This window comes from Tinamus guttatus, unplaced genomic scaffold, assembly GCF_059628265.1.
Source record: "Tinamus guttatus ecotype Peru unplaced genomic scaffold, ASM5962826v1 Tinamus_guttatus_pri_ptg000474l, whole genome shotgun sequence".
NCBI classification, from domain to species: Eukaryota; Metazoa; Chordata; class Aves; order Tinamiformes; family Tinamidae; genus Tinamus; species Tinamus guttatus.
This window is the reverse complement of record NW_028289008.1, coordinates 253446-397051: the sequence shown is the minus strand read 5'-3', so window position 1 is coordinate 397051 and position 143606 is coordinate 253446. Positions and strand designations below refer to the sequence as shown.

At 45.3% G+C, this 143606-nt stretch overlaps 1 protein-coding gene across 1 annotated transcript; it reads left to right on the top strand.

Annotated features, from left to right (window-relative positions):
* Positions 1-28000: 28000 nt before the first annotated feature.
* LOC148592956 (structure-specific endonuclease subunit SLX4-like) lies at positions 28001-116530 on the top strand. The gene is made up of 16 exons (XM_088533006.1): positions 28001-28391; positions 29169-29426; positions 30256-30430; positions 31036-31245; positions 32091-32305; positions 33414-33727; positions 34590-34869; positions 35816-35860; positions 53556-53599; positions 58859-59005; positions 59726-59901; positions 60762-62603; positions 64943-65126; positions 68942-69105; positions 90138-90500; positions 116164-116530. Exons 1-16 carry the CDS (start codon positions 28001-28003, stop codon positions 116528-116530), a joined length of 5175 nt encoding a protein of 1724 aa, XP_088389132.1.
* The last annotated feature ends 27076 nt before the right edge of the window (positions 116531-143606 follow it).

Sequence of the window (143606 nt, the reverse complement as noted above, 5' to 3'; positions counted from 1 at the left end):
TTATATTGGCACTTCCACAAAGCCAGAGAACCTGCACTGTGCAGCTCTTGCATTATGTCTCAGTAGGAGAGAGTGTGCCATAGAGTTGTGGTTCTGGGTTCAAGCAAGTTATTAGGAAACAAGATGGAAAAAGAAAGGGCAGACTATTCATGGTATCATGAGTCCCAACTTTCTGCTCAAAATAGGGTCAGCTCTCGAATTGCGTTGTGTTGTTCAGGACTTTATCTAGCCTGATCTATTCTGACTTCCAAAGAGCTGCGTTGGGGGGGTTTGTTGTTTGTTTGTTTGTTTGTTTTCTGCAGGAGCAGTGCTGTTCACTGCTGGGAGCAGTGCTGGGCTGAGCAGATCCTGAGTAATATTTGAATTCACACACATATTTAAGTACACAGGTACTTGTGGAAGTGGCTAAACTTAGCACCATTAGAGCATGTGCTGTCACCTTCTCCCACCCTCTGAAGCTTGGAACTTGAGCAAAAAGAGGAATTAGTAAAAATACACTAAAATCTAACCCTTTCCTCCCAATTTCTAGGTTCCATCTTCAAGAACCATCTAGGTTCTTGCTGCTCTGTGCTATTTTGACTATATACATCAAAAGGTTCAGTTGGGCTGTAGACCGAACATCTAAGTGGATAGGTAAGTGCTGCTGTTTATTTTATTTGACCAGCTTGTGTGATTTGTAGAGTCCTAAAATCTTACAAAATTAATCGAATTCTGTATTGAAATAAATAATTTTGCAAAACTGTTACTTGACAAGCTCTACAAGATGGTGCCAAAGGGGCTTTAAGGTACATCAATAACAGCATGATCAGATGTATTTAGAGGATCCTGGTCTGTGCCTACGCCTCACTACACGTCTGTAGATGGAGGAGTAAGATAGATTAATCATTAGGTTTGCATTGCTTATACATCTCACGTGATCTGCCTGGGGCATTCAGTATTAATTGCAAACAAAAGTTTAACATCAGGAAGTCACCGTAAATAATATGACATGTGTATGCATATGTCTGTGAGAGTTATTTAAAGCCATGGAGGATGTGAGATTCTCTGTGTGCCTCCTCCTACTTAGGAAAAAAAAAAAAAAAAAAAGGTCAATTTGTAGTGATAACTACTCCAAGATTCTGTCTGAAAAAAATAAATTTATGAACTGGTTACAGAAAATGTCAATTTCTCTCTCAGGAAATGATCCAAGACTCACAGCAAAGTCCTCTGCAGGTTTGGGAGGTTGAATTTAAAATAGATAAATCCATTAACATCTGTAATTGCTTATAGGAAAGGCTGACCTGTGAAAATGTGTAACCAGCATTCCTTAGCCTTGCATGGCTGCAGCCAAGCCATTTGAGAAAACAATCCTGCTTGTGTTCTTCCTGCATTTTGAGTCTTTTGGTGCCCAGAGCTTTATTGGAGAAACTGAACCACAGCTGCTGCCATTCCATTAAACACTCTGTTTAAGTTTTGAAAGAAATGGATTTGGGAGTCAATATAAAAGCTCCATTAAAATAGCCAGAACCGTAGTGAACATAGGGCTAGGAAGAAGAGGACAATCAAAATGTCTAAGAATAGAAATCTAGTTCTAGTGTTGCTCAGGGATTGATGGCATTTCCATATGGATGTTATTGTACCTATTGCTGTTCCAAGAAATCACTAGCTAGCACTGTTATTCTTACTGTAGAGAAAGATTAAGAAACTTAGTTAAATCAGGTTTTTTTAAATTAGTTTAAGAAGCTAATTTAAACCAGCTAAGAAAGAGACAATAGTTTTATCTGGTGTATTTGACAACAGTTTATGAAACATGGTCAGTGTCTACTGAGTAGCCAAAGGAGGAGGTAAGAACACAGAGGTGAAAGAAGGGTGGGCACATTTGTTAGATGTGCTCTCTCATCTGTCCGAGAAACTCTTCTGCAAGGCCAAGCACTGCTAAGCCTTACTCTGTGAGCTGCTTTTCAGCATGGGGACAGGCTCTCTTCTTTAAATATGCTGTGTCACAAAATGAAATTTTGCACTCCGAGTGACAGTCTTTCCTCCCCACCTTATGGGAGTGAATACATTCATTTTTGCTGTGTTATGTAAATGTAGATATGGATGCATATACAAGTGGGACATCTCAAATTCTGAGCTCCAGGCAGGATTCTGACCTCAAAGGAGAGGTCAGCATGCTTTTGAATGTGGCCTGTGTCTGTCTGTGCTGAAAGTACAGTATTAGTGTTTTGGGTCTATATGTGCTATTATACTTATGTGCTGCAATATTTTATATGAGAATCTCTTCTCCTTCAAAGAAGAGTCTTCAAAGAATGTCCTCTTTCAAATTGGTACCAGAGGCCTGTTTCACACTGCATCTGCGTATACCATCTTACATATCCACCTTTTAGAGGTTTTTCCATTAAAGGGCTTCAGTAAATCTTTCTGAAGCCCTCTAGCGTACCATGAAGATCCTACACGTGCTTTGGGCAGATTGAAATGCTTCACTTCCATTCCAAAATCCTCTGAACAAGAAAGTCATCACTGTGCTGAGTGAAAATAAGCAGGGTCCTTGGAGAATGTGCTGCACTAAATGCTATAATATATTCTATGCAGATGAATTAATCACAGAGGAAAGTCCACCGTTGGAACAGTGGAGAAGTGCTGGCGTCTGAAGAATGAAGGCGGCGAGCCAGAGAAGACGCAGCCCTGACTGTTCCTGAGATCTTTCCCTGTAGCGCTGCTAGGCAGCATTACTGCAGCCTGCAGCACCATGGATGAAGAGGACAATGAATTTAAAGTAGTGTGGGCAAAAATTGTCGGTAGGGCAAAGAAGAAAGCTGAGGATACTGAGGAGAAAGCTGAGGATACTGAGGCAACAAAGAAGGTTCAGAAATGGACAAAGACCACTACAACAGGCAGATCTGTTCCTGGGAGCCAAATTGATCATTGCTCTCCAGTAGTGAAGGGGAAAGATTTGCCACAAAATTTGGGTTCTAAGGTGCCGACAGGGATGCGTGAAGAAGACGATGATGCTGTGCCCTGCAGTAGTGGTGGGACGTCACAAGAAGACAGGAGAAGCGCTTTCCCTGACAGCCAGCTGCGCACAGTGACCAGTTACTCTACCAAGAGGAATCTGACAGGTGCGTGCACTGAAATCTTTCAGACAGAAAATAGGCTAGTACTGAAAAGACTCAGTTCAGTAGAGCTCTTTAGAAGTCTGGAGGAGGTATGCAGTTCTTCAGTAAGGTGAAACCTAAGTGCTGAGTGATATATGAGGGAGTCATTACCTTTTTTTTTGCGACTTCAGAATGTAAATCATCCCTCAAATCATCAAGAAGCAAGTTTAGATTATATCAAAGTGTTTTTTCACAGTGTGTTGTTGTATTGAATGTTGAATTATGTTGCCATTGACTGTCACCAAGGCCAAAAAAATAAATTAAGAAAGGTTCTGGGTTAATTCATGAAGGATTGGTCTTTCAGTGATGACTAAATATGATGACCAGAAGGCAGTCACCAGTGCATGAAATCCTTAAACTGACAGCTAAGGTCAACCAGGAGAAGGATTATTTTGTACTTGTTCTGCCTGATACCCTTTCGTAATTATCTACTAGTGACTGCACTCAGAAACTGGGCTGGTGAGATCTTTGGTCTGATCTCACAGGTTGCCTCAAAGCAGAGCGGAGATACACTGAGCTGTTAGCCTGCTGCTCGTTACCACCCCTCCTTAGGAACACCTGTTGCTTGGTTCTGAGCCTGAAAGTCCGAAGCATGGATAGGGCTTGAAGATCAGAGTAGAAACATGTTCATTTTTTTTGACTATCTCAGGTTGCTGTTTTGGGAAGCTTCCCAAGAGCTCCCTGGGCAGCTCAGTTACCTGTTTAATTCTGACTGGGAAACTGTGCTTTGTCCCCTTCAGTGAATGCTCCGAGTGACTGTTCCCAGACTACACTATCCTTCCGTCCTTCACAACCAGAGACCTGCTCTTCAGACACCTTGAAGACACCACTGCTGCCTGGGTCGAAGGTGCGGGCAGCAAAGCTGGCGGTGGAGGGAATGCAGCACTTCAAGAGAGTGGCACCTGAGCAGCTAAAACATAGCCTGGGCGATAGCTTGCCAAAGGCTGCAGCTAGCAGGAATTCCTCTGATGAAAGCGAGGAAGAGAACCCGGAAAAAGGTACGTTTCTGCTGTTATTTAGCTCCTGTGTGTGCATGGAGAGTGCTGAGGGCTGCTTAGGGTGATTGCATGAGCAGCAGTCTGGATTCCTGGGCTTTGTTCACAGCTGGACAGGTGGCTTGTGTGATGCTGAATAAGTCGCTCCACATGTCTGAGAACTTGCTTTCTCTATTGATCAATGTGTATTGATCTCTATACTTCTCTCCTAGATCTTTTGTGAGGCTGAAATTTGATTTTATGTTAAGTTCTGGAGAGAGAATTTACTTTCTGGAAACAGGTTGAGATTCTAAGAGCATCAGTAAATCCAGTCGTTCTTCTCGGGGGCAATATTGTGTAGCTCATATAAATATGACCTTAGTTACTCCGTGTCTTCTGTAAATCTCTGAGCACTTACAAAATAGGATGTTCTATGCAGATGAATTGAATCCGTAGCAATTTGAATTCATAGCACTTTTTTGGTGTTTTGGTGCTTTAAAAGTCAAGGCCCCTTTAAAAGTCAAGGCCCTGCTGGTTCTCTATGGACATGAGAATTTCCTGTGTTTAATATGTAATGTTTAAGACCCCATGTTCTCCCAGAAACTTCATCTAAAACATAACTCTCCTTTTGGTTCTGATACATAATGTGCGATGAACCAATTGCCACCTTCCACTCCTGGGGTAGTGCTCTCCTGTACTGTTTGTGCATTCCCTTGTGAGAAATGAGATGTGAAGATGCAACAGGAAGATTGCAGGGGTTTTTTAAGTTAATAAAATAATCATGACAAATGTAACAGTTTCATGCCTTTCACTACAAGATGTTTAACTCTATCATCTCTCCCTTCTGTGCCAGTTACCCACGATCTTCCATCCACAAAGGACGATGGTGCTTTGGCTTTTGCCCTTCAGCAGAAGATCAAGGAGGAAGTCCCGGAAAGCCTAGAGGAGAAGGGCTTGTTTTTTTGTCAGATCTGCCAGAAGGATCTTTCAGCCATGAACACAACACGACGGGGGCAGCACGTTAATAGGTGAAGCACTAGCATGAAAGGCCAGTGTGGCTTTCAGCAGCAGTGCCTTAGAGAAGATGTAATTGCAGACTAGGTAGCAAAGCTACCCGTTAGTGTCCATTTCAAAATCAGCCCATTTCAACACCATTTATTCATTTATATAATGATTTCCTAAGAACATTTGGTATGTCAGCTGTTTGCAAATCTGAGCTATTCGCTGAAGGAAAGATGTGATACTGTTTTGCAAGATGAATAAATACATAGACTATGCACTATATACCTTTGTAAATACTATATATAGGCACTATAGACCTTTGCTTTCCACAGGTAATGAGAGTGGAAGGCTAAGGGAAGGATCCTTGTGTTTTCTTTTGTCAGAATGGTGTGGGCTTAAATTGATGCCAGCACTCTGTAACAGTTTCCTTAGTGGTAAATATCAAATACTGTTAAAATATTACATACAGCTAGCTCTTTATAAATGAAAAGTCTGTGCTTCTCTGTAAAGAAAGTATTGTAAACACCTTGCTTAAGTAGTTGGAGTTGCTCAATTACAGCATTTCAGGAGGCAAGGTTCAAAAAGAGCATTTTATTTTATTTTGTTTTGTTTTGTTTTGTTTCCATCATCCTCCAGGTGTCTGGATGAGATGGAGGCAGCAGAGATCTCCTCCTCCAGCAAACCAGCAATCCCTGATTGTCTCGTCTGTGGCAAACATTTCCAAACTTCCGAGAGCCAAACTACTCACTTGAAACGCTGTGCTGTGAAGATGGCTGTTCCTCCTAAAATGCTGCTTCAGGCACTGCAGGTGTCTCAGTTTGGAGTTGCCTCTCCTAAGTATCCCAGGTAAGATTTTGGTGAAAATCTTGCTTTCCTTCAAAAGTGGTGGATGACTATGAGTCAGCAGACAGGAGCAAAATGGGAAGTAAATAATCTTACACTAATTTGTCAGAAATATTTATACTCTGAGAGGTAATTATGTAATAAAGCTGAATAGCGTGGTTGAGCTTATTAAGCAGAACATGCTATATGAGCATACAGTCTCTTCGGAGTATCTGTGTTTCCAAGGCCTCAGCTTTTCGGCTCGTTGCTGTCCTGGATACATGGGCCTTATCCACAGAGTCAAGGAGGAAACATACAGGCTGTTTTGAATTGTGCTGGGTGCAGAGATGTATCTGCTCTTTGGGATTTGAGCAACATGTTCAGAGTATAGCGAGTGGTGCCTGCCTGAAATGTATCCAAAGGACTTTTAAGTCTTATTGTGCTGAGGAAGGGCCATTGCTTGTTTACTGTGGAAGTGTAAGATTGGCAGAACGGTTTTGGTGACGATGTTCTTGACTTCAACCTGATTTTTGCCCTTTGATACAAAGTTTAGGTTTGAGGTAGCAGATGGTTAAGGCCATTCCTGCCCTTGCAAAAAAAAAAAAAAAAGGCAGTTTGTCAGTGCTGCAGTCTTATGTTTATCTTTCCAAAATAAGATTTTCTCCAAATTGCTGTGAATTCCACGCATGATAAGAAATCCTTTTCTTTCCTCCACAGAAAAAAGTACTGTTGATGCTTTCTTATTATTCTGGATATGGGAATCTCTCTGAGGAAGGGGGGCAGCTGGTCTGAAGTGCTCAGGGTTTCTTGTCTCTGATCCAGTTATGTTAGGTTAACTTGGGCTTTCTGCTGCATTCTTACGTTTCAGCAATCAACCAAACATATCAAAACGCAAAGAGTTCTCCGGAGATGACTCCAAGGAAATGAAAAAGAGGATCAAAATGGAACCTCAGGATGAAGATCTGCAGGTTGCTATGGCAATGTCACGCTCTCTCTTGGAGCAAGAAAAGCGTGAACAAGCAGCAGTAGCTGCAAATATGAAACCCGTGGCTGCCTTGCCAATCAAATGGAAGCCTGGATCAGGTATGTGTCACCGTGAGTGTCTCAGGCTATACTATTGGAGGAGTGATGTAACAGCCTGCTCTTCACTACCAACTTTTCTGTTGGGCATAGGGGATGACAAGCACACTTCTGTTTCATTTAAGTTGTCCGAGATGGAGTAATGCAAAGTATCCACATACAGATAGCCAAGGGAGGCTGCAGGATGTTTCACTGAAATCCATTCTGAGTCTTATATTTATTTCACTGGTTGATTGTTTCAAAACTATAGAATGTTTTTAAGATGAGTTGTTTTTTAATAAATCCCAAAGGGAAAACATGAAAAGACCATTGTTATTTTTTTTGCAGTGCATTTTTCTTATTCACTGTCCCATACCCTTGATTATGCAACTTTTTCATCCTTCTCTCCTTGCTCTGCTTTCTTTCTGAAGTATATGTGCATACAACTACACACGTTGAACCTGTGGTTTGCTATTTAAATGCACAAAAATGGTCAGAAAAGAAGCCAGTTGCCCTGGGGGAAGGTTGAGTTCTGCACATAGGAGACACTTTGCTCTTCGTGGCTCTCCTCAATCTCTTCCTGCTGATAACCACTGCCAATTATATTGGGAATTAGTAAGTCAAAGGCAGTAAAGAAACAGACCTGAGAAACAGACCTGACAAATGAGAGCTGTGCAGGATTCATATGTGCTGTGGTTTGACATGAGTGACCATCACCAGTGATCAAGACGCACCAAAAGCAGTCCTTCATGGCTTTGGAGTCTTTTTTCTTCTCTCTCTCTCTCTCTTTTTTGAGTGAAGCGCTGCTAACTAGCCAAAAGCACTGTACGCTCACTGTTCAAAGGGTCTGGAAGGTAGCCTGCACATAGGTATCAGTTGCTTTCATAGTGATCTGATTTGACAGCTCAGCCCAGCAGGACCATGTGTGCACGAATAAGTCTTCCCTGAAGGTTTGCTTCTCTGGCAGAAGTAACGGGAGACTTGGGACTTATTGCAGAAATCTTGTGTTCTGCTGTAGTTGCATTTTGATCATTGCCAACGGCAACACTTGAAAAAGCTGGCAGGTTCAGTTCCTCTGCTTATGTGTTCAGCTGTTCATTTATTTGGGTTTCTTTTGCTTTTCTTTTTAAAGAGAAAAGAACACGTAAAAGAGGCCCAACTACTCCTCCACCGTTACTGCTGCGGGATCCAGAGACAGCCCGCAAAAGGACTGAAGAGCGAGCCGCCATGGTGCTTGCACAAGAGATGGAATTCCCTCCCACTCCTCGGCTTCCCACCAGCAGGATTTTGGAGGATGGATCTGAGAAAACAGACTGGCTCATGCCATCGCCCAGAAACAAGGACTGCCCTTTATGGAACAGCAATGCTCTAACAGGGCCCTGCGACCCTGAATCATTCTACACTGCTGAACCGACCCCTCCAATCGTACCTTGCATAACTGTGCAGGTGGGATGCTCTTTTCTCCTTCCTCTGGTATTTGTGTGCCACAGTTTACTTGCTCTGTAGCCCTTCTCTTTTCTGCCATTTAAGTGAGTCACCCCATGCTCTGCGTGCTCTCTGCTCCTGCACACCTGTCCCCTGGTCTCACACAAGTAGGTTTGGTGATCTTGAACTTTCACTTCTCCCTTTTGGACAGGAGCCTGAGGCTTGTGTTGCCGTGCTGTTCTTTGGGCTTTTGGAAGACAAAACAAATGGGAGCAGAGCACTGAGTGAGAGGGCTTGAGCCTCTTCATTTTGCCACTAGCTTAGCTATTTTTACAGTAGCCTGACTCTTGTGTTCCTTCTTGATACTTTTCTCTGACTGATTACAATCAGAGCCTTTCTCTTTCTTTACTCATGTTTTGTATCAAGGCAGCAAGGAACAGTGTGGAAAGTTCACACTGAAGATGGATGCTTGTGTGTTACACTGAGGAGGGGGTGGGCACTCCTAGGGTTGTAAAGTGAAGCGTCTGCATTTCAGGCTTTCCCCATGTATCCCACTGCCTGAAGCTGCATGCAGGACTGTGATCCAGTTTTAAACCGGGCGGTCTCACTCTGTTATTATCCAGATGTCTTGCCTCTCGTTTTTCTGTAGTTTTATAAATGCTGCCTACAGAAACAGACAGGACCTTTTAGTCTGTCGCCTTATAGCACTATCTTCTTGGAGAGCAAGTATGTATCTGGGGATCGCTCAAAGTATTTTATTAATATTTATTAAGATATTTTGAAAGTATGAACTAGAGATCAATTCAGAGACTGTACTCTGAGCTCTGCAAATACATACAAAATTAATTTATTGATGTCTTTTTTTTTCTCTCCTTTGATCAGATTTGTAAGTCAGAGACTTCTCTGCCATCAGTGGGATCTGATCAACCAGAAGTATCTCAGCAACTTCAGCCTGATCTCAGTCCTCATTATCCTGCTTCTCCAGAGACTGGAGAAAAAGCTGCTGATGAAGCCGACTCCGGCTCTGAATGGGCTGGACAGATTTCGTCTCAGGGCGAGAAGGTTCATGTTGAGACTCTGCAGCAACTGATTGAGTTGGCCATGGAAGCACAAACTCAGTGGAGGCTTGAGCTTAACGACGCTCAGGAAGTAGAGCAGCCAAGTAAGTTCTGGCAGCCTCATGAGCCTCCTCTCTGGTGTCATCAGCTATGAGGAGCCACGTTTAGCCATACTGAACTTGGAGAGCAGTGGCAGCAGCCGCAAGATGATATTGTTGATCCAGGGGGTGATATCTGGGGGCATTGTTCTGTAGTAGGCTTTAGGTACAATCAAGTTGACATTTCTGAAATGATTCATAGATCCCAATATTTAAGAAGAGCTCCTCTTAGACAGTAGCTTCTAAATTTTATTTTAAAAATCCTTTAAAGGTGTCAGATGCATTTCTGCCAGCTGGGGGCCCAGACACGGCCAATAGTGAGGCAAAAATATATCCCAAAAATATATGCTCTTTTCTGCCTAGTGGCTTTTGCCGACAGCACTGTCTTACGAGGTTTCACCAGGAGAAGACCTGGTGAAAGAAGAGCGTAAGAGATGATGTTGTGTTGGTACATGGATACACAGTCCCTGAAGTTGATCTGTACAGGCTGAAAAAAGTCCACCACCTAGAATTCCTTCAAGAGCAGCTCTAACTTCCCTGGTTACAGTGGTGTGCATTGCACAACGGCACATTCCAAGACCAATGGTAGCCTTAAAATTGTCCAACCATTTAGCATAATATATGCACTGTGTGTCTCCTGTTCACTCATCAGTGAAGACTATGGTTGCTAAATCTAATGTCTCTCCGCTTTGTACTTGACTTGGGTAAAATTCCCTCAGTTCTCCTATTAAGCTGCAGCAAATGGCTGCTGGTCATATGCCAAGAAAACCAAATGCATCTGATAAAGCCAAGAGGGGGAGGCTGAACCATTCAGCTCAGAAATGTCAGCCTGGGACAGGAGTCTCTTGGGGAGTTGTCATGGCAAGGAAGAAATGGCAGTTAAGAGTTGCCACTTCATTCTGTCTTACAAGAAGGTTGTACATGACTTGAGATGTGCCTTTTCTTCTTTGAGGAAAAGAATTGACTTCCAGTGATTCTTCACTAAGTGGCTTTGCCCTTCTACCCATAGAGAAGAGATTTCCGAGAAGCAACGATATAAATGTAAGGACAAATGTTATTTTTCCCCTTTTTTGTATTGTTTATTTGCACTGTATTTTTGTATTGTTTATCTGTTAAAAAAAAAAAAAGCCTCTCCCATTTGATTAATTTCCAGAAGTATGGAGTATTTCCCATTCATTTTCACAGAAACAGAGATGTTTAAGCATTACAGTCACTCACAGGAATCATCCTAGGCAAAGCTGAAGTGCAAATACGTGATGTCGCATTGATGCCCACAGGCAGGCTTGTGGGTGTTTCAGAGTGTTTGTCCTACTTAATTTAAAATAACAGGTAACATAAAGCAGATTTGTGCATAATTTACACAAAGAGAACCAGGTTAAATATTGAGGCTGTAGTGCATAGAGTATTTGGGGGTAGTTACTAGGGATGTATCTGCTCAGCACTTAGGTAGTACTCTGCTTTGATGCCCAGCCTAGATGACACAGGCCACACTTCCTGGAGACCAGGAGAGACAGAACTGTCTGGGGTTTCATCCAGGCTCATGTACGCACCCATTTTGCATGGTTCTGACCAGAACTTTGTCAATGCCTCTCCTCTTATCTTCCTTTCCAGTCTTTCTTTTGCACAGAGAATGGTGCAGCCAGAATATTTCTGTTCTTACTTAATTTCCCCATTTTCGAGTCATAATTTTAGTGTCAGCAGGAAGGCTGTTCTGGGCTTCCTGCCTGGAAAGCAGTGCCTGCCTTCTCGGGGTACCGTCTTGCAGGTGTCCTACCTGCCAAGAAAAAGAGAGCAAGAAACACCTAACAGGTTTCCAGACTGAGCTTCCTGTCTTGCCCTTGGAGAGCAGTCCATGACGTGCAGAGTCTCCTCTAGCCCACCTGTGAAGCCTGGAAGAAATGGCCCAGCGTGTGCTGCCGTTTCCATTCTAACTGGTACTGGCTCCTTGCAAACACACTGAAGCAAGTAGAGAGGTTGAGTTCCCACTGAACTAACCTAGAAACCTGCTAATAAAATAAAGAGCTCTGCTGTTTCTGGTGGAACTACATCTCATGGAGTTGGATAAAACTTGCCTTTCTTCCAGTCTGCGCTAGGTTCAGAAATTACAAGGTCAACAATTAGTGTCTCAGGTAAAGCTGCTTTCTACTTACAGTCAGGCAGCCTCCCTCAAGAAGACCTTGCACTGATAAGGATTCTGTTAGTCCTGAGAAGGCAAAGGCAGCCATACCCACGCTGGGACCCAGAGTACAGCAGTGCTGACAAACTGGGCTGTTGCCTCCTTATCTGCCAGGAACTTGCCTTACAGCTGTAACAACTCCTGTCTTTGTGTCCCTTCTATGTTCTAGTCCTCTTTCAGGATGCTGGCAGAAGATTACAATATCATGGTCAACAACGCCTACTTGAGTGATATCCAGTTTCAAGTGGACTCTGGAGAAATCCTTTATGCCCATATGTTTGTGCTGTATGCACGCTGTCCACGGGCTGTTCAGCTGGTAAGTACTGCTGTTAGACTTTTCTCTTCCCCTCGAGTAAAGCCCCTTTGCAGTAACAGGAGTTTGACCATCTATTCCAGACTGATCACAACAAATGAGTTAGTGATGCCGTACAGTAAGCACAGAGTATTTGGAGATCCAGTGGCAAGTCACTCTGGACCTGCTGATTATGGAGTAGACAGTATTTACAAGCTGTGCTTGTAACTAACCCAGACAGAGGTCTGTCACTCCCACAGGTGCTATGGAGGTAGCTGCATTGACCTGTGCCTTTGGCAAGGCCAGTGAAGTAATTTCTGTGTTTCCAGAAGCATTTTGGTTCATACAGTTTCCAGCCTGCTCCTGTGCAATTTCCTGCAAAGGCAATGAAAGGTAGTGGGCTGAAGACAGGAACTTGCCCTCTGACAGAGCTGCCACCAGACCATACCAACTTCTTGACAAAGTTTTGTCATTCTTTCTGTAATCAGTAGAATTCGTTTTGTCCTCATGCATGATTACAGCAGTTTCAACTCAAGGTGCTTAGGACCATTTATGAGGGGTCCTTGAAAGCTTCAGGGTACAAGTTAACAGCTGTATGGAGCTCCCTATTCCCCAGGGAGCTCTGTATCTCTGGTCCTTTTAGCTTCCCTCTGAGGCATCAAATCCTGGCCATAGGAACAGACTTTGACACAAAAAAAAAAAAAAAAATTAGTGGCCTGATAGAGAGCAGATACTGCTGGTGTTGTTCCTTTATGAGGAAGCGGACCTTGTTTGCTTTCCTTTTACCGCACAGGTTTACGACGAAGGGATATATGTGAAGGTGAAGGACGATGACGACGAGCAGACGCGCCGGGTGCTGCTGAGCGATGTGACAAAAGAGGCAGTCCTCGCATTCCTGCGATATCTTTACACTGCTTATACTGACATCCCTGCTAGAATCGTGCCCCAGCTGAGGGCTTTGGCTACCAGGTTTGTATCATATGAGTGTGCTTTGGGTCACCTCATGCTTTCAGCCACATGGACTTTAACCTGATACCTTCTGTTGTGGTTTCAGTGGCTTTCACAAAACTCATTTCACTTGAGATGCAAGTACCTCTGCTTCCATCTTAAGTGAAATATGAACACAAGAGCATCTTATCCTCATTTTTTCATGAATCTTTCTTCAGGTTACATCTGCTTGAGATTTTCTATTTTTGGTTTATGACTAGAACACTTGCCAAGTTTTGTCTCATGATCTTTAATGACAGCTGATGGTGGCAATGGTGATGAGTGTAATTCTCAAAGCATTGCCCTAGTGACACACTTAATCTGAATGAGACTTGCAGAATGTGGATGCAGGGAATGCTAATTTGTTATGTCAGTCATGATCCTAGACATGTGTTAGATAATGAACTTGAAACAGCAGCAGATGAAACACATTCTATCGGATCAAAATCACTTAGTTCTGGAAATGTAGGTGTCCTCCTTTTAAAGTAATTCTGAAAAAGACCAGGAAAAAAAATCTGCTCTTTTATGTTGATAGTCAGTTAAACTCATACCTAATCAAGGAGAACTGATTATCCTCTGTAGTGGCAGCGATGCATTGTTTGGAATGGGGGAAATAAGTGTGAAACCTGAGAAGATTATGGTGACACGGAGTGAAAACCTGAAATTGTTATTGACTTTATTAATGTTGAAACTGCATGTCTAATTTGGCACAACAGTTTCACAAATTAAATTTAACTTTCTTTACAAGACTCACTAGATTGATGAGGCAACTATAACATTTTGGAATTTTGAATGAATTTTGAGGGAGATTAACATTAACATTTCTGTTACATTCTTGCAGGTTTGATTTAAGGGAACTTGTGCTCAAGTGTAAGGACTGCGCTGAAGAGAGCCAGGCATCTTCTGGAGTGGATCCAGAAGATGATCTCCTCTCTGCGAGAGATGATGAAGATAATGATAACAGAGCTGAGAACTTCAAAGAGCTCCTGAACTCAGTGTGGGTGGGTGAAGATGAGGAAGAAGAAGCTGTGCTAAACCCTGCATGCCAGAAGGAAGACGACAACGGGGTGGGTGAACAGGAGCTGGAGGAAATATATGAGTTTGCTGCAACTCAAAGAAAAATGGTTCAAGACAAACTGGAGATGAGTGAAGGCACAGATGACAACATCTGTAGGGATACTGAGGTAGCCCAAGGTGTGAACCAGCAGACTGAGAAAAAAGAGGCAAAAAGGTCCGTATCTGCCTTGATAAGCAATGACTTCAAACATCTGAGGGAAGACAGTGATGTGGAAACATCCAAATGTGAGTTGTCTGAAGAAGAGAAAATGCAGAATACAAGTGGATGCAAAAATGTGAATGCCACAAGCATCAATTTTGAGTCTTGTCAGTTTGAACCTCAGAAGTGGGTTAGGAGATGGGAAAGTGGGAAAGATTTCAAGTTGTCTCAGGCTTCACATAATATGGGAGGAGACGACCGCTTGGAAGAACAACAATTCACCAACTGTTCACTGCACAATGATACTGATAGGCGTGAAAATTATAAATGCTTATTTTTCAAAAATCAGATAGAATACAGTGAGCCTTCTCCAATGAAAGAAGTTATCAAAGAGTCAGGAAAGGCTGTTAGCAAAAAACATGCTGATGTTAATGATTTGCTTCCTTACTCCAAGTCACAAAAAGACCTCTCTCCACAAAGGGATGGTTTTTTTGGCAGTCCTCCTCTCAAATCTTATATGTCTTTTTATCCTGCTGTTGGTTCTTCACCTATGTCTTCAGAATCGGATAGGAAATTTCCCAGAGAAGCAAAAACACCAGAGAGAAATCAAAAACCATTCCTGTCTCCCAAAATAGCTTTCCAGAAAGCCAATGAGCAGGACATTACATCAGGAAATCGGAACATAGAGAGCACAATTTCTCCAAAAGAGCTTTCCTGCACTGATTTAAACAAGCATAAATATGCTTCAGTTTTGTCAACACCACTCATAAAAACTCCGGATGTTGCAGTCCAGAACAGAAAAGAGGCTGATATTATTTTTTCATCTGCTGATGATGAAATGGAGCTAGAACAAGAGAGGAAGTTACCAGAGTCTGGCTCTCCTGAAAGTTTCCTGAAGCCCAGATTCTGGGAAGTTTCGGATAGTGAAGAGGAGGAATTCCCACAGATGCTTTTTTTAACTGAGAAGGTGTCAGCTTCAGCAGATGCCTGTCCGACAGACCTTGCAAAGACTCCCGGTGAGAGCTTGTATCTGTACAGAGTTCACTGAAGTAGGTTAAATTGTTGTCATTTTAGGTGATCATCCTGTTTGTTGTTCACCTGCTATATTGAGAGGGTGTTTTGGCCTTCTAATCCAAAGCAGTCAGGGCCAGGCTCAAGAAGGTACAGTCAGCTTCTGATGTGGGGGAGTGCAACTAAATACGTGGGATAGTTGGAGCGTAGCCATTTGTGATCCATTCATGCTGCTGCTTTGACAGTGATCGTATTGCATTGTAGAAATGATGAGACATTACCTGGGAGGGGAAAAAAAAATCAAACAGCCTTCACTTTGCATGCTAGGGAATGATTATTCCTTGCAGTAATGGGTCTTGTTTTTCATGCATTCATCACTGATGTATGTGCTAACAATTACACGAAGACATCGGGTAAGCTTTGCTTCCAGTGGTAGAAGATAGAGGTTGGCTGGAAGTAGGTGCCTCTCCTGCCCACGGGTAGGCTCTCTGCATATTTTCCTGCAAAGCTCTTCTGATTTGCCTTTGCTTTGACTTGCCCTGCCCTTGTGTTTGCTGATTGTAGGCTCTTCCAACAGATTTTTGTGTGTCCAGCACTGGTCCCAACTGGAGGACACAGTGAGCGGTTTCAGGACGCACACAAGACTAAGGGCCAAGCTGCTCTTTGCCACCAGATTGCACTTAGTGGTGTCAGGAGCTGGGCCTTGTCTGCTTGAATGTCTGATGACACAGAGAACACTAGCCTCTGGGGTCATACCCTTCTGGGGTCAGCTGCTTACTAGGACAGTTCCTTCCATCTAAGCTCTAAGAACAGCAATTTATCCCTTAATATTTATTAGATATATTACTAATTATACTATCGTAAGTAATTAGTTTAACAAGCAGGATTTAGAACATGACCTGAGACTGACTGTGCTTCACAGTATCAGGAGATCAGTATCACTAAATCAGTATCTAATTCAGGCCCCCAGAACCTTGACTTGTTCGGTTTCTTCTGCATCAAGTCTCTCCTATGCAATTTTCTTCCTTGGGAAAGAACCACTTCACAGAATTCAGTAAACATATATTTTTAATTACCTTGCAGCAGTTCTATCAAAGCCTCCAGTGGGCTTTTTTATTCAGACCTAACATATGGCTCAATTTGTTTTCTGATTTAAAGACAATAAAAAACAAATATCCTAGACCCAAGGAAGACGAAAGTGTTGATCTGTTCAGTATAAAGGTATTTAGTAGAGCAGCTTGCAGACAAGTAGTTCTTCTTAAACAGTTACTAGATAACATTAAAATATCTGCCACCAGGAGGGGAAGATATCATCCCTCCTATATCCTTCTGTACTAATTCTGATGACAATTTCATTCTGTTGCAGAACCTGCCTGTCAAGAGAAGGACAAGTCTCCCGAGAAGGACAAGTCTCCTGAGACTCCTATGACACCAATGCCAGCTTACTCCCTTATGAAGACCCCAGAACTGAAGAGGGAGTTGAGCAGGTTAGCACTGCTTCTACAAGTATATCTAGAAAAAAAAAAAAAGTACAAGTACATCTCTTTATGAGCAGAAAAAATGCATGGAAGTTCCATCTCCATATGAGGAAGAACTTCTTTACTGTTTGGGTGTCACAGCCCTGGAACAGGCTGCCCAGAGAGGTTGTGGAGTCTCCTCCCCTGGAGATCTTCCAAACCCGCCTGGATGTCACCCTGTGCCACATGTTCTAGGTGTCCCTGCTGGAGCAGGGGGGTTGGACTAGATGATTTCGAGAGGTCCCTTCCAACCCCAACCATTCTGTGATTCTGTGAGAAACCTGCTGGTAGGTGGTGTGAAAGGCAGCTACTGTGCTAAAGGGGAAAACTTGATGGTTTTCCAATGTCATGCTCTTCCAGCTGGCCACTGAGCTTCCTGGCCTGGTCACATTCCTGAGCTATAGCAGTGGAAGGCGCAGCATTATCTTAGGCTTAAGTCCTACCTTTCTCTTTCAGATTTGGAGTTCGTCCTTTCCCAAAACGCCAGATGGTGTTAAAGTTGAAGGCCATATTCCAGGATACTCACCAGGACGTGGATACGGATGTGGATACTGACACAGAGGATGATATCCCATCCTCCCAGCTTCTCCCACAGAGGCCTCCAGCCAAGCGCCGTAGGCAGCTGAAGACTAACGGGCATGCTGGTGGGAAACGTGCCAAAATCTCCAACTGTAGACAGACACCAACTGTATCTCCAGAGAGGAGCTCTCTGGCAGCTGATAAGGAGGAGCTGATGCTCTCATCATCTCAGGAATCTTCATATTCTCAGGAATCTTCATCCTCGCTGGATGGCAGTGACGTCTCTACTGGTATACAGAGGTAGGGGAACAAAATACTAACGAAGGAGTCTACTGTGCAGCACAGAGATGAGCTGGGAAAATGGGAAATATAAGTGTCAATGCAGAATACAGGGGATCTGTACTGTAGGCAGCTTCCCTGAGCTTTTGTCACTTGAAGTAAGTTCTTCTGTTGTGCGTTTCAGTCTAATTGCTAGTGAGCTATTCTGAGAGCACAGAAATGCTCACGGGTGAAACTGCACATGGGCAGAGCTCAAAGCTGGCACTGCAAGGAGCCTCGCAGGGTGGAGTGAGAGCCTGCAAGAGGAGCAGGGAGCGCTGCTCGGTGAGCACTGCGTGTGGTGCTGCACAGAGCAAGTGTGTCAGCAGTAGTGCAGCAGGAGCAAGGAATGCCGGGCAGCACCGGCACAGCTTGATGTGCAGGTTTGCAGAACACGTGGCGTGTTCTGCCTCCCTCCCTTTGGCAATTGCTGGTGTCGGAGATCCTACACAGGGCATTGCAAGGGTTGGCAGCCAGGGACTTGGGCATCTCTGAGTGTGCCCTTGATGACCAGTTGTTTCCTTGATTGTTTTTTGCACTTTTTCTCACTTTTAGTTCTTGTAGCAATATATCCGAGGATGAGGAAGAGGAGCTCCCAGCTTCTCAGACAGCAGCCCAGGAAGCAGATACACTGGACGCAGTGGGAAACTACATCTTTTCAAATTCAGTCCTGTACCACAAGGTCCTCTTTTACGAGCCAATTGAGCTGGCTGCACTGCACCGAGAGCTGAAAGCAAACGGCATGAAGATTTCCAAGGCAAAGCTGATGGATTTTCTAGATGCTTACTGTATCACCTTCACCACGGCTGCAGAGCGGAAGGAGAAGGAAGCCAAAGGCAAGGGGAACGGAAGACAGAGGAAACGCTACTGAATGGAGCCTCTCTCCCATTTCCAGCGGCAGCTGCAAAGATCCCTCCTGTTGGTGCACTCCCCTGCTGCTTCTCCTCTTTATCTTTGCTTTCCATTTTTTCCTAATGAGTTTTAGTTCCCTAATAAGATCTTTTTTCCTGAATCTTCAGACTCTCCAAGTAGTTATTTATTCAGTATCTGAGCGGCCCTACTGATTGCTACGCAGGGGACATTGTGGAAATAAGAGGCCTTTGCTGTCCTTGGTTAATCTGGTGGTCTCTGGTAACACTCCTCAATCTGTGTGCAGCTGTTCTTCTAAACTATTTCTCATGGCTTTGCAGTGTCCTCTAACACCAGCAATTGTGTGAAAGCCTGGATTCCAACATTCCGCTGTGTATGTCCAACATGTAGCAGGTATTGGCGTGCTGGGATCTCCAAGATATAATCTGCTCCATTTTCTGAGGGCTGTGTTACCTTGTCTTTGTAGTCCGATCAGAGCACATCCTTGACAGAGGTGGGGGTTTTTGTTTTTGTTTTTTTAAGGAGATGGTATTATAGCGATTAAATCTCTTCCTTGAACAGTCTCTTCTTAAACCTATTGTAAAAGAAGTTGTGAACATCATCTGGAACTCTTGGACAAACTCCTGGACCCTAAAAGGTCATCTTTTATATGTATTTTGTGAGCTCTTCTGACTTTCATGTGTTTTGAGAGCTTTGAATCTGAAAAGGTCTTGGCAAAAAGGACACATTGTTATTTTTTTTAAAAAAGGAGCCACTTTTGTAACGTATTTATGTATTCTGGAAATTATTTATATTTTTGATATATTATAGCCTTTTTATTTAATTTATATAAATAAACAGAATAAGATCTTGATGATAAACTGTAACAGGTAATGCCTTAGGAAGGCCCGGGGCAGCCTAAGCAGCAGTCCTGGGTCTAGCTGGGAGCAGTAGTGGCTCCACAGTGAGCGCTCTGGCTGGAAGGGTCCTCAGCAGAGGACGGAAGGACAAGGTGAGTCGTGGCACAGGGGCCCAGCAGCAAGGAGAGCTGGAACAAGGGATTGCTGCGCAGTGGCTGGAGAGAGGAAGATCACCAGGTTTGTTTGAGATGGAGAGCACCAAGGTAGGAGAGACTCCAGGTAAGGCTGGGGAAGGTGTTTTGGTCAGCCAGGAGAGATGGGGAAGACTTTCTTGCAGAAAAAGGCCAAGTTTTGCCTTAAGTGGCATTCTAGGAAATACTGTTTCCCATAATGTATCACGTATTTCTCTCTTGTCAGTCTTAATATGTGAAAATAAGTAAGATCCCTTTCCATCTTCTCTGCTGTATTCCTAGTCAAGACATTTATCATCAAAACTTTTGCAATCCATTCTTTCTTATATCTTGACCTTCAGCAAATACAGTGTTACACTTTGGGCATATAAATTACAATCGTTCAACTAATAGGACTGCACCATAAGAAACTTGGTTGCATGGTAAGAAAAAAATAATTAAAAAAGAACAGTTACTGAAAATGCCTATATCCTCTTATTTCTGTCATCCTTAAGCCTTTCAAGTGGACACTTTGCCTAATGAAACAAAACAAAAATTTAACAACTGTGCCATTCGGATTGGAGATAACATTTTGCAGAGGCTTCTCTCAGTATTCTTGTGGCTACAGTTGACAAAATTAAATGGTTTTCCTAATTCTAACAATTCTCCCAAAAGAAGAAAAATGACTTGCAGCATGTCAGATAGGTTACAATGCAGCCTGCATGCTGCAAATTATCAGAAAGCCATTATTCATTCTCCTGCTCCGTTAATCTGTACACAAGGGTGTCTCTTCCAGCTAATATTGATGTTTCCATCTGCCAGTGATGACGTTATCAATCAGTTTCATCTGTATACTTTTCTCTGTTTTCGTATGTTCCTAACAGGGTCATATCTCTCTTGGAAAATCCATTGTCTCTATAAGAAAAAAACCTTTTCAACAAAGATTTGAATTGTTTACTATGTTAAAAAGTAGCCAATATGTTATTGGCAATGCATAAAGCCCTTGTCCTACCCCAACACACCTGATGAGCTCCAAATGAGCTTTGAAAAAAACCACTTCCAAATGTGTGTGACAACGAAGTGATCTGTGTGAGTGCCTATGGATACTAGTAGAGCAACTTTTGCAGCTACTGCCTGTTGTTTTGTGCATTATCACATTTCCTACCTACAAAATCGGTAGGGTGATGACTGTTGTGCCCTCCCTTTCTACCCGACCAGTAACTCCCAACTATTGTGTTTACGGTGCTAAAGTTTAGGTACCGAAGTGCTAAGTACAAGAACAGCCTTGTGCTCATCCAAGGGCCTCCTGGAGCCTTTGGTAGCTCCATGCTGGTGGATTCCGTGGGCTTTGGTCAGTGACCTGTGCGCTTCAGCTCCATGGTGGCCGTACGAAGGACGGGGGGAGGCCTGGCCACGCAGGTCCCACAGAGGTTCCTGGGGACACAGGTAACGCGTTCACGGTGCGTTCCGACCTCCCTGCGTGCGGTTGCTCTTCCCTTTCATCTCGCCCCAGCCGCGGTGGTGGCTGACGTGTGTCCCTGGCGCCTGGGCCCCGGTGCCGGCAGCCCTCCTGGCGGCCTCCCAGGGCAGGTCTCCGCTCTCCTGCTTTGCCCCTCTGCTTTCGCTGGGGACCTCGAGGGCCAAGAACCTTCCTCCTGCTCCTGCACGAGGCTCAGAAGCGGCTCCCCCGCGTGACAGCGGCGCTTCCCCCACGGGGGAGCCGCGTGCTGCAGGTAACGAGCTTGCCCGCCGTTCATACTCGGCAGCAACGGGCCCTGAACGGCGAGAAGCGCCTCGTAACGCGCCCGGACAGCGCCGAGCACCGGCAGCAGTGCCGCCGCCGCCGCCGTTTCACGTCGTCCTCGGACCGCCGCCTGCCATTGGCCGCCGCCGTCACGTGGCTCCGCCGCCGGGCTGTGGGTGAGCCCGGAGCGGGTAGCGGCCCGGCCGGGCTCGGCCCGGCTCGGCCCGGCCTCGCGGCGGCCGCTACGCGGTCGGACCCGGCCCCGCGGGCCCGGGCAGCGCGGCTGTCGCCTCGAGGCCGCGCGTCGCTGCTCTCTGGACCCCGGCGCAGGCGTCCCGGCGGGGCGGGCGGCCGGGTTCTGCTCTCCCCTTTCCCTTCCCCCGGCAGGACCTCCGGGCAGCGGCGGAACCTGATCTCCCACATGGAGCAGGACGAGGAGCGGTGGCTCCGCCGGCTCCAGGCGCCCCTGAGCAGCGCCCGTGCAGGTAAGGGCCCCCCGCGCCGTCCGAACCGGGTCTTCTGCGGCTTCGGGCACTCCCGAGCCAGCCGCGGTGTGGGGTATTTCATAACCCGCTGTGTGTTTTATTGCTGTCTGCATCTGCGGGTGTTTTAGCATCCAGCCTAACTTACATTGAGGAATTCTGCAGCTGGCAGTGCTTTGTTAGGAACCACATCCTCTGCTTTGAAGCTGCCTTCTACTGGTTCGCTGGATGCCCGTGGTTCTTGTTTTGGAATAAACAGTGCAGGGCAGATGGCTGCCCACCCTCTGCAGGACATGCGTGTTCTTACAGAGCTCTGATATCTCCCATCAGATGAACCTTTCTTGGGCGGAACACCCCGTTAAATCATTTCTCATACAGAGGCTGCTCCAAACCTGGGCATCCATGTTACCTTTCTGTACCTTTTCCAGTACTATTAATTATTCCAGCACATCATTTCAGTCCCATGTCATTGCTCCAAGCCATTTTTAGCTCTACTGTTCGGCTGAAGTTCAGTAGGGAGCTGTTATCTCCCAGCTGCCTGCATTGAGCCAGGGGAATCTGCACTCCCCGGTTAGCAGGAACCACGTGTGCCTTCCACTGCTGCCCCTGCGCTCACGTCACCGCCACTCTTGGGGAACTGGAGCTTCTTGTGCCCAGAAGGTGACATCGCAGGCCCTAAGTGAGTGGCTGCAAACTCCAATAGCTGGGACCGGTCGCAGCTGCTCTTCAAATGCAAAGATGATGGATCAGGGACTGGCTGGCCATCTCAGACACAGACCACTTCCCTAATGGGATAAAAAAGTGAGTTTTAGTAACAAAAGTCTTGTAGATCAGCTCCTACGCAGGGAATCTGATATCCTGCCTCTGATCAGCTGCATAATTTTGGGAAAGCTCCTTCCTCTCTCTAAGCCTGTTACTGTGGCAGCGTCTTCCAAATACTCTTGGGTGCAAATAGCAAATGGAGGCTTTTGTAGCAACGATGACCTTGTTGCATTGCAGCAATGGTCAGAAGCATAGAAATGTGCTGTGAAATAGATACAGCTTTACCAGTATGAACGTCTACAGATACTAGCAGATACTGTTAAATCTCTTTGCTTTGGAGTCTGTTTATATAATAATACTACAATACAGCTGGTTGTTTTTAAGTGCAGATTTTAAAAAGGCTGCAAGGTATTCACATGGATCAGCAAGGTTCAAGGTGGTTGTCGTATAGAAGTTGAACACAAGTTGTAAATGATTCAGATGATGAAAAAACAGATTCCTGTGCGTGTTATGCATTTCACATTTTTGAGGGATCCTCCTCTTTTAAGTGTCAGTGTTTTTCATTGGGCAATTCAGTGCGATTCGCCACCTAACCCAGTAACATCTATCCCAGAGAACTTGGCCTTTGGGGCTCAGTACTAGCAAGTGCTATGCTGGAAGGTGAGGAATGTGATCTGACATTTCTAGAAAGCTAAGGTTTAACCTTATGTGTTAGTTTTTAAGGGCTGTATATAAGGGTTTTGTCTCTTGCTTAGTCCCTGCCTTGCTTTGTCTATTTGGAAACACAGATGAGAATATGAAGGCAAAAGTAAGATTGTTTGGAATAATTTAGCTCTCTCCCTATACTATGTTTCCTGTGTCTCTAACATTTAGTTTGGGTTTTTATTTTAAGTAGTTGGTGCTCAAGAATGGCATTTATAGTACTGTGCAGCAAAATATTACTGTGACTTGGCTTAGTAGTAATTGTGGAACCGATGCAATGTCTCAGTACCTCCTAACTGGAGTATTTTCGGTATATTTGTGCAATATTTGCTTGCAAGTTCTTGCAGGATTTTCTTAAGAGCATTTCTAATTCCCATGAAGTGTAGCAACTTAAGAAAGAAGCTGAATAAACCAGCAGAAGTGTTGAAAGACACAAAAACAAAGGAGTTTTTCGTGTCAGTTTTTGCAAGCTTCAAACCTTTAGACCTTTAGCCACAACTAACCCAATTGCTTTTGAACACAGTCTGAAATTAAAATGCAGTGTGTGATCTGAGCCCAAACTAAATGCTGTGGAAAGGCAACATCCGTCTTCCTTGTCAACTCCAGGTAGCAGAAAGCACAAATGAAAGGTAATGCTCTGTCGCTTGACCGATGGGCTCTGTGAAAGCCTGAGCGAAGGAGCTGTCCACCTTCCAGCTTCATTGCAAGCAGGAAGGGGCTTGTTAAATCCCTGGAGCAGGAGGATTTAATGGACTTTAGCAGCAGCTTTGTGGCCCGCAAATGACCACTGCGGGTTTTAACCCCAGAGCTGAAAAAGCAAATATTTGATGCTCGCAAGCAGAGGCTCTGTCTTTATCTCCTCAACATGTATGTGTTTCTAGCATTGGATGTTTCAAAGACCTTAATTCTTAATAGAAGCGCCCCTCCCTGCTGTAAGTTTTCGTGCTTTGGCGCTGTTTTTGCCCGAGAGCGGGTGAGCGGTGTGCCCAGCGGATCGGTGTTTTAGGGTTTTACTCCATATTTGAGCGTTTTTTTTTTTTTATTTTCCCGCGCTCGGGGCGGGCGGCCCTCAGGGGGCGCCGTTGGCGAGCGGCGGCCGTTGGGCCCGGCTCGCAGGGCGGGGCCCGTCACCACGGCAACCGCTGTGGCGTCAGGAAGTCTGTGTTGCGCCTGCGTCGCTCGGCTCGGACGCGCCTGCGCGCACCGCCCGAGCAGCGGCAAGCGCGGGCCGTTGGCGCGCGGTGCATGCGCTTCGCTGCGGTCCTTCCCGGTGTTGTGGCGGGGTGCGAGGAGCGGAGGGAGCCGCGGCTGCGGCGGAGAGGTCAGCGGCGGGCCGGGGGCGGCGAGGACCGGGCGGGAGCGGCGGCACCGGCGCCCCCCGATCCCCTCCGCGGGCCGCGGCTCTGTGCTTAATTCTCGGTTGTATTTTTCATTTTGAAACACCCGCTGCATAGATTCCTGATTTGTATGTTACTGTGTTTGCATACAAGCCATGAAAATTTGCACTGAGCAACCGTTACTTTTTATTTTTATGATTACTTCCCCTTTATCCTTCCATAGGAGGTATAATGTGAAGTTTTTCTGTTTTCAATAAGATGCTCTGTAAAATAGGAGGTTAGTTTCTATAACACTTAAAAAACAGGGGCAGTTTTTGTCATGTAAGTACCAATTTAAAATTAATTTCTGCAACGTGATAAAAATTTTACTAGATATAAAATGTTTTGCCTTATGTACGAGGTACTAGTGAGGGGGGTTGCTTTAAAGGAAACATGAACATGATGCACTGATGGGTTATGAGGGAACATAAGTGGGTAGTGTCTGGTAGACAATGATGCTGGTCATTGCTAAGGTTGCTTCTTAAAATCTGTTTTTTTTTTTTTTTTTTTTTTTTTAGCCGTTATTTTTTGCTTGTTAATTTGTCATTGCTTGTATTTCCCTATCTGTTTCAGTTACCCTTGTCTGGCATAGGAAGACTGACAGAGACTAGAGCAGAAAGGTTAGTACCTGATTTGGAATTTGTCTTCTACACTTATATTTGTGCTCTGCTCACTGAGTAACTCCTGTTCTCTCTCCTCGGTATTATATATTATATTGGCACTTCCACAAAGCCAGAGAACCTGCACTGTGCAGCTCTTGCATTATGTCTCAGTAGGAGAGAGTGTGCCATAGAGTTGTGGTTCTGGGTTCAAGCAAGTTATTAGGAAACAAGATGGAAAAAGAAAGGGCAGACTATTCATGGTATCATGAGTCCCAACTTTCTGCTCAAAATAGCAGAAAATAGGGTCAGCTCTCGAATTGCGTTGTGTTGTTCAGGACTTTATCTAGCCTGATCTATTCTGACTTCCAAAGAGCTGCGTTGGGGGGGTTTGTTGTTTGTTTGTTTGTTTTCTGCAGGAGCAGTGCTGTTCACTGCTGGGAGCAGTGCTGGGCTGAGCAGATCCTGAGTAATATTTGAATTCACACACATATTTAAGTACACAGGTACTTGTGGAAGTGGCTAAACTTAGCACCATTAGAGCATGTGCTGTCACCTTCTCCCACCCTCTGAAGCTTGGAACTTGAGCAAAAAGAGGAATTAGTAAAAATACACTAAAATCTAACCCTTTCCTCCCAATTTCTAGGTTCCATCTTCAAGAACCATCTAGGTTCTTGCTGCTCTGTGCTATTTTGACTATATACATCAAAAGGTTCAGTTGGGCTGTAGACCGAACATCTAAGTGGATAGGTAAGTGCTGCTGTTTATTTTATTTGACCAGCTTGTGTGATTTGTAGAGTCCTAAAATCTTACAAAATTAATCGAATTCTATATTGAAATAAATAATTTTGCAAAACTGTTACTTGACAAGCTCTACAAGATGGTGCCAAAGGGGCTTTAAGGTACATCAATAACAGCATGATCAGATGTATTTAGAGGATCCTGGTCTGTGCCTACGCCTCACTACACGTCTGTAGATGGAGGAGTAAGATAGATTAATCCTTAGGTTTGCATTGCTTATGCATCTCACGTGATCTGCCTGGGGCATTCAGTATTAATTGCAAACAAAAGTTTAACATCAGGAAGTCACCGTAAATAATATGACATGTGTAGGCATATGTCTGTGAGAGTTATTTAAAGCTATGGAGGATGTGAGATTCTCTGTGTGCCTCCTCCTACTTAGGGGGAAAAAAAAAAAAAAAAAGGTCAATTTGTAGTGATAACTACTCCAAGATTCTGTCGGAAAAAAATAAATTTATGAACTGGTTACAGAAAATGTCAATTTCTCTCTCAGGAAATGATCTAAGACTCACAGCAAAGTCCTCTGCAGGTTTGGGAGGTTGAATTTAAAATAAATTAATCCATTAACATCTGTAATTGCTTATAGGAAAGGCTGACCTGTGAAAATGTGTAACCAGCATTCCTTAGCCTTGCATGGCTGCAGCCAAGCCATTTGAGAAAACAATCCTGCTTGTGTTCTTCCTGCATTTTGAGTCTTTTGGTGCCCAGAGCTTTATTGGAGAAACTGAACCACAGCTGCTGCCATTCCAAATGAAACACTCTGTTTAAGTTTTGAAAGAAATGGATTTGGGAGTCAATATAAAAGCTCCATTAAAATAGCCAGAACCGTAGTGAACATATGGCTAGGAAGAAGAGGACAATCAAAATGTCTAAGAATAGAAATCTAGTTCTAGTGTTGCTCAGGGATTGATGGCATTTCCATATGGATGTTATTGTACCTATTGCTGTTCCAAGAAATCACTAGCTAGCACTGTTATTCTTACTGTAGAGAAAGTTTAAGAAACTTAGTTAAATCAGTTTTTTTTTAATTAGTTTAAGAAGCTAATTTAAACCAGCTAAGAAAGAGACAATACTTTTATCTGGTGTATGTGACAACAGTTTATGAGACATGGTCAGTGTCTACTGAGTAGCCAAAGGAGGAGGTAAGAACACAGAGGTGAAAGAAGGGTGGGCACATTTGTTAGATGTGCTCTCTCATCTGTCCGAGAAACTCTTCTGCAAGGCCAAGCACTGCTAAGCCTTACTCTGTGAGCTGCTTTTCAGCATGGGGACAGGCTCTCTTCTTTAAATATGCTGTGTCACAAAATGAAATTTTGCACTCCGAGTGACAGTCTTTCCTCCCCACCTTATGGGAGTGAATACATTCATTTTTGCTGTGTTATGTAAATGTAGATATGGATGCATATACAAGTGGGACATCTCAAATTCTGAGCTCCAGGCAGGATTCTGACCTCAAAGGAGAGGTCAGCATGCTTTTGAATGTGGCCTGTGTCTGTCTGTGCTGAAAGTACAGTATTAGTGTTTTGGGTCTATATGTGCTATTATACTTATGTGCTGCAATATTTTATATGAGAATCTCTTCTCCTTCAAAGAAGAGTCTTCAAAGAATGTCCTCTTTCAAATTGGTACCAGAGGCCTGTTTCACACTGCATCTGCGTATACCATCTTACATATCCACCTTTTAGAGGTTTTTCCATTAAAGGGCTTCAGTAAATCTCTCTGAAGCCCTCTAGCGTACCATGAAGATCCTACACATGCTTTGGGCAGATTGAAATGCTTCACTTCCATTCCAAAATCCTCTGAACAAGAAAGTCATCACTGTGCTGAGTGAAAATAAGCAGGGTCCTTGGAGAATGTGCTGCACTAAATGCTATAATATATTCTATGCAGATGAATTAATCACAGAGGAAAGTCCACCGTTGGAACAGTGGAGAAGTGCTGGCGTCTGAAGAATGAAGGCGGCGAGCCAGAGAAGACGCAGCCCTGACTGTTCCTGAGATCTTTCCCTGTAGCGCTGCTAGGCAGCATTACTGCAGCCTGCAGCACCATGGATGAAGAGGACAATGAATTTAAAGTAGTGTGGGCAAAAATTGTCGGTAGGGCAAAGAAGAAAGCTGAGGATACTGAGGAGAAAGCTGAGGATACTGAGGAGAAAGCTGAGGATACTGAGGCAACAAAGAAGGTTCAGAAATGGACAAAGACCACTACAACAGGCAGATCTGTTCCTGGGAGCCAAATTGATCATTGCTCTCCAGTAGTGAAGGGGAAAGATTTGCCACAAAATTTGGGTTCTAAGGTGCCGACAGGGATGCGTGAAGAAGACGATGATGCTGTGCCCTGCAGTAGTGGTGGGACGTCACAAGAAGACAGGAGAAGCGCTTTCCCTGACAGCCAGCTGCGCACAGTGACCAGTTACTCTACCAAGAGGAATCTGACAGGTGCGTGCACTGAAATCTTTCAGACAGAAAATAGGCTAGTACTGAAAAGACTCAGTTCAGTAGAGCTCTTTAGAAGTCTGGAGGAGGTATGCAGTTCTTCAGTAAGGTGAAACCTAAGTGCTGAGTGATATATGAGGGAGTCATTACCTTTTTTTTTGCGACTTCAGAATGTAAATCATCCCTCAAATCATCAAGAAGCAAGTTTAGATTATATCAAAGTGTTTTTTTCACAGTGTGTTATTGTATTGAATGTTGAATTATGTTGCCATTGACTGTCACCAAGGCCAAAAAAATAAATTAAGAAAGGTTCTGGGTTAATTCATGAAGGATTGGTCTTTCAGTGATGACTAAATATGATGACCAGAAGGCAGTCACCAGTGCATGAAATCCTTAAACTGACAGCTAAGGTCAACCAGGAGAAGGATTATTTTGTACTTGTTCTGCCTGATACCCTTTCGTAATTATCTACTAGTGACTGCACTCAGAAACTGGGCTGGTGAGATCTTTGGTCTGATCTCACAGGTTGCCTCAAAGCAGAGCGGAGATACACTGAGCTGTTAGCCTGCTGCTCGTTACCACCCCTCCTTAGGAACACCTGTTGCTTGGTTCTGAGCCTGAAAGTCCGAAGCATGGATAGGGCTTGAAGATCAGAGTAGAAACATGTTCATTTTTTTTGACTATCTCAGGTTGCTGTTTTGGGAAGCTTCCCAAGAGCTCCCTGGGCAGCTCAGTTACCTGTTTAATTCTGACTGGGAAACTGTGCTTTGTCCCCTTCAGTGAATGCTCCGAGTGACTGTTCCCAGACTACACTATCCTTCCGTCCTTCACAACCAGAGACCTGCTCTTCAGACACCTTGAAGACACCACTGCTGCCTGGGTCGAAGGTGCGGGCAGCAAAGCTGGCGGTGGAGGGAATGCAGCACTTCAAGAGAGTGGCACCTGAGCAGCTAAAACATAGCCTGGGCGATAGCTTGCCAAAGGCTGCAGCTAGCAGGAATTCCTCTGATGAAAGCGAGGAAGAGAACCCGGAAAAAGGTACGTTTCTGCTGTTATTTAGCTCCTGTGTGTGCATGGAGAGTGCTGAGGGCTGCTTAGGGTGATTGCATGAGCAGCAGTCTGGATTCCTGGGCTTTGTTCACAGCTGGACAGGTGGCTTGTGTGATGCTGAATAAGTCGCTCCACATGTCTGAGAACTTGCTTTCTCTATTGATCAATGTGTATTGATCTCTATACTTCTCTCCTAGATCTTTTGTGAGGCTGAAATTTGATTTTATGTTAAGTTCTGGAGAGAGAATTTACTTTCTGGAAACAGGTTGAGATTCTAAGAGCATCAGTAAATCCAGTCGTTCTTCTCGGGGGCAATATTGTGTAGCTCATATAAATATGACCTTAGTTACTCCGTGTCTTCTGTAAATCTCTGAGCACTTACAAAATAGGATGTTCTATGCAGATGAATTGAATCCGTAGCAATTTGAATTCATAGCACTTTTTTGGTGTTTTGGTGCTTTAAAAGTCAAGGCCCCTTTAAAAGTCAAGGCCCTGCTGGTTCTCTATGGACATGAGAATTTCCTGTGTTTAATATGTAATGTTTAAGACCCCATGTTCTCCCAGAAACTTCATCTAAAACATAACTCTCCTTTTGGTTCTGATACATAATGTGCGATGAACCAATTGCCACCTTCCACTCCTGGGGTAGTGCTCTCCTGTACTGTTTGTGCATTCCCTTGTGAGAAATGAGATGTGAAGATGCAACAGGAAGATTGCAGGGGTTTTTTAAGTTAATAAAATAATCATGACAAATATAACAGTTTCATGCCTTTCACTACAAGATGTTTAACTCTATCATCTCTCCCTTCTGTGCCAGTTACCCACGATCTTCCATCCACAAAGGACGATGGTGCTTTGGCTTTTGCCCTTCAGCAGAAGATCAAGGAGGAAGTCCCGGAAAGCCTAGAGGAGAAGGGCTTGTTTTTTTGTCTGATCTGCCAGAAGGATCTTTCAGCCATGAACACAACACGACGGGGGCAGCACGTTAATAGGTGAAGCACTAGCATGAAAGGCCAGTGTGGCTTTCAGCAGCAGTGCCTTAGAGAAGATGTAATTGCAGACTAGGTAGCAAAGCTACTCGTTAGTGTCCATTTCAAAATCTGCCCATTTCAACACCATTTATTCATTTATATAATGATTTCCTAAGAACATTTGGTATGTCAGCTGTTTGCAAATCTGAGCTATTCGCTGAAGGAAAGATGTGATACTGTTTTGCAAGATGAATAAATACATAGACTATGCACTATATACCTTTGTAAATACTATATATAGGCACTATAGACCTTTGCTTTCCACAGGTAATGAGAGTGGAAGGCTAAGGGAAGGATCCTTGTGTTTTCTTTTGTCAGAATGGTGTGGGCTTAAATTGATGCCAGCACTCTATAACAGTTTCCTTAGTGGTAAATATCAAATACTGTTAAAATATTACATACAGCTAGCTCTTTATAAATGAAAAGTCTGTGCTTCTCTGTAAAGAAAGTATTGTAAACACCTTGCTTAAGTAGTTGGAGTTGCTCAATTACAGCATTTCAGGAGGCAAGGTTCAAAAAGAGCATTTTATTTTATTTTGTTTTGTTTTATTTCCATCATCCTCCAGGTGTCTGGATGAGATGGAGGCAGCAGAGATCTCCTCCTCCAGCAAACCAGCAATCCCTGATTGTCTCGTCTGTGGCAAACATTTCCAAACTTCCGAGAGCCAAACTACTCACTTGAAACGCTGTGCTGTGAAGATGGCTGTTCCTCCTAAAATGCTGCTTCAGGCACTGCAGGTGTCTCAGTTTGGAGTTGCCTCTCCTAAGTATCCCAGGTAAGATTTTGGTGAAAATCTTGCTTTCCTTCAAAAGTGGTGGATGACTATGAGTCAGCAGACAGGAGCAAAATGGGAAGTAAATAATCTTACACTAATTTGTCAGAAATATTTATACTCTGAGAGGTAATTATGTAATAAAGCTGAATAGCGTGGTTGAGCTTATTAAGCAGAACATGCTATATGAGCATACAGTCTCTTCGGAGTATCTGTGTTTCCAAGGCCTCAGCTTTTCGGCTCGTTGCTGTCCTGGATACATGGGCCTTATCCACAGAGTCAAGGAGGAAACATACAGGCTGTTTTGAATTGTGCTGGGTGCAGAGATGTATCTGCTCTTTGGGATTTGAGCAACATGTTCAGAGTATAGCGAGTGGTGCCTGCCTGAAATGTATCCAAAGGACTTTTAAGTCTTATTGTGCTGAGGAAGGGCCATTGCTTGTTTACTGTGGAAGTGTAAGATTGGCAGAACGGTTTTGGTGACGATGTTCTTGACTTCAACCTGATTTTTGCCCTTTGATACAAAGTTTAGGTTTGAGGTAGCAGATGGTTAAGGCCATTCCTGCCCTTGCAAAAAAAAAAAAAAAAAGGCAGTTTGTCAGTGCTGCAGTCTTATGTTTATCTTTCCAAAATAAGATTTTCTCCAAATTGCTGTGAATTCCACGCATGATAAGAAATCCTTTTCTTTCCTCCACAGAAAAAAGTACTGTTGATGCTTTCTTATTATTCTGGATATGGGAATCTCTCTGAGGAAGGGGGGCAGCTGGTCTGAAGTGCTCAGGGTTTCTTGTCTCTGATCCAGTTATGTTAGGTTAACTTGGGCTTTCTGCTGCATTCTTACGTTTCAGCAATCAACCAAACATATCAAAACGCAAAGAGTTCTCCGGAGATGACTCCAAGGAAATGAAAAAGAGGATCAAAATGGAACCTCAGGATGAAGATCTGCAGGTTGCTATGGCAATGTCACGCTCTCTCTTGGAGCAAGAAAAGCGTGAACAAGCAGCAGTAGCTGCAAATATGAAACCCGTGGCTGCCTTGCCAATCAAATGGAAGCCTGGATCAGGTATGTGTCACCGTGAGTGTCTCAGGCTATACTATTGGAGGAGTGATGTAACAGCCTGCTCTTCACTACCAACTTTTCTGTTGGGCATAGGGGATGACAAGCACACTTCTGTTTCATTTAAGTTGTCCGAGATGGAGTAATGCAAAGTATCCACATACAGATAGCCAAGGGAGGCTGCAGGATGTTTCACTGAAATCCATTCTGAGTCTTATATTTATTTCACTGGTTGATTGTTTCAAAACTATAGAATGTTTTTAAGATGAGTTGTTTTTTAATAAATCCCAAAGGGAAAACATGAAAAGACCATTGTTATTTTTTTTGCAGTGCATTTTTCTTATTCACTGTCCCATACCCTTGATTATGCAACTTTTTCATCCTTCTCTCCTTGCTCTGCTTTCTTTCTGAAGTATATGTGCATACAACTACACACGTTGAACCTGTGGTTTGCTATTTAAATGCACAAAAATGGTCAGAAAAGAAGCCAGTTGCCCTGGGGGAAGGTTGAGTTCTGCACATAGGAGACACTTTGCTCTTCGTGGCTCTCCTCAATCTCTTCCTGCTGATAACCACTGCCAATTATATTGGGAATTAGGAAGTCAAAGGCAGTAAAGAAACAGACCTGAGAAACAGACCTGACAAATGAGAGCTGTGCAGGATTCATATGTGCTGTGGTTTGACATGAGTGACCATCACCAGTGATCAAGACACACCAAAAGCAGTCCTTCATGGCTTTGGAGTCTTTTTTCTTCTCTCTCTCTCTCTCTTTTTTGAGTGAAGCGCTGCTAACTCGCCAAAAGCACTGTACGCTCACTGTTCAAAGGGTCTGGAAGGTAGCCTGCACATAGGTATCAGTTGCTTTCATAGTGATCTGATTTGACAGCTCAGCCCAGCAGGACCATGTGTGCACGAATAAGTCTTCCCTGAAGGTTTGTTTCTCTGGCAGAAGTAACGGGAGGCTTGGGACTTATTGCAGAAATCTTGTGTTCTGCTGTAGTTGCATTTTGATCATTGCCAACTGCAACACTTGAAAAAGCTGGCAGGTTCAGTTCCTCTGCTTATGTGTTCAGCTGTTCATTTATTTGGGTTTCTTTTGCTTTTCTTTTTAAAGAGAAAAGAACACGTAAAAGAGGCCCAACTACTCCTCCACCGTTACTGCTGCGGGATCCAGAGACAGCCCGCAAAAGGACTGAAGAGCGAGCCGCCATGGTGCTTGCACAAGAGATGGAATTCCCTCCCACTCCTCGGCTTCCCACCAGCAGGATTTTGGAGGATGGATCTGAGAAAACAGACTGGCTCATGCCATCGCCCAGAAACAAGGACTGCCCTTTATGGAACAGCAGTGCTCTAACAGGGCCCTGCGACCCTGAATCATTCTACACTGCTGAACTGACCCCTCCAATCGTACCTTGCATAACTGTGCAGGTGGGATGCTCTTTTCTCCTTCCTCTGGTATTTGTGTGCCACAGTTTACTTGCTCTGTAGCCCTTCTCTTTTCTGCCATTTAAGTGAGTCACCCCATGCTCTGCGTGCTCTCTGCTCCTGCACAACTGTCCCCTGGTCTCACACAAGTAGGTTTGGTGATCTTGAACTTTCGCTTCTCCCTTTTGGACAGGAGGCTGAGGCTTGTGTTGCCGTGCTGTTCTTTGGGCTTTTGGAAGACAAAACAAATGGGAGCAGAGCACTGAGTGAGAGGGCTTGAGCCTCTTCATTTTGCCACTAGCTTAGCTATTTTTACAGTAGCCTGACTCTTGTGTTCCTTCTTGATACTTTTCTCTGACTGATTACAATCAGAGCCTTTCTCTTTCTTTACTCATGTTTTGTATCAAGGCAGCAAGGAACAGTGTGGAAAGTTCACACTGAAGATGGATGCTTGTGTGTTACACTGAGGAGGGGGTGGGCACTCCTAGGGTTGTAAAGTGAAGCGTCTGCATTTCAGGCTTTCCCCATGTATCCCCCTGCCTGAAGCTGCATGCAGGACTGTGATCCAGTTTTAAACCGGGCGGTCTCACTCTGTTATTATCCAGATGTCTTGCCTCTCGTTTTTCTGTAGTTTTATAAATGCTGCCTACAGAAACAGACAGGACCTTTTAGTCTGTCGCCTTATAGCACTATCTTCTTGGAGAGCAAGTATGTATCTGGGGATCGCTCAAAGTATTTTATTAATATTTATTAAGATATTTTGAAAGTATGAACTAGAGATCAATTCAGAGACTGTACTCTGAACTCTGCAAATACATACAAAATTAATTTATTGATGTCTTTTTTTTTTCTCTCCTTTGATCAGATTTGTAAGTCAGAGACTTCTCTGCCATCAGTGGGATCTGATCAACCAGAAGTATCTCAGCAACTTCAGCCTGATCTCAGTCCTCATTATCCTGCTTCTCCAGAGACTGGAGAAAAAGCTGCTGATGAAGCCGACTCAGGCTCTGAACGGGCTGGACAGATTTCGTCTCAGGGCGAGAAGGTTCATGTTGAGACTCTGCAGCAACTGATTGAGTTGGCCATGGAAGCACAAACTCAGTGGAGGCTTGAGCTTAACGACGCTCAGGAAGTAGAGCAGCCAAGTAAGTTCTGGCAGCCTCATGAGCCTCCTCTCTGGTGTCATCAGCTGTGAGGAGCCACGTTTAGCCATACTGAACTTGGAGAGCAGTGGCAGCAGCCGCAAGATGATATTGTTGATCCAGGGGGTGATATTTGGGGGCATTGTTCTGTAGTAGGCTTTAGGTACAATCAAGTTGACATTTCTGAAATGATTCATAGATCCCAATATTTAAGAAGAGCTCCTCTTAGACAACAGCTTCTAAATTTTATTTTAAAAATCCTTTAAAGGTGTCAGATGCATTTCTGCCAGCCGGGGGCCCAGACACGGCCAATCGTGAGGCAAAAATACATCCCCAAAATATATGCTCTTTTCTGCCTAGTGGCTTTTGCCGACAGCACTGTCTTACGAGGTTTCACCAGAAGAAGACCTGGTGAAAGAAGAGCGTAAGAGATGATGTTGTGTTGGTACATGGATACACAGTCCCTGAAGTTGATCTGTACAGGCTGAAAAAAGTCCACCACCTAGAATTCCTTCAAGAGCAGCTCTAACTTCCCTGGTTACAGTGGTGTGCATTGCACAACGGCACATTCCAAGACCAATGGTAGCCTTAAAATTGTCCAACCATTTAGCATAATATATGCACTGTGTGTCTCCTGTTCACTCATCAGTGAAGACTATGGTTGCTAAATCTAATGTCTCTCTGCTTTGTACTTGACTTGGGTAAAATTCCCTCAGTTCTCCTATTAAGCTGCAGCAAATGGCTGCTGGTCATATGCCAAGAAAACCAAATGCATCTGATAAAGCCAAGAGAGGGAGGCTGAACCGTTCAGCTCAGAAATGTCAGCCTGGGACAGGAGTCTCTTGGGGAGTTGTCATGGCAAGGAAGAAATGGCAGTTAAGAGTTGCCACTTCATTCTGTCTTACAAGAAGGTTGTACATGACTTGAGATGTGCCTTTTCTTCTTTGAGGAAAAGAATTGACTTCCAGTGATTCTTCACTAAGTGGCTTTGCCCTTCTACCCATAGAGAAGAGATTTCCGAGAAGCAACGATATAAATGTAAGGACAAATGTTATTTTTCCCCTTTTTTGTATTGTTTATTTGCACTGTATTTTTGTATTGTTTATTTGCACTGTATTTTTGTATTGTTTATTTGTTAAAAAAAAGCCTCTCCTATTTGATTAATTTCCAGAAGTATGGAGTATTTCCCATTCATTTTCACAGAAACAGAGATGTTTAAGCATTACAGTCACTCACAGGAATCATCCTAGGCAAAGCTGAAGTGCAAATACGTGATGTTGCATTGATGCCCACAGGCAGGCTTGTGGGTGTTTCAGAGTGTTTGTCCTACTTAATTTAAAATAACAGGTAACATAAAGCAAATTTGTGCATAATTTACACAAAGAGAACCAGGTTAAATATTGAGGCTGTAGTGCATAGAGTATTTGGGGGTAGTTACTAGGGATGTATCTGCTCAGCACTTAGGTAGTACTCTGCTTTGATGCCCAGCCTAGATGACACAGGCCACACTTCCTGGAGACCAGGAGAGACAGAACTGTCTGGGGTTTCATCCAGGCTCATGTACGCACCCATTTTGCATGGTTCTGACCAGAACTTTGTCAATGCCTCTCCTCTTATCTTCCTTTCCAGTCTTTCTTTTGCACAGAGAATGGTGCAGCCAGAATATTTCTGTTCTTACTTAATTTCCCCATTTTCGAGTCATAATTTTAGTGTCAGCAGGAAGGCTGTTCTGGGCTTCCTGCCTGGAAAGCAGTGCCTGCCTTCTCGGGGTACCGTCTTGCAGGTGTCCTACCTGCCAAGAAAAAGAGAGCAAGAAACACCTAACAGGTTTCCAGACTGAGCTTCCTGTCTTGCCCTTGGAGAGCAGTCCATGACGTGCAGAGTCTCCTCTAGCCCACCTGTGAAGCCTGGAAGAAATGGCCCAGCGTGTGCTGCTGTTTCCATGCTAACTGGTACTGGCTCCTTGCAAACACACTGAAGCAAGTAGAGAGGTTGAGTTCCCACTGAACCAACCTAGAAACCTGCTAATAAAATAAAGAGCTCTGCTGTTTCTGGTGGAACTACATCTCATGGAGTTGGATAAAACTTGCCTTTCTTCCAGTCTGCGCTAGGTTCAGAAAGTACAAGGTCAACAATTAGTGTCTCAGGTAAAGCTGCTTTCTACTTACAGTCAGGCAGCCTCCCTCAACCATGGGCTGCAGGTATTTCACGCTTCTCTGAAGCACTGGCCACCTCCAGAAGCAACACTGCTACCTAGGGAGTCTGAGTCTTTAGAAGATTGCCTTGTATGGGTTTGTAGTAGGGGTAGTGCCAGACATTAAACTAGTCACAGATCGCTTGGGCAACCAGCCTTCCCCAAACTTTCAGTAAAGGAGTCTAAAATTATAAGAGTAAATACTTAAAAGTAAATAAATAAAGGAATTTTCAAAGGAGATTTCAGTAACAAGTGCACAAGTTCCTTTGGACTAGATACCTGCATTTCTTTTATTCCGTGTTGCCCCCTTGTTGCAGAGGGCTTCTTCCCAGGTGTCATTGCTAGACCAAAACAGTGAACAAGAGAGGAAAGGCTCATTACCTTGCCCCTGGGTCATCCTCATTCCTCTTGCTCTATGCAATTGTTATGAACTGAGTTCAGTTCCATCAAGGTGGGAATTACAGCTTTCAAAAACATGGTGGAAGACAGCAGAGCAAGAGGCCAACTGCAGGCAGTGGCTCTGCCACATCAGGAAATGATGTGGTAAAGATCCGAGGACGATGATGTGCTGTAATGCAAAAGGCTGTTCCACAAGTAGAGTGGAAGACAGCATGTGACTGCCTCTTCACAGCTGCTAAGCTTTGAAGAGAGGAGAAGGAGGGAAACAAAGCCAGAGATGTGTGTTGGACTAGGTTGCTTACGTCTCTTATGGAAGACCTTGCACTGATAAGGATTCTGTTAGTCCTGAGAAGGCAAAGGCAGCCATACCCACGCTGGGACCCAGAGTACAGCAGTGCTGACAAACTGGGCTGTTGCCTCCTTATCTGCCAGGAAAATGCCTTACAGCTGTAACAACTCCTGTCTTTGTGTCCCTTCTATGTTCTAGTCCTCTTTCAGGATGCTGGCAGAAGATTACAATATCATGGTCAACAACGCCTACTTGAGTGATATCCAGTTTCAAGTGGACTCGGGAGAAATCCTTTATGCCCATATGTTTGTGCTGTATGCACGCTGTCCACGGGCTGTTCAGCTGGTAAGTACTGCTGTTAGACTTTTCTCTTCCCCTCGAGTAAAGCCCCTTTGCAGTAACAGGAGTTTGACCGTCTATTCCAGACTGATCACAACAAATGAGTTAGTGATGCCGTACAGTAAGCACAGAGTATTTGGAGATCCAGTGGCAAGTCACTCTGGACCTGCTGATTACGGAGTAGACAGTATTTACAAGCTGTGCTTGTAACTAACCCAAACAGAGGTCTGTCACTCCCACAGGTGCTATGGAGGTAGCTGCATTGACCTGTGCCTTTGGCAAGGCCAGTGAAGTAATTTCTGTGTTTCCAGAAGCATTTTGGTTCATACAGTTTCCAGCCTGCTCCTGTGCAATTTCCTGCAAAGGCAATGAAAGGCAGTGGGCTGAAGACAGGAACTTGCCCTCTGACAGAGCTGCCACCAAACCATACCAACTTCTTGACAAAGTTTTGTCATTCTTTCTGGAATCAGTAGAATTCGTTTTGTCCTCATGCATGATTACAGCAGTTTCAACTCAAGGTGCTTAGGACCATTTATGAGGGGTCCTTGAAAGCTTCAGGGTACAAGTTAACAGCTGTATGGAGCTCCCTATTCCCCAGGGAGCTCTGTATCTCTGGTCATTTTAGCTTCCCTCTGAGGCATCAAATCCTGGCCATAGGAACAGACTTTGACAAAAAAAAAAAAAAAAATTAGTGGCCTGATAGAGAGCAGATACTGCTGGTGGTGTTCCTTTATGAGGAAGCGGACCTTGTTTGCTTTCCTTTTACCGCACAGGTTTACGACGAAGGGATATATGTGAAGGTGAAGGACGATGACGACGAGCAGACGCGCCGGGTGCTGCTGAGCGATGTGACAAAAGAGGCAGTCCTCGCATTCCTGCGATATCTTTACACTGCTTATACTGACATCCCTGCTAGAATTGTGCCCCAGCTGAGGGCTTTGGCTACCAGGTTTGTATCATATGAGTGTGCTTTGGGTCACCTCATGCTTTCAGCCACATGGACTTTAACCTGATACCTTCTGTTGTGGTTTCAGTGGATTTCACAAAACTCATTTCACTTGAGATGCAAGTACCTCTGCTTCCATCTTAAGTGAAATATGAACACACGAGCATCTTATCCTCATTTTTTTCATGAATCTTTCTTCAGGTTACATCTGCTTGAGATTTTCTATTTTTGGTTTATGACTAGAACACTTTTGCCAAGTTTTCTCTCATGATTTTTAATGACAGCTGATGGTGGCAATGGTGATGAGTGTAATTCTCAAAGCATTGCCCTAGTGACACACTTAATCTGAATGAGACTTGCAGAATGTGGATGCAGGGAATGCTAATTTGTTATGTCAGTCATGATCCTAGACATGTGTTAGATAATGAACTTGAAACAGCAGCAGATGAAACACATTCTATCGGATCAAAATCACTTAGTTCTGGAAATGTAGGTGTCCTCCTTTTAAAGTAATTCTGAAAAAGACCAGGAAAAAAAATCTGCTCTTTTATGTTGATAGTCAGTTAAACTCATACCTAATCAAGGAGAACTGATTATCCTCTGTAGTGGCAGCGATGCATTGTTTGGAATGGGGGAAATAAGTGTGAAACCTGAGAAGATTATGGTGACACGGAGTGAAAACCTGAAATTGTTATTGACTTTATTAATGTTGAAACTGCATGTCTAATTTGGCACAACAGTTTCACAAATTAAATTTAACTTTCTTTACAAGACTCACTAGATTGATCAGGCAACTATAACGTTTTGGAATTTTGAATGAATTTTGAGGGAGATTAACATTAACATTTCTGTTACATTCTTGCAGGTTTGATTTAAGGGAACTTGTGCTCAAGTGTAAGGACTGCGCTGAAGAGAGCCAGGCATCTTCTGGAGTGGATCCAGAAGATGATCTCCTCTCTGCGAGAGATGATGAAGATAATGATAACAGAGCTGAGAACTTCAAAGAGCTCCTGAACTCAGTGTGGGTGGCTGAAGATGAGGAAGAAGAAGCTGTGCTAAACCCTGCATGCCAGAAGGAAGACGACAACGGGGTGGGTGAACAGGAGCCGGAGGAAATATATGAGTTTGCTGCAACTCAAAGAAAAATGGTTCAAGACAAACTGGAGATGAGTGAAGGCACAGATTACAACATCTGTAGGGATACTGAGGTAGCCCAAGGTGCGAACCAGCAGACTAAGAAAAAAGAGGCAAAAAGGTCCGTATCTGCCTTGATAAGCAATGACTTCAAACATCTGAGGGAAGACAATGATGTGGAAACATCCAAATGTGACTTGTCTGAAGAAGAGAAAATGCAGAATACAAGTGGATGCAAAAATGTGAATGCCACAAGCATCAATTTTGAGTCTTGTCAGTTTGAACCTCAGATGTGGGTTAGGAGATGGGAAAGTGGGAAAGATTTCAAGTTGTCTCAGGCTTCACATAATATGGGAGGAGACGACCGCTTGGAAGAACAACAATTCACCAACTGTTCACTGCACAATGATACTGATAGGCGTGAAAATTATAAATGCTTATTTTCCAAAAATCAGATAGAATACAGTGAGCCTTCTCCAATGAAAGAAGTTATCAAAGAGTCAGGAAAGGCTGTTAGCGAAAAACATGTTGATGTTAATGATTTGCTTCCTTACTCCAAGTCACAAAAAGACCTCTCTCCACACAGGGATGGTTTTTTTGGCAGTCCTCCTCTCAAATCTTCTATGTCTTTTTATCCTGCTGTTGGTTCTTCACTTATGTCTTCAGAATCGGATAGGAAATTTCCCAGAGAAGCAAAAACACCAGAGAGAAATCAAAAACCATTCCTGTCTCCCAAAATAGCTTTCCAGAAAGCCAATGAGCAGGACATTACATCAGGAAATCGGAACATAGAGAGCACAATTTCTCCAGAAGAGCTTTCCTGCACTGATTTAAACAAGCATAAATATGCTTCAGTTTTGTTCAGTTTTGTCATAAAAACTCCAGATGTTGCAGTCCAGAACAGAAAAGAGGCTGATATTATTGTTTCATCTGCTGATGATGAAATGGAGCTAGAACAAGAGAGGAAGTTACCAGAGTCTGGCTCTCCTGAAAGTTTCCTGAAGCCCAGATTCTGGGAAGTTTCGGATAGTGAAGAGGAGGAATTCCCACAGATGCTTTTTTTAACTGAGAAGGTGTCAGCTTCAGCAGATGCCTGTCCGACAGACCTTGCAAAGACTCCCGGTGAGAGCTTGTATCTGTACAGAGTTCACTGAAGTAGGTTAAATTGTTGTCATTTTAGGTGATCATCCTGTTTGTTGTTCACCTGCTATATTGAGAGGGTGTTTTGGCCTTCTCATCCAAAGCAGTCAGGGCCAGGCACAAGAAGGTACAGTCAGCTTCTGATGTGGGGGAGTGCAACTAAATACGTGGGATAGTTGGAGCGTAGCCATTTGTGATCCATTCATGCTGCTGCTTTGACAGTGATCGTATGCATTGTAGAAATGATGAGACATTACCTGGGAGGGGAAAAAAAATCAAACAGCCTTCACTTTGCATGCTAGGGAATGATTATTCCTTGCAGTAATGGGTCTTGTTTTTCATGCATTCATCACTGATGTATGTGCTAACAATTACACGAAGACATCGGGTAAGCTTTGCTTCCAGTGGTAGAAGATAGAGGTTGGCTGGAAGTAGGTGCCTCTCCTGCCCACGGGTAGGCTCTCTGCATATTTTCCTGCAAAGCTCTTCTGATTTGCCTTTGCTTTGACTTGCCCTGCCCTTGTGTTTGCTGATTGTAGGCTCTTCCAACAGATTTTTGTGTGTCCAGCACTGGTCCCAACTGGAGGACACAGTGAGCGGTTTCAGGACGCACACAAGACTAAGGGCCAAGCTGCTCTTTGCCACCAGATTGCACTTAGTGGTGTCAGGAGCTGGGCCTTGTCTGCTTGAATGTCTGATGACACAGAGAACACTAGCCTCTGGGGTCATACCCTTCTGGGGTCAGCTGCTTACTAGGACAGTTCCTTCCATCTAAGCTCTAAGAACAGCAATTTATCCCTTAATATTTATTAGATATATTACTAATTATACTATCGTAAGTAATTAGTTTAACAAGCAGGATTTAGAACATGACCTGAGACTGACTGTGCTTCACAGTATCAGGAAATCAGTATCACTAAATCAGTATCTAATTCAGGCCCCCAGAACCTTGACTTGTTCGGTTTCTTCTGCATCAAGTCTCTCCTATGCAATTTTCTTCCTTGGGAAAGAACCACTTCACAGAATTCAGTAAACATATATTTTTAATTACCTTGCAGCAGTTCTATCAAAGCCTCCAGTGGGCTTTTTTATTCAGACCTAACATATGGCTCAATTTGTTTTCTGATTTAAAGACACTAAAAAGCAAATATCCTAGACCCAAGGAAGACGAAAGTGTTGATCTGTTCAGTATAAAGGTATTTAGTAGAGCAGCTTGCAGACAAGTAGTTCTTCTTAAACAGTTACTAGATAACATTAAAATATCTGCCACCAGGAGGGGAAGATATCATCCCTCCTATATCCTTCTGTACTAATTCTGATGACAATTTCATTCTGTTGCAGAACCTGCCTGTCAAGAGAAGGACAAGTCTCCTGAGACTCCTATGACACCAATGCCAGCTTACTCCCTTATGAAGACCCCAGAACTGAAGAGGGAGTTGAGCAGGTTAGCACTGCTTCTACAAGTATATCTACAAAAAAAAAAAAAAAAAGTGCAAGTACATCTCTTTATGAGCAGAAAAAATACATGGAAGTTCCATCTCCATATGAGGAAGAACTTCTTTACTGTTTGGGTGTCACAGCCCTGGAACAGGCTGCCCAGAGAGGTTGTGGAGTCTCCTCCCCTGGAGATCTTCCAAACCCGCCTGGATGTCACCCTGTGCCACATGTTCTAGGTGTCCCTGCTGGAGCAGGGGGGTTGGACTAGATGATTTCGAGAGGTCCCTTCCAACCCCAACCATTCTGTGATTCTGTGAGAAACCTGCTGGTAGGTGGTGTGAAAGGCAGCTACTGTGCTAAAGGGGAAAACTTGATGGTTTTCCAATGTCATGCTCTTCCAGCTGGCCACTGAGCTTCCTGGCCTGGTCACATTCCTGAGCTATAGCAGTGGAAGGCGCAGCATTATCTTAGGCTTAAGTCCTACCTTTCTCTTTCAGATTTGGAGTTCGTCCTTTCCCAAAACGCCAGATGGTGTTAAAGTTGAAGGCCATATTCCAGGATCCTCACCAGGACGTGGATACGGATGTGGATACTGACACAGAGGATGATATCCCATCCTCCCAGCTTCCCCCACAGAGGCCTCCAGCCAAGCGCCGTAGGCAGCTGAAGACTAACGGGCATGTTGGTGGGAAACGTGCCAAAATCTCCAACTGTAGACAGACACCAACTGTATCTCCAGAGAGGAGCTCTCTGGCAGCTGATAAGGAGGAGCTGATGCTCTCATCATCTCAGGAATCTTCATATTCTCAGGAATCTTCATCCTCGCTGGATGGCAGTGACGTCTCTACTGGTATACAGAGGTAGGGGAACAAAATACTAACGAAGGAGTCTACTGTGCAGCACAGAGATGAGCTGGGAAAATGGGAAATATAAGTGTCAATGCAGAATACAGGGGATCTGTACTGTAGGCAGCTTCCCTGAGCTTTTGTCACTTGAAGTAAGTTCTTCTGTTGTGCGTTTCAGTCTAATTGCTAGTGAGCTATTCTGAGAGCACAGAAATGCTCACGGGTGAAACTGCACATGGGCAGAGCTCAAAGCTGGCACTGCAAGGAGCCTCGCAGGGTGGAGTGAGAGCCTGCAAGAGGAGCAGGGAGCGCTGCTCGGTGAGCACTGCGTGTGGTGCTGCACAGAGCAAGTGTGTCAGCAGTAGTGCAGCAGGAGCAAGGAATGCCGGGCAGCACCGGCACAGCTCGATGTGCAGGTTTGCAGAACACGTGGCGTGTTCTGCCTCCCTCCCTTTGGCAATTGCTGGTGTCGGAGATCCTACACAGGGCATTGCAAGGGTTGGCAGCCAGGGACTTGGGCATCTCTGAGTGTGCCCTTGATGACCAGTGGTTTCCTTGATTGTTTTTTGCACTTTTTCTCACTTTTAGTTCTTGTAGCAATATATCCGAAGATGAGGAAGAGGAGCTCCCAGCTTCTCAGACAGCAGCCCAGGAAGCAGATACACTGGACGCAGTGGGAAACTGCATCATTTCAAATTCAGTCCTGTACCACAAGGTCCTCTTTTACGAGCCAATTGAGCTGGCTGCACTGCACCGAGAGCTGAAAGCAAACGGCATGAAGATTTCCAAGGCAAAGCTGATGGATTTTCTAGATGCTTACTGTATCACCTTCACCACGGCTGCAGAGCGGAAGGAGAAGGAAGCCAAAGGCAAGGGGAACGGAAGACAGAGGAAACGCTACTGAATGGAGCCTCTCTCCCATTTCCAGCGGCAGCTGCAAAGATCCCTCCTGTTGGTGCACTCCCCTGCTGCTTCTCCTCTTTATCTTTGTTTTCCATTTTTTCCTAATAAGTTTTAGTTCCCTAATAAGATCTTTTTTCCTGAATCCTCAGACTCTCCAAGTAGTTATTTATTCAGTATTTGAGCGGCCCTACTGATTGCTACGCAGGGGACATTGTGGAAATAAGAGGCCTTTGCTGTCCTTGGTTAATCTGGTGGTCTCTGGTAAAACTCCTCAATCTGTGTGCAGCTGTTCTTCTAAACTATTTCTCATGGCTTTGCAGTGTCCTCTAACACCAGCAATTGTGTGAAAGCCTGGATTCCAACATTCCGCTGTGTGTGTCCAACATGTAGCAGGTATTGGCGTGCTGGGATCTCCACGATATAATCTGCTCCATTTTCTGAGGGCTGTGTTACCTTGTCTTTGTAGTCCGATCAGAGCACATCCTTGACAGAGGTGGGGTTTTTTGTTTTTGTTTTTTTAAGGAGATGGTATTATAGTGATTAAATCTCTTCCTTGAACAGTCTCTTCTTAAACCTATTGTAAAAGAAGTTGTGAACATCATCTGGAACTCTTGGACAAACTCCTGGACCCTAAAAGGTCATCTTTTATATGTATTTTGTGAGCTCTTCTGACTTTCATGTGTTTTGAGAGCTTTGAATCTGAAAAGGTCTTGGCAAAAAGGACACATTGTTATTTTTTTAAAAAAAGGAGCCACTTTTGTAACGTATTTATGTATTCTGGAAATTATTTATATTTTTGATATATTATAGCCTTTTTATTTAATTTATATAAATAAACAGAATAAGATCTTGATGATAAACTGTAACAGGTAATGCCTTAGGAAGGCCCGGGGCAGCCTAAGCAGCAGTCCTGGGTCTAGCTGGGAGCAGTAGTGGCTCCACAGTGAGCGCTCTGGCTGGAAGGGTCCTCAGCAGAGGACGGAAGGACAAGGTGAGTCGTGGCACAGGGGCCCAGCAGCAAGGAGAGCTGGAACAAGGGATTGCTGCGCAGTGGCTGGAGAGAGGAAGATCACCAGGTTTGTTTGAGATGGAGAGCACCAAGGTAGGAGAGACTCCAGGTAAGGCTGGGGAAGGTGTTTTGGTTGGCCAGAAGGAGAGATGGGGGAAGACTTTCTTGCAGAAAAAGGCCAAGTTTTGCCTTAAGTGGCATTCTAGGAAATACTGTTTCCCATAATGTATCACATATTTCTCTCTTGTCAGTCTTAATATGTGAAAATAAGTAAGATCCCTTTCCATCTTCTCTGCTGTATTCCTAGTCAAGACATTTATCATCAAAACTTTTGCAATCCATTCTTTCTTATATCTTGACCTTCAGCAAATACAGTGTTACACTTTGGGCATATAAATTACAATCGTTCAACTAATAGGACTGCACCATAAGAAACTTGGTAGCATGCTAAGAAAAAAAAAAATTTAAAAAGAACAGTTACTGAAAATGCCTATATCCTCTTTTATCTGTCATCCTTAAGCCTTTCAACTAAACACTTTGCCTAATGAAACAAAACAAAAATTTAACAACTGTGCCATTCGGATTGGAGATAACATTTTGCAGAGGCTTCTCTCAGTATTCTTGTGGCTACAGTTGACAAAATTAAATGGTTTTCCTAATTCTAACAATTCTCCCAAAAGAGGAAAAATGACTTGCAGCATGTCAGATAGGTCACAATGCAGCCTGCATGCTGCAAATTATCAGAAAGCCATTATTCATTCTCCTGCTCTGTTAATCTGTACGCAAGGGTGTCTCTTCCAGCTAATATTAATGTTTCCATCTGCCAGTGATGACGTTATCAATCAGTTTCATTTGTATACTTTTCTCTGTTTTTGTATGTTCCTAACACAGGGTCATATCTCTCTTGGAAAATCCATTGTCTCTATAAGAAAAAAACCTTTTCAACAAAGATTTGAATTGTTTACTATGTTAAAAAGTAGCCAATATGTTATTGGCAATGCATAAAGCCCTTGTCCTACCCCAACACACCTGATGAGCTCCAAATGAGCTTTGAAAAAAACCACTTCCAAATGTGTGTGACAACGAAGTGATCTGTGTGAGTGCCTATGGATACTAGTAGAGCAACTTTTGCAGCTACTGCCTGTTGTTTTGTGCATTATCACATTTCCTACCTACAAAATCGGTAGGGTGATGACTGTTGTGCCCTCCCTTTCTACCCGACCAGTAACTCCCAACTATTGTGTTTACAGTGCTAAAGTTTAGGTACCGAAGTGCTAAATACAAGAACAGCCTTGTGCTCATCCAAGGGCCTCCTGGAGCCTTTGGTAGCTCCATGCTGGTGGATTCCGTGGGCTTTGGTCAGTGACCTGTGCGCTTCAGCTCCATGGTGGCCATACGAAGGACGGGGGGAGGCCTGGCCACGCAGGTCCCACAGAGGTTCCTGGGGACACAGGTAACGCGTTCACGGTGCGTTCCGACCTCCCTGCGTGCGGTTGCTCTTCCCTTTCATCTCGCCCCAGCCGCGGTGGTGGCTGACGTGTGTCCCTGGCGCCTGGGCCCCGGTGCCGGCAGCCCTCCTGGCGGCCTCCCAGGGCAGGTCTCCGCTCTCCTGCTTTGCCCCTCTGCTTTCGCTGGGGACCTCGAGGGCCAAGAACCTTCCTCCTGCTCCTGCACGAGGCTCAGAAGCGGCTCCCCCGCGTGACAGCGGCGCTTCCCCCACGGGGGAGCCGCGTGCTGCAGGTAACGAGCTTGCCCGCCGTTCATACTCGGCAGCGACGGGCCCTGAACGGCGAGAAGCGCCTCGTAACGCGCCCGGACAGCGCCGAGCACCGGCAGCAGCGCCGCCGCCGTTTCACGTCGTCCTCGCAGGCCGCGGCCGCGACCGCCGCCTGCCATTGGCCGCCGCCGTCACGTGGCTCCGCCGCCGGGCTGTGGGTGAGCCCGGAGCGGGTAGCGGCCCGGCCGGGCTCGGCCCGGCTCGGCCCGGCCTCGCGGCGGCCGCTACGCGGTCGGAGCCGGCCCCGCGGGCCCGGGCAGCGCGGCTGTCGCCTCGAGGCCGCGCGTCGCTGCTCTCTGGACCCCGGCGCAGGCGCCCCGGCGGGGCGGGCGGCCGGGCTCTGCTCTCCCCTTTCCCTTCCCCCGGCAGGAGCTCCGGGCAGCGGCGGAACCTGATCTCCCACATGGAGCAGGACGAGGAGCGGTGGCTCCGCCGGCTCCAGGCGCCCCTGAGCAGCGCCCGTGCAGGTAAGGGCCCCCCGCGCCGTCCGAACCGGGTCTTCTGCGGCTTCGGGCACTCCCGAGCCAGCCGCGGTGTGGGGTATTTCATAACCCGCTGTGTGTTTTATTGCTGTCTGCATCTGCGGGTGTTTTAGCATCCAGCCTAACTTACATTGAGGAATTCTGCAGCTTGCAGCGCTTTGTGAGGAACCACATCCTCTGCTTTGAAGCTGCCTTCTACTGGTTCGCTGGATGCCCGTGGTTCTTGTTTTGGAATAAACAGCGCAGGGCAGATGGCTGCCCACCCTCTGCAGGACATGCGTGTTCTTACAGAGCTCTGATATCTCCCATCAGATGAACCTTTCTTGGGCGGAACACCCCGTTAAATCATTTCTCATACAGAGGCTGCTCCAAACCTGGGCATCCATGTTACCTTTCTGTACCTTTTCCAGTACTATTAATTATTCTAGCACATCATTTCAGTCCCATGTCATTGCTCCAAGCCATTTTTAGCTCTACTGTTCGGCTGAAGTTCAGTAGGGAGCTGTTATCTCCCAGCTGCCTGCATTGAGCCAGGGGAATCTGCACTCCCCGGTTAGCAGGAACCACGTGTGCCTTCCACTGCTGCCCCTGCGCTCACGTCACCGCCACTCTTGGGGAACTGGAGCTTCTTGTGCCCAGAAGGTGACATCGCAGGCCCTAAGTGAGTGGCTGCAAACTCCAATAGCTGGGACCGGTCGCAGCTGCTCTTCAAATGCAAAGATGATGGATCAGGGACTGGCTGGCCATCTCAGACACAGACCACTTCCCTAATGGGACAAAAAAGTGAGTTTTAGTAACAAAAGTCTTGTAGATCAGCTCCTACGCAGGGAATCTGATATCCTGCCTCTGATCAGCTGCATAATTTTGGGAAAGCTCCTTCCTCTCTCTAAGCCTGTTACTGTGGCAGCGTCTTCCAAATACTCTTGGGTGCAAATAGCAAATGGAGGCTTTTGTAGCAACGATGACCTTGTTGCATTGCAGCAATGGTCAGAAGCATAGAAATGTGCTGTGAAATAGATACAGGTTTACCAGTATGAACATCTACAGATACTAGCAGATACTGTTAAATCTCTTTGCTTTGGAGTCTGTTTATATAATAATACTACAATACAGCTGGTTGTTTTTAAGTGCAGATTTTAAAAAGGCTGCAAGGTATTCACATGGATCAGCAAGGTTCAAGGTGGTTGTCGTATAGAAGTTGAACACAAGTTGTAAACGATTCAGATGATGAAAAAACAGATTCCTGTGCGTGTTATGCATTTCACATTTTTGAGGGATCCTCCTCTTTTAAGTGTCGGTGTTTTTCATTGGGCAATTCAGTGCGATTCGCCACCTAACCCAGTAACATCTATCCCAGAGAACTTGGCCTTTGGGGCTCAGTACTAGCAAGTGCTATGCTGGAAGGTGAGGAATGTGATCTGACATTTCTAGAAAGCTAAGGTTTTACCTTATGTGTTAGTTTTTAAGGGCTGTATATAAGGGTTTTGTCTCTTGCTTAGTCCCTGCCTTGCTTTGTCTATTTGGAAACACAGATGAGAATATGAAGGCAAAAGTAAGATTGTTTGGAATAATTTAGCTCTCTCCCTATACTATGTTTCCTGTGTCTCTAACATTTAGTTTGGGTTTTTATTTTAAGTAGTTGGTGCTCAAGAATGGCATTTATAGTACTGTGCAGCAAAATATTACTGTGACTTGGCTTAGTAGTAATTGTGGAACCGATGCAATGTCTCAGTGCCTCCTAACTGGAGTATTTTCGGTATATTTGTGCAATATTTGCTTGCAAGTTCTTGCAGGATTTTCTTAAGAGCATTTCTAATTCCCATGAAGCGTAGCAACTTAAGAAAGAAGTTGAATAAACCAGCAGAAGTGTTGAAAGACACAAAAACAAAGGAGTTTTTCATGTCAGTTTTTGCAAGCTTCAAACCTTTAGACCTTTAGCCACAACTAACTCAATTGCTTTTGAACACAGTCTGAAATTAAAATGCAGCGTGTGATCTGAGCCCAAACTAAATGCTGTGGAAAGGCAACATCCGTCTTCCTTGTCAACTCCAGGTAGCAGAAAGCACAAATGAAAGGTAATGCTCTGTCGCTTGCCCGATGGGCTCTGTGAAAGCCTGAGCGATGGAGCTGTCCACCTTCCAGCTTCATTGCAAGCAGGAAGGGGCTTGTTAAATCCCTGGAGCAGGAGGATTTAATGGACTTTAGCAGCAGCTTTGTGGCCCGCAAATGACCACTGCGGGTTTTAACCACAGAGCTGAAAAAGCAAATATTTGATGCTCGCAAGCAGAGGCTCTGTCTTTATCTCCTCAACATGTATGTGTTTCTAGCATTGGATGTTTCAAAGACCTTAATTCTTAATAGAAGCGCCCCTCCCTGCTGTAAGTTTTCGTGCTTTGGCGCTGTTTTTGCCCGAGAGCGGGTGAGCGGTGTGCCCAGCGGATCGGTGTTTTAGGGTTTTACTCCATATTTGAGCGTTTTTTTTTTTATTTTCCCGCGCTCGGGGCGGGCGGCCCTCAGGGGGCGCCGTTGGCGAGCGGCGGCCGTTGGGCCCGGCTCGCAGGGCGGGGCCCGTCACCACGGCAACCGCTGTGGCGTCAGGAAGTCTGTGTTGCGCCTGCGTCGCTCGGCTCGGACGCGCCTGCGCGCACCGCCCGAGCAGCGGCAAGCGCGGGCCGTTGGCGCGCGGTGCATGCGCTTCGCTGCGGTCCTTCCCGGTGTTGTGGCGGGGTGCGAGGAGCGGAGGGAGCCGCGGCTGCGGCGGAGAGGTCAGCGGCGGGCCGGGGGCGGCGAGGACCGGGCGGGAGCGGCGGCACCGGCGCCCCCCGATCCCCTCCGCGGGCCGCGGCTCTGTGCTTAATTCTCGGTTGTATTTTTCATTTTGAAACACCCGCTGCATAGATTCCTGATTTGTATGTTACTGTGTTTGCATACAAGCCATGAAAATTTGCACTGAGCAACCGTTACTTTTTATTTTTATGATTACTTCCCCTTTATCCTTCCATAGGAGGTATAATGTGAAGTTTTTCTGTTTTCAATAAGATGCTCTGTAAAATAGGAGGTTAGTTTCTATAACACTTAAAAAACAGGGGCAGTTTTTGTCATGTAAGTACCGATTTAAAATTCATTTCTGGAACGTGATAAAAATTTTACTAGATATAAAATGTTTTGCCTTATGTACGAGGTACTAGTGAGGGGGGTTGCTTTAAAGGAAACATGAACATGATGCACTGACGGGTTATGAGGGAACATAAGTGGGTAGTGTCTGGTAGACAATGATGCTGGTCATTGCTAAGGTTGCTTCTTAAAATCTGTTTTTTTTTTTTTTTTTTTTTTTAGCCGTTATTTTTTGCTTGTTAATTTGTCATTGCTTGTATTTCCCTATCTGTTTCAGTTACCCTTGTCTGGCATAGGAAGACTGACAGAGACTAGAGCAGAAAGGTTAGTACCTGATTTGGAATTTGTCTTCTACACTTATATTTGTGCTCTGCTCACTGAGTAACTCCTGTTCTCTCTCCTCGGTATTATATATTATATTGGCACTTCCACAAAGCCAGAGAACCTGCACTGTGCAGCTCTTGCATTATGTCTCAGTAGGAGAGAGTGTGCCATAGAGTTGTGGTTCTGGGTTCAAGCAAGTTATTAGGAAACAAGATGGAAAAAGAAAGGGCAGACTATTCATGGTATCATGAGTCCCAACTTTCTGCTCAAAATAGGGTCAGCTCTCGAATTGCGTTGTGTTGTTCAGGACTTTATCTAGCCTGATCTATTCTGACTTCCAAAGAGCTGCGTTGGGGGGGTTTGTTGTTTGTTTGTTTGTTTGTTTTCTGCAGGAGCAGTGCTGTTCACTGCTGGGAGCAGTGCTGGGCTGAGCAGATCCTGAGTAATATTTGAATTCACACACATATTTAAGTACACAGGTACTTGTGGAAGTGGCTAAACTTAGCACCATTAGAGCATGTGCTGTCACCTTCTCCCACCCTCTGAAGCTTGGAACTTGAGCAAAAAGAGGAATTAGTAAAAATACACTAAAATCTAACCCTTTCCTCCCAATTTCTAGGTTCCATCTTCAAGAACCATCTAGGTTCTTGCTGCTCTGTGCTATTTTGACTATATACATCAAAAGGTTCAGTTGGGCTGTAGACCGAACATCTAAGTGGATAGGTAAGTGCTGCTGTTTATTTTATTTGACCAGCTTGTGTGATTTGTAGAGTCCTAAAATCTTACAAAATTAATCGAATTCTATATTGAAATAAATAATTTTGCAAAACTGTTACTTGACAAGCTCTACAAGATGGTGCCAAAGGGGCTTTAAGGTACATCAATAACAGCATGATCAGATGTATTTAGAGGATCCTGGTCTGTGCCTACGCCTCACTACACGTCTGTAGATGGAGGAGTAAGATAGATTAATCCTTAGGTTTGCATTGCTTATACATCTCACGTGATCTGCCTGGGGCATTCAGTATTAATTGCAAACAAAAGTTTAACATCAGGAAGTCACCGTAAATAATATGACATGTGTATGCATATGTCTGTGAGAGTTATTTAAAGCCATGGAGGATGTGAGATTCTCTGTGTGCCTCCTCCTACTTAGGGGGAAAAAAAAAAAAAAAAAGGTCAATTTGTAGTGATAACTACTCCAAGATTCTGTCGGAAAAAAATAAATTTATGAACTGGTTACAGAAAATGTCAATTTCTCTCTCAGGAAATGATCTAAGACTCACAGCAAAGTCCTCTGCAGGTTTGGGAGGTTGAATTTAAAATAAATTAATCTATTAACATCTGTAATTGCTTATAGGAAAGGCTGACCTGTGAAAATGTGTAACCAGCATTCCTTAGCCTTGCATGGCTGCAGCCAAGCCATTTGAGAAAACAATCCTGCTTGTGTTCTTCCTGCATTTTGAGTCTTTTGGTGCCCAGAGCTTTATTGGAGAAACTGAACCACAGCTGCTGCCATTCCAAATGAAACACTCTGTTTAAGTTTTGAAAGAAATGGATTTGGGAGTCAATATAAAAGCTCCATTAAAATAGCCAGAACCGTAGTGAACATAGGGCTAGGAAGAAGAGGACAATCAAAATGTCTAAGAATAGAAATCTAGTTCTAGTGTTGCTCAGGGATTGATGGCATTTCCATATGGATGTTATTGTACCTATTGCTGTTCCAAGAAATCACTAGCTAGCACTGTTATTCTTACTGTAGAAAAAGTTTAAGAAACTTAGTTAAATCAGTTTTTTTTTTTAATTAGTTTAAGAAGCTAATTTAAACCAGCTAAAAAAGAGACAATACTTTTATCTGGTGTATGTGACAACAGTTTATGAGACATGGTCAGTGTCTACTGAGTAGCCAAAGGAGGAGGTAAGAACACAGAGGTGAAAGAAGGGTGGGCACATTTGTTAGATGTGCTCTCTCATCTGTCCGAGAAACTCTTCTGCAAGGCCAAGCACTGCTAAGCCTTACTCTGTGAGCTGCTTTTCAGCATGGGGACAGGCTCTCTTCTTTAAATATGCTGTGTCACAAAATGAAATTTTGCACTCCGAGTGACAGTCTTTCCTCCCCACCTTGTGGGAGTGAATACATTCATTTTTGCTGTGTTATGTAAATGTAGATATGGATGCATATACAAGTGGGACATCTCAAATTCTGAGCTCCAGGCAGGATTCTGACCTCAAAGGAGAGGTCAGCATGCTTTTGAATGTGGCCTGTGTCTGTCTGTGCTGAAAGTACAGTATTAGTGTTTTGGGTCTATATGTGCTATTATACTTATGTGCTGCAATATTTTATATGAGAATCTCTTCTCCTTCAAAGAAGAGTCTTCAAAGAATGTCCTCTTTCAAATTGGTACCAGAGGCCTGTTTCACACTGCATCTGCGTATACCATCTTACATATCCACCTTTTAGAGGTTTTTCCATTAAAGGGCTTCAGTAAATCTTTCTGAAGCCCTCTAGCGTACCATGAAGATCCTACACATGCTTTGGGCAGATTGAAATGCTTCACTTCCATTCCAAAATCCTCTGAACAAGAAAGTCATCACTGTGCTGAGTGAAAATAAGCAGGGTCCTTGGAGAATGTGCTGCACTAAATGCTATAATATATTCTATGCAGATGAATTAATCACAGAGGAAAGTCCACCGTTGGAACAGTGGAGAAGTGCTGGCGTCTGAAGAATGAAGGCGGCGAGCCAGAGAAGACGCAGCCCTGACTGTTCCTGAGATCTTTCCCTGTAGCGCTGCTAGGCAGCATTACTGCAGCCTGCAGCACCATGGATGAAGAGGACAATGAATTTAAAGTAGTGTGGGCAAAAATTGTCGGTAGGGCAAAGAAGAAAGCTGAGGATACTGAGGAGAAAGCTGAGGATACTGAGGCAACAAAGAAGGTTCAGAAATGGACAAAGACCACTACAACAGGCAGATCTGTTCCTGGGAGCCAAATCGATCAGTGCTTTCCAGTAGTGAAGGGGAAAGATTTGCCACAAAATTTGGGTTCTAAGGTGCCGACAGGGATGCGTGAAGAAGACGATGATGCTGTGCCCTGCAGTAGTGGTGGGACGTCACAAGAAGACAGGAGAAGCGCTTTCCCTGACAGCCAGCTGCGCACAGTGACCAGTTACTCTACCAAGAGGAATGTGACAGGTGCGTGCACTGAAATCTTTCAGACAGAAAATAGGCTAGTACTGAAAAGACTCAGTTCAGTAGAGCTCTTTAGAAGTCTGGAGGAGGTATGCAGTTCTTCAGTAAGGTGAAACCTAAGTGCTGAGTGCTACATGAGGGAGTCATTACCTTTTTTTTTGCGACTTCAGAATGTAAATCATCCCTCAAATCATCAAGAAGCAAGTTTAGATTATATCAAAGTGTTTTTTCACAGTGTGTTATTGTATTGAATGTTGAATTATGTTGCCATTGACTGTCACCAAGGCCAAAAAGATAAATTAAGAAAGGTTCTGGGTTAATTCATGAAGGATTGGTCTTTCAGTGATGACTAAATATGATGACCAGAAGGCAGTCACCAGTGCATGAAATCCTTAAACTGACAGCTAAGGTCAACCAGCAGAAGGATTATTTTGTACTTGTTCTGCCTGATACCCTTTCGTAATTATCTACTAGTGACTGCACTCAGAAACTGGGCTGGTGAGATCTTTGGTCTGATCTCACAGGTTGCCTCAAAGCAGAGCGGAGATACACTGAGCTGTTAGCCTGCTGCTCGTTACCACCCCTCCTTAGGAACACCTGTTGCTTGGTTCTGAGCCTGAAAGTCCGAAGCATGGATAGGGCTTGAAGATCAGAGTAGAAACATGTTCATTCTTTTTGACTATCTCAGGTTGCTGTTTTGGGAAGCTTCCCAAGAGCTCCCTGGGCAGCTCAGTTACCTGTTTAATTCTGACTGGGAAACTGTGCTTTGTCCCCTTCAGTGAATGCTCCGAGTGACTGTTCCCAGACTACACTATCCTTCCGTCCTTCACAACCAGAGACCTGCTCTTCAGACACCTTGAAGACACCACTGCTGCCTGGGTCGAAGGTGCGGGCAGCAAAGCTGGCGGTGGAGGGAATGCAGCACTTCAAGAGAGTGGCACCTGAGCAGCTAAAACATAGCCTGGGCGATAGCTTGCCAAAGGCTGCAGCTAGCAGGAATTCCTCTGATGAAAGCGAGGAAGAGAACCCGGAAAAAGGTACGTTTCTGCTGTTATTTAGCTTCTGTGTGTGCATGGAGAGTGCTGAGGGCTGCTTAGGGTGATTGCATGAGCAGCAGTCTGGATTCCTGGGCTTTGTTCACAGCTGGACAGGTGGCTTGTGTAATGCTGAATAAATCGCTCCACATGTCTGAGAACTTGCTTTCTCTATTGATAAATGTGTATTGATCTCTGTACTTCTCTCCTAGATCTTTTGTGAGGCTGAAATTTGATTTTATGTTAAGTTCTGGAGAGAGAATTTACTTTCTGGAAACAGGTTGAGATTCTAAGAGCATCAGTAAATCCAGTCGTTCTTCTCAGGGGCAATATTGTGTAGCTCATATAAATATGACCTTAGTTACTCCGTGTCTTCTGTAAATCTCTGAGCACTTACAAAATAGGATGTTCTATGCAGATGAATTGAATCCGTAGCAATTTGAATTCATAGCACATTTTTGGTGTTTTGGTGCTTTAAAAGTCAAGGGGGGGATTGATCCAGGGGGTGATATTTGGGGGCATTGTTCTGTAGTAGGCTTTAGGTACAATCAAGTTGACATTTCTGAAATGATTCATAGATCCCAATATTTAAGAAGAGCTCCTCTTAGACAGCAGCTTCTAAGTTTTATTTTAAAAATCCTTTAAAGGTGTCAGATGCATTTCTGCCAGCCGGGGGCCCAGACACGGCCAATCGTGAGGCAAAAATATATCCCCAAAATATATGCTCTTTTCTGCCTAGTGGCTTTTGCCGACAGCACTGTCTTACGAGGTTTCACCAGGAGAAGACCTGGTGAAAGAAGAGCGTAAGAGATGATGTTGTGTTGGTACATGGATACACAGTCCCTGAAGTTGATCTGCACAGGCTGAAAAAAGGCCACCACCTAGAATTCCTTCAAGAGCAGCTCTAACTTCCCTGGTTACAGTGGTGTGCATTGCACAACGGCACATTCCAAGACCAATGGTAGCCTTAAAATTGTCCAACCATTTAGCATAATATATGCACTGTGTGTCTCCTGTTCACTCATCAGTGAAGACTATGGTTGCTAAATCTAATGTCTCTCTGCTTTGTACTTGACTTGGGTAAAATTCCCTCAGTTCTCCCATTAAGCTGCAGCAAATGGCTGCTGGTCATATGCCAAGAAAACCAAATGCATCTGATAAAGCCAAGAGGGGGAGGCTGAACCGTTCAGCTCAGAAATGTCAGCCTGGGACAGGAGTTTCTTGGGGAGTTGTCATGGCAAGGAAGAAATGGCAGTTAAGAGTTGCCACTTCATTCTGTCTTACAAGAAGGTTGTACATGACTTGAGATGTGCCTTTTCTTCTTTGAGGAAAAGAATTGACTTCCAGTGATTCTTCACTAAGTGGCTTTGCCCTTCTACCCATAGAGAAGAGATTTCCGAGAAGCAACGATATAAATGTAAGGACAAATGTTATTTTTCCCCTTTTTTGTATTGTTTATTTGCACTGTATTTTTGTATTGTTTATCTGTTAAAAAAAAAAAGCCTCTCCCATTTGATTAATTTCCAGAAGTATGGAGTATTTCCCATTCATTTTCACAGAAACAGAGATGTTTAAGCATTACAGTCACTCACAGGAATCATCCTAGGCAAAGCTGAAGTCCAAATACGTGATGTTTCATTGATGCCCACAGGCAGGCTTGTGGGTGTTTCAGAGTGTTTGTCCTACTTAATTTAAAATAACAGGTAACATAAAGCAAATTTGTGCATAATTTACACAAAGAGAACCAGGTTAAATATTGAGGCTGTAGTGCATAGAGTATTTGGGGGTAGTTACTAGGGATGTATCTGCTCAGCACTTAGGTAGTACTCTGCTTTGATGCCCAGCCTAGATGACACAGGCCACACTTCCTGGAGACCAGGAGAGACAGAACTGTCTGGGGTTTCATCCAGGCTCATGTACGCACCCATTTTGCATGGTTCTGACCAGAACTTTGTCAATGCCTCTCCTCTTATCTTCCTTTCCAGTCTTTCTTTTGCACAGAGAATGGTGCAGCCAGAATATTTCTGTTCTTACTTAATTTCCCCATTTTCGAGTCATAATTTTAGTGTCAGCAGGAAGGCTGTTCTGGGCTTCCTGCCTGGAAAGCAGTGCCTGCCTTCTCGGGGTACCGTCTTGCAGGTGTCCTACCTGCCAAGAAAAAGAGAGCAAGAAACACCTAACAGGTTTCCAGACTGAGCTTCCTGTCTTGCCCTTGGAGAGCAGTCCATGACGTGCAGAGTCTCCTCTAGCCCACCTGTGAAGCCTGGAAGAAATGGCCCAGCGTGTGCTGCCGTTTCCATGCTAACTGGTACTGGCTCCTTGCAAACACACTGAAGCAAGTAGAGAGGCTGAGTTCCCACTGAACTAACCTAGAAACCTGCTAATAAAATAAAGAGCTCTGCTGTTTCTGGTGGAACTACATCTCATGGAGTTGGATAAAACTTGCCTTTCTTCCAGTCTGCGCTAGGTTCAGAAAGTACAAGGTCAACAATTAGTGTCTCAGGTAAAGCTGCTTTCTACTTACAGTCAGGCAGCCTCCCTCAACCATGGGCTGCAGGTATTTCACGCTTCTCTGAAGCACTGGCCACCTCCAGAAGCAACACTGCTACCTAGGGAGTCTGAGTCTTTAGAAGATTGCCTTGTATGGGTTTGTAGTAGGGGTAGTGCCAGACATTAAACTAGTCACAGATCGCTTGGGCAACCAGCCTTCCCCAAACTTTCAGTAAAGGAGTCTAAAATTATAAGAGTAAATACTTAAAAGTAAATAAATAAAGGAATTTTCAAAGGAGATTTCAGTAACAAGTGCACAAGTTCCTCTGGACTAGATACCTGCATTCCTTTTATTCCGTGTTGCCCCCTTGTTGCAGAGGGCTTCTTCCCAGGTGTCATTGCTAGACCAAAACAGTGAACAAGAGAGGAAAGGCTCATTACCTTGCCCCTGGGTCATCCTCATTCCTCTTGCTCTATGCAATTGTTATGAACTGAGTTCAGTTCCATCAAGGTGGGAATTACAGCTTTCAAAAACATGGTGGAAGACAGCAGAGCAAGAGGCCAACTGCAGGCAGCGGCTCTGCCACATCAGGAAATGATGTGGTAAAGATCCGAGGACGATGATGTGCTGTAATGCAAAAGGCTGTTCCACAAGTAGAGTGGAAGACAGCATGTGACTGCCTCTTCACAGCTGCTAAGCTTTGAAGAGAGGAGAAGGAGGGAAACAAAGCCAGAGATGTGTGTTGGACTAGGTTGCTTACGTCTCTTATGGAAGACCTTGCACTGATAAGGATTCTGTTAGTCCTGAGAAGGCAAAGGCAGCCATACCCACGCTGGGACCCAGAGTACAGCAGTGCTGACAAACTGGGCTGTTGCCTCCTTATCTGCCAGGAAAATGCCTTACAGCTGTAACAACTTCTGTCTTTGTGTCCCTTCTATGTTCTAGTCCTCTTTCAGGATGCTGGCAGAAGATTACAATATCATGGTCAACAACGCCTACTTGAGTGATATCCAGTTTCAAGTGGACTCTGGAGAAATCCTTTATGCCCATATGTTTGTGCTGTATGCACGCTGTCCACAGGCTGTTCAGCTGGTAAGTACTGCTGTTAGACTTTTCTCTTCCCCTCGAGTAAAGCCCCTTTGCAGTAACAGGAGTTTGACCGTCTATTCCAGACTGATCACAACAAATGAGTTAGTGATGCCGTACAGTAAGCACAGAGTATTTGGAGATCCAGTGGCAAGTCACTCTGGACCTGCTGATTATGGAGTAGACAGTATTTACAAGCTGTGCTTGTAACTAACCCAGACAGAGGTCTGTCACTCCCACAGGTGCTATGGAGGTAGCTGCATTGACCTGTGCCTTTGGCAAGGCCAGTGAAGTAATTTCTGTGTTTCCAGAAGCATTTTGGTTCATACAGTTTCCAGCCTGCTCCTGTGCAATTTCCTGCAAAGGCAATGAAAGGTAGTGGGCTGAAGACAGGAACTTGCCTTCTGACAGAGCTGCCACCAAACCATACCAACTTCTTGACAAAGTTTTGTCATTCTTTCTGGAATCAGTAGAATTCGTTTTGTCCTCATGCATGATTACAGCAGTTTCAACTCAAGGTGCTTAGGACCATTTATGAGGGGTCCTTGAAAGCTTCACGGTATCTCTGGTCATTTTAGCTTCCCTCTGAGGCACCAAATCCTGGCCATAGGAACAGACTTTGACACAAAAAAAAAAAAAAAATAGTGGCCTGATAGAGAGCAGATACTGCTGGTGTTGTTCCTTTATGAGGAAGTGGACCTTGTTTGCTTTCCTTTTACCGCACAGGTTTACGACGAAGGGATATATGTGAAGGTGAAGGACGATGACGACGAGCAGACGCGCCGGGTGCTGCTGAGCGATGTGACAAAAGAGGCAGTCCTCGCGTTCCTGCGATATCTTTACACTGCTTATACTGACATCCCTGCTAGGATTGTGCCCCAGCTGAGGGCTTTGGCTACCAGGTTTGTATCATATGAGTGTGCTTTGGGTCACCTCATGCTTTCAGCCACATGGACTTTAACCTGATACCTTCTGTTGTGGTTTCAGTGGCTTTCACAAAACTCATTTCACTTGAGATGCAAGTACCTCTGCTTCCATCTTAAGTGAAATATGAACACAAGAGCATCTTATCCTCATTTTTTCATGAATCTTTCTTCAGGTTACATCTGCTTGAGATTTTCTATTTTTGGTTTATGACTAGAACACTTTTGCCAAGTTTTGTCTCATGATCTTTAATGACAGCTGATGGTGGCAATGGTGATGAGTGTAATTCTCAAAGCATTGCCCTAGTGACACACTTAATCTGAATGAGACTTGCAGAATGTGGATGCAGGGAATGCTAATTTGTTATGTCAGTCATGATCCTAGACATGTGTTAGATAATGAACTTGAAACAGCAGCGGATGAAACACATTCTATCGGATCAAAATCACTTAGTTCTGGAAATGTAGGTGTCCTCCTTTTAAAGTAATTCTGAAAAAGACCAGGAAAAAAAATCTGCTCTTCTATGTTGATAGTCAGTTAAACTCATACCTAATCAAGGAGAACTGATTATGCTCTGTAGTGGCAGCGATGCATTGTTTGGAATGGGGGAAATAAGTGTGAAACCTGAGAAGATTATGGTGACACGGAGTGAAAACCTGAACTTGTTATTGACTTTATTAATGTTGAAACTGCATGTCTAATTTGGCACAACAGTTTCACAAATTAAATTTAACTTTCTTTACAAGACTCACTAGATTGATCAGGCAACTATAACATTTGGAATTTTGAATGAATTTTGAGGGAGATAAACATTAACATTTCTGTTACATTCTTGCAGGTTTGATTTAAGGGAACTTGTGCTCAAGTGTAAGGACTGCGCTGAAGAGAGCCAGGCATCTTCTGGAGTGGATCCAGAAGATGATCTCCTCTCTGCGAGAGACGATGAAGATAATGATAACAGAGCTGAGAACTTCAAAGAGCTCCTGAACTCAGTGTGGGTGGGTGAAGCTGAGGAAGAAGAAGCTGTGCTAAACCCTGCATGCCAGAAGGAAGACGACAACGGGGTGGGTGAACAGGAGCCGGAGGAAATATATGAGTTTGCTGCAACTCAAAGAAAAATGGTTCAAGACAAACTGGAGATGAGGGAAGGCACAGATGACAACATCTGTAGTGATACTGAGGTAGCCCAAGGTGTGAACCAGCAGACTGAGAAAAAAGAGGCAAAAAGGTCCGTATCTGCCTTGATAAGCAATGACTTCAAACATCTGAGGGAAGACAATGATGTGGAAACATCCAAATGTGACTTGTCTGAAGAAGAGAAAATGCAGAATACAAGTGGATGCAAAAATGTGAATGCCACAAGCATCAATTTTGAGTCTTGTCAGTTTGAGCCTCACAAGTGGGTTAGGAGATGGGAAAGTGGGAAAGATTTCAAGTTGTCTCAGGCTTCACATAATATGGGAGGAGACGACCGCTTGGAAGAACAACAATTCACCAACTGTTCACTGCACAATGATACTGATAGGCGTGAAAATTATAAATGCTTATTTTCCAAAAATCAGATAGAATACAGTGAGCCTTCTCCAATGAAAGAAGTTATCAAAGAGTCAGGAAAGGCTGTTAGCGAAAAACATGCTGATGTTAATGATTTGCTTCCTTACTCCAAGTCACAAAAAGACCTCTCTCCACACAGGGATGGTTTTTGTGGCAGTCCTCCTCTCAAATCTTCTATGTCTTTTTATTCTGCTGTTGGTTCTTCACTTATGTCTTCAGAATCGGATAGGAAATTTCCCAGAGAAGCAAAAACACCAGAGAGAAATCAAAAACCATTCCCGTCTCCCAAAATAGCTTTCCAGAAAGCCAATGAGCAGGACATTACATCAGGAAATCGGAACATAGAGAGCACAATTTCTCCAGAAGAGCTTTCCTGCACTGATTTAAACAAGCATAAATATGCTTCAGTTTTGTTCAGTTTTGTCATAAAAACTCCGGATGTTGCAGTCCAGAACAGAAAAGAGGCTGATATTACTGTTTTATCTTCTGATGATGAAATGGAGCTAGAACAAGAGAGGAAGTTACCAGAGTCTGGCTCTCCTGTGAAGGAAATGGAAATCTCCAAGCAACTGAAAAGTGCTAGCATAGCACATGGGCCTGAGATCGCCAAACCTAAACCTAACTCATCATCTGTCACTGAGATACAGCTGAGATCATCCCAGGTCTCATGTCGCATTACAGATGCATCACTTACAAATAATGATGTAAAAATGTCCAGAGAGTTGCCTCCCAGCACCCAGGTAGGTGCCTGTACAGAGAGCAAACAGAGCCTGAACCTGAGCCATGAAAAAGGGCAGAGTCGCGAGGAGTCTTCAGGTATGGACAGCTCCTGGCTAGTGCCAGACACACCACCTCAGACCAAAAGCAGGGATTTCGCAACGCAGACACGTGTCACAAGTATAAACCGTATAAAGCAATCGATGTCTAAACTCGAGACCAAGAGCTTAGTGGCAGGTAACAGTGACCATGAAATGGCTCTCAGCCTCATAAAAGTTCCTGAAACATCGCTGTCAGACAAACAGTTGCCTAGGGAGAACTCAGCTGATGAAAGTCGTCTTTCTTTGAGCAGTACTGTCTCGCTTCACGATGAGCCCCCAGTCCCCGTTGATGACTGCTGGCACGCTGAGTATCCATCACCATTGAGAGGAAACAGCCAGAACTCCAGCCTGGCTGGCTGGGCAAATGCCAGCCCTGGCAGCAGACCCAGATCTATCTCTTGGGCTTTCGACTGGGAGAGCCCGGTCCGAGACCAGGAAATGAAGGGCAGTACCCCTCTTGAGGGCAGTCCTAGTGACGGAGCAACAACTTCGCTTCACCTCAAAAAGAGTCCTGTTGAGGCATGGTCATCAGAGTGCAGTATACAAAGTTTCCTGAAGCCCAGATTCTGGGAAGTTTCGGATAGTGAAGAGGAGGAATTCCCACAGATGCTTTTTTTAACTGAGAAGGTGTCAGCTTCAGCAGATGCCTGTCCGACAGACCTTGCAAAGACTCCCGGTGAGAGCTTGTATCTGTACAGGGTTCACTGAAGTAGGTTAAATTGTTGTCATTTTAGGTGATCATCCTGTTTGTTGTTCACCTGCTATATTGAGAGGGTGTTTTGGCCTTCTAATCCAAAGCAGTCAGGGCCAGGCACAAGAAGGTACAGTCAGCTTCTGATGTGGGGGAGTGCAACTAAATACGTGGGATAGTTGGAGCGTAGCCATTTGTGATCCATTCATGCTGCTGCTTTGACAGTGATCGTATGCATTGTAGAAATGATGAGACATTACCTGGGAGGGGAAAAAAAATCAAACAGCCTTCACTTTGCATGCTAGGGAATGATTATTCCTTGCAGTAATGGGTCTTGTTTTTCATGCATTCATCACTGATGTATGTGCTAACAATTACACGAAGACATCGGGTAAGCTTTGCTTCCAGTGGTAGAAGTATAGAGGTTGGCTGGAAGTAGGTGCCTCTCCTGCCCACGGGTAGGCTCTCTGCATATTTTCCTGCAAAGCTCTTCTGATTTGCCTTTGCTTTGACTTGCCCTGCCCTTGTGTTTGCTGATTGTAGGCTCTTCCAACAGATTTTTGTGTGTCCAGCACTGGTCCCAACTGGAGGACACAGTGAGCGGTTTCAGGACGCACACAAGACTAAGGGCCAAGCTGCTCTTTGCCACCAGATTGCACTTAGTGGTGTCAGGAGCTGGGCCTTGTCTGCTTGAATGTCTGATGACACAGAGAACACTAGCCTCTGGGGTCATACCCTTCTGGGGTCAGCTGCTTACTAGGACAGTTCCTTCCATCTAAGCTCTAAGAACAGCAATTTATCCCTTAATATTTATTAGATATATTACTAATTATACTATCGTAAGTAATTAGTTTAACAAGCAGGATTTAGAACATGACCTGAGACTGACTGTGCTTCACAGTATCGGGAAATCAGTATCACTAAATCAGTATCTAATTCAGGCCCCCAGAACCTTGACTTGTTCGGTTTCTTCTGCATCAAGTCTCTCCTATGCAATTTTCTTCCTTGGGAAAGAACCACTTCACAGAATTCAGTAAACATATATTTTTAATTACCTTGCAGCAGTTCTATCAAAGCCTCCAGTGGGCTTTTTTATTCAGACCTAACATATGGCTCAATTTGTTTTCTGATTTAAAGACAGTAAAAAACAAATATCCTAGACCCAAGGAAGACGAAAGTGTTGATCTGTTCAGTATAAAGGTATTTAGTAGAGCAGCTTGCAGACAAGTAGTTCTTCTTAAACAGTTACTAGATAACATTAAAATATCTGCCACCAGGAGGGGAAGATATCATCCCTCCTATATCCTTCTGTACTAATTCTGATGACAATTTCATTCTGTTGCAGAACCTGCCTGTCAAGAGAAGGACAAGTCTCCTGAGAAGGACAAGTCTCCTGAGACTCCTATGACACCAATGCCAGCTTACTCCCTTATGAAGACCCCAGAACTGAGGAGGGAGTTGAGCAGGTTAGCACTGCTTCTACAAGTATATCTACAAAAAAAAAAAAAAAAAGTACAAGTACATCTCTTTATGAGCAGAAAAAATACATGGAAGTTCCATCTCCATATGAGGAAGAACTTCTTTACTGTTCGGGTGTCACAGCCCTGGAACAGGCTGCCCAGAGAGGTTGTGGAGTCTCCTCCCCTGGAGATCTTCCAAACCCGCCTGGATGTCACCCTGTGCCACATGTTCTAGGTGTCCCTGCTGGAGCAGGGGGGTTGGACTAGATGATTTCGAGAGGTCCCTTCCAACCCCAACCATTCTGTGATTCTGTGAGAAACCTGCTGGTAGGTGGTGTGAAAGGCAGCTACTGTGCTAAAGGGGAAAACTTGATGGTTTTCCAATGTCATGCTCTTCCAGCTGGCCACTGAGCTTCCTGGCCTGGTCACATTCCTGAGCTATAGCAGTGGAAGGCGCAGCATTATCTTAGGCTTAAGTCCTACCTTTCTCTTTCAGATTTGGAGTTCGTCCTTTCCCAAAACGCCAGATGGTGTTAAAGTTGAAGGCCATATTCCAGGATACTCACCAGGACGTGGATACGGATGTGGATACTGACACAGAGGATGATATCCCATCCTCCCAGCTTCCCCCACAGAGGCCTCCAGCCAAGCGCCGTAGGCAGCTGAAGACTAACGGGCATGTTGGTGCGAAACGTGCCAAAATCTCCAACTGTAGACAGACACCAACTGTATCTCCAGAGAGGGGCTCTCTGGCAGCTGATAAGGAGGAGCTGATGCTCTCATCATCTCGGGAATCTTCATATTCTCGGGAATCTTCATCCTCGCTGGATGGCAGTGACGTGTCTACTGGTATACAGAGGTAGGGGAACAAAATACTAACAAAGGAGTCTACTGTGCAGCACAGAGATGAGCTGGGAAAATGGGAAATATAAGTGTCAATGCAGAATACAGGGGATCTGTACTGTAGGCAGCTTCCCTGAGCTTTTGTCACTTGAAGTAAGTTCTTCTGTTGTGCGTTTCAGTCTAATTGCTAGTGAGCTATTCTGAGAGCACAGAAATGCTCACGGGTGAAACTGCACATGGGCAGAGCTCAAAGCTGGCACTGCAAGGAGCCTCGCAGGGTGGAGTGAGAGCCTGCAAGAGGAGCAGGGAGCGCTGCTCGGTGAGCACTGCGTGTGGTGCTGCACAGAGCAAGTGTGTCAGCAGTAGTGCAGCAGGAGCAAGGAATGCCGGGCAGCACCGGCACAGCTCGATGTGCAGGTTTGCAGAACATGTGGCGTGTTCTGCCTCCCTCCCTTTGGCAATTGCTGATGTCGGAGATGCTACACAGGGCATTGCAAGGGTTGGCAGCCAGGGACTTGGGCATCTCTGAGTGTGCCCTTGATGACCAGTTGTTTCCTTGATTGTTTTTTGCACTTTTTCTCACTTTTAGTTCTTGTAGCAATATATCCGAGGATGAGGAAGAGGAGCTCCCAGCTTCTCAGACAGCAGCCCAGGAAGCAGATACACTGGACGCAGTGGGAAACTGCATCATTTCAAATTCAGTCCTGTACCACAAGGTCCTCTTTTACGAGCCAATTGAGCTGGCTGCACTGCACCGAGAGCTGAAAGCAAACGGCATGAAGATTTCCAAGGCAAAGCTGATGGATTTTCTAGATGCTTACTGTATCACCTTCACCACGGCTGCAGAGCGGAAGGAGAAGGAAGCCAAAGGCAAGGGGAACGGAAGACAGAGGAAACGCTACTGAATGGAGCCTCTCTCCCATTTCCAGCGGCAGCTGCAAAGATCCCTCCTGTTGGTGCACTCCCCTGCTGCTTCTCCTCTTTATCTTTGCTTTCCATTTTTTCCTAATAAGTTTTAGTTCCCTAATAAGATCTTTTTTCCTGAATCTTCAGACTCTCCAAGTAGTTATTTATTCAGTATCTGAGCGGCCCTACTGATTGCTACGCAGGGGACATTGTGGAAATAAGAGGCCTTTGCTGTCCTTGGTTAATTTGGTGGTCTCTGGTAACACTCCTCAATCTGTGTGCAGCTGTTCTTCTAAACTATTTCTCATGGCTTTGCAGTGTCCTCTAACACCAGCAATTGTGTGAAAGCCTGGATTCCAACATTCCGCTGTGTGTGTCCAACATGTAGCAGGTATTGGCGTGCTAGGATCTCCAAGATATAATCTGCTCCATTTTCTGAGGGCTGTGTTACCTTGTCTTTGTAGTCCGATCAGAGCACATCCTTGACAGAGGTGGGGGTTTTTGTTTTTGTTTTTTTAAGGAGATGGTATTATAGTGATTAAATCTCTTCCTTGAACAGTCTCTTCTTAAACCTATTGTAAAAGAAGTTGTGAACATCATCTGGAACTCTTGGACAAACTCCTGGACCCTAAAAGGTCATCTTTTATATGTATTTTGTGAGCTCTTCTGACTTTCATGTGTTTTGAGAGCTTTGAATCTGAAAAGGTCTTGGCAAAAAGGACACATTGTTATTTTTTTAAAAAAAGGAGCCACTTTTGTAACGTATTTATGTATTCTGGAAATTATTTATATTTTTGATATATTATAGCCTTTTTATTTAATTTATATAAATAAACAGAATAAGATCTTGATGATAAACTGTAACAGGTAATGCCTTAGGAAGGCCCGGGGCAGCCTAAGCAGCAGTCCTGGGTCTAGCTGGAAGCAGTAGTGGCTCCACAGTGAGCGCTCTGGCTGGAAGGGTCCTCAGCAGAGGACGGAAGGACAAGGTGAGTCGTGGCACAGGGGCCCAGCAGCAAGGAGAGCTGGAACAAGGGATTGCTGCGCAGTGGCTGGAGAGAGGAAGATCACCAGGTTTGTTTGAGATGGAGAGCACCAAGGTAGGAGAGACTCCAGGTAAGGCTGGGGAAGGTGTTTTGGTCGGCCAGAAGGAGAGATGGGGGAAGACTTTCTTGCAGAAAAAGGCCAAGTTTTGCCTTAAGTGGCATTCTAGGAAATACTGTTTCCCATAATGTATCACGTATTTCTCTCTTGTCAGTCTTAATATGTGAAAATAAGTAAGATCCCTTTCCATCTTCTCTGCTGTATTCCTAGTCAAGACATTTATCATCAAAACTTTTGCAATCAATTCTTTCTTATATCTTGACCTTCAGCAAATACAGTGTTACACTTTGGGCATATAAATTACAATCGTTCAACTAATAGGACTGCACCATAAGAAACTTGGTAGCATGCTAAGAAAAAAAAATTTAAAAAAGAACAGTTACTGAAAATGCCTATATCCTCTTTTCTCTGTCATCCTTAAGCCTTTCAAGTGGACACTTTGCCTAATGAAACAAAACAAAAATTTAACAACTGTGCCATTCGGATTGGAGATAACATTTTGCAGAGGCTTCTCTCAGTATTCTTGTGGCTACAGTTGACAAAATTAAATGGTTTTCCTAATTCTAACAATTCTCCCAAAAGAGGAAAAATGACTTGCAGCATGTCAGATAGGTCACAATGCAGCCTGCATGCTGCAAATTATCAGAAAGCCATTATTCATTCTCCTGCTCCGTTAATCTGTACGCAAGGGTGTCTCTTCCAGCTAATATTGATGTTCCCATCTGCCAGTGATGACGTTATCAATCAGTTTCATTTGTATACTTTTCTCTGTTTTTGTATGTTCCTAACACAGGGTCATATCTCTCTTGGAAAATCCATTGTCTCTATAAGAAAAAATCCTTTTCAACTAAGATTTGAATTGTTTCCTACGTTAAAAAGTAGCCAATATGTTATTGGCAATGTATAAAGCCTTTGTCCTACCCCGACACACCTGATGAGCTCCAAATGAGCTTTGAAAAAAACCACTTCCAAATGTGTGTGACAACGAAGTGATCTGTGTGAGTGCCTATGGATACTAGTAGAGCAACTTTTGCAGCTACTGCCTGTTGTTTTGTGCATTATCACATTTCCTACCTACAAAATCGGTAGGGTGATGACTGTTGTGCCCTCCCTTTCTACCCGACCAGTAACTCCCAACTATTGTGTTTACGGTGCTAAAGTCTAGGTACCGAAGTGCTAAATACATGAACAGCCTTGTGCTCATCCAAGGGCCTCCTGGAGCCTTTGGTAGCTCCATGCTGGTGGATTCCGTGGGCTTTGGTCAGTGACCTGTGCGCTTCAGCTCCATGGTGGCCGTACGAAGGACGGGGGGAGGCCTGGCCACGCAGGTCCCACAGAGGTTCCTGGGGACACAGGTAACGCGTTCACGGTGCGTTCCGACCTCCCTGCGTGCGGTTGCTCTTCCCTTTCATCTCGCCCCAGCCGCGGTGGTGGCTGACGTGTGTCCCTGGCGCCTGGGCCCCGGTGCCGGCAGCCCTCCTGGCGGCCTCCCAGGGCAGGTCTCCGCTCTCCTGCTTTGCCCCTCTGCTTTCGCTGGGGACCTCGAGGGCCAAAAACCTTCCTCCTGCTCCTGCACGAGGCTCAGAAGCGGCTCCCCCGCGTGACAGCGGCGCTTCCCCCACGGGGGAGCCGCGTGCTGCAGGTAACGAGCTTGCCCGCCGTTCATACTCGGCAGCGACGGGCCCTGAACGGCGAGAAGCGCCTCGTAACGCGCCCGGACAGCGCCGAGCACCGGCAGCAGCGCCGCCGCCGCCGCCGTTTCACGTCGTCCTCGGACCGCCGCCTGCCATTGGCCGCCGCCGTCACGTGGCTCCGCCGCCGGGCTGTGGGCGAGCCCGGAGCGGGTAGCGGCCCGGCCGGGCTCGGCCCGGCTCGGCCAGGCCTCGCGGCGGCCGCTACGCGGTCGGACCCGGCCCCGCGGGCCCGGGCAGCGCGGCTGTCGCCTCGAGGCCGCGCGTCGCTGCTCTCTGGACCCCGGCGCAGGCGTCCCGGCGGGGCGGGCGGCCGGGTTCTGCTCTCCCCTTTCCCTTCCCCCGGCAGGACCTCCGGGCAGCGGCGGAACCTGATCTCCCACATGGAGCAGGACGAGGAGCGGTGGCTCCGCCGGCTCCAGGCGCCCCTGAGCAGCGCCCGTGCAGGTAAGGGCCCCCCGCGCCGTCCGAACCAGGTCTTCTGCGGCTTCGGGCACTCCCGAGCCAGCCGCGGTGTGGGGTATTTCATAACCCGCTGTGTGTTTTATTGCTGTCTGCATCTGCGGGTGTTTTAGCATCCAGCCTAACTTACATTGAGGAATTCTGCAGCTTGCAGCGCTTTGTGAGGAACCACATCCTCTGCTTTGAAGCTGCCTTCTACTGGTTCGCTGGATGCCCGTGGTTCTTGTTTTGGAATAAACAGCGCAGGGCAGATGGCTGCCCACCCTCTGCAGGACATGCGTGTTCTTACAGAGCTCTGATATCTCCCATCAGATGAACCTTTCTTGGGCGGAACACCCCGTTAAATCATTTCTCATACAGAGGCTGCTCCAAACCTGGGCATCCATGTTACCTTTCTGTACCTTTCCCAGTACTATTAATTATTCCAGCACATCATTTCAGTCCCATGTCATTGCTCCAAGCCATTTTTAGCTCTACTGTTCGGCTGAAGTTCAGTAGGGAGCTGTTATCTCCCAGCTGCCTGCATTGAGCCAGGGGAATCTGCACTCCCCGGTTAGCAGGAACCACGTGTGCCTTCCACTGCTGCCCCTGCGCTCACGTCACCGCCACTCTTGGGGAACTGGAGCTTCTTGTGCCCAGAAGGTGACATCGCAGGCCCTAAGTGAGTGGCTGCAAACTCCAATAGCTGGGACCGGTCGCAGCTGCTCTTCAAATGCAAAGATGATGGATCAGGGACTGGCTGGTCATCTCAGACACAGACCACTTCCCTAATGGGACAAAAAAGTGAGTTTTAGTAACAAAAGTCTTGTAGATCAGCTCCTACGCAGGGAATCTGATATCCTGCCTCTGATCAGCTGCATAATTTTGGGAAAGCTCCTTCCTCTCTCTAAGCCTGTTACTGTGGCAGCGTCTTCCAAATACTCTTGGGTGCAAATAGCAAATGGAGGCTTTTGTAGCAACGATGACCTTGTTGCATTGCAGCAATGGTCAGAAGCATAGAAATGTGCTGTGAAATAGATACAGGTTTACCAGTATGAACATCTACAGATACTAGCAGATACTGTTAAATCTCTTTGCTTTGGAGTCTGTTTATATAATAATACTACAATACAGCTGGTTGTTTTTAAGTGCAGATTTTAAAAAGGCTGCAAGGTATTCACATGGATCAGCAAGGTTCAAGGTGGTTGTCGTATAGAAGTTGAACACAAGTTGTAAATGATTCAGATGATGAAAAAACAGATTCCTGTGCGTGTTATGCATTTCACATTTTTGAGGGATCCTCCTCTTTTAAGTGTCAGTGTTTTTCATTGGACAATTCAGTGCGATTCGCCACCTAAGCCAGTAACATCTATCCCAGAGAACTTGGCCTTTGGGGCTCAGTACTAGCAAGTGCTATGCTGGAAGGTGAGGAATGTGATCTGACATTTCTAGAAAGCTAAGGTTTAACCTTATGTGTTAGTTTTTAAGGGCTGTATATAAGGGTTTTGTCTCTTGCTTAGTCCCTGCCTTGCTTTGTCTATTTGGAAACACAGATGAGAATATGAAGGCAAAAGTAAGATTGTTTGGAATAATTTAGCTCTCTCCCTATACTATGTTTCCTGTGTCTCTAACATTTAGTTTGGGTTTTTATTTTAAGTAGTTGGTGCTCAAGAATGGCATTTATAGTACTGTGCAGCAAAATATTACTGTGACTTGGCTTAGTAGTAATTGTGGAACCGACGCAATGTCTCAGTACCTCCTAACTGGAGTATTTTCGGTATATTTGTGCAATATTTGCTTGCAAGTTCTTGCAGGATTTTCTTAAGAGCATTTCTAATTCCCATGAAGTGTAGCAACTTAAGAAAGAAGCTGAATAAACCAGCAGAAGTGTTGAAAGACACAAAAACAAAGGAGTTTTTCGTGTCAGTTTTTGCAAGCTTCAAACCTTTAGACCTTTAGCCACAACTAACTCAATTGCTTTTGAACACAGTCTGAAATTAAAATGCAGTGTGTGATCTGAGCCCAAACTAAATGCTGTGGAAAGGCAACATCCGTCTTCCTTGTCAACTCCAGGTAGCAGAAAGCACAAATGAAAGGTAATGCTCTGTCGCTTGACCGATGGGCTCTGTGAAAGCCTGAGCGAAGGAGCTGTCCACCTTCCAGCTTCATTGCAAGCAGGAAGGGGCTTGTTAAATCCCTGGAGCAGGAGGATTTAATGGACTTTAGCAGCAGCTTTGTGGCCCGCAAATGACCACTGCGGGTTTTAACCACAGAGCTGAAAAAGCAAATATTTGATGCTCGCAAGCAGAGGCTCTGTCTTTATCTCCTCAACATGTATGTGTTTCTAGCATTGGATGTTTCAAAGACCTTAATTCTTAATAGAAGCGCCCCTCCCTGCTGTAAGTTTTCGTGCTTTGGCGCTGTTTTTGCCCGAGAGCGGGTGAGCGGTGTGCCCAGCGGATCGGTGTTTTAGGGTTTTACTCCATATTTGAGCGTTTTTTTTTTTATTATTTTCCCGCGCTCGGGGCGGGCGGCCCTCAGGGGGCGCCGTTGGCGAGCGGCGGCCGTTGGGCCCGGCTCGCAGGGCGGGGCCCGTCACCACGGCAACCGCTGTGGCGTCAGGAAGTCTGTGTTGCGCCTGCGTCGCTCGGCTCGGACGCGCCTGCGCGCACCGCCCGAGCAGCGGCAAGCGCGGGCCGTTGGCGCGCGGTGCATGCGCTTCGCTGCGGTCCTTCCCGGTGTTGTGGCGGGGTGCGAGGAGCGGAGGGAGCCGCGGCTGCGGCGGAGAGGTCAGCGGCGGGCCGGGGGCGGCGAGGACCGGGCGGGAGCGGCGGCACCGGCGCCCCCCGATCCCCTCCGCGGGCCGCGGCTCTGTGCTTAATTCTCAGTTGTATTTTTCATTTTGAAACACCCGCTGCATAGATTCCTGATTTGTATGTTACTGTGTTTGCATACAAGCCATGAAAATTTGCACTGAGCAACCGTTACTTTTTATTTTTATGATTACTTCCCCTTTATCCTTCCATAGGAGGTATAATGTGAAGTTTTTCTGTTTTCAATAAGATGCTCTGTAAAATAGGAGGTTAGTTTCTATAACACTTAAAAAACAGGGGCAGTTTTTGTCATGTAAGTACCAATTTAAAATTAATTTCTGGAACGTGATAAAAATTTTACTAGATATAAAATGTTTTGCCTTATGTACGAGGTACTAGTGAGGGGGGTTGCTTTAAAGGAAACATGAACATGATGCACTGATGGGTTATGAGGGAACATAAGTGGGTAGTGTCTGGTAGACAATGATGCTGGTCATTGCTAAGGTTGCTTCTTAAAATCCGTTTTTTTTTTTTTTTTTTTTTTTAGCCGTTATTTTTTGCTTGTTAATTTGTCATTGCTTGTATTTCCCTATCTGTTTCAGTTACCCTTGTCTGGCATAGGAAGACTGACAGAGACTAGAGCAGAAAGGTTAGTACCTGATTTGGAATTTGTCTTCTACACTTATATTTGTGCTCTGCTCACTGAGTAACTCCTGTTCTCTCTCCTCAGTATTATATATTATATTGGCACTTCCACAAAGCCAGAGAACCTGCACTGTGCAGCTCTTGCATTATGTCTCAGTAGGAGAGAGTGTGCCATAGAGTTGTGGTTCTGGGTTCAAGAAAGTTATTAGGAAACAAGATGGAAAAAGAAAGGGCAGACTATTCATGGTATCATAAGTCCCAACTTTGTGCTCAAAATAGGGTCAGCTCTAGAATTGCGTTGTGTTGTTCAGGACTTTATCTAGCCTGATCTATTCTGACTTCCAAAGAGCTGCGTTGGGGGGGTTTGTTGTTTGTTTGTTTGTTTGTTTTCTGCAGGAGCAGTGCTGTTCACTGCTGGGAGCAGTGCTGGGCTGAGCAGATCCTGAGTAATATTTGAATTCACACACATATTTAAGTACACAGGTACTTGTGGAAGTGGCTAAACTTAGCACCATTAGAGCATGTGCTGTCACCTTCTCCCACCCTCTGAAGCTTGGAACTTGAGCAAAAAGAGGAATTAGTAAAAATACACTAAAATCTAACCCTTTCCTCCCAATTTCTAGGTTCCATCTTCAAGAACCATCTAGGTTCTTGCTGCTCTGTGCTATTTTGACTATATACATCAAAAGGTTCAGTTGGGCTGTAGACCGAACATCTAAGTGGATAGGTAAGTGCTGCTGTTTATTTTATTTGACCAGCTTGTGTGATTTGTAGAGTCCTAAAATCTTACAAAATTAATTGAATTCTATATTGAAATAAATAATTTTGCAAAACCGTTACTTGACAAGCTCTACAAGATGGTGCCAAAGGGGCTTTAAGGTACATCAATGACAGCATGATCAGATGTATTTAGAGGATCCTGGTCTGTGCCTACGCCTCACTACACGTCTGTAGATGGAGGAGTAAGATAGATTAATCCTTAGGTTTGCATTGCTTATGCATCTCACGTGATCTGCCTGGGGCATTCAGTATTAATTGCAAACAAAAGTTTAACATCAGGAAGTCACCGTAAATAATATGACATGTGTATGCATATGTCTGTGAGAGTTATTTAAAGCCATGGAGGATGTGAGATTCTCTGTGTGCCTCCTCCTACTTAGGGGGAAAAAAAAAAAAAAAAGGTCAATTTGTAGTGATAACTACTCCAAGATTCTGTCTGAAAAAAATAAATTTATGAACTGGTTACAGAAAATGTCAATTTCTCTCTCAGGAAATGATCCAAGACTTACAGCAAAGTCCTCTGCAGGTTTGGGAGGTTGAATTTAAAATAGATAAATCCATTAACATCTGTAATTGCTTATAGGAAAGGCTGACCTGTGAAAATGTGTAACCAGCATTCCTTAGCCTTGCATGGCTGCAGCCAAGCCATTTGAGAAAACAATCCTGCTTGTGTTCTTCCTGCATTTTGAGTCTTTTGGTGCCCAGAGCTTTATTGGAGAAACTGAACCACAGCTGCTGCCATTCCAAATGAAACACTCTGTTTAAGTTTTGAAAGAAATGGATTTGGGAGTCAATATAAAAGCTCCATTAAAATAGCCAGAACCGTAGTGAACATAGGGCTAGGAAGAAGAGGACAATCAAAATGTCTAAGAATAGAAATCTAGTTCTAGTGTTGCTCAGGGATTGATGGCATTTCCATATGGATGTTGTTGTACCTATTGCTGTTCCAAGAAATCACTAGCTAGCACTGTTATTCTTACTGTAGAGAAAGTTTAAGAAACTTAGTTAAATCAGGTTTTTTTAAATTAGTTCAAGAAGCTAATTTAAACCAGCTAAGAAAGAGACAATACTTTTATCTGGTGTATTTGACAACAGTTTATGAGACATGGTCAGTGTCTACTGAGTAGCCAAAGGAGGAGGTAAGAACACAGAGGTGAAAGAAGGGTGGGCACATTTGTTAGATGTGCTCTCTCATCTGTCCAAGAAACTCTTCTGCAAGGCCAAGCACTGCTAAGCCTTACTCTGTTAGCTACTTTTCAGCATGGGGACAGGCTCTCTTCTTTAAATATGCTGTGTCACAAAATGAAATTTTGCACTCCGAGTGACAGTCTTTCCTCCCCACCTTATGGGAGTGAATACATTCATTTTTGCTGTGTTATATAAATGTAGATATGGATGCATATACAAGTGGGACATCTCAAATTCTGAGCTCCAGGCAGGATTCTGACCTCAAAGGAGAGGTCAGCATGCTTTTGAATGTGGCCTGTGTCTGTCTGTGCTGAAAGTACAGTATTAGTGTTTGGGGTCAATATGTGCTATTATACTTATGTGCTGCAATATTTTATATGAGAATCTCTTCTCCTTCAAAGAAGAGTCTTCAAAGAATGTCCTCTTTCAAATTGGTACCAGAGGCCTGTTTCACACTGCATCTGCGTATACCATCTTACATATCCACCTTTTAGAGGTTTTTCCATTAAAGGGCTTCAGTAAATCTTTCTGAAGCCCTCTAGCGTACCATGAAGATCCTACACATGCTTTGGGCAGATTGAAATGCTTCACTTCCATTCCAAAATCCTCTGAACAAGAAAGTCATCACTGTGCTGAGTGAAAATAAGCAGGGGCCTTGGAGAATGTGCTGCACTAAATGATGTAATATATTCTATGCAGATGAATTAATCACAGAGGAAAGTCCACCGTTGGAACAGTGGAGAAGTGCTGGCGTCTGAAGAATGAAGGCGGCGAGCCAGAGAAGACGCAGCCCTGACTGTTCCTGAGATCTTTCCCTGTAGCGCTGCTAGGCAGCATTACTGCAGCCTGCAGCACCATGGATGAAGAGGACAATGAATTTAAAGTAGTGTGGGCAAAAATTGTCGGTAGGGCAAAGAAGAAAGCTGAGGATACTGAGGAGAAAGCTGAGGATACTGAGGCAACAAAGAAGGTTCAGAAATGGACAAAGACCACTACAACAGGCAGATCTGTTCCTGGGAGCCAAATTGATCATTGCTTTCCAGTAGTGAAGGGGAAAGATTTGCCACAAAATTTGGGTTCTAAGGTGCCGACAGGGATGCGTGAAGAAGACGACGATGCTGTGCCCTGCAGTAGTGGTGGGACGTCACAAGAAGACAGGAGAAGCGCTTTCCCTGACAGCCAGCTGCGCACAGTGACCAGTTACTCTACCAAGAGGAATGTGACAGGTGCGTGCACTGAAATCTTTCAGACAGAAAATAGGCTAGTACTGAAAAGACTCAGTTCAGTAGAGCTCTTTAGAAGTCTGGAGGAGGTATGCAGTTCTTCAGTAAGGTGAAACCTAAGTGCTGAGTGATATATGAGGGAGTCATTACCTTTTTTTTTGCGACTTCAGAATGTAAATCATCCCTCAAATCATCAAGAAGCAAGTTTAGATTATATCAAAGTGTTTTTTCACAGTGTGTTATTGTATTGAATGTTGAATTATGTTGCCATTGACTGTCACCAAGGCCAAAAAAATAAATTAAGAAAGGTTCTGGGTTAATTCATGAAGGATTGGTCTTTCAGTGATGACTAAATATGATGACCAGAAGGCAGTCACCAGTGCATGAAATCCTTAAACTGACAGCTAAGGTCAACCAGGAGAAGGATTATTTTGTACTTGTTCTGCCTGATACCCTTTCGTAATTATCTACTAGTGACTGCACTCAGAAACTGGGCTGGTGAGATCTTTGGTCTGATCTCACAGGTTGCCTCAAAGCAGAGCGGAGATACACTGAGCTGTTAGCCTGCTGCTCGTTACCACCCCTCCTTAGGAACACCTGTTGCTCGGTTCTGAGCCTGAAAGTCCGAAGCATGGATAGGGCTTGAAGATCAGAGTAGAAACATGTTCATTCTTTTTGACTATCTCAGGTTGCTGTTTTGGGAAGCTTCCCAAGAGCTCCCTGGGCAGCTCAGTTACCTGTTTAATTCTGACTGGGAAACTGTGCTTTGTCCCCTTCAGTGAATGCTCCGAGTGACTGTTCCCAGACTACACTATCCTTCCGTCCTTCACAACCAGAGACCTGCTCTTCAGACACCTTGAAGACACCACTGCTGCCTGGGTCGAAGGTGCGGGCAGCAAAGCTGGCGGTGGAGGGAATGCAGCACTTCAAGAGAGTGGCACCTGAGCAGCTAAAACATAGCCTGGGCGATAGCTTGCCAAAGGCTGCAGCTAGCAGGAATTCCTCTGATGAAAGCGAGGAAGAGAACCCGGAAAAAGGTACGTTTCTGCTGTTATTTAGCTCCTGTGTGTGCATGGAGAGTGCTGAGGGCTGCTTAGGGTGATTGCATGAGCAGCAGTCTGGATTCCTGGGCTTTGTTCACAGCTGGACAGGTGGCTTGTGTGATGCTGAATAAGTCGCTCGACATGTCTGAGAACTTGCTTTCTCTATTGATCAATGTGTATTGATCTCTATACTTCTCTCCTAGATCTTTTGTGAGGCTGAAATTTGATTTTATGTTAAGTTCTGGAGAGAGAATTTACTTTCTGGAAACAGGTTGAGATTCTAAGAGCATCAGTAAATCCAGTCGTTCTTCTCAGGGGCAATATTGTGTAGCTCATATAAATATGACCTTAGTTACTCCGTGTCTTCTGTAAATCTCTGAGCACTTACAAAATAGGATGTTCTATGCAGATGAATTGAATCCGTAGCAATTTGAATTCATAGCACTTTTTTGGTGTTTTGGTGCTTTAAAAGTCAAGGCCCCTTTAAAAGTCAAGGCCCTGCTGGTTCTCTATGGACATGAGAATTTCCTGTGTTTAATATGTAATGTTTAAGACCCCATGTTCTCCCAGAAACTTCATCTAAAACATAACTCTCCTTTTGGTTCTGATACATAATGTGCGATGAACCAATTGCCACCTTCCACTCCTGGGGTAGTGCTCTCCTGTACTGTTTGTGCATTCCCTTGTGAGAAATGAGATGTGAAGATGCAACAGGAAGATTGCAGGGGTTTTTTAAGTTAATAAAATAATCATGACAAATGTAACAGTTTCATGCCTTTCACTACAAGATGTTTAACTCTATCATCTCTCCCTTCTGTGCCAGTTACCCACGATCTTCCATCCACAAAGGACGATGGTGCTTTGGCTTTTGCCCTTCAGCAGAAGATCAAGGAGGAAGTCCCGGAAAGCCTAGAGGAGAAGGGCTTGTTTTTTTGTCAGATCTGCCAGAAGGATCTTTCAGCCATGAACACAACACGACGGGGGCAGCACGTTAATAGGTGAAGCACTAGCATGAAAGGCCAGTGTGGCTTTCAGCAGCAGTGCCTTAGAGAAGATGTAATTGCAGACTAGGTAGCAAAGCTACTCGTTAGTGTCCATTTCAAAATCTGCCCATTTCAACACCATTTATTCATTTATATAATGATTTCCTAAGAACATTTGGTATGTCAGCTGTTTGCAAATCTGAGCTATTCGCTGAAGGAAAGATGTGATACTGTTTTGCAAGATGAATAAATACATAGACTATGCACTATATACCTTTGTAAATACTATATATAGGCACTATAGACCTTTGCTTTCCACAGGTAATGAGAGTGGAAGGCTAAGGGAAGGATCCTTGTGTTTTCTTTTGTCAGAATGGTGTGGGCTTAAATTGATGCCAGCACTCTATAACAGTTTCCTTAGTGGTAAATATCAAATACTGTTAAAATATTACATACAGCTAGCTCTTTATAAATGAAAAGTCTGTGCTTCTCTGTAAAGAAAGTATTGTAAACACCTTGCTTAAGTAGTTGGAGTTGCTCAATTACAGCATTTCAGGAGGCAAGGTTCAAAAAGAGCATTTTATTTTATTTTGTTTTGTTTTGTTTCCATCATCCTCCAGGTGTCTGGATGAGATGGAGGCAGCAGAGATCTCCTCCTCCAGGAAACCAGCAATCCCTGATTGTCTCGTCTGTGGCAAACATTTCCAAACTTCCGAGAGCCAAACTACTCACTTGAAACGCTGTGCTGTGAAGATGGATGTTCCTCCTAAAATGCTGCTTCAGGCACTGCAGGTGTCTCAGTTTGGAGTTGCCTCTCCTAAGTATCCCAGGTAAGATTTTGGTGAAAATCTTGCTTTCCTTCAAAAGTGGTGGATGACTATGAGTCAGCAGACAGGAGCAAAATGGGAAGTAAATAATCTTACACTAATTTGTCAGAAATATTTATACTCTGAGAGGTAATTATGTAATAAAGCTGAATAGCGTGGTTGAGCTTATTAAGCAGAACATGCTATATGAGCATACAGTCTCTTTGGAGTATCTGTGTTTCCAAGGCCTCAGCTTTTCGGCTCGTTGCTGTCCTGGATACATGGGCCTTATCCACAGAGTCAAGGAGGAAACATACAGGCTGTTTTGAATTGTGCTGGGTGCAGAGATGTATCTGCTCTTTGGGATTTGAGCACCATGTTCAGAGTATAGCGAGTGGTGCCTGCCTGAAATGTATCCAAAGGACTTTTAAGTCTTATTGTGCTGAGGAAGGGCCATTGCTTGTTTATTGTGGAAGTGTAAGATTGGCAGAACGGTTTTGGTGACGGTGTTCTTGACTTCAACCTGTTTTTTGCCCTTTGATACAAAGTTTAGGTTTGAGGTAGCAGATGGTTAAGGCCATTCCTGCCCTTGCAAAAAAAAAAAAAAATGCAGTTTGTCAGTGCTGCAGTCTTATGTTTACCTTTCCAAAATAAGATTTTCTCCAAATTGCTGTGAATTCCACGCATGATAAGAAATCCTTTTCTTTCCTCCACAGAAAAAAGTACTGTTGATGCTTTCTTATTATTCTGGATATGGGAATCTCTCTGAGGAAGGGGGGCAGCTGGTCTGAAGTGCTCAGGGTTTCTTGTCTCTGATCCAGTTATGTTAGGTTAACTTGGGCTTTCTGCTGCATTCTTACGTTTCAGCAATCAACCAAACATATCAAAACGCAAAGAGTTCTCCGGAGATGACTCCAAGGAAATGAAAAAGAGGATCAAAATGGAACCTCAGGATGAAGATCTGCAGGTTGCTATGGCAATGTCACGCTCTCTCTTGGAGCAAGAAAAGCGTGAACAAGCAGCAGTAGCTGCAAATATGAAACCCGTGGCTGCCTTGCCAATCAAATGGAAGCCTGGATCAGGTATGTGTCACCGTGAGTGTCTCAGGCTATACTATTGGAGGAGTGATGTAACAGCCTGCTCTTCACTACCAACTTTTCTGTTGGGCATAGGGGATGACAAGCACACTTCTGTTTCATTTAAGTTGTCCGAGATGGAGTAATGCAAAGTATCCACATACAGATAGCCAAGGGAGGCTGCAGGATGTTTCACTGAAATCCATTCTGAGTCTTATATTTATTTCACTGGTTGATTGTTTCAAAACTATAGAATGTTTTTAAGATGAGTTGTTTTTTAATAAATCCCAAAGGGAAAACATGAAGACCATTGTTATTTTTTTTGCAGTGCATTTTTCTTATTCACTGTCCCATACCCTTGATTATGCAACTTTTTCATCCTTCTCTCCTTGCTCTGCTTTCTTTCTGAGGTATATGTGCATACAACTACACACGTTGAACCTGTGGTTTGCTATTTAAATGCACAAAAATGGTCAGAAAAGAAGCCAGTTGCCCTGGGGGAAGGTTGAGTTCTGCACATAGGAGACACTTTGCTCTTCGTGGCTCTCCTCAATCTCTTCCTGCTGATAACCACTGCCAATTATATTGGGAATTAGGAAGTCAAAGGCAGTAAAGAAACAGACCTGAGAAACAGACCTGACAAATGAGAGCTGTGCAGGATTCATATGTGCTGTGGTTTGACATGAGTGACCATCACCAGTGATCAAGACGCACCAAAAGCAGTCCTTCATGGCTTTGGAGTCTTTTTTCTTCTCTCTCTCTCTCTCTCTCTCTTTTTTGAGTGAAGCGCTGCTAACTAGCCAAAAGCACTGTACGCTCACTGTTCAAAGGGTCTGGAAGGTAGCCTGCACATAGGTATCAGTTGCTTTCATAGTGATCTGATTTGACAGCTCAGCCCAGCAGGACCATGTGTGCACGAATAAGTCTTCCCTGAAGGTTTGTTTCTCTGGCAGAAGTAACGGGAGGCTTGGGACTTATTGCAGAAATCTTGTGTTCTGCTGTAGTTGCATTTTGATCATTGCCAACGACAACACTTGAAAAAGCTGGCAGGTTCAGTTCCTCTGCTTATGTGTTCAGCTGTTCATTTATTTGGGTTTCTTTTGCTTTTCTTTTTAAAGAGAAAAGAACACGTAAAAGAGGCCCAACTACTCCTCCACCGTTACTGCTGCGGGATCCAGAGACAGCCCGCAAAAGGACTGAAGAGCGAGCCGCCATGGTGCTTACACGAGAGATGGAATTCCCTCCCACTCCTCGGCTTCCCACCAGCAGGATTTTGGAGGATGGATCTGAGAAAACAGACTGGCTCATGCCATCGCCCAGAAACAAGGACTGCCCTTTATGGAACAGCAGTGCTCTAACAGGGCCCTGCGACCCTGAATCATTCTACACTGCTGAACCGACCCCTCCAATCGTACCTTGCATAACTGTGCAGGTGGGATGCTCTTTTCTCCTTCCTCTGGTATTTGTGTGCCACAGTTTACTTGCTCTGTAGCCCTTCTCTTTTCTGCCATGTAAGTGAGTCACCCCATGCTCTGCGTGCTCTCTGCTCCTGCACACCTGTCCCCTGGTCTCACACAAGTAGGTTTGGTGATCTTGAACTTTCACTTCTCCCTTTTGGACAGGAGCCTGAGGCTTGTGTTGCCAAGCTGTTCTTTGGGCTTTTGGAAGACAAAACAAATGGGAGCAGAGCACTGAGTGAGAGGGCTTGAGCCTCTTCATTTTGCCACTAGCTTAGCTATTTTTACAGTAGCCTGACTCTTGTGTTCCTTCTTGATACTTTTCTCTGACTGATTACAATCAGAGCCTTTCTCTTTCTTTACTCATGTTTTGTATCAAGGCAGCAAGGAACAGTGTGGAAAGTTCACACTGAAGATGGATGCTTGTGTGTTACACTGAGGAGGGGGTGGGCACTCCTAGGGTTGTAAAGTGAAGCGTTTGCATTTCAGGCTTTCCCCATGTATCCCACTGCCTGAAGCTGCATGCAGGACTGTGATCCAGTTTTAAACCGGGCGGTCTCACTCTGTTATTATCCAGATGTCTTGCCTCTCGTTTTTCTGTAGTTTTATAAATATAAATATAAATATATATATATATATATATATATAATATATATATATATAAATATAAATAAAAATAGTTTTATAAAAAATAGTTTTATAAAAATAGTTTTATAAAATATATTAATTTATTGATGTCTTTTTTTTTCTCTCCTTTGATCAGATTTGTAAGTCAGAGACTTCTCTGCCATCAGTGGGATCTGATCAACCAGAAGTATCTCAGCAACTTCAGCCTGATCTCAGTCCTCATTATCCTGCTTCTCCAGAGACTGGAGAAAAAGCTGCTGATGAAGCCGACTCGGGCTCTGAACGGGCTGGACAGATTTCGTCTCAGGGCGAGAAGGTTCATGTTCAGACTCTGCAGCAACTGGTTGAGTTGGCCATGGAAGCACAAACTCAGTGGAGGCTTGAGCTTAACGACGCTCAGGAAGTCGAGCAGCCAAGTAAGTTCTGGCAGCCTCATGAGCCTCCTCTCTGGTGTCATCAGCTGTGAGGAGCCACGTTTAGCCATACTGAACTTGGAGAGCAGTGGCAGCAGCCGCAAGATGATATTGTTGATCCAGGGGGTGATATTTGGGGGCATTGTTCTGTAGCAGGCTTTAGGTACAATCAAGTTGACATTTCTGAAATGATTCATAGATCCCAATATTTAAGAAGAGCTCCTCTTAGACAGCAGCTTCTAAATTTTATTTTAAAAATCCTTTAAAGGTGTCAGATGCATTTCTGCCAGCTGGGGGCCCAGACACGGCCAATAGTGAGGCAAAAATATATCCCAAAAATATATGCTCTTTTCTGCCTAGTGGCTTTTGCCGACAGCACTGTCTTACGAGGTTTCACCAGGAGAAGACCTGGTGAAAGAAGAGCGTAAGAGATGATGTTGTGTTGGTACATGGATACACAGTCCCTGAAGTTGATCTGTACAGGCTGAAAAAAGTCCACCACCTAGAATTCCTTCAAGAGCAGCTCTAACTTCCCTGGTTACAGTGGTGTGCATTGCACAACGGCACATTCCAAGACCAATGGTAGCCTTAAAATTGTCCAACCATTTAGCATAATATATGCACTGTGTGTCTCCTGTTCACTCATCAGTGAAGACTATGGTTGCTAAATCTAATGTCTCTCTGCTTTGTACTTGACTTGGGTAAAATTCCCTCAGTTCTCCTATTAAGCTGCAGCAAATGGCTGCTGGTCATATGCCAAGAAAACCAAATGCATCTGATAAAGCCAAGAGGGGGAGGCTGAACCATTCAGCTCAGAAATGTCAGCCTGGGACAGGAGTCTCTTGGGGAGTTGTCATGGCAAGGAAGAAATGGCAGTTAAGAGTTGCCACTTCATTCTGTCTTACAAGAAGGTTGTACCTGACTTGAGATGTGCCTTTTCTTCTTTGAGGAAAAGAATTGACTTCCAGTGATTCTTCACTAAGTGGCTTTGCCCTTCTACCCATAGAGAAGAGATTTCCGAGAAGCAACGATATAAATGTAAGGAAAAATGTTATTTTTCCCCTTTTTTGTATTGTTTATTTGCACTGTATTTTTGTATTGTTTATCTGTTAAAAAAAAAAAAAGCCTCTCCCATTTGATTAATTTCCAGAAGTATGGAGTATTTCCCATTCATTTTCACAGAAACAGAGATGTTTAAGCATTACAGTCACTCACAGGAATCATCCTAGGCAAAGCTGAAGTCCAAATACGTGATGTTTCATTGATGCCCACAGGCAGGCTTGTGGGTGTTTCAGAGTGTTTGTCCTACTTAATTTAAAATAACAGGTAACATAAAGCAGATTTGTGCATAATTTACACAAAGAGAACCAGGTTAAATATTGAGGCTGTAGTGCATAGAGTATTTGGGGGTAGTTACTAGGGATGTATCTGCTCAGCACTTAGGTAGTACTCTGCTTTGATGCCCAGCCTAGATGACACAGGCCACACTTCCTGGAGACCAGGAGAGACAGAACTGTCTGGGGTTTCATCCAGGCTCATGTACGCACCCATTTTGCATGGTTCTGACCAGAACTTTGTCAATGCCTCTCCTCTTATCTTCCTTTCCAGTCTTTCTTTTGCACAGAGAATGGTGCAGCCAGAATATTTCTGTTCTTACTTAATTTCCCCATTTTCGAGTCGTAATTTTAGTGTCAGCAGGAAGGCTGTTCTGGGCTTCCTGCCTGGAAAGCAGTGCCTGCCTTCTCAGGGTACCGTCTTGCAGGTGTCCTACCTGCCAAGAAAAAGAGAGCAAGAAACACCTAACAGGTTTCCAGACTGAGCTTCCTGTCTTGCCCTTGGAGAGCAGTCCATGACGTGCAGAGTCTCCTCTAGCCCACCTGTGAAGCCTGGAAGAAATGGCCCAGCGTGTGCTGCCGTTTCCATGCTAACCGGTATTGGCTCCTTGCAAACACACTGAAGCAAGTAGAGAGGTTGAGTTCTCACTGAAATAACCTAGAAACCTGCTAATAAAATAAAGAGCTCTGCTGTTTCTGGTGGAACTACCTCTCATGGAGTTGGATAAAACTTGCCTTTCTTCCAGTCTGCGCTAGGTTCAGAAAGTACAAGGTCAACAATTAGTGTCTCAGGTAAAGCTGCTTTCTACTTACAGTCAGGCAGCCTCCCTCAAGAAGACCTTGCACTGATAAGGATTCTGTTAGTCCTGAGAAGGCAAAGGCAGCCATACCCACGCTGGGACCCAGAGTACAGCAGTGCTGACAAACTGGGCTGTTGCCTCCTTATCTGCCAGGAAAATGCCTTACAGCTGTAACAACTCCTGTCTTTGTGTCCCTTCTATGTTCTAGTCCTCTTTCAGGATGCTGGCAGAAGATTACAATATCATGGTCAACAACGCCTACTTGAGTGATATCCAGTTTCAAGTGGACTCTGGAGAAATCCTTTATGCCCATATGTTTGTGCTGTATGCACGCTGTCCTCGGGCTGTTCAGCTGGTAAGTACTGCTGTTAGACTTTTCTCTTCCCCTCGAGTAAAGCCCCTTTGCAGTAACAGGAGTTTGACCATCTATTCCAGACTGATCACAACAAATGAGTTAGTGATGCCGTACAGTAAGCACAGAGTATTTGGAGATCCAGTGGCAAGTCACTCTGGACCTGCTGATTATGGAGTAGACAGTATTTACAAGCTGTGCTTGTAACTAACCCAAACAGAGGTCTGTCACTCCCACAGGTGCTATGGAGGTAGCTGCATTGACCTGTGCCTTTGGCAAGGCCAGTGAAGTAATTTCTGTGTTTCCAGAAGCATTTTGGTTCATACAGTTTCCAGCCTGCTCCTGTGCAATTTCCTGCAAAGGCAATGAAAGGTAGTGGGCTGAAGACAGGAACTTGCCTTCTGACAGAGCTGCCACCAGACCATACCAACTTCTTGACAAAGTTTTGTCATTCTTTCTGGAATCAGTAGAATTCGTTTTGTCCTCATGCATGATTACAGCAGTTTCAACTCAAGGTGCTTAGGACCATTTATGAGGGGTCCTTGAAAGCTTCAGGGTACAAGTTAACAGCTGTATGGAGCTCCCTATTCCCCAGGGAGCTCTGTATCTCTGGTCATTTTAGCTTCCCTCTGAGGCATCAAATCCTGGCCATAGGAACAGACTTTGACACAAAAAAAAAAAAAAATTAGTGGCCTGATAGAGAGCAGATACTGCTGGTGTTGTTCCTTTATGAGGAAGCGGACCTTGTTTGCTTTCCTTTTACCGCACAGGTTTACGACGAAGGGATATATGTGAAGGTGAAGGACGATGACGACGAGCAGACGCGCCGGGTGCTGCTGAGCGATGTGACAAAAGAGGCAGTCCTCGCGTTCCTGCGATATCTTTACACTGCTTATACTGACATCCCTGCTAGGATTGTGCCCCAGCTGAGGGCTTTGGCTACCAGGTTTGTATCATATGAGTGTGCTTTGGGTCACCTCATGCTTTCAGCCACATGGACTTTAACCTGATACCTTCTGTTGTGGTTTCAGTGGCTTTCACAAAACTCATTTCACTTGAGATGCAAGTACCTCTGCTTCCATCTTAAGTGAAATATGAACACAAGAGCATCTTATCCTCATTTTTTCATGAATCTTTCTTCAGGTTACATCTGCTTGAGATTTTCTATTTTTGGTTTATGACTAGAACACTTTTGCCAAGTTTTGTCTCATGATCTTTAATGACAGCTGATGGTGGCAATGGTGATGAGTGTAATTCTCAAAGCATTGCCCTAGTGACACACTTAATCTGAATGAGACTTGCAGAATGTGGATGCAGGGAATGCTAATTTGTTATGTCAGTCATGATCCTAGACATGTGTTAGATAATGAACTTGAAACAGCAGCAGATGAAACACATTCTATCGGATCAAAATCACTTAGTTCTGGAAATGTAGGTGTCCTCCTTTTAAAGTAATTCTGAAAAAGACCAGGAAAAAAAATCTGCTCTTTTATGTTGATAGTCAGTTAAACTCATACCTAATCAAGGAGAACTGATTATCCTCTGTAGTGGCAGCGATGCATTGTTTGGAATGGGGGAAATAAGTGTGAAACCTGAGAAGATTATGGTGACACGGAGTGAAAACCTGAAATTGTTATTGACTTTATTAATGTTGAAACTGCATGTCTAATTTGGCACAACAGTTTCACAAATTAAATTTAACTTTCTTTACAAGACTCACTAGATTGATCAGGCAACTATAACGTTTTGGAATTTTGAATGAATTTTGAGGGAGATTAACATTAACATTTCTGTTACATTCTTGCAGGTTTGATTTAAGGGAACTTGTGCTCAAGTGTAAGGACTGCACTGAAGAGAGCCAGGCATCTTCTGGAGTGGATCCAGAAGATGATCTCCTCTCTGCGAGAGATGATGAAGATAATGATAACAGAGCTGAGAACTTCAAAGAGCTCCTGAACTCAGTGTGGGTGGCTGAAGATGAGGAAGAAGAAGCTGTGCTAAACCCTGCATGCCAGAAGGAAGATGACAACGGGGTGGGTGAACAGGAGCTGGAGGAAATATATGAGTTTGCTGCAACTCAAAGAAAAATGGTTCAAGACAAACTGGAGATGAGTGAAGGCACAGATTACAACATCTGTAGTGATACTGAGGTAGCCCAAGGTGCGAACCAGCAGACTGAGAAAAAAGAGGCAAAAAGGTCCGTATCTGCCTTGATAAGCAATGACTTCAAACATCTGAGGGAAGACAGTGATGTGGAAACATCCAAATGTGAGTTGTCTGAAGAAGAGAAAATGCAGAATACAAGTGGATGCAAAAATGTGAATGCCACAAGCATCAATTTTGAGTCTTGTCAGTTTGAACCTCAGAAGTGGGTTAGGAGATGGGAAAGTGGGAAAGATTTCAAGTTGTCTCAGGCTTCACATAATATGGGAGGAGACGACCGCTTGGAAGAACAACAATTCACCAACTGTTCACTGCACAATGATACTGATAGGCGTGAAAATTATAAATGCTTATTTTCCAAAAATCAGATAGAATACAGTGAGCCTTCTCCAATGAAAGAAGTTATCAAAGAGTCAGGAAAGGCTGTTAGCAAAAAACATGCTGATGTTAATGATTTGCTTCCTTACTCCAAGTCACAAAAAGACCTCTCTCCACAAAGGGATGGTTTTTGTGGCAGTCCTCCTCTCAAATCTTCTGTGTCTTTTTATCCTGCTGTTGGTTCTTCACCTATGTCTTCAGAATCGGATAGGAAATTTCCCAGAGAAGCAAAAACACCAGAGAGAAATCAAAAACCATTCCCGTCTCCCAAAATAGCTTTCCAGAAAGCCAATGAGCAGGACATTACATCAGGAAATCGGAACATAGAGAGCACAATTTCTCCAGAAGAGCTTTCCTGCACTGATTTAAACAAGCATAAATATGCTTCAGTTTTGTCAACACCAGTCATAAAAACTCAGGATGTTGCAGTCCAGAACAGAAAAGAGGCTGATATTATTGTTTCATCTTCTGATAATGAAATGGAGCTAGAACAAGAGAGGAAGTTACCAGAGTCTGGCTCTCCTGAAAGTTTCCTGAAGCCCAGATTCTGGGAAGTTTCGGATAGTGAAGAGGAGGAATTCCCACAGATGCTTTTTTTAACTGAGAAGGTGTCAGCTTCAGCAGATGCCTGTCCGACAGACCTTGCAAAGACTCCCGGTGAGAGCTTGTATCTGTACAGAGTTCACTGAAGTAGGTTAAATTGTTGTCATTTTAGGTGATCATCCTGTTTGTTGTTCACCTGCTATATTGAGAGGGTGTTTTGGCCTTCTAATCCAAAGCAGTCAGGGCCAGGCACAAGAAGGTACAGTCAGCTTCTGATGTGGGGGAGTGCAACTAAATACGTGGGATAGTTGGAGCGTAGCCATTTGTGATCCATTCATGCTGCTGCTTTGACAGTGATCGTATGCATTGTAGAAATGATGAGACATTACCTGGGAGGGGAAAAAAAATCAAACAGCCTTCACTTTGCATGCTAGGGAATGATTATTCCTTGCAGTAATGGGTCTTGTTTTTCATGCATTCATCACTGATGTATGTGCTAACAATTACACGAAGACATCGGGTAAGCTTTGCTTCCAGTGGTAGAAGTATAGAGGTTGGCTGGAAGTAGGTGCCTCTCCTGCCCACGGGTAGGCTCTCTGCATATTTTCCTGCAAAGTTCTTCTGATTTGCCTTTGCTTTGACTTGCCCTGCCCTTCTGTTTGCTGATTGTAGGCTCTTCCAACAGATTTTTGTGTGTCCAGCACTGGTCCCAACTGGAGGACACAGTGAGCGGTTTCAGGACGCACACAAGACTAAGGGCCAAGCTGCTCTTTGCCACCAGATTGCACTTAGTGGTGTCAGGAGCTGGGCCTTGTCTGCTTGAATGTCTGATGACACAGAGAACACTAGCCTCTGGGGTCATACCCTTCTGGGGTCAGCTGCTTACTAGGACAGTTCCTTCCATCTAAGCTCTAAGAACAGCAATTTATCCCTTAATATTTATTAGATATATTACTAATTATACTATCGTAAGTAATTAGTTTAACAAGCAGGATTTAGAACATGACCTGAGACTGACTGTGCTTCACAGTATCAGGAGATCAGTATCACTAAATCAGTATCTAATTCAGGCCCCCAGAACCTTGACTTGTTCGGTTTCTTCTGCATCAAGTCTCTCCTATGCAATTTTCTTCCTTGGGAAAGAACCACTTCACAGAATTCAGTAAACATATATTTTTAATTACCTTGCAGCAGTTCTATCAAAGCCTCCAGTGGGCTTTTTTATTCAGACCTAACATATGGCTCAATTTGTTTTCTGATTTAAAGACAATAAAAAACAAATATCCTACACCCAAGGAAGACGAAAGTGTTGATCTGTTCAGTATAAAGGTATTTAGTAGAGCAGCTTGCAGACAAGTAGTTCTTCTTAAACAGTTACTAGATAACATTAAAATATCTGCCACCAGGAGGGGAAGATATCATCCCTCCTACATCCTTCTGTACTAATTCTGATGACAATTTCATTCTGTTGCAGAACCTGCCTGTCAAGAGAAGGACAAGTCTCCTGAGAAGGACAAGTCTCCTGAGACTCCTATGACACCAATGCCAGCTTACTCCCTTATGAAGACCCCAGAACTGAAGAGGGAGTTGAGCAGGTTAGCACTGCTTCTACAAGTATATCTAGAAAAAAAAAAAAAAGTACAAGTACATCTCTTTATGAGCAGAAAAAATACATGGAAGTTCCATCTCCATATGAGGAAGAACTTCTTTACTGTTTGGGTGTCACAGCCCTGGAACAGGCTGCCCAGAGAGGTTGTGGAGTCTCCTCCCCTGGAGATCTTCCAAACCCGCCTGGATGTCACCCTGTGCCACATGTTCTAGGTGTCCCTGCTGGAGCAGGGGGGTTGGACTAGATGATTTCGAGAGGTCCCTTCCAACCCCAACCATTCTGTGATTCTGTGAGAAACCTGCTGGTAGGTGGTGTGAAAGGCAGCTACTGTGCTAAAGGGGAAAACTTGATGGTTTTCCAATGTCATGCTCTTCCAGCTGGCCACTGAGCTTCCTGGCCTGGTCACATTCCTGAGCTATAGCAGTGGAAGGCGCAGCATTATCTTAGGCTTAAGTCCTACCTTTCTCTTTCAGATTTGGAGTTCGTCCTTTCCCAAAACGCCAGATGGTGTTAAAGTTGAAGGCCATATTCCAGGATACTCACCAGGACGTGGATACGGATGTGGATACTGACACAGAGGATGATATCCCATCCTCCCAGCTTCCCCCACAGAGGCCTCCAGCCAAGCGCCGTAGGCAGCTGAAGACTAACGGGCATGTTGGTGGGAAACGTGCCAAAATCTCCAACTGTAGACAGACACCAACTGTATCTCCAGAGAGGAGCTCTCTGGCAGCTGATAAGGAGGAGCTGATGCTCTCATCATCTCGGGAATCTTCATATTCTCGGGAATCTTCATCCTCGCTGGATGGCAGTGACGTCTCTACTGGTATACAGAGGTAGGGGAACAAAATACTAACAAAGGAGTCTACTGTGCAGCACAGAGATGAGCTGGGAAAATGGGAAATATAAGTGTCAATGCAGAATACAGGGGATCTGTACTGTAGGCAGCTTCCCTGAGCTTTTGTCACTTGAAGTAAGTTCTTCTGTTGTGCGTTTCAGTCTAATTGCTAGTGAGCTATTCTGAGAGCACAGAAATGCTCACGGGTGAAACTGCACATGGGCAGAGCTCAAAGCTGGCACTGCAAGGAGCCTCGCAGGGTGGAGTGAGAGCCTGCAAGAGGAGCAGGGAGCGCTGCTCGGTGAGCACTGCGTGTGGTGCTGCACAGAGCAAGTGTGTCAGCAGTAGTGCAGCAGGAGCAAGGAATGCCGGGCAGCACCGGCACAGCTTGATGTGCAGGTTTGCAGAACACGTGGCGTGTTCTGCCTCCCTCCCTTTGGCAATTGCTGGTGTCGGAGATCCTACACAGGGCATTGCAAGGGTTGGCAGCCAGGGACTTGGGCATCTCTGAGTGTGCCCTTGATGACCAGTTGTTTCCTTGATTGTTTTTTGCACTTTTTCTCACTTTTAGTTCTTGTAGCAATATATCCGAAGATGAGGAAGAGGAGCTCCCAGCTTCTCAGACAGCAGCCCAGGAAGCAGATACACTGGACGCAGTGGGAAACTACATCTTTTCAAATTCAGTCCTGTACCACAAGGTCCTCTTTTACGAGCCAATTGAGCTGGCTGCACTGCACCGAGAGCTGAAAGCAAACGGCATGAAGATTTCCAAGGCAAAGCTGATGGATTTTCTAGATGCTTACTGTATCACCTTCACCACGGCTGCAGAGCGGAAGGAGAAGGAAGCCAAAGGCAAGGGGAACGGAAGACAGAGGAAACGCTACTGAATGGAGCCTCTCTCCCATTTCCAGCGGCAGCTGCAAAGATCCCTCCTGTTGGTGCACTCCCCTGCTGCTTCTCCTCTTTATCTTTGCTTTCCATTTTTTCCTAATAAGTTTTAGTTCCCTAATAAGATCTTTTTTCCTGAATCCTCAGACTCTCCAAGTAGTTATTTATTCAGTATCTGAGCGGCCCTACTGATTGCTACGCAGGGGACATTGTGGAAATAAGAGGCCTTTGCTGTCCTTGGTTAATCTGGTGGTCTCTGGTAAAACTCCTCAATCTGTGTGCAGCTGTTCTTCTAAACTATTTCTCATGGCTTTGCAGTGTCCTCTAACACCAGCAATTGTGTGAAAGCCTGGATTCCAACATTCCGCTGTGTGTGTCCAGCATGTAGCAGGTATTGGCGTGCTGGGATCTCCAAGATATAATCTGCTCCATTTTCTGAGGGCTGTGTTACCTTGTCTTTGTAGTCCGATCAGAGCACATCCTTGACAGAGGTGGGGGTTTTTGTTTTTGTTTTTTTAAGGAGATGGTATTATAGTGATTAAATCTCTTCCTTGAACAGTCTCTTCTTAAACCTATTGTAAAAGAAGTTGTGAACATCATCTGGAACTCTTGGACAAACTCCTGGACCCTAAAAGGTCATCTTTTATATGTATTTTGTGAGCTCTTCTGACTTTCATGTGTTTTGAGAGCTTTGAATCTGAAAAGGTCTTGGCAAAAAGGACACATTGTTATTTTTTTAAAAAAAGGAGCCACTTTTGTAACGTATTTATGTATTCTGGAAATTATTTATATTTTTGATATATTATAGCCTTTTTATTTAATTTATATAAATAAACAGAATAAGATCTTGATGATAAACTGTAACAGGTAATGCCTTAGGAAGGCCCGGGGCAGCCTAAGCAGCAGTCCTGGGTCTAGCTGGGAGCAGTAGTGGCTCCACAGTGAGCGCTCTGGCTGGAAAGGTCCTCAGCAGAGGACGGAAGGACAAGGTGAGTCGTGGCACAGGGGCCCAGCAGCAAGGAGAGCTGGAACAAGGGATTGCTGCGCAGTGGCTGGAGAGAGGAAGATCACCAGGTTTGTTTGAGATGGAGAGCACCAAGGTAGGAGAGACTCCAGGTAAGGCTGGGGAAGGTGTTTTGGTCAGCCAGGAGAGATGGGGAAGACTTCCTTGCAGAAAAAGGCCAAGTTTTGCCTTAAGTGGCATTCTAGGAAATACTGTTTCCCATAATGTATCACGTATTTCTCTCTTGTCAGTCTTAATATGTGAAAATAAGTAAGATCCCTTTCCATCTTCTCTGCTGTATTCCTAGTCAAGACATTTATCATCAAAACTTTTGCAATCAATTCTTTCTTATATCTTGACCTTCAGCAAATACAGTGTTACACTTTGGGCATATAAATTACAATCGTTCAACTAATAGGACTGCACCATAAGAAACTTGGTAGCATGCTAAGAAAAAAAAATTTAAAAAAGAACAGTTACTGAAAATGCCTATATCCTCTTATTTCTGTCATCCTTAAGCCTTTCAAGTGGACACTTTGCCTAATGAAACAAAACAAAAATTTAACAACTGTGCCATTCGGATTGGAGATAACATTTTGCAGAGGCTTCTCTCAGTATTCTTGTGGCTACAGTTGACAAAATTAAATGGTTTTCCTAATTCTAACAATTCTCCCAAAAGAGGAAAAATGACTTGCAGCATGTCAGATAGGTCACAATGCAGCCTGCATGCTGCAAATTATCAGAAAGCCATTATTCATTCTCCTGCTCCGTTAATCTGTACACAAGGGTGTCTCTTCCAGCTAATATTGATGTTCCCATCTGCCAGTGATGACGTTATCAATCAGTTTCATTTGTATACTTTTCTCTGTTTTCGTATGTTCCTAACAGGGTCATATCTCTCTTGGAAAATCCATTGTCTCTATAAGAAAAAAACCTTTTCAACTAAGATTTGAATTGTTTCCTACGTTAAAAATTAGCCAATATGTTATTGGCAATGCATAAAGCCCTTGTCCTACCCCGACACACCTGATGAGCTCCAAATGAGCTTTGAAAAAAACCGCTTCCAAATGTGTGTGACAACGAAGTGATCTGTGTGAGTGCCTATGGATACTAGTAGAGCAACTTTTGCAGCTACTGCCTGTTGTTTTGTGCATTATCACATTTCCTACCTACAAAATCGGTAGGGTGATGACTGTTGTGCCCTCCCTTTCTACCCGACCAGTAACTCCCAACTATTGTGTTTACGGTGCTAAAGTCTAGGTACCGAAGTGCTAAGTACAAGAACAGCCTTGTGCTCATCCAAGGGCCTCCTGGAGCCTTTGGTAGCTCCATGCTGGTGGATTCCGTGGGCTTTGGTCAGTGACCTGTGCGCTTCAGCTCCATGGTGGCCGTACGAAGGACGGGGGGAGGCCTGGCCACGCAGGTCCCACAGAGGTTCCTGGGGACACAGGTAACGCGTTCACGGTGCGTTCCGACCTCCCTGCGTGCGGTTGCTCTTCCCTTTCATCTCGCCCCAGCCGCGGTGGTGGCTGACGTGTGTCCCTGGCGCCTGGGCCCCGGTGCCGGCAGCCCTCCTGGCGGCCTCCCAGGGCAGGTCTCCGCTCTCCTGCTTTGCCCCTCTGCTTTCGCTGGGGACCTCGAGGGCCAAGAACCTTCCTCCTGCTCCTGCACGAGGCTCAGAAGCGGCTCCCCCGCGTGACAGCGGCGCTTCCCCCACGGGGGAGCCGCGTGCTGCAGGTAACGAGCTTGCCCGCCGTTCATACTCGGCAGCAACGGGCCCTGAACGGCGAGAAGCGCCTCGTAACGCGCCCGGACAGCGCCGAGCACCGGCAGCAGCGCCGCCGCCGTTTCACGTCGTCCTCGCAGGCCGCGGCCGCGACCGCCGCCTGCCATTGGCCGCCGCCGTCACGTGGCTCCGCCGCCGGGCTGTGGGTGAGCCCGGAGCGGGTAGCGGCCCGGCCGGGCTCGGCCCGGCTCGGCCCGGCCTCGCGGCGGCCGCTACGCGGTCGGACCCGGCCCCGCGGGCCCGGGCAGCGCGGCTGTCGCCTCGAGGCCGCGCGTCGCTGCTCTCTGGACCCCGGCGCAGGCGCCCCGGCGGGGCGGGCGGCCGGGCTCTGCTCTCCCCTTTCTCTTCCCCCGGCAGGACCTCCGGGCAGCGGCGGAACCTGATCTCCCACATGGAGCAGGACGAGGAGCGGTGGCTCCGCCGGCTCCAGGCGCCCCTGAGCAGCGCCCGTGCAGGTAAGGGCCCCCCGCGCCGTCCGAACCGGGTCTTCTGCGGCTTCGGGCACTCCCGAGCCAGCCGCGGTGTGGGGTATTTCATAACCCGCTGTGTGTTTTATTGCTGTCTGCATCTGCGGGTGTTTTAGCATCCAGCCTAACTTACATTGAGGAATTCTGCAGCTGGCAGCGCTTTGTGAGGAACCACATCCTCTGCTTTGAAGCTGCCTTCTACTGGTTCGCTGGATGCCCGTGGTTCTTGTTTTGGAATAAACAGCGCAGGGCAGATGGCTGCCCACCCTCTGCAGGACATGCGTGTTCTTACAGAGCTCTGATATCTCCCATCAGATGAACCTTTCTTGGGCGGAACACCCCGTTAAATCATTTCTCATACAGAGGCTGCTCCAAACCTGGGCATCCATGTTACCTTTCTGTACCTTTCCCAGTACTATTAATATAGCACATCATTTCAGTCCCATGTCATTGCTCCAAGCCATTTTTAGCTCTACTGTTCGGCTGAAGTTCAGTAGGGAGCTGTTATCTCCCAGCTGCCTGCATTGAGCCAGGGGAATCTGCACTCCCCGGTTAGCAGGAACCACGTGTGCCTTCCACTGCTGCCCCTGCGCTCACGTCACCGCCACTCTTGGGGAACTGGAGCTTCTTGTGCCCAGAAGGTGACATCGCAGGCCCTAAGTGAGTGGCTGCAAACTCCAATAGCTGGGACCGGTCGCAGCTGCTCTTCAAATGCAAAGATGATGGATCAGGGACTGGCTGGCCATCTCAGACACAGACCACTTCCCTAATGGGACAAAAAAGTGAGTTTTAGTAACAAAAGTCTTGTAGATCAGCTCCTACGCAGGGAATCTGATATCCTGCCTCTGATCAGCTGCATAATTTTGGGAAAGCTCCTTCCTCTCTCTATGCCTGTTACTGTGGCAGCGTCTTCCAAATATTCTTGGGTGCAAACAGCAAATGGAGGCTTTTGTAGCAACGATGACCTTGTTGCATTGCAGCAATGGTCAGAAGCATAGAAATGTGCTGTGAAATAGATACAGCTTTACCAGTATGAACGTCTACAGATACTAGCAGATACTGTTAAATCTCTTTGCTTTGGAGTCTGTTTATATAATAATACTACAATACAGCTGGTTGTTTTTAAGTGCAGATTTTAAAAAGGCTGCAAGGTATTCACATGGATCAGCAAGGTTCAAGGTGGTTGTCGTATAGAAGTTGAACACAAGTTGTAAATGATTCAGATGATGAAAAAACAGATTCCTGTGCGTGTTATGCATTTCACATTTTTGAGGGATCCTCCTCTTTTAAGTGTCAGTGTTTTTCATTGGACAATTCAGTGCGATTCGCCACCTAAGCCAGTAACATCTCTCCCAGAAAACTTGGCCTTTGGGGCTCAGTACTAGCAAGTGCTATGCTGGAAGGTGAGGAATGTGATCTGACATTTCTAGAAAGCTAAGGTTTTACCTTATGTGTTAGTTTTTAAGGGCTGTATATAAGGGTTTTGTCTCTTGCTTAGTCCCTGCCTTGCTTTGTCTATTTGGAAACACAGATGAGAATATGAAGGCAAAAGTAAGATTGTTTGGAATAATTTAGCTCTCTCCCTATACTATGTTTCCTGTGTCTCTAACATTTAGTTTGGGTTTTTATTTTAAGTAGTTGGTGCTCAAGAATGGCATTTATAGTACTGTGCAGCAAAATATTACTGTGACTTGGCTTAGTAGTAATTGTGGAACCGACGCAATGTCTCAGTACCTCCTAACTGGAGTATTTTCGGTATATTTGTGCAATATTTGCTTGCAAGTTCTTGCAGGATTTTCTTAAGAGCATTTCTAATTCCCATGAAGTGTAGCAACTTAAGAAGGAAGTTGAATAAACCAGCAGAAGTGTTGAAAGACACAAAAACAAAGGAGTTTTTCATGTCAGTTTTTGCAAGCTTCAAACCTTTAGACCTTTAGCCACAACTAACTCAATTGCTTTTGAACACAGTCTGAAATTAAAATGCAGTGTGGGATCTGAGCCCAAACTAAATGCTGTGGAAAGGCAACATCCGTCTTCCTTGTCAACTCCAGGTAGCAGAAAGCACAAATGAAAGGTAATGCTCTGTCGCTTGACCGATGGGCTCTGTGAAAGCCTGAGCGAAGGAGCTGTCCACCTTCCAGCTTCATTGCAAGCAGGAAGGGGCTTGTTAAATCCCTGGAGCAGGAGGATTTAATGGACTTTAGCAGCAGCTTTGTGGCCCGCAAATGACCACTGCGGGTTTTAACCACAGAGCTGAAAAAGCAAATATTTGATGCTCGCAAGCAGAGGCTCTGTCTTTATCTCCTCAACATGTATGTGTTTCTGAAACATCCAATGCTAAAGACCTTAATTCTTAATAGAAGCGCTGTAAGTTTTCGTGCTTTGGCGCTGTTTTTGCCCGAGAGCGGGTGAGCGGTGTGCCCAGCGGATCGGTGTTTTAGGGTTTTACTCCATATTTGAGCGTTTTTTTTTTTTTATTTTCCCGCGCTCGGGGCGGGCGGCCCTCAGGGGGCGCCGTTGGCGAGCAGCGGCCGTTGGGCCCGGCTCGCAGGGCGGGGCCCGTCACCACGGCAACCGCTGTGGCGTCAGGAAGTCTGTGTTGCGCCTGCGTCGCTCGGCTCGGACGCGCCTGCGCGCACCGCCCGAGCAGCGGCAAGCGCGGGCCGTTGGCGCGCGGTGCATGCGCTTCGCTGCGGTCCTTCCCGGTGTTGTGGCGGGGTGCGAGGAGCGGAGGGAGCCGCGGCTGCGGCGGAGAGGTCAGCGGCGGGCCGGGGGCGGCGAGGACCGGGCGGGAGCGGCGGCACCGGCGCCCCCCGATCCCCTCCGCGGGCCGCGGCTCTGTGCTTAATTCTCGGTTGTATTTTTCATTTTGAAACACCCGCTGCATAGATTCCTGATTTGTATGTTACTGTGTTTGCATACAAGCCATGAAAATTTGCACTGAGCAACCGTTACTTTTTATTTTTATGATTACTTCCCCTTTATCCTTCCATAGGAGGTATAATGTGAAGTTTTTCTGTTTTCAATAAGATGCTCTGTAAAATAGGAGGTTAGTTTCTATAACACTTAAAAAACAGGGGCAGTTTTTGTCATGTAAGTACCGATTTAAAATTCATTTCTGGAACGTGATAAAAATTTTACTAGATATAAAATGTTTTGCCTTATGTACGAGGTACTAGTGAGGGGGGTTGCTTTAAAGGAAACATGAACATGATGCACTGACGGGTTATGAGGGAACATAAGTGGGTAGTGTCTGGTAGACAATGATGCCGGTCATTGCTAAGGTTGCTTCTTAAAATCTGTTTTTTTTTTTAGCCGTTATTTTTTGCTTGTTAATTTGTCATTGCTTGTATTTCCCTATCTGTTTCAGTTACCCTTGTCTGGCATAGGAAGACTGACAGAGACTAGAGCAGAAAGGTTAGTACCTGATTTGGAATTTGTCTTCTACACTTATATTTGTGCTCTGCTCACTGAGTAACTCCTGTTCTCTCTCCTCGGTATTATATATTATATTGGCACTTCCACAAAGCCAGAGAACCTGCACTGTGCAGCTCTTGCATTATGTCTCAGTAGGAGAGAGTGTGCCATAGAGTTGTGGTTCTGGGTTCAAGCAAGTTATTAGGAAACAAGATGGAAAAAGAAAGGGCAGACTATTCATGGTATCATGAGTCCCAACTTTCTGCTCAAAATAGGGTCAGCTCTCGAATTGCGTTGTGTTGTTCAGGACTTTATCTAGCCTGATCTATTCTGACTTCCAAAGAGCTGCGTTGGGGGGGTTTGTTGTTTGTTTGTTTGTTTTCTGCAGGAGCAGTGCTGTTCACTGCTGGGAGCAGTGCTGGGCTGAGCAGATCCTGAGTAATATTTGAATTCACACACATATTTAAGTACACAGGTACTTGTGGAAGTGGCTAAACTTAGCACCATTAGAGCATGTGCTGTCACCTTCTCCCACCCTCTGAAGCTTGGAACTTGAGCAAAAAGAGGAATTAGTAAAAATACACTAAAATCTAACCCTTTCCTCCCAATTTCTAGGTTCCATCTTCAAGAACCATCTAGGTTCTTGCTGCTCTGTGCTATTTTGACTATATACATCAAAAGGTTCAGTTGGGCTGTAGACCGAACATCTAAGTGGATAGGTAAGTGCTGCTGTTTATTTTATTTGACCAGCTTGTGTGATTTGTAGAGTCCTAAAATCTTACAAAATTAATCGAATTCTATATTGAAATAAATAATTTTGCAAAACTGTTACTTGACAAGCTCTACAAGATGGTGCCAAAGGGGCTTTAAGGTACATCAATAACAGCATGATCAGATGTATTTAGAGGATCCTGGTCTGTGCCTACGCCTCACTACACGTCTGTAGATGGAGGAGTAAGATAGATTAATCCTTAGGTTTGCATTGCTTATACATCTCACGTGATCTGCCTGGGGCATTCAGTATTAATTGCAAACAAAAGTTTAACATCAGGAAGTCACCGTAAATAATATGACATGTGTATGCATATGTCTGTGAGAGTTATTTAAAGCCATGGAGGATGTGAGATTCTCTGTGTGCCTCCTCCTACTTAGGAAAAAAAAAAAAAAAAAAGGTCAATTTGTAGTGATAACTACTCCAAGATTCTGTCGGAAAAAAATAAATTTATGAACTGGTTACAGAAAATGTCAATTTCTCTCTCAGGAAATGATCTAAGACTCACAGCAAAGTCCTCTGCAGGTTTGGGAGGTTGAATTTAAAATAAATTAATCCATTAACATCTGTAATTGCTTATAGGAAAGGCTGACCTGTGAAAATGTGTAACCAGCATTCCTTAGCCTTGCATGGCTGCAGCCAAGCCATTTGAGAAAACAATCCTGCTTGTGTTCTTCCTGCATTTTGAGTCTTTTGGTGCCCAGAGCTTTATTGGAGAAACTGAACCACAGCTGCTGCCATTCCAAATGAAACACTCTGTTTAAGTTTTGAAAGAAATGGATTTGGGAGTCAATATAAAAGCTCCATTAAAATAGCCAGAACCGTAGTGAACATATGGCTAGGAAGAAGAGGACAATCAAAATGTCTAAGAATAGAAATCTAGTTCTAGTGTTGCTCAGGGATTGATGGCATTTCCATATGGATGTTATTGTACCTATTGCTGTTCCAAGAAATCACTAGCTAGCACTGTTATTCTTACTGTAGAGAAAGTTTAAGAAACTTAGTTAAATCAGTTTTTTTTTAATTAGTTTAAGAAGCTAATTTAAACCAGCTAAGAAAGAGACAATACTTTTATCTGGTGTATGTGACAACAGTTTATGAGACATGGTCAGTGTCTACTGAGTAGCCAAAGGAGGAGGTAAGAACACAGAGGTGAAAGAAGGGTGGGCACATTTGTTAGATGTGCTCTCTCATCTGTCCGAGAAACTCTTCTGCAAGGCCAAGCACTGCTAAGCCTTACTCTGTGAGCTGCTTTTCAGCATGGGGACAGGCTCTCTTCTTTAAATATGCTGTGTCACAAAATGAAATTTTGCACTCCGAGTGACAGTCTTTCCTCCCCACCTTGTGGGAGTGAATACATTCATTTTTGCTGTGTTATGTAAATGTAGATATGGATGCATATACAAGTGGGACATCTCAAATTCTGAGCTCCAGGCAGGATTCTGACCTCAAAGGAGAGGTCAGCATGCTTTTGAATGTGGCCTGTGTCTGTCTGTGCTGAAAGTACAGTATTAGTGTTTTGGGTCTATATGTGCTATTATACTTATGTGCTGCAATATTTTATATGAGAATCTCTTCTCCTTCAAAGAAGAGTCTTCAAAGAATGTCCTCTTTCAAATTGGTACCAGAGGCCTGTTTCACACTGCATCTGCGTATACCATCTTACATATCCACCTTTTAGAGGTTTTTCCATTAAAGGGCTTCAGTAAATCTTTCTGAAGCCCTCTAGCGTACCATGAAGATCCTACACGTGCTTTGGGCAGATTGAAATGCTTCACTTCCATTCCAAAATCCTCTGAACAAGAAAGTCATCACTGTGCTGAGTGAAAATAAGCAGGGTCCTTGGAGAATGTGCTGCACTAAATGCTATAATATATTCTATGCAGATGAATTAATCACAGAGGAAAGTCCACCGTTGGAACAGTGGAGAAGTGCTGGCGTCTGAAGAATGAAGGCGGCGAGCCAGAGAAGATGCAGCCCTGACTGTTCCTGAGATCTTTCCCTGTAGCGCTGCTAGGCAGCATTACTGCAGCCTGCAGCACCATGGATGAAGAGGACAATGAATTTAAAGTAGTGTGGGCAAAAATTGTCGGTAGGGCAAAGAAGAAAGCTGAGGATACTGAGGAGAAAGCTGAGGATACTGAGGAGAAAGCTGAGGATACTGAGGCAACAAAGAAGGTTCAGAAATGGACAAAGACCACTACAACAGGCAGATCTGTTCCTGGGAGCCAAATTGATCAGTGCTTTCCAGTAGTGAAGGGGAAAGATTTGCCACAAAATTTGGGTTCTAAGGTGCCGACAGGGATGCGTGAAGAAGACGATGATGCTGTGCCCTGCAGTAGTGGTGGGACGTCACAAGAAGACAGGAGAAGCGCTTTCCCTGACAGCCAGCTGCGCACAGTGACCAGTTACTCTACCAAGAGGAATGTGACAGGTGCGTGCACTGAAATCTTTCAGACAGAAAATAGGCTAGTACTGAAAAGACTCAGTTCAGTAGAGCTCTTTAGAAGTCTGGAGGAGGTATGCAGTTCTTCAGTAAGGTGAAACCTAAGTGCTGAGTGATATATGAGGGAGTCATTACCTTTTTTTTTGCGACTTCAGAATGTAAATCATCCCTCAAATCATCAAGAAGCAAGTTTAGATTATATCAAAGTGTTTTTTCACAGTGTGTTATTGTATTGAATGTTGAATTATGTTGCCATTGACTGTCACCAAGGCCAAAAAAATAAATTAAGAAAGGTTCTGGGTTAATTGATGAAGGATTGGTCTTTCAGTGATGACTAAATATGATGACCAGAAGGCAGTCACCAGTGCATGAAATCCTTAAACTGACAGCTAAGGTCAACCAGGAGAAGGATTATTTTGTACTTGTTCTGCCTGATACCCTTTCGTAATTATCTACTAGTGACTGCACTCAGAAACTGGGCTGGTGAGATCTTTGGTCTGATCTCACAGGTTGCCTCAAAGCAGAGCGGAGATACACTGAGCTGTTAGCCTGCTGCTCGTTACCACCCCTCCTTAGGAACACCTGTTGCTTGGTTCTGAGCCTGAAAGTCCGAAGCATGGATAGGGCTTGAAGATCAGAGTAGAAACATGTTCATTTTTTTTGACTATCTCAGGTTGCTGTTTTGGGAAGCTTCCCAAGAGCTCCCTGGGCAGCTCAGTTACCTGTTTAATTCTGACTGGGAAACTGTGCTTTGTCCCCTTCAGTGAATGCTCCGAGTGACTGTTCCCAGACTACACTATCCTTCCGTCCTTCACAACCAGAGACCTGCTCTTCAGACACCTTGAAGACACCACTGCTGCCTGGGTCGAAGGTGCGGGCAGCAAAGCTGGCGGTGGAGGGAATGCAGCACTTCAAGAGAGTGGCACCTGAGCAGCTAAAACATAGCCTGGGCGATAGCTTGCCAAAGGCTGCAGCTAGCAGGAATTCCTCTGATGAAAGCGAGGAAGAGAACCCGGAAAAAGGTACGTTTCTGCTGTTATTTAGCTCCTGTGTGTGCATGGAGAGTGCTGAGGGCTGCTTAGGGTGATTGCATGAGCAGCAGTCTGGATTCCTGGGCTTTGTTCACAGCTGGACAGGTGGCTTGTGTAATGATGAATAAATCGCTCCACATGTCTGAGAACTTGCTTTCTCTATTGATAAATGTGTATTGATCTCTATACTTCTCTCCTAGATCTTTTGTGCGGCTGAAATTTGATTTTATGTTAAGTTCTGGAGAGAGAATTTACTTTCTGGAAACAGGTTGAGATTCTAAGAGCATCAGTAAATCCAGTCGTTCTTCTCTGGGGCAATATTGTGTAGCTCATATAAATATGACCTTAGTTACTCCGTGTCTTCTGTAAATCTCTGAGCACTTACAAAATAGGATGTTCTATGCAGATGAATTGAATCCGTAGCAATTTGAATTCATAGCACTTTTTTTGGTGTTTTGGTGCTTTAAAAGTCAAGGCCCCTTTAAAAGTCAAGGCCCTGCTGGTTCTCTATGGACATGAGAATTTCCTGTGCTTAATATGTAATGTTTAAGACCCCATGTTCTCCCAGAAACTTCATCTAAAACATAACTCTCCTTTTGGTTCTGATACATAATGTGCGATGAACCAATTGCCACCTTCCACTCCTGGGGTAGTGCTCTCCTGTACTGTTTGTGCATTCCCTTGTGAGAAATGAGATGTGAAGATGCAACAGGAAGATTGCAGGGGTTTTTTAAGTTAATAAAATAATCATGACAAATGTAACAGTTTCATGCCTTTCATTACAAGATGTTTAACTCTATCATCTCTCCCTTCTGTGCCAGTTACCCACGATCTTCCATCCACAAAGGACGATGGTGCTTTGGCTTTTGCCCTTCAGCAGAAGATCAAGGAGGAAGTCCCGGAAAGCCTAGAGGAGAAGGGCTTGTTTTTTTGTCTGATCTGCCAGAAGGATCTTTCAGCCATGAACACAACACGACGGGGGCAGCACGTTAATAGGTGAAGCACTAGCATGAAAGGCCAGTGTGGCTTTCAGCAGCAGTGCCTTAGAGAAGATGTAATTGCAGACTAGGTAGCAAAGCTACCCGTTAGTGTCCATTTTGAAATCTGCCCATTTCAACACCATTTATTCAATTAAATAATGATTTCCTAAGAACATTTGGTTATGTCAGCTGTTTGCAAATCTGAGCTATTCGCTGAAGGAAAGATGTGATACTGTTTTGCAAGATGAATAAATACATAGACTATGCACTATATACTTTTGTAAAACTATGCACTATATACCTTTGTAAATACTATATATATGCACTATAGACCTTTGCTTTCCACAGGTAATGAGAGTGGAAGGCTAAGGGAAGGATCCTTGTGTTTTCTTTTGTCAGAATGGTGTGGGCTTAAATTGATGCCAGCACTCTATAACAGTTTCCTTAGTGGTAAATATCAAATACTGTTAAAATATTACATACAGCTAGCTCTTTATAAATGAAAAGTCTGTGCTTCTCTGTAAAGAAAGTATTGTAAACAGCTTGCTTAAGTAGTTGGAGTTGCTCAATTACAGCATTTCAGGAGGCAAGGTTCAAAAAGAGTATTTTATTTTATTTTGTTTTGTTTTATTTCCATCATCCTCCAGGTGTCTGGATGAGATGGAGGCAGCAGAGATCTCCTCCTCCAGCAAACCAGCAATCCCTGATTGTCTCGTCTGTGGCAAACATTTCCAAACTTCCGAGAGCCAAACTACTCACTTGAAACGCTGTGCTGTGAAGATGGATGTTCCTCCTAAAATGCTGCTTCAGGCACTGCAGGTGTCTCAGTTTGGAGTTGCCTCTCCTAAGTATCCCAGGTAAGATTTTGGTGAAAATCTTGCTTTCCTTCAAAAGTGGTGGATGACTATGAGTCAGCAGACAGGAGCAAAATGGGAAGTAAATAATCTTACACTAATTTGTCAGAAATATTTATGCTCTGAGAAGTAATTACGTAATAAAGCTGAATAGCGTGGTTGAGCTTATTAAGCAGAACATGCTATATGAGCATACAGTCTCTTCGGAGTATCTGTGTTTCCAAGGCCTCAGCTTTTCGGCTCGTTGCTGTCCTGGATACATGGGCCTTATCCACAGAGTCAAGGAGGAAACATACAGGCTGTTTTGAATTGTGCTGGGTGCAGAGATGTATCTGCTCTTTGGGATTTGAGCAACATGTTCAGAGTATAGCGAGTGGTGCCTGCCTGAAATGTATCCAAAGGACTTTTAAGTCTTATTGTGCTGAGGAAGGGCCATTGCTTGTTTACTGTGGAAGTGTAAGATTGGCAGAACGGTTTTGGTGACGATGTTCTTGACTTCAACCTGATTTTTGCCCTTTGATACAAAGTTTAGGTTTGAGGTAGCAGATGGTTAAGGCCATTCCTGCCCTTGCAAAAAAAAAAAAAAAAAAAAAGGGCACTTTGTCAGTGCTGCAGTCTTATGTTTACCTTTCCAAAATAAGATTTTCTCCAAATTGCTGTGAATTCCACGCATGATAAGAAATCCTTTTCTTTCCTCCACAGAAAAAAGTACTGTTGATGCTTTCTTATTATTCTGGATATGGGAATCTCTCTGAGGAAGGGGGGCAGCTGGTCTGAAGTGCTCAGGGTTTCTTGTCTCTGATCCAGTTATGTTAGGTTAACTTGGGCTTTCTGCTGCATTCTTACGTTTCAGCAATCAACCAAACATATCAAAACGCAAAGAGTTCTCCGGAGATGACTCCAAGGAAATGAAAAAGAGGATCAAAATGGAACCTCAGGATGAAGATCTGCAGGTTGCTATGGCAATGTCACGCTCTCTCTTGGAGCAAGAAAAGCGTGAACAAGCAGCAGTAGCTGCAAATATGAAACCCGTGGCTGCCTTGCCAATCAAATGGAAGCCTGGATCAGGTATGTGTCACCGTGAGTGTCTCAGGCTGTACTATTGGAGGAGTGATGTAACAGCCTGCTCTTCACTACCAACTTTTCTGTTGGGCATAGGGGATGACAAGCACACTTCTGTTTCATTTAAGTTGTCCGAGATGGAGTAATGCAAAGTATCCACATACAGATAGCCAAGGGAGGCTGCAGGATGTTTCACTGAAATCCATTCTGAGTCTTATATTTATTTCACTGGTTGATTGTTTCAAAACTATAGAATGTTTTTAAGATGAGTTGTTTTTTTAATAAATCCCAAAGGGAAAACATGAAAAGACCATTGTTATTTTTTTTGCAGTGCATTTTTCTTATTCCCTGTCCCATACCCTTGATTATGCAACTTTTTCATCCTTCTCTCCTTGCTCTGCTTTCTTTCTGAAGTATATGTGCGTACAACTACACACGTTGAACCTGCGGTTTGCTATTTAAATGCACAAAAATGGTCAGAAAAGAAGCCAGTTGCCCTGGGGGAAGGTTGAGTTCTGCACATAGGAGACACTTTGCTCTTCGTGGCTCTCCTCAATCTCTTCCTGCTGATAACCACTGCCAATTATATTGGGAATTAGGAAGTCAAAGGCAGTAAAGAAACAGACCTGAGAAACAGACCTGACAAATGAGAGCTGTGCAGGATTCATATGTGCTGTGGTTTGACATGAGTGACCATCACCAGTGATCAAGACGCACCAAAAGCAGTCCTTCATGGCTTTGGAGTCTTTTTTCTTCTCTCTCTCTCTCCCTTTTTTGAGTGAAGCGCTGCTAACTAGCCAAAAGCACTGTACGCTCACTGTTCAAAGGGTCTGGAAGGTAGCCTGCACATAGGTATCAGTTGCTTTCATAGTGATCTGATTTGACAGCTCAGCCCAGCAGGACCATGTGGGCACGAATAAGTCTTCCCTGAAGGTTTGCTTCTCTGGCAGAAGTAACGGGAGACTTGGGACTTATTGCAGAAGTCTTGTGTTCTGCTGTAGTTGCATTTTGATCATTGCCAACGACAACACTTGAAAAAGCTGGCAGGTTCAGTTCCTCTGCTTATGTGTTCAGCTGTTCATTTATTTGGGTTTCTTTTGCTTTTCTTTTTAAAGAGAAAAGAACACATAAAAGAGGCCCAACTACTCCTCCACCGTTACTGCTGCGGGATCCAGAGACAGCCCGCAAAAGGACTGAAGAGCGAGCCGCCATGGTGCTTACACGAGAGATGGAATTCCCTCCCACTCCTCGGCTTCCCACCAGCAGGATTTTGGAGGATGGATCTGAGAAAACAGACTGGCTCATGCCATCGCCCAGAAACAAGGACTGCCCTTTATGGAACAGCAATGCTCTAACAGGGCCCTGCGACCCTGAATCATTCTACACTGCTGAACCGACCCCTCCAATCGTACCTTGCATAACTGTGCAGGTGGGATGCTCTTTTCTCCTTCCTCTGGTATTTGTGTGCCACAGTTTACTTGCTCTGTAGCCCTTCTCTTTTCTGCCATGTAAGTGAGTCACCCCATGCTCTGCATGCTCTCTGCTCCTGCACACCTGTCCCCTGGTCTCACACAAGTAGGTTTGGTGATCTTGAACTTTCACTTCTCCCTTTTGGACAGGAGGCTGAGGCTTGTGTTGCCGTGCTGTTCTTTGGGCTTTTGGAAGACAAAACAAATGGGAGCAGAGCACTGAGTGAGAGGGCTTGAGCCTCTTCATTTTGCCACTAGCTTAGCTATTTTTACAGTAGCCTGACTCTTGTGTTCCTTCTTGATACTTTTCTCTGACTGATTACAATCAGAGCCTTTCTCTTTCTTTACTCATGTTTTGTATCAAGGCAGCAAGGAACAGTGTGGAAAGTTCACACTGAAGATGGATGCTTGTGTGTTACACTGAGGAGGGGGTGGGCACTCCTAGGGTTGTAAAGTGAAGCGTCTGCATTTCAGGCTTTCCCCATGTATCCCCCTGCCTGAAGCTGCATGCAGGACTGTGATCCAGTTTTAAACCGGGCGGTCTCACTCTGTTATTATCCAGATGTCTTGCCTCTCGTTTTTCTGTAGTTTTATAAATGCTGCCTACAGAAACAGACAGGACCTTTTAGTCTGTCGCCTTATAGCACTATCTTCTTGGAGAGCAAGTATGTATCTGGGGATCGCTCAAAGTATTTTATTAATATTTATTAAGATATTTTGAAAGTATGAACTAGAGATCAATTCAGCGACTGTACTCTGAACTCTGCAAATACATACAAAATTAATTTATTGATGTCTTTTTTTTTTCTCTCCTTTGATCAGATTTGTAAGTCAGAGACTTCTCTGCCATCAGTGGGATCTGATCAACCAGAAGTATCTCAGCAACTTCAGCCTGATCTCAGTCCTCATTATCCTGCTTCTCCAGAGACTGGAGAAAAAGCTGCTGATGAAGCCGACTCCGGCTCTGAACGGGCTGGACGGATTTCGTCTCAGGGCGAGAAGGTTCATGTTCAGACTCTGCAGCAACTGGTTGAGTTGGCCATGGAAGCACAAACTCAGTGGAGGCTTGAGCTTAACGACGCTCAGGAAGTAGAGCAGCCAAGTAAGTTCTGGCAGCCTCATGAGCCTCCTCTCTGGTGTCATCAGCTGTGAGGAGCCACGTTTAGCCATACTGAACTTGGAGAGCAGTGGCAGCAGCCGCAAGATGATATTGTTGATCCAGGGGGTGATATTTGGGGGCATTGTTCTGTAGTAGGCTTTAGGTACAATCAAGTTGACATTTCTGAAATGATTCATAGATCCCAATATTTAAGAAGAGCTCCTCTTAGACAGCAGCTTCTAAATTTTATTTTAAAAATCCTTTAAAGGTGTCAGATGCATTTCTGCCAGCCGGGGGCCCAGACACGGCCAATCGTGAGGCAAAAATACATCCCCAAAATATATGCTCTTTTCTGCCTAGTGGCTTTTGCCGACAGCACTGTCTTACGAGGTTTCACCAGAAGAAGACCTGGTGAAAGAAGAGCGTAAGAGATGATGTTGTGTTGGTACATGGATACACAGTCCCTGAAGTTGATCTGTACAGGCTGAAAAAAGTCCACCACCTAGAATTCCTTCAAGAGCAGCTCTAACTTCCCTGGTTACAGTGGTGTGCATTGCACAACGGCACATTCCAAGACCAATGATAGCCTTAAAATTGTCCAACCATTTAGCATAATATATGCACTGTGTGTCTCCTGTTCACTCATCAGTGAAGACTATGGTTGCTAAATCTAATGTCTCTCTGCTTTGTACTTGACTTGGGTAAAATTCCCTCAGTTCTCCTATTAAGCTGCAGTAAATGGCTGCTGGTCATATGCCAAGAAAACCAAATGCATCTGATAAAGCCAAGAGGGGGAGGCTGAACCGTTCAGCTCAGAAATGTCAGCCTGGGACAGGAGTCTCTTGGGGAGTTGTCATGGCAAGGAAGAAATGGCAGTTAAGAGTTGCCACTTCATTCTGTCTTACAAGAAGGTTGTACATGACTTGAGATGTGCCTTTTCTTCTTTGAGGAAAAGAATTGACTTCCAGTGATTCTTCACTAAGTGGCTTTGCCCTTCTACCCATAGAGAAGAGATTTCCAAGAAGCAACGATATAAATGTAAGGACAAATGTTATTTTTCCCCTTTTTTGTATTGTTTATTTGCACTGTATTTTTGTATTGTTTATTTGCACTGTATTTTTGTATTGTTTATTTGTTAAAAAAAAGCCTCTCCTATTTGATTAATTTCCAGAAGTATGGAGTATTTCCCATTCATTTTCACAGAAACAGAGATGTTTAAGCATTACAGTCACTCACAGGAATCATCCTAGGCAAAGCTGAAGTGCAAATACGTGATGTTGCATTGATGCCCACAGGCAGGCTTGTGGGTGTTTCAGAGTGTTTGTCCTACTTAATTTAAAATAACAGGTAACATAAAGCAAATTTGTGCATAATTTACACAAAGAGAACCAGGTTAAATATTGAGGCTGTAGTGCATAGAGTATTTGGGGGTAGTTACTAGGGATGTATCTGCTCAGCACTTAGGTAGTACTCTGCTTTGATGCCCAGCCTAGATGACACAGGCCACACTTCCTGGAGACCAGGAGAGACAGAACTGTCTGGGGTTTCATCCAGGCTCATGTACGCACCCATTTTGCATGGTTCTGACCAGAACTTTGTCAATGCCTCTCCTCTTATCTTCCTTTCCAGTCTTTCTTTTGCACAGAGAATGGTGCAGCCAGAATATTTCTGTTCTTACTTAATTTCCCCATTTTCGAGTCATAATTTTAGTGTCAGCAGGAAGGCTGTTCTGGGCTTCCTGCCTGGAAAGCAGTGCCTGCCTTCTCGGGGTACCGTCTTGCAGGTGTCCTACCTGCCAAGAAAAAGAGAGCAAGAAACACCTAACAGGTTTCCAGACTGAGCTTCCTGTCTTGCCCTTGGAGAGCAGTCCATGACGTGCAGAGTCTCCTCTAGCCCACCTGTGAAGCCTGGAAGAAATGGCCCAGCGTGTGCTGCTGTTTCCATGCTAACTGGTACTGGCTCCTTGCAAACACACTGAAGCAAGTAGAGAGGCTGAGTTCCCACTGAACCAACCTAGAAACCTGCTAATAAAATAAAGAGCTCTGCTGTTTCTGGTGGAACTACATCTCATGGAGTTGGATAAAACTTGCCTTTCTTCCAGTCTGCGCTAGGTTCAGAAAGTACAAGGTCAACAATTAGTGTCTCAGGTAAAGCTGCTTTCTACTTACAGTCAGGCAGCCTCCCTCAACCATGGGCTGCAGGTATTTCACGCTTCTCTGAAGCACTGGCCACCTCCAGAAGCAACACTGCTACCTAGGGAGTCTGAGTCTTTAGAAGATTGCCTTGTATGGGTTTGTAGTAGGGGTAGTGCCAGACATTAAACTAGTCACAGATCGCTTGGGCAACCAGCCTTCCCCAAACTTTCAGTAAAGGAGTCTAAAATTATAAGAGTAAATACTTAAAAGTAAATAAATAAAGGAATTTTCAAAGGAGATTTCAGTAACAAGTGCACAAGTTCCTTTGGACTAGATACCTGCATTTCTTTTATTCCGTGTTGCCCCCTTGTTGCAGAGGGCTTCTTCCCAGGTGTCATTGCTAGACCAAAACAGTGAACAAGAGAGGAAAGGCTCATTACCTTGCCCCTGGGTCATCCTCATTCCTCTTGCTCTATGCAATTGTTATGAACTGAGTTCAGTTCCATCAAGGTGGGAATTACAGCTTTCAAAAACATGGAGGAAGACAGCAGAGCAAGAGGCCAACTGCAGGCAGTGGCTCTGCCACATCAGGAAATGATGTGGTAAAGATCCGAGGACGATGATGTGCTGTAATGCAAAAGGCTGTTCCACAAGTAGAGTGGAAGACAGCATGTGACTGCCTCTTCACAGCTGCTAAGCTTTGAAGAGAGGAGAAGGAGGGAAACAAAGCCAGAGATGTGTGTTGGACTAGGTTGCTTACGTCTCTTATGGAAGACCTTGCACTGATAAGGATTCTGTTAGTCCTGAGAAGGCAAAGGCAGCCATACCCACGCTGGGACCCAGAGTACAGCAGTGCTGACAAACTGGGCTGTTGCCTCCTTATCTGCCAGGAAAATGCCTTACAGCTGTAACAACTCCTGTCTTTGTGTCCCTTCTATGTTCTAGTCCTCTTTCAGGATGCTGGCAGAAGATTACAATATCATGGTTAACAACGCCTACTTGAGTGATATCCAGTTTCAAGTGGACTCGGGAGAAATCCTTTATGCCCATATGTTTGTGCTGTATGCACGCTGTCCACGGGCTGTTCAGCTGGTAAGTACTGCTGTTAGACTTTTCTCTTCCCCTCGAGTAAAGCCCCTTTGCAGTAACAGGAGTTTGACCGTCTATTCCAGACTGATCACAACAAATGAGTTAGTGATGCCGTACAGTAAGCACAGAGTATTTGGAGATCCAGTGGCAAGTCACTCTGGACCTGCTGATTATGGAGTAGACAGTATTTACAAGCTGTGCTTGTAACTAACCCAAACAGAGGTCTGTCACTCCCACAGGTGCTATGGAGGTAGCTGCATTGACCTGTGCCTTTGGCAAGGCCAGTGAAGTAATTTCTGTGTTTCCAGAAGCATTTTGGTTCATACAGTTTCCAGCCTGCTCCTGTGCAATTTCCTGCAAAGGCAATGAAAGGCAGTGGGCTGAAGACAGGAACTTGCCCTCTGACAGAGCTGCCACCAAACCATACCAACTTCTTGACAAAGTTTTGTCATTCTTTCTCGAATCAGTAGAATTCGTTTTGTCCTCATGCATGATTACAGCAGTTTCAACTCAAGGTGCTTAGGACCATTTATGAGGGGTCCTTGAAAGCTTCAGGGTACAAGTTAACAGCTGTATGGAGCTCCCTATTCCCCAGGGAGCTCTGTATCTCTGGTCATTTTAGCTTCCCTCTGAGGCATCAAATTCTGGCCATAGGAACAGACTTTGACAAAAAAAAAAAAAAAATTAGTGGCCTGATAGAGAGCAGATACTGCTGGTGGTGTTCCTTTATGAGGAAGTGGACCTTGTTTGCTTTCCTTTTACCGCACAGGTTTACGACGAAGGGATATATGTGAAGGTGAAGGACGATGACGACGAGCAGACGCGCCGGGTGCTGCTGAGCGATGTGACAAAAGAGGCAGTCCTCGCATTCCTGCGATATCTTTACACTGCTTATACTGACATCCCTGCTAGAATTGTGCCCCAGCTGAGGGCTTTGGCTACCAGGTTTGTATCATATGAGTGTGCTTTGGGTCACCTCATGCTTTCAGCCACATGGACTTTAACCTGATACCTTCTGTTGTGGTTTCAGTGGATTTCACAAAACTCATTTCACTTGAGATGCAAGTACCTCTGCTTCCATCTTAAGTGAAATATGAACACACGAGCATCTTATCCTCATTTTTTTCATGAATCTTTCTTCAGGTTACATCTGCTTGAGATTTTCTATTTTTGGTTTATGACTAGAACACTTTTGCCAAGTTTTGTCTCATGATTTTTAATGACAGCTGATGGTGGCAATGGTGATGAGTGTAATTCTCAAAGCATTGCCCTAGTGACACACTTAATCTGAATGAGACTTGCAGAATGTGGATGCAGGGAATGCTAATTTGTTATGTCAGTCATGATCCTAGACATGTGTTAGATAATGAACTTGAAACAGCAGCAGATGAAACACATTCTATCGGATCAAAATCACTTAGTTCTGGAAATGTAGGTGTCCTCCTTTTAAAGTAATTCTGAAAAAGACCAGGAAAAAAAATCTGCTCTTTTATGTTGATAGTCAGTTAAACTCATACCTAATCAAGGAGAACTGATTATCCTCTGTAGTGGCAGCGATGCATTGTTTGGAATGGGGGAAATAAGTGTGAAACCTGAGAAGATTATGGTGACACGGAGTGAAAACCTGAAATTGTTATTGACTTTATAATGTTGAAACTGCATGTCTAATTTGGCACAACAGTTTCACAAATTAAATTTAACTTTCTTTACAAGACTCACTAGATTGATCAGGCAACTATAACGTTTTGGAATTTTGAATGAATTTTGAGGGAGATTAACATTAACATTTCTGTTACATTCTTGCAGGTTTGATTTAAGGGAACTTGTGCTCAAGTGTAAGGACTGCGCTGAAGAGAGCCAGGCATCTTCTGGAGTGGATCCAGAAGATGATCTCCTCTCTGCGAGAGACGATGAAGATAATGATAACAGAGCTGAGAACTTCAAAGAGCTCCTGAACTCAGTGTGGGTGGCTGAAGATGAGGAAGAAGAAGCTGTGCTAAACCCTGCATGCCAGAAGGAAGACGACAACGGGGTGGGTGAACAGGAGCCGGAGGAAATATATGAGTTTGCTGCAACTCAAAGAAAAGTGGTTCAAGACAAACTGGAGATGAGTGAAGGCACAGATTACAACATCTGTAGTGATACTGAGGTAGCCCAAGGTGTGAACCAGCAGACTAAGAAAAAAGAGGCAAAAAGGTCCGTATCTGCCTTGATAAGCAATGACTTCAAACATCTGAGGGAAGACAATGATGTGGAAACATCCAAATGTGACTTGTCTGAAGAAGAGAAAATGCAGAATACAAGTGGATGCAAAAATGTGAATGCCACAAGCATCAATTTTGAGTCTTGTCAGTTTGAGCCTCAGAAGGGGGTTAGGGGATCGGAAAGTGGGAAGGATTTCAAGTTGTCTCAGGCTTCACATAATATGGGAGAAGGAGACCGCTTGGAAGAACAACAATTCACCAACTGTTCACCGCAGAATGATACTGATAGGCGTGAAAATTATAAATGCTTATTTTTCAAAAATCAGATAGAATACTGTGAGCCTTCTCCAATGAAAGAAGTTATCAAAGAGTCAGGAAAGGCTGTTAGCGAAAAACATGTTGATGTTAATGATTTGCTTCCTTACTCCAAGTCACAAAAAGACCTCTCTCCACACAGGGATGGTTTTTTTGGCAGTCCTTCTCTCAAATCTTCTATGTCTTTTTATCCTGCTGTTGGTTCTTCACCTATGTCTTCAGAATCGGATAGGAAATTTCCCAGAGAAGCAAAAACACCAGAGAGAAATCAAAAACCATTCCCGTCTCGCAAAATAGCTTTCCAGAAAGCCAGTGAGCAGGACATTACATCAGGAAATCGGAACATAGAGAGCACAATTTCTCCAAAAGAGCTTTCCTGCACTGATTTAAACAAGCATAAATATGCTTCAGTTTTGTCAACACCAGTCATAAAAACTCCGGATGTTGCAGTCCAGAACAGAAAAGAGGCTGATATTATTGTTTCATCTTCTGATGATGAAATGGAGCTAGAACAAGAGAGGAAGTTACCAGAGTCTGGCTCTCCTGAAAGTTTCCTGAAGCCCAGATTCTGGGAAGTTTCAGATAGTGAAGAGGAGGAATTCCCACAGATGCTTTTTTTAACTGAGAAGGTGTCAGCTTCAGCAGATGCCTGTCCGACAGACCTTGCAAAGACTCCCGGTGAGAGCTTGTATCTGTACAGAGTTCACTGAAGTAGGTTAAATTGTTGTCATTTTAGGTGATCATCCTGTTTGTTGTTCACCTGCTATATTGAGAGGGTGTTTTGGCCTTCTAATCCAAGCAGTCAGGGCCAGGCACAAGAAGGTACAGTCAGCTTCTGATGTGGGGGAGTGCAACTAAATACGTGGGATAGTTGGAGCGTAGCCATTTGTGATCCATTCATGCTGCTGCTTTGACAGTGATCGTATGCATTGTAGAAATGATGAGACATTACCTGGGAGGGGAAAAAAAAATCAAACAGCCTTCACTTTGCATGCTAGGGAATGATTATTCCTTGCAGTAATGGGTCTTGTTTTTCATGCATTCATCACTGATGTATGTGCTAACAATTACACGAAGACATCGGGTAAGCTTTGCTTCCAGTGGTAGAAGATAGAGGTTGGCTGGAAGTAGGTGCCTCTCCTGCCCACGGGTAGGCTCTCTGCATATTTTCCTGCAAAGCTCTTCTGATTTGCCTTTGCTTTGACTTGCCCTGCCCTTGTGTTTGCTGATTGTAGGCTCTTCCAACAGATTTTTGTGTGTCCAGCACTGGTCCCAACTGGAGGACACAGTGAGCGGTTTCAGGACGCACACAAGACTAAGGGCCAAGCTGCTCTTTGCCACCAGATTGCACTTAGTGGTGTCAGGAGCTGGGCCTTGTCTGCTTGAATGTCTGATGACACAGAGAACACTAGCCTCTGGGGTCATACCCTTCTGGGGTCAGCTGCTTACTAGGACAGTTCCTTCCATCTAAGCTCTAAGAACAGTAATTTATCCCTTAATATTTATTAGATATATTACTAATTATACTATCGTAAGTAATTAGTTTAACAAGCAGGATTTAGAACATGACCTGAGACTGACTGTGCTTCACAGTATCAGGAAATCAGTATCACTAAATCAGTATCTACTTCAGGCCCCCAGAACCTTGACTTGTTCGGTTTCTTCTGCATCAAGTCTCTCCTATGCAATTTTCTTCCTTGGGAAAGAACCACTTCACAGAATTCAGTAAACATATATTTTTAATTACCTTGCAGCTGTTCTATCAAAGCCTCCAGTGGGCTTTTTTATTCAGACCTAACATATGGCTCAATTTGTTTTCTGATTTAAAGACAATAAAAAACAAATATCCTAGACCCAAGGAAGACGAAAGTGTTGATCTGTTCGGTATAAAGGTATTTAGTAGAGCAGCTTGCAGACAAGTAGTTCTTCTTAAACAGTTACTAGATAACATTAAAATATCTGCCACCAGGAGGGGAAGATATCATCCCTCCTATATCCTTCTGTACTAATTCTGATGACAATTTCATTCTGTTGCAGAACCTGCCTGTCAAGAGAAGGACAAGTCTCCTGAGAAGGACAAGTCTCCTGAGACTCCTATGACACCAATGCCAGCTTACTCCCTTATGAAGACCCCAGAACTGAAGAGGGAGTTGAGCAGGTTAGCACTGCTTCTACAAGTATATCTAGAAAAAAAAAAAAAGTACAAGTACATTTCTTTATGAGCAGAAAAAATACATGGAAGTTCCATCTCCATATGAGGAAGAACTTCTTTACTGTTCGGGTGTCACAGCCCTGGAACAGGCTGCCCAGAGAGGTTGTGGAGTCTCCTCCCCTGGAGATCTTCCAAACCCGCCTGGATGTCACCCTGTGCCACATGTTCTAGGTGTCCCTGCTGGAGCAGGGGGGTTGGACTAGATGATTTCGAGAGGTCCCTTCCAACCCCAACCATTCTGTGATTCTGTGAGAAACCTGCTGGTAGGTGGTGTGAAAGGCAGCTACTGTGCTAAAGGGGAAAACTTGATGGTTTTCCAATGTCATGCTCTTCCAGCTGGCCACTGAGCTTCCTGGCCTGGTCACATTCCTGAGCTATAGCAGTGGAAGGCGCAGCATTATCTTAGGCTTAAGTCCTACCTTTCTCTTTCAGATTTGGAGTTCGTCCTTTCCCAAAACGCCAGATGGTGTTAAAGTTGAAGGCCATATTCCAGTATCCTCACCAGGACGTGGATACGGATGTGGATACTGACACAGAGGATGATATCCCATCCTCCCAGCTTCCCCCACAGAGGCCTCCAGCCAAGCGCCGTAGGCAGCTGAAGACTAACGGGCATGCTGGTGGGAAACGTGCCAAAATCTCCAACTGTAGACAGACACCAACTGTATCTCCAGATAGGAGCTCTCTGGCAGCTGATAAGGAGGAGCTGATGCTCTCATCATCTCGGGAATCTTCATATTCTCGGGAATCTTCATCCTCGCTGGATGGCAGTGACGTCTCTACTGGTATACAGAGGTAGGGGAACAAAATACTAACAAAGGAGTCTACTGTGCAGCACAGAGATGAGCTGGGAAAATGGGAAATATAAGTGTCAATGCAGAATACAGGGGATCTGTACTGTAGGCAGCTTCCCTGAGCTTTTGTCACTTGAAGTAAGTTCTTCTGTTGTGCGTTTCAGTCTAATTGCTAGTGAGCTATTCTGAGAGCACAGAAATGCTCACGGGTGAAACTGCACATGGGCAGAGCTCAAAGCTGGCACTGCAAGGAGCCTCGCAGGGTGGAGTGAGAGCCTGCAAGAGGAGCAGGGAGCGCTGCTCGGTGAGCACTGCGTGTGGTGCTGCACAGAGCAAGTGTGTCAGCAGTAGTGCAGCAGGAGCAAGGAATGCCGGGCAGCACCGGCACAGCTCGATGTGCAGGTTTGCAGAACACGTGGCGTGTTCTGCCTCCCTCCCTTTGGCAATTGCTGGTGTCGGAGATCCTACACAGGGCATTGCAAGGGTTGGCAGCCAGGGACTTGGGCATCTCTGAGTGTGCCCTTGATGACCAGTTGTTTCCTTGATTGTTTTTTGCACTTTTTCTCACTTTTAGTTCTTGTAGCAATATATCCGAGGATGAGGAAGAGGAGCTCCCAGCTTCTCAGACAGCAGCCCAGGAAGCAGATACACTGGACGCAGTGGGAAACTGCATCATTTCAAATTCAGTCCTGTACCACAAGGTCCTCTCTTACGAGCCAATTGAGCTGGCTGCACTGCACCGAGAGCTGAAAGCAAACGGCATGAAGATTTCCAAGGCAAAGCTGATGGATTTTCTAGATGCTTACTGTATCACCTTCACCACGGCTGCAGAGCGGAAGGAGAAGGAAGCCAAAGGCAAGGGGAACGGAAGACAGAGGAAACGCTACTGAATGGAGCCTCTCTCCCATTTCCAGCGGCAGCTGCAAAGATCCCTCCTGTTGGTGCACTCCCCTGCTGCTTCTCCTCTTTATCTTTGCTTTCCATTTTTTCCTAATAAGTTTTAGTTCCCTAATAAGATCTTTTTTCCTGAATCTTCAGACTCTCCAAGTAGTTATTTATTCAGTATCTGAGCGGCCCTACTGATTGCTACGCAGGGGACATTGTGGAAATAAGAGGCCTTTGCTGTCCTTGGTTAATCTGGTGGTCTCTGGTAAAACTCCTCAATCTGTGTGCAGCTGTTCTTTTAAACTATTTCTCATGGCTTTGCAGTGTCCTCTAACACCAGCAATTGTGTGAAAGCCTGGATTCCAACATTCCGCTGTGTGTGTCCAACATGTAGCAGGTATTGGCGTGCTGGGATCTCCAAGATATAATCTGCTCCATTTTCTGAGGGCTGTGTTACCTTGTCTTTGTAGTCCGATCAGAGCACATCCTTGACAGAGGTGGGGGTTTTTGGTTTTGTTTTTTTAAGGAGATGGTATTATAGTGATTAAATCTCTTCCTTGAACAGTCTCTTCTTAAACCTATTGTAAAAGAAGTTGTGAACATCATCTGGAACTCTTGGACAAACTCCTGGACCCTAAAAGGTCATCTTTTATATGTATTTTGTGAGCTCTTCTGACTTTCATGTGTTTTGAGAGCTTTGAATCTGAAAAGGTCTTGGCAAAAAGGACACATTGTTATTTTTTTTAAAAAAGGAGCCACTTTTGTAACGTATTTATGTATTCTGGAAATTATTTATATTTTTGATATATTATAGCCTTTTTATTTAATTTATATAAATAAACAGAATAAGATCTTGATGATAAACTGTAACAGGTAATGCCTTAGGAAGGCCCGGGGCAGCCTAAGCAGCAGTCCTGGGTCTAGCTGGGAGCAGTAGTGGCTCCACAGTGAGCGCTCTGGCTGGAAGGGTCCTCAGCAGAGGACGGAAGGACAAGGTGAGTCGTGGCACAGGGGCCCAGCAGCAAGGAGAGCTGGAACAAGGGATTGCTGCGCAGTGGCTGGAGAGAGGAAGATCACCAGGTTTGTTTGAGATGGAGAGCACCAAGGTAGGAGAGACTCCAGGTAAGGCTGGGGAAGGTGTTTTGGTCAGCCAGAAGGAGAGATGGGGAAGACTTCCTTGCAGAAAAAGGCCGACTTTCTTGCAGAAAAAGGCCAAGTTTTGCCTTAAGTGGCATTCTAGGAAATACTGTTTCCCATAATGTATCACGTATTTCTCTCTTGTCAGTCTTAATATGTGAAAATAAGTAAGATCCCTTTCCATCTTCTCTGCTGTATTCCTAGTCAAGACATTTATCATCAAAACTTTTGCAATCAATTCTTTCTTATATCTTGACCTTCAGCAAATACAGTGTTACACTTTGGGCATATAAATTACAATTGTTCAACTAATAGGACTGCACCATAAGAAACTTGGTAGCATGCTAAGAAAAAAAAAATTTAAAAAAGAACAGTTACTGAAAATGCCTATATCCTCTTTTCTCTGTCATCCTTAAGCCTTTCAACTAAACACTTTGCCTAATGAAACAAAACAAAAATTTAACAACTGTGCCATTCGGATTGGAGATAACATTTTGCAGAGGCTTCTCTCAGTATTCTTGTGGCTACAGTTGACAAAATTAAATGGTTTTCCTAATTCTAACAATTCTCCCAAAAGAGGAAAAATGACTTGCAGCATGTCAGATAGGTCACAATGCAGCCTGCATGCTGCAAATTATCAGAAAGCCATTTTTCATTCTCCTGCTCCATTAATCTGTACACAAGGGTGTCTCTTCCCAGCTAATATTGATGTTCCCATCTGCCAGTGATGACGTTATCAATCAGTTTCATCTGTATACTTTTCTCTGTTTTTGTATGTTCCTAACACAGGGTCATATCTCTCTTGGAAAATCCATTGTCTCTATAAGAAAAAAGCCTTTTCAACTAAGATTTGAATTGTTTACTATGTTAAAAAGTAGCCAATATGTTATTGGCAATGCATAAAGCCCTTGTCCTACCCCGACACACCTGATGAGCTCCAAATGAGCTTTGGAAAAAAACCACTTCCAAATGTGTGTGACAACGAAGTGATCTGTGTGAGTGCCTATGGATACTAGTAGAGCAACTTTTGCAGCTACTGCCTGTTGTTTTGTGCATTATCACATTTCCTACCTACAAAATCAGTAGGGTGATGACTGTTGTGCCCTCCCTTTCTACCCGACCAGTAACTCCCAACTATTGTGTTTACGGTGCTAAAGTTTAGGTACCGAAGTGCTAAGTACAAGAACAGCCTTGTGCTCATCCAAGGGCCTCCTGGAGCCTTTGGTAGCTCCATGCTGGTGGATTCCGTGGGCTTTGGTCAGTGACCTGTGCGCTTCAGCTCCATGGTGGCCGTACGAAGGACGGGGGGAGGCCTGGCCACGCAGGTCCCACAGAGGTTCCTGGGGACACAGGTAACGCGTTCACGGTGCGTTCCGACCTCCCTGCGTGCGGTTGCTCTTCCCTTTCATCTCGCCCCAGCCGCGGTGGTGGCTGACGTGTGTCCCTGACGCCTGGGCCCCGGTGCCGGCAGCCCTCCTGGCGGCCTCCCAGGGCAGGTCTCCGCTCTCCTGCTTTGCCCCTCTGCTTTCGCTGGGGACCTCGAGGGCCAAGAACCTTCCTCCTGCTCCTGCACGAGGCTCAGAAGCGGCTCCCCCGCGTGACAGCGGCGCTTCCCCCACGGGGGAGCCGCGTGCTGCAGGTAACGAGCTTGCCCGCCGTTCATACTCGGCAGCGACGGGCCCTGAACGGCGAGAAGCGCCTCGTAACGCGCCCGGACAGCGCCGAGCACCGGCAGCAGCGCCGCCGCCGCCGCCGTTTCACGTCGTCCTCACAGGCCGCGGCCGCGACCGCCGCCTGCCATTGGCCGCCGCCGTCACGTGGCTCCGCCGCCGGGCTGTGGGCGAGCCCGGAGCGGGTAGCGGCCCGGCCGGGCTCGGCCCGGCTCGGCCCGGCCTCGCGGCGGCCGCTACGCGGTCGGAGCCGGCCCCGCGGGCCCGGGCAGCGCGGCTGTCGCCTCGAGGCCGCGCGTCGCTGCTCTCTGGACCCCGGCGCAGGCGCCCCGGCGGGGCGGGCGGCCGGGCTCTGCTCTCCCCTTTCCCTTCCCCCGGCAGGAGCTCCGGGCAGCGGCGGAACCTGATCTCCCACATGGAGCAGGACGAGGAGCGGTGGCTCTGCCGGCTCCAGGCGCCCCTGAGCAGCGCCCGTGCAGGTAAGGGCCCCCCGCGCCGTCCGAACCGGGTCTTCTGCGGCTTCGGGCACTCCCGAGCCAGCCGCGGTGTGGGGTATTTCATAACCCGCTGTGTGTTTTATTGCTGTCTGCATCTGCGGGTGTTTTAGCATCCAGCCTAACTTACATTGAGGAATTCTGCAGCTTGCAGCGCTTTGTGAGGAACCACATCCTCTGCTTTGAAGCTGCCTTCTACTGGTTCGCTGGATGCCCGTGGTTCTTGTTTTGGAATAAACAGCGCAGGGCAGATGGCTGCCCACCCTCTGCAGGACATGCGTGTTCTTACAGAGCTCTGATATCTCCCATCAGATGAACCTTTCTTGGGCGGAACACCCCGTTAAATCATTTCTCATACAGAGGCTGCTCCAAACCTGGGCATCCATGTTACCTTTCTGTACCTTTTCCAGTACTATTAATATAGCACATCATTTCAGTCCCATGTCATTGCTCCAAGCCATTTTTAGCTCTACTGTTCGGCTGAAGTTCAGTAGGGAGCTGTTATCTCCCAGCTGCCTGCATTGAGCCAGGGGAATCTGCACTCCCCGGTTAGCAGGAACCACGTGTGCCTTCCACTGCTGCCCCTGCGCTCCCGTCACCGCCACTCTTGGGGAACTGGAGCTTCTTGTGCCCAGAAGGTGACATCGCAGGCCCTAAGTGAGTGGCTGCAAACTCCAATAGCTGGGACCGGTCGCAGCTGCTCTTCAAATGCAAAGATGATGGATCAGGGACTGGCTGGCCATCTCAGACACAGACCACTTCCCTAATGGGACAAAAAAGTGAGTTTTAGTAACAAAAGTCTTGTAGATCAGCTCCTACGCAGGGAATCTGATATCCTGCCTCTGATCAGCTGCATAATTTTGGGAAAGCTCCTTCCTCTCTCTAAACCTGTTACTGTGGCAGCGTCTTCCAAATACTCTTGGGTGCAAATAGCAAATGGAGGCTTTTGTAGCAACGATGACCTTGTTGCATTGCAGCAATGGTCAGAAGCATAGAAATGTGCTGTGAAATAGATACAGGTTTACCAGTATGAACATCTACAGATACTAGCAGATACTGTTAAATCTCTTTGCTTTGGAGTCTGTTTATATAATAATACTACAATACAGCTGGTTGTTTTTAAGTGCAGATTTTAAAAAGGCTGCAAGGTATTCACATGGATCAGCAAGGTTCAAGGTGGTTGTCGTATAGAAGTTGAACACAAGTTGTAAACGATTCAGATGATGAAAAAACAGATTCCTGTGCGTGTTATGCATTTCACATTTTTGAGGGATCCTCCTCTTTTAAGTGTCAGTGTTTTTCATTGGACAATTCAGTGCGATTCGCCACCTAAGCCAGTAACATCTATCCCAGAGAACTTGGCCTTTGGGGCTCAGTACTAGCAAGTGCTATGCTGGAAGGTGAGGAATGTGATCTGACATTTCTAGAAAGCTAAGGTTTAACCTTATGTGTTAGTTTTTAAGGGCTGTATATAAGGGTTTTGTCTCTTGCTTAGTCCCTGCCTTGCTTTGTCTATTTGGAAACACAGATGAGAATATGAAGGCAAAAGTAAGATTGTTTGGAATAATTTAGCTCTCTCCCTATACTATGTTTCCTGTGTCTCTAACATTTAGTTTGGGTTTTTATTTTAAGTAGTTGGTGCTCAAGAATGGCATTTATAGTACTGTGCAGCAAAATATTACTGTGACTTGGCTTAGTAGTAATTGTCAACTCCAGGTAGCAGAAAGCACAAATGAAAGGTAATGCTCTGTCGCTTGACCGATGGGCTCTGTGAAAGCCTGAGCGATGGAGCTGTCCACCTTCCAGCTTCATTGCAAGCAGGAAGGGGCTTGTTAAATCCCTGGAGCAGGAGGATTTAATGGACTTTAGCAGCAGCTTTGTGGCCCGCAAATGACCACTGCGGGTTTTAACCACAGAGCTGAAAAAGCAAATATTTGATGCTCGCAAGCAGAGGCTCTGTCTTTATCTCCTCAACATGTATGTGTTTCTAGCATTGGATGTTTCAAAGACCTTAATTCTTAATAGAAGCGCCCCTCCCTGCTGTAAGTTTTCGTGCTTTGGCGCTGTTTTTGCCCGAGAGCGGGTGAGCGGTGTGCCCAGCGGATCGGTGTTTTAGGGTTTTACTCCATATTTGAGCGTTTTTTTTTTATTATTTTCCCGCGCTCGGGGCGGGCGGCCCTCAGGGGGCGCCGTTGGCGAGCGGCGGCCGTTGGGCCCGGCTCGCAGGGCGGGGCCCGTCACCACGGCAACCGCTGTGGCGTCAGGAAGTCTGTGTTGCGCCTGCGTCGCTCGGCTCGGACGCGCCTGCGCGCACCGCCCGAGCAGCGGCAAGCGCGGGCCGTTGGCGCGCGGTGCATGCGCTTCGCTGCGGTCCTTCCCGGTGTTGTGGCGGGGTGCGAGGAGCGGAGGGAGCCGCGGCTGCGGCGGAGAGGTCAGCGGCGGGCCGGGGGCGGCGAGGACCGGGCGGGAGCGGCGGCACCGGCGCCCCCCGATCCCCTCCGCGGGCCGCGGCTCTGTGCTTAATTCTCAGTTGTATTTTTCATTTTGAAACACCCGCTGCATAGATTCCTGATTTGTATGTTACTGTGTTTGCATACAAGCCATGAAAATTTGCACTGAGCAACCGTTACTTTTTATTTTTATGATTACTTCCCCTTTATCCTTCCATAGGAGGTATAATGTGAAGTTTTTCTGTTTTCAATAAGATGCTCTGTAAAATAGGAGGTTAGTTTCTATAACACTTAAAAAACAGGGGCAGTTTTTGTCATGTAAGTACCAATTTAAAATTAATTTCTGCAACGTGATAAAAATTTTACTAGATATAAAATGTTTTGCCTTATGTACGAGGTACTAGTGAGGGGGGTTGCTTTAAAGGAAACATGAACATGATGCACTGATGGGTTATGAGGGAACATAAGTGGGTAGTGTCTGGTAGACAATGATGCTGGTCATTGCTAAGGTTGCTTCTTAAAATCTGTTTTTTTTTTTTTTAGCCGTTATTTTTTGCTTGTTAATTTGTCATTGCTTGTATTTCCCTATCTGTTTCAGTTACCCTTGTCTGGCATAGGAAGACTGACAGAGACTAGAGCAGAAAGGTTAGTACCTGATTTGGAATTTGTCTTCTACACTTATATTTGTGCTCTGCTCACTGAGTAACTCCTGTTCTCTCTCCTCGGTATTATATATTATATTGGCACTTCCACAAAGCCAGAGAACCTGCACTGTGCAGCTCTTGCATTATGTCTCAGTAGGAGAGAGTGTGCCATAGAGTTGTGGTTCTGGGTTCAAGCAAGTTATTAGGAAACAAGATGGAAAAAGAAAGGGCAGACTATTCATGGTATCATGAGTCCCAACTTTCTGCTCAAAATAGGGTCAGCTCTCGAATTGCGTTGTGTTGTTCAGGACTTTATCTAGCCTGATCTATTCTGACTTCCAAAGAGCTGCGTTGGGGGGGTTTGTTGTTTGTTTGTTTGTTTTCTGCAGGAGCAGTGCTGTTCACTGCTGGGAGCAGTGCTGGGCTGAGCAGATCCTGAGTAATATTTGAATTCACACACATATTTAAGTACACAGGTACTTGTGGAAGTGGCTAAACTTAGCACCATTAGAGCATGTGCTGTCACCTTCTCCCACCCTCTGAAGCTTGGAACTTGAGCAAAAAGAGGAATTAGTAAAAATACACTAAAATCTAACCCTTTCCTCCCAATTTCTAGGTTCCATCTTCAAGAACCATCTAGGTTCTTGCTGCTCTGTGCTATTTTGACTATATACATCAAAAGGTTCAGTTGGGCTGTAGACCGAACATCTAAGTGGATAGGTAAGTGCTGCTGTTTATTTTATTTGACCAGCTTGTGTGATTTGTAGAGTCCTAAAATCTTACAAAATTAATCGAATTCTATATTGAAATAAATAATTTTGCAAAACTGTTACTTGACAAGCTCTACAAGATGGTGCCAAAGGGGCTTTAAGGTACATCAATAACAGCATGATCAGATGTATTTAGAGGATCCTGGTCTGTGCCTACGCCTCACTACACGTCTGTAGATGGAGGAGTAAGATAGATTAATCCTTAGGTTTGCATTGCTTATGCATCTCACGTGATCTGTCTGGGGCATTCAGTATTAATTGCAAACAAAAGTTTAACATCAGGAAGTCACCGTAAATAATATGACATGTGTATGCATATGTCTGTGAGAGTTATTTAAAGCCATGGAGGATGTGAGATTCTCTGTGTGCCTCCTCCTACTTAGGGGGAAAAAAAAAAAAAAAAAGGTCAATTTGTAGTGATAACTACTCCAAGATTCTGTCGGAAAAAAATAAATTTATGAACTGGTTACAGAAAATGTCAATTTCTCTCTCAGGAAATGATCTAAGACTCACAGCAAAGTCCTCTGCAGGTTTGGGAGGTTGAATTTAAAATAAATTAATCCATTAACATCTGTAATTGCTTATAGGAAAGGCTGACCTGTGAAAATGTGTAACCAGCATTCCTTAGCCTTGCATGGCTGCAGCCAAGCCATTTGAGAAAACAATCCTGCTTGTGTTCTTCCTGCATTTTGAGTCTTTTGGTGCCCAGAGCTTTATTGGAGAAACTGAACCACAGCTGCTGCCATTCCAAATGAAACACTCTGTTTAAGTTTTGAAAGAAATGGATTTGGGAGTCAATATAAAAGCTCCATTAAAATAGCCAGAACCGTAGTGAACATAGGGCTAGGAAGAAGAGGACAATCAAAATGTCTAAGAATAGAAATCTAGTTCTAGTGTTGCTCAGGGATTGATGGCATTTCCATATGGATGTTATTGTACCTATTGCTGTTCCAAGAAATCACTAGCTAGCACTGTTATTCTTACTGTAGAAAAAGTTTAAGAAACTTAGTTAAATCAGTTTTTTTTAATTAGTTTAAGAAGCTAATTTAAACCAGCTAAGAAAGAGACAATACTTTTATCTGGTGTATTTGACAACAGTTTATGAGACATGGTCAGTGTCTACTGAGTAGCCAAAGGAGGAGGTAAGAACACAGAGGTGAAAGAAGGGTGGGCACATTTGTTAGATGTGCTCTCTCATCTGTCCGAGAAACTCTTCTGCAAGGCCAAGCACTGCTAAGCCTTACTCTGTGAGCTGCTTTTCAGCATGGGGACAGGCTCTCTTCTTTAAATATGCTGTGTCACAAAATGAAATTTTGCACTCCGAGTGACAGTCTTTCCTCCCCACCTTATGGGAGTGAATACATTTATTTTTGCTGTGTTATGTAAATGTAGATATGGATGCATATACAAGTGGGACATCTCAAATTCTGAGCTCCAGGCAGGATTCTGACCTCAAAGGAGAGGTCAGCATGCTTTTGAATGTGGCCTGTGTCTGTCTGTGCTGAAAGTACAGTATTAGTGTTTTGGGTCTATATGTGCTATTATACTTATGTGCTGCAATATTTTATATGAGAATCTCTTCTCCTTCAAAGAAGAGTCTTCAAAGAATGTCCTCTTTCAAATTGGTACCAGAGGCCTGTTTCACACTGCATCTGCGTATACCATCTTACATATCCACCTTTTAGAGGTTTTTCCATTAAAGGGCTTCAGTAAATCTTTCTGAAGCCCTCTAGCGTACCATGAAGATCCTACACGTGCTTTGGGCAGATTGAAATGCTTCACTTCCATTCCAAAATCCTCTGAACAAGAAAGTCATCACTGTGCTGAGTGAAAATAAGCAGGGTCCTTGGAGAATGTGCTGCACTAAATGCTATAATATATTCTATGCAGATGAATTAATCACAGAGGAAAGTCCACCGTTGGAACAGTGGAGAAGTGCTGGCGTCTGAAGAATGAAGGCGGCGAGCCAGAGAAGACGCAGCCCTGACTGTTCCTGAGATCTTTCCCTGTAGCGCTGCTAGGCAGCATTACTGCAGCCTGCAGCACCATGGATGAAGAGGACAATGAATTTAAAGTAGTGTGGGCAAAAATTGTCGGTAGGGCAAAGAAGAAATCTGAGGATACTGAGGAGAAAGCTGAGGATACTGAGGAGAAAGCTGAGGATACTGAGGCAACAAAGAAGGTTCAGAAATGGATAAAGACCACTACAACAGGCAGATCTGTTCCTGGGAGCCAAATTGATCATTGCTCTCCAGTAGTGAAGGGGAAAGATTTGCCACAAAATTTGGGTTCTAAGGTGCCGACAGGGATGCGTGAAGAAGACGATGATGCTGTGCCCTGCAGTAGTGGTGGGACGTCACAAGAAGACAGGAGAAGCGCTTTCCCTGACAGCCAGCTGCGCACAGTGACCAGTTACTCTACCAAGAGGAATGTGACAGGTGCGTGCACTGAAATCTTTCAGACAGAAAATAGGCTAGTACTGAAAAGACTCAGTTCAGTAGAGCTCTTTAGAAGTCTGGAGGAGGTATGCAGTTCTTCAGTAAGGTGAAACCTAAGTGCTGAGTGATATATGAGGGAGTCATTACCTTTTTTTTTGCGACTTCAGAATGTAAATCATCCCTCAAATCATCAAGAAGCAAGTTTAGATTATATCAAAGTGTTTTTTTCACAGTGTGTTATTGTATTGAATGTTGAATTATGTTGCCATTGACTGTCACCAAGGCCAAAAAAATAAATTAAGAAAGGTTCTGGGTTAATTCATGAAGGATTGGTCTTTCAGTGATGACTAAATATGATGACCAGAAGGCAGTCACCAGTGCATGAAATCCTTAAACTGACAGCTAAGGTCAACCAGGAGAAGGATTATTTTGTACTTGTTCTGCCTGATACCCTTTCGTAATTATCTACTAGTGACTGCACTCAGAAACTGGGCTGGTGAGATCTTTGGTCTGATCTCACAGGTTGCCTCAAAGCAGAGCGGAGATACACTGAGCTGTTAGCCTGCTGCTCGTTACCACCCCTCCTTAGGAACACCTGTTGCTTGGTTCTGAGCCTGAAAGTCCGAAGCATGGATAGGGCTTGAAGATCAGAGTAGAAACATGTTCATTTTTTTTGACTATCTCAGGTTGCTGTTTTGGGAAGCTTCCCAAGAGCTCCCTGGGCAGCTCAGTTACCTGTTTAATTCTGACTGGGAAACTGTGCTTTGTCCCCTTCAGTGAATGCTCCGAGTGACTGTTCCCAGACTACACTATCCTTCCGTCCTTCACAACCAGAGACCTGCTCTTCAGACACCTTGAAGACACCACTGCTGCCTGGGTCGAAGGTGCGGGCAGCAAAGCTGGCGGTGGAGGGAATGCAGCAGTTCAAGAGAGTGGCACCTGAGCAGCTAAAACATAGCCTGGGCGATAGCTTGCCAAAGGCTGCAGCTAGCAGGAATTCCTCTGATGAAAGCGAGGAAGAGAACCCGGAAAAAGGTACGTTTCTGCTGTTATTTAGCTCCTGTGTGTGCATGGAGAGTGCTGAGGGCTGCTTAGGGTGATTGCATGAGCAGCAGTCTGGATTCCTGGGCTTTGTTCACAGCTGGACAGGTGGCTTGTGTAATGATGAATAAATCGCTCGACATGTCTGAGAACTTGCTTTCTCTATTGATCAATGTGTATTGATCTCTATACTTCTCTCCTAGATCTTTTGTGAGGCTGAAATTTGATTTTATGTTAAGTTCTGGAGAGAGAATTTACTTTCTGGAAACAGGTTGAGATTCTAAGAGCATCAGTAAATCCAGTCGTTCTTCTCAGGGGCAATATTGTGTAGCTCATATAAATATGACCTTAGTTACTCCGTGTCTTCTGTAAATCTCTGAGCACTTACAAAATAGGATGTTCTATGCAGATGAATTGAATCCGTAGCAATTTGAATTCATAGCACTTTTTTGGTGTTTTGGTGCTTTAAAAGTCAAGGCCCCTTTAAAAGTCAAGGCCCTGCTGGTTCTCTATGGACATGAGAATTTCCTGTGTTTAATATGTAATGTTTAAGACCCCATGTTCTCCCAGAAACTTCATCTAAAACATAACTCTCCTTTTGGTTCTGATACATAATGTGCGATGAACCAATTGCCACCTTCCACTCCTGGGGTAGTGCTCTCCTGTACTGTTTGTGCATTCCCTTGTGAGAAATGAGATGTGAAGATGCAACAGGAAGATTGCAGGGGTTTTTTAAGTTAATAAAATAATCATGACAAATGTAACAGTTTCATGCCTTTCACTACAAGATGTTTAACTCTATCATCTCTCCCTTCTGTGCCAGTTACCCACGATCTTCCATCCACAAAGGACGATGGTGCTTTGGCTTTTGCCCTTCAGCAGAAGATCAAGGAGGAAGTCCCGGAAAGCCTAGAGGAGAAGGGCTTGTTTTTTTGTCTGATCTGCCAGAAGGATCTTTCAGCCATGAACACAACACGACGGGGGCAGCACGTTAATAGGTGAAGCACTAGCATGAAAGGCCAGTGTGGCTTTCAGCAGCAGTGCCTTAGAGAAGATGTAATTGCAGACTAGGTAGCAAAGCTACCCGTTAGTGTCCATTTCAAAATCAGCCCATTTCAACACCATTTATTCAATTAAATAATGATTTCCTAAGAACATTTGGTATGTCAGCTGTTTGCAAATCTGAGCTATTCGCTGAAGGAAAGATGTGATACTGTTTTGCAAGATGAATAAATACATAGACTATGCACTATATACTTTTGTAAAACTATGCACTATATACCTTTGTAAATACTATATATATGCACTATAGACCTTTGCTTTCCACAGGTAATGAGAGTGGAAGGCTAAGGGAAGGATCCTTGTGTTTTCTTTTGTCAGAATGGTGTGGGCTTAAATTGATGCCAGCACTCTATAACAGTTTCCTTAGTGGTAAATATCAAATACTGTTAAAATAGTACATACAGCTAGCTCTTTATAAATGAAAAGTCTGTGCTTCTCTGTAAAGAAAGTATTGTAAACAGCTTGCTTAAGTAGTTGGAGTTGCTCAATTACAGCATTTCAGGAGGCAAGGTTCAAAAAGAGCATTTTATTTTATTTTGTTTTGTTTTATTTCCATCATCCTCCAGGTGTCTGGATGAGATGGAGGCAGCAGAGATCTCCTCCTCCAGCAAACCAGCAATCCCTGATTGTCTCGTCTGTGGCAAACATTTCCAAACTTCCGAGAGCCAAACTACTCACTTGAAACGCTGTGCTGTGAAGATGGATGTTCCTCCTAAAATGCTGCTTCAGGCACTGCAGGTGTCTCAGTTTGGAGTTGCCTCTCCTAAGTATCCCAGGTAAGATTTTGGTGAAAATCTTGCTTTCCTTCAAAAGTGGTGGATGACTATGAGTCAGCAGACAGGAGCAAAATGGGAAGTAAATAATCTTACACTAATTTGTCAGAAATATTTATGCTCTGAGAGGTAATTATGTAATAAAGCTGAATAGCGTGGTTGAGCTTATTAAGCAGAACATGCTATATGAGCATACAGTCTCTTCGGAGTATCTGTGTTTCCAAGGCCTCAGCTTTTCGGCTCGTTGCTGTCCTGGATACATGGGCCTTATCCACAGAGTCAAGGAGGAAACATACAGGCTGTTTTGAATTGTGCTGGGTGCAGAGATGTATCTGCTCTTTGGGATTTGAGCAACATGTTCAGAGTATAGCGAGTGGTGCCTGCCTGAAATGTATCCAAAGGACTTTTAAGTCTTATTGTGCTGAGGAAGGGCCATTGCTTGTTTACTGTGGAAGTGTAAGATTGGCAGAACGGTTTTGGTGATGGTGTTCTTGACTTCAACCTGATTTTTGCCCTTTGATACAAAGTTTAGGTTTGAGGTAGCAGATGGTTAAGGCCATTCCTGCCCTTGCAAAAAAAAAAAAAAAAAAAAAAAAGGCATTTTGTCAGTGCTGCAGTCTTATTTTGGAAAGGTAAACATAAGATTTTCTCCAAATTGCTGTGAATTCCACGCATGATAAGAAATCCTTTTCTTTCCTCCACAGAAAAAAGTACTGTTGATGCTTTCTTATTATTCTGGATATGGGAATCTCTCTGAGGAAGTGGGGCAGCTGGTCTGAAGTGCTCAGGGTTTCTTGTCTCTGATCCAGTTATGTTAGGTTAACTTGGGCTTTCTGCTGCATTCTTACGTTTCAGCAATCAACCAAACACATCAAAACGCAAAGAGTTCTCCGGAGATGACTCCAAGGAAATGAAAAAGAGGATCAAAATGGAACCTCAGGATGAAGATCTGCAGGTTGCTATGGCAATGTCACGCTCTCTCTTGGAGCAAGAAAAGCGTGAACAAGCAGCAGTAGCTGCAAATATGAAACCCGTGGCTGCCTTGCCAATCAAGTGGAAGCCTGGATCAGGTATGTGTCACCGTGAGTGTCTCAGGCTGTACTATTGGAGGAGTGATGTAACAGCCTGCTCTTCACTACCAACTTTTCTGTTGGGCATAGGGGATGACAACCACACTTCTGTTTCATTTAAGTTGTCCGAGATGGAGTAATGCAAAGTATCCACATACAGATAGCCAAGGGAGGCTGCAGGATGTTTCACTGAAATCCATTCTGAGTCTTATATTTATTTCACTGGTTGATTGTTTCAAAACTATAGAATGTTTTTAAGATGAGTTGTTTTTTTAATAAATCCCAAAGGGAAAACATGAAAAGACCATTGTTATTTCTTTTGCAGTGCATTTTTCTTATTCACTGTCCCATACCCTTGATTATGCAACTTTTTCATCCTTGGCCAGTCAGCCTCACCTCCGTCCCCGGAAAAGTGATGGAACGGCTCATACTGGCTGTTGTCTCCAGGCACATGGAGGACAAGAAGGTGCTCAAGAGTAGTCAGCATGGATTCACCAAGGGAAAATCTTGCCTGACTAACCTGATAGCCTTCTATGATGAAATGACCGGCTGGATAGACGAGGGGAGAGCGGTGGATGTCGTCTATCTCGACTTCACCAAGGCTTTTGACACCGTCCCTCACAACATCCTCCTGGGCAAGCTCCGGAAGTGTGGGATAGATGAGTGCACATTGAGATGGATTAGGAACTGGCTGGATGGCAGGGCCCAGAGAGTGGTGATCAGTGGTGCAGAGTCTAGTTGGAGGCCTGTGGCTAGTGGGGTCCCCCAGGGGTCAGTCCTTGGTCCAGTCCTGTTCAATTTATTCATCAATGACCTGGATGAAGGCACAGAGTGCTCCCTCAGCAAGTTTGCTGATGATACCAAACTGGGAGGAGTAGCCGATACCCCAGAGGGCTGCGCTGCCATCCAGAGGGACCTGGACAGACTGGACAACTGGGCGGTGAAAAACCTCATGCAATTCAACAAGGCCAAGTGCAAGGTCCTGCACCTGGGGAGGAATAACCCCAGACACCAGTACAGGCTGGGGACCGACCTTGTGGAGAGCAGCTCTGCAGAGAAAGACCTGGGTGTCATGGTGGATGATAAGTTGACCATGAGGCAGCAGTGTGCCCTCGTGGCCAAGAAGGCTAATGGAATCCTGGGCTGCATTAAGAAGAGCATCTCTAGCAGGTCGAGGGAGGTGATCCTGCCCCTCTACTCAGCCCTGATGAGGCCGCATCTGGAGTATTGTGTCCAGTTCTGGGCTCCACAGTACAAGAGGGATGTGGAGCTGCTGGAGAGAGTCCAGCGCAGGGCTACAAGGATGATCAGGGGCCTGGAACATCTGCCCTATGAGGAGAGGCTGAGGGAGCTGGGCCTGTTCAGCCTGGAGAAGAGAAGGCTGAGAGGGGATCTAATCAGTGTATATAAATACCTCAAGGGAGGGAGTGCAGAGGACGGTCATGGTCTCTTTTCAGTGGTGGCCACTGATAGGACTAGAGGAAATGGCCGGAAACTGAAACATCAAAAATTCCATAGGAACTTAAGGAAAAATTTCTTAACAGTGAGGGTGACAGAGCACTGGAACAGGCTGCCCAGAGAGGTTGTGGAGTCTCCTTCTCTGGAGATCTTCAAAACCCGCTTGGATGCAGTCCTGTGCCACGTGCTCTGGTGTCCCTGCGTTTGCAGGGGGGTTGGACTAGATGATCTCTAGAGGTCCCTTCCAACCCTAAGCATTCTATGATTCTATGATTCTATGATTTCCCCCACAATGAGCTCTGCTCCCGCTCCACGCTGCCGTTCCCCTCTCACTGCCTTCTCTCCTCTGCTGTCCACAGCAGCAGGCAGTGCCCGCAGCCCTGCTGCTCTTGGCACAGGAGCTGCTCCTGCACTCGGCTGTCTCTGGGCAGTGCTGCCAGGCTGCCACGAGCTGCCTCCGTCCCAGGAGCCTGGCCCCACTCAGGAGCAGAGGAACAGCTGAACTCACCAATTTCTCTGTCCCTTGTGCCCTCTCCTCCCGGGAAATGTTCTCTCAAACAAACTAAAATAATCATCTGTTTTCCTTTTCTTGTGAGTGGAGAGAGGTTCCAACATTGCAGTTTATATCATCAGAGGATGAGCAGCTATGAAAGTTGTGAATGTCCCACTCTGGAAGAATGATTTTCACCTCTCAATCAGACAGGGACACCTAGATGGGACAAAAGCGAACTCACTGAGACGTTGTTCAGGTTTTGATTAGGATTAATCAATGTGGGCATTACAGAATTCAGATCCCTAGGCCTGAGTCTGTAGTGATATTCAGATTATTCCTGTAAATTCCACAGACGCCTTCGGTGGGATTCCCCTTGCCAAAAACAAAGTGAGCACAACACAGAGGTGTGCATGTGTGCTCTGTCTAAGATACCACAGTAATCATTGGAGATGGAAGAGTCAGTCTCTGACACACAGATATCTGGTGACAGCTGAAGAGACAGATGAGGTCCAAGGCAGATGTGCCACACACAGATGTGGTGTCAGTGTCTGCTTGCTCTGATGCAGGAACTGGGGGACCTGCATCATCCTAGAGGATGAGGTGAGGATCAGGTGGGGAATTGTCTTGGCTATCTGAAATGACCTCCTGGTGCCAAACACAACTAGAGCCCTGCTCACTCCAGCTGAGGCATAGGAAGATTCCAGTATTAACCAGCAGCTCTTGTAATTAAGTGCAAACACTTGATTTGATGGCATTGAAAAGTCCTGGCAGGGCCTTGTCAGATGCCTGGGTTGTCCAGCTCAACCATATGTCTCTAGCACATTGGACCTACAGGGAAACTATGCCTGCCAACAGCGAGTGCTTGTTGGGCAAGTGCCCAGAGAATCCTAGGGTTCCATTCCAATCCCAAACAAATGAAATCCAGCACTGTCTGTAGGGAAAGTCCATCCTGTCTACATCCATGGTGTGCTGCATAAATGAGAGGCACATCACACCAAGGTATCTTGAGATTCTTTGCTCTCTCAAACCCTTTTTGCTCTCCTCCCCTCAACTTCTGCTCACTCCATCATATTATATGAACAGGGACTGGGCTAATGAGGACCTCAGCGTGTCTGGATCACAGGCTGTCAAAGTCCATGGACATCTTCAGGGGCACCTTGTCCTTCCTGGAGATTTGTACAAGGAGTCTGTCATAGGTCCAGTATAGCCACAGAGTCACCTCAGGCAGAAACCCCTTTCCTGCTGTTTCTCATTGGCCCAGCTCTGTGTCCTCCTGGCCTCAGACACTGCTGGATTCACTTTCTTAGTAGGAAGCTGCTTCCACCATTGCATTGTTCCTGCTATATATGATGGCATGGCTCTTCTCTGAACTGGGCCATTGCACATGCAGTGTCTTTGCCTCTTGGTAACAGGTTTCTCTGTGACCGTTCTGTTCTCTGTGCCACAGCTGAAGCTCTATAGACCAAATATATGCAAGTGTAAGCTGCCTGAAGTAGAGGAAGGAGCACATGAAGATGTGCAAGCTGTCTCAGGCCTGAAATATCATTGGAATGGTGATCAATGGAAGATGAGGGAGGATGCCTTTTGTGTGAAGGAGAAGATTGGATGTGTGGAGCTCTTCCTTGAAGAGGCAAGGTTTGAAGTAAGAGCTTGTGGGTGAACATCTCAGGAGGGAGCTCTCCTATTTCTCAGCAGTATAAAAAAAGTTTGTGGATCACTGGCCCTGGTTCTTGTTGGGCAGACTTTAATCCCCCTATCAGGACCTGGAAAGGCAAACTGCAGGGTGCAAGCAGTCTGGGAGGCTTCTGGAGGGCATTAAGGTGAACTTTTTTGCACAGCTGCCAGATGGGCTGATAAGGACGATGCTTTCTGGTATCTGGACATTTCAAACAGGGACAAACTGATCAGGGATGGGATAGTCAGTGTCTGCCTTGCCTACTGTGACCATGAGAATCTGGAGTGCCTAACGCTGAGGGGAGTGCAGAAGGACAGTAGCAGAATGGAGACTGGGCTTCAGAAGAGTCGACTTCCCGGCCTGTTCACGGGACTGGTGGGGGATCCCAGGGGAGGCAGCTCTCAAGGACATCAGAGCTCAGGAAAGCCAGCAGGTCTTTAAGGACAGACCTGCCAAGCATAAGGATGGGCCATTCCGATACTCACTAAAACTATCAGATACCTCAGGGCACTCAAACCAGCAGATACCCCTTGGGTAAACTGGGATCTCATTACTTAGCTCCAGACTAATAGGGCAATGTAGGGGTGAAAAAAAAGCAAAAGCAAAGGCAGAGGCATTTAGAAATAATACCCAGCATCACATTAGAAGGACGAGTGCAGGGTCCTGCACCTGGGGAGGAATAACCCCAGGCACCGATATAGATTAGAGGTTGACCTGCTGGAAAGTAGCTCCGCAGAGAGGGATTTGGGAATCCTGGTTGACAAGTAGCTAACCATGAGTCGGCAATGTGCCCTCATGGCCAAGAAGGCTAATGGGATACTGGCATCTATCCTATGAGGAAAGACTAAGCAAGCTGGGCCTGTTTAGTCTGGAGAAGACTGAGAGATCAGATCAACATGTAGAAGTAAGTACCTTAGGGGTGACTGTAGGGAGGATGGGGCCAAACTCTTCTTGGTGGTGGCCAGTGACAGGACAAGGGGTAATGGGTACAAGTTGAAACACAGGAAGTTCCATCTCCATGTGAGGAAGAACTTTATTGTGAGGGTGACAGAGCCCTGGAACAGGCTGCCCAGAGAGGTTGTGGATTCTCCTTCTCTGGAGATCTTCAAAACTCACCCGGGTGCCACCCTGTGCCACATGCTCTAGGTGTCCCTGCTTGAGCAGGGGAGTTGGGCTAGATGAGCTCTAGAGGTCCCTTCCAATGTTAACCACTCTGTGATTCTGTGAACTTGCTGCTGAAGACAGTGCCCATCGTTTCCCTTACCACATCTTGAAAGTGCAATTCATTCGAGTTTACATGAACTCACCCATCAGACAGGGAGAGGAATTACTGCAGCACAAGGAGCCTGGCAATCATCAATTACTAATGCCACTGCTCTTGTTACACCATGCTCACTTAGGCCCTGGATTCATTTAGCAGCCTAAAAGGTCTTCCTGGACTCCCTGGTCCAATGGTAGCTGGCCGCAAGTCTCTGCTCCTTGTCCACGTTCGCCAGAGAAGATCATGCTCCCAGCAGCACAAATTCATGGTGCTAAGTGCTCCATCTCCCTCCTCTTGATTAAGGAGCTGCCTTTCTCCAGGGCTGCAGAGCTCCGCAGGTGTCAGTCCCTCCAAGGGGCACCCTCAGCAAACCCTCTCGTCCCCGCCGCTGCTGCTGGCCCCTCACTGCTCTGGCAGCAGCGACCTCAGCGCCAGCACCCGCCGTGAGCCTCCTGCTGGCCCAGCAGCTCCTCGGGCAGGGAGACCTCGCTCGCGCACAGCCCAGCGTGGGCTGCTGCCACCGCGGGCTGCAGGGACACCAGGTTCCTTGGCAGAGCCGCCCCGGCCAGGAAGGGGCTGCTGACGTCACAACCAGCTGCGCGGCCTGGCCTATCAGGGGCTGCGGCAGCAGTGACGTCACCAGCCGACGCCCACGCGTCAGCACAGAGCCAGCCCTGCAGAGAGCAGGGGCCTCCCGGCAGCGTCCCCGCAATGGCCTCCGTGTCCCTGCCCGCTGCTGAGACACCCCTGGCCTCACAGGCAGCGCCTGCTGCTGCCCTGGCAGCTCCGCGCACACAAGGGACCTCCCCGCGTGTCTGCACCAGACCCCGCTGCCGGCCGCGCTGCTGCTGGGACAGGAGCGGCCTCAGAGCCCGTCCCCAGCCATGGGCCAGCGCTGGCCTCGCAGCTGCTCTGCCAGCAGGGACCTCCCAAGGAAGTGCCCAGCCAGGCGCCTCTTGCTGGCCTGCCCAGGACTCAGCAAAGAGCAGAGCTCACGGTCACCCTCACAGACATGGATGGACCTGCTAATGCCTGGTGCTGTCCAGTCAGGAGCACAGACAATGTGACCCCCCTGCCAAGCAGGAGCAGTGCCATGTGCCTGCTGCTGGCCTCCCAGGTGCTTGCAAACATTGACTTGACCAGCATCTGACTAGATGATCTCCAAACATCCCTTGCAACCACAGAAAGGTGCCTTCTCTCACTCAAGCCCCCTTGGAGCTTGCTTATGAGCCAGCAATGTCCCCTTGCTGCCAAGAAGGCCAGTGGTCTTCTGGGGTGTAGTAGGAAGACTGTTACCAGAAGGACAAGGGAGATCATCCTGCCTCTCTACTAAGTCCTGGGGAGGCCACCCCTTGAGTCCTGTGTCCAGTGCTGGGCTCTGCAGTACAAGAGGGACATGAAGCTACTGGAGAGAGCCCAGTATAGGTCTACAAAGTTGATCAGGGAGCTGGAGCATCTCTCCTATGAGAAGAAGGTGAGAGAACTGAGCCTGTTTTAGCCTGGAGAAGAGAAGACTGAGAGAGGATCTTGTCAGAGTGTCAAGGATGCATTGAGGAAGCTCATTCATTTGGTACTAGTTCCTCAGAAATAAACTGCCACTGCCCATCTCTCTGCCCATTCATGTCAATCTTGGCTTTGCTCTAATTAAAGGGGATTTCCTCATTGTGTTACTTGAATGTTGCTCTCTCCTTTGAAAGGCACATTTGTAATTACTCAAGGGCTTTCACTCTTCAAGACCCTGTTGCTTTGCAGGGCTCTCCACGGGCTCTGTGCAATGTCCTCATAGGTGACAAGTTAGGCAGTGAGGCCTGGATCCAGTTCTCACTTGTGGGTGTTCAGTGCTCCTGCAGGTGATGCATGGTCAAGCGGTATCACCCAAATGACAGGACTGGAGACAGATATAGATCCCCCAGGCAACCACAGGGCATCTCCAAGGGGACCACGTGCCTTGGGGTGGGCTGTGAATCCAGCTTCAAAAACGCAGGTGGAGTCACCCAAATATAAAGGGCAAAGCCAGTGAATGTCCAGGCTAGTGATAGCTCTGTAGTCCCACAAGTGGAAGAGAGGACCCTGCAGGCACATTGAAGGGTGCCTGCAGAGCCATTCCTGTCACCTTCACAAACCATCACAAACTCCTGTCACAAACTTGCTGAGGGTGCCCTCTGTCACCTCATCCAAGTCATTGATGAACAAGTTGAACAGCACTGGGGACAGTACGGACCCCTGGGGGACACCACTGGCCTCAGGCCTCCAACTAGACTTGACCCCATTTATCACAACCCTCTGAGCTCTGCCATTCAGCCAGCCCTCAATACACTCCATCGTCCACTCATCCAGCCTGCACTTCCTGAGCTGCCCTATGAGGATGTAACAGGAGATGGTGTCAATCTATGTGAGGAGCTTCCTTCATGAAAGGAAGAGGTGAAGTGGGTGAGGAAGAAGCACAGAGGAGGGAAAGGGGAAGAGCTAAAAGAAGAGGTGGAGGGGGAGAGGAAGAAGCACAAAAGGGAGAAAGGGGTCAAGGCAAAAGGAGATGGGAGGTGGGTGAGGTATATGCACAAAGGTGGGAAAGGCAGAGAGGAAAGGGGAGAGGTGGAGGAGATGAGAAAGAAGCAGAGAAAGGGGCTAGGGTGAGAGTTAAAGGAAGAGGTGGAGCGGGAGAGGAAAAAGCATAGAGAAGGATAAAGGGGAGAGGAAAAGGGAGAGGTGGAGCAGGCAAGGAAGAAGCCAGCAAGACGGTTAATAAAATAAAACTAAACTAAAACTATGCCCAACCCAACCTTGATCCTTCTGCTGGAGCTGCTCTCCTCAGAGTGTGACCCTGAGGGTGGTGCTCTGGCCCAACACAGCCTTGGTTGCCATGGGCACTGCCTCATCACAATGGCCTTGGGGACATGATGCCACCCCCATCACAAAGCCCTGGTCGTTGCCATAGAGACACCCAGGGGTATGTCCTGGTGGTGGCCAAGGGCACCCACATCTCATCTCAGTGTTTAGTGGTCAGCAAGGGAGGCCTTTTGGGTCCCTGTGCCATAGTTTGGCCATTCTCACGGGTATTTATTTGGGAGGGCACAGCCAGCAGGGCCACATGCATGTTCTACCGCTCTTTTTGGCACAGTGGACACCATACCTCTATACCAGATCCCATTTGGGCTCTCCAATTCTGCAAGGAAATGAACAAACGGGAGGGAGTTCAGCACAGGGACAACAACTTGGTCAGGGGCTGGAGCATGGGACAGGTAAGGAGACCTGGAAGAGGGATGTTTGTTCAGCCTAGACCAGAGAAGGCCAGGAGAGATCTTCATGCTGTGCACAAATACTTTGTGGAGAGCACAGAGCAGCAGGATTTTCTTGGAAGGCCACATTAATTGCATGGGAGGCAGCAGGGAAAAGATGGACAATGGAAAATCTGCAGCGTATGAAGGATTCACAGACTTCAGTGTTGTGAAACCAAAGACCTTTAAGTTAAACGCAACTTATAGAGCTCCTGACCCCAGAGACAGCCCCCATCCTGCCTGGCAGCACGTGGAGCCCAGAAACCCAACAAACCAATGAACCAGATGATCATGCACTGGTCATGCACGAGGCCGTCCAAGGAGCTTCTTGATCATGCGCTGGCCATGGGGCTGCAGCTCCCGCCTTTCCTGCTCAGCCCCCCACCTGCCCACAAGACATTCTTTGCTGCTGACCTTAGGCTGACCTCCACATCTCCCCCTTCCTTATTTAGTTTTTATTTGAGCGGTCATCTCTTGATTGGTTGATCAATCAATTAACCATCGCACACATGATAACATACAATGTAGACAATTAACAACAAGCAAAATACAATTAACTCAATAATCAAAAACTTTAAAATTTGCGTCTTCCAAAGCCCAAACTGTCTTAACCAAGAAAATACTCCTATTAAACATGTTTGAAAGGGATTGTCTGGTGTTGACATGGCTAACGTTACCCATACGTTTCTTGGCTGTTTGACCCAGCCTGGGACAAAGGCTGCACAGCTGCTGAGGAAAGCCAGGGTCGTACACATTGCAAAGGGACCCATCTTAGTTTCCCATCTGTCAAAACACAAGCATAACCCCTTCCCCAAGTTACTAAGTCTTTTGGACCTTCCCACTTCCCTGTAACTAGATCTTTTGTGGTAACTTGGGACCTTGGCTGTAAATATTCTGACCTTTGGCCAAAGTGTTGAGTAACTCAGCTCTCACCTGCTATGTTACGATTTAAAAACTTAAATCCATATAAAGCTTTATCCAATCTTTCTTGGGGGCCATCTCTCTGAGCTCCCCCTCTCTGTTTAATTAACATATTTTTTAGGGTCTGGTGCGAGTGTTCAATAACTGCCTGCCCAGTAGGAGAATGAGGAATATCGAAGATATGTTGCACGCCCCATTGTTTAAGGAAGTCTTTGGTTCGCAGGGCCATTGTCTGTTTTTATCATTTTTGAAACACCCATGCAACACCAAACACTGAAACACCAAACCATGAAACACCAAACACTGCAAAACATCTTAACCAGTGCTTACAGACATCCCGACTTTTCTCCCCAGTATGTGACCATGCGTGAGTAATAAAGTGGAGATTGGCTCAGCGATTTAACAAAGTCCATATATTTCACAATCGGGCCATCAGCAAATCAGCAATCAGCAACTGGGCCATCTCAAACCGTAGCTCCCTCCAAGCGCTTCAACAGGCCTTCGACATTTAAGGAATCTGTTCCAACATTAAGATTTAGAGTTGTGAATTTTTAAAAAGCCATGGTTGCAGCTACCAGCTCCACCAGCTGTGTGGAGCCTGGTACTTGAACCTCAGTTTGCCGCTCTGCGTCCGCTGACGTTTTCCAGGCAATGGCAGCCTTTTTAGTTTGTCCTGATCCATCTGTGAAGACAGTAATACCTGAAAGGGGAATTTGCTGCCAAAGAGACCTTGCTAATAAGGGAATGTTAGGAAGTTCTGACCACAACCTATGCAGGGGATAGTGAATGTTCATCTGTTCTGCAAAGTCTGCTAAAGCCATCTGCATGATTAAATGTTCTGCTAATAATCATTGCAAATTTTCCTTGGTTGCAGGAAGATAAATGAACCTTGGATCGCTGCTGTTTAATATTCTTAAGCGCATTGTTGCTTTCTGAATTAACTGTGCATATTCTTCTGTTGCGGTGATAATTTCTTTTTGACTGTCCATGAGGTAAAAAGATCCACTCCAGCACTCGAAGTGGATCTGTCAATGACCCATACAGCAGGTGAATAAGCGAGCTGGAGCTGGCTTGCCTCTGCCTCCCGGCCTTTGGGGCAGTTTTTCTTGAGATGGCCATTCTCTCACATTGAAAACACTTCCCTGCTTCTCACTTTTAAGGCAGGATTTGGTTTTTCTCAGTCAAATGCACCACCGACGCATACATGACCGGCATAGCTGTTAATATTTCTAAGTTCCCCTGCTGAACTGCCTCTGCTAAGCATTTCCCAGCAAATCAATCCTCGATCCCCTTTTGTAACCTCGTTATGTGGGTCTGAGGGTGTAAATCAGGTTCCTTCTCTGGGTCCCTGGGGCCTGGGTCGAACGGATGGTCGCACGGAGGATCAGCCGCCCCCCCATACGGTGGTGCTGACGGTGCTGCTGCACGTGGCTGATTGCTTTTGTCCCCCTGAAGATCCCAGACCTTTTTCAGGGCGACCATGACCTGCCACCCGGTGCTCACATGTTTTACTGCAGCTGTATCACCATCCACCATCGCCTCCTTAAGGCGCTTTCCGAGTTCTTCCTACACCTCTCGCTGGAGTGTGCCTTCCTTCGGGAAAGTAGGTACCTTCTCCCGAATCCACTCTAGTAGAGTGACTAAATCCTTCCTGGAAACCTGCCGGTTCTCTTCGTGCACCATGTGCTGCAGCGCGTCCAGGCTGCGTTTCTGCCCTTGAGCCATTCCACCTCCCGTGATTCCCAGGCTGCTCTCCTCTAATTAGATGATGGGTGCACACCGGAGTTCTTCCTGCTCCGTTCCTGGTTCAGCTGGGCTGTGCTGCCGGGTTCGGGCTTTGTGAGCTTCCCCTGTGTTCTCGCCCCAGCTTTGCATGCCATTTGCAGTGTCTGAAGCAACCGTGGTTTTTGGTGTTGTGAAACCAAAGACCTTTATTTAAACAAAATTTATAGAGCTTCTGACTCCAGAGACAGCCCCCGCCCTGCCTGGCAGCACGTTAAGCCCCAAACCCAACCCACCCATCAACCAGATGATCACGCGCTGACCACACATGAGGCTGTCCAGTGAGTTCCTTGATCATGTGCTGGCCAGGTGGCTGCAGCTCCCGCCTCTCCTGCTCAGCCCCCCATCTGCCGAGGGGACATTCTTTGCTACTGACCTTAGGTTGACCTCCACAGGTGGTGACTTGTGTCTGGGACCAGGGCACTGCTCTTTCCTAGACCCTCTCCTGGGAAAGCACTGCAGGAGCAAGCACACCCTGGAGAACAACCTTGCCCATGTCCCTGGGACCAATGACAGGGTCCCTTCTGTGTGAGAACGTGACATGCCAGCAGCAGGGCCATGGCTGCCCTTCGTACTCGGAGGTCCTTTCTGCCTGAGTAGCTGATAGACTCAAACTTGTGACTCTGAGGACACTTATTGCTCTGGATAGTCCAGAGGGGGCTCTTAGCTGCCACAGGCTGTTGTGATGTTACCTCAGTGTCCGGTGGTGACAAGGCAGAAAACGCCCATGGTTTGGATGTTGGTTGTGTTGGCCTTTCTGCCTTGGGACCTGGTAGGCCAGCAGCAGGGAAATGGCCTGAATGTTGTTAGTGAGGTCACTGCTGTGCCAGTCCCTGATAGGCCAGCAGCAGGGACATGGCCTGGATATTAATAGTGAGGTCACTGCTGTGCCTGATCCTGATAGGCCAAAAGCATGGATTTGGCTCTGATGGTGACTGTGGGGTCACATCCTTCACTGTAGACCCGATGCTATCAGGAAGCTCTGGGTTGCTAAGGTTTCTTGTGACGTCACCTCTGTCCCTGCTGCTGATAGGCCAGAGCCAGCTGAAGGTTCCAGGGCACATTGTGAGGTCACTGCTGGCCCTGTGCGGGATTGGCCAGCAGCAGAACCAGCCCCAGCCAAGGGCCTGTGAGGTCCCCTCAGTGTGAGCAGCTGATCAGAGGACAGGGCTGTGACATGGACTGTGAGGACGTGTCTGTCTGTGTAGAGAACAGGCTGGAAATGTGCTGGCCATGCAGGGCTGTCCCCAGAGCGAGTCCTGGAGATGGAGAAGGAGCAGCAGGTGAACGGCTGCTCCTCATCCATGGACAGGATCCCTGGAGCGCAGGAGCGCACGAGGGTGGTGCGGGGTGAGACTGGAGGGAGAGGCGGGTGGGAGGGATGGGACCTGCACGGAGAGCATGAGGATGGTAGGGAAGGAGACCTGGGCCAAGATAGCCCGGCAGGAGCTTCTTCAGTGAGGGGACACGTGTTCCTGGCCATGGGCATTTCCTATCACAAAAAGCAGACCAACGGGCACTCTCTCCTGTAGCTGACACTGGTTCAGGAAGAACAAGGTGCCACTGAAGATGTCCATGGGCCTTGACAGTGTTTGATGCAGCCACCCGTAGCCCGTTACCTGTTCATGTCATGTGGTGGGATGAAGAGGAGTTCAGGGGAGGAGAGCTAGAAGGGTTTGAGAGTGCAGAGCCTGGAGCAGAGACGTGACGGAGCTGGGGTGCCTCCCATTTATGCAGCACCCTGGATGTAGACGGGATGGGCTTTCCCTACAGCCAGTGCTG

Excerpts from the sequence above, each read along its gene's own strand:
- LOC148592956 (XM_088533006.1), top strand. The coding sequence starts at position 28,001 with ATGGATGAAGAGGACAATGAATTTAAAGTAGTGTGGGCAAAAATTGTC. Across the intron at positions 32,306-33,413 it reads CAAATGGAAGCCTGGATCAG|AGAAAAGAACACGTAAAAGA; the intron begins GTATGTGTCACC and ends TTCTTTTTAAAG. Across the intron at positions 62,604-64,942 it reads GATGACTGCTGGCACGCTGA|ATTTGGAGTTCGTCCTTTCC; the intron begins GTATCCATCACC and ends TTTCTCTTTCAG.